Here is a 135,845-nt window from a genome sequence, read left to right as displayed (position 1 = left end):
GAAAACCAAACCCTACGTCTGAGTGAGACATTACAAGAAGTAAGAGGCCACTGCGTGCAGAAGTTGTGGATGACGAACTAGGCCAAAGATTTCTTACATTCATTTTTGTGTTCTTACACAGGTGGAAAGTGAGCGAAGGAACCTGCGTAGAGAACTCCGGAAGCTCAATGTCTCCGCATTGGAGCAATCAATAGACAGAACACAAGAGGTCGGTATTTTGTAGGGTAACAAGTCAGATAGTCTTAAAGGAAAACTGTCACATGTTCAGTCCCGCACTAACCACAGGTACTGACGAATAGTGCGGGGGACGCTGATTCATGTGATCCCTACCTTGCCCTGATCCGTCCGGCCGTTCGCCCGCATTCTTAGTTTTTCTATATATGCAAATGGGAGGAAGTGGTACCTGCGCAGTAATGACCAGTTAGGAGCGGCGCGGAGAGGGAGAGCCTGAGGGAGGGGGGATGAATATTCATAAGTGGGAGGCGCTGATATCACAGTGGCACTAAGCTCCTGAAAACCTGCCCGTGCCAGTTACAGCCACATTTGCGTAAATAGAAAAACTAAGATTGCGGGCGAATGTCCGGACAGATCTGGGCAAGGTAGGGATCATATGAATCAGCGTCCCCCGCACTATCCGTCAGTACCTGTGGTTGGTGCGGGAGTGAACATGTGACAGTTTTTCTTTAAGATAAGTCCGATTACTACATAAGATTAAAGGGGTACTCTGGTGAAAAACATTTCACATCTAACATAAGATGCTAGATGTGGGGATCCCGCTGCTGGGGACCCCTGCAATCTCCGGGCCGGCAGCAGCGGTGTCCGGAACACAGGAGCATGGAGCGTGTTCGTGACGTCATGCCACGTCCCCTCCATTCATGTCTATGGGAGGGAGCATGCCGTAATGCCTCCTCTCATAGACCTGAATGGAGGAGGCGTGGCAGCTGTAGTCGCCAGTCATCTGGCATGGAGCGGAGATTGCGCCGTGCACGGATGACCGGGGTGCCGCGCCGGTGATCTCGGGGGTCCCCAGTGGCGTGATCCCCACGATCTAACATCTTATCCCCTATCCTTTTGATAGGGGATAAGATGTTTTGCGCTGGAGTACTCTGCCCCTAGACATCTTATCCAAAGGATAGGAGATAAGAAGTCTGATCGCGGTGGTCCCGCTGCTGGGATCTCCCCTGCAGCACCACCTGTCATCTGGTGCAAAGAGCGATGCAGGGACCTGAAGATCGTGACTTCACGATCCTTTCCTTTGGATAGGGGAAAAGATGTCTAGGGGAGGAGTACCCCTTTAATGGCTTTCTATGATGGTGTTATTACACCTATTATCATTGGCATATAGAACAATGTTGTATTCTAGCTCCCTTAGTCTCAACATGTTGCTGTATCCAAAGGAGTAGTTAAAAGCAAACTGTAGTGCAATATAACTTATCCCCTATCCGAAGGATAGGGGTTTAGTTTTAGATCACGGGGGTCCCTGCAGCAGTATGCTGGAAGGGGGCATGCCGTCCCCTCATGACGCGGCGGCCGACACGCCCCCTCCATGTATCCCGTGCCTGCCTCGGCTTCCTGCAGGGGACAACACAGCACTTCCTGCAGACTGCCGTGGCCCCGTATAGGAGATTGCGGGGGTCCCCAGCTTTCGGACCCCCCGCAATATATATCTTATCTCCTATCATTCGGATGAGGGAAAAGTTATAATGCACTACAGTTCTCCTTTAAGTAGACTGCAATTTCTCTTTTTCTCTCTCACTACCTCTAGGATACCGTTGACTCTTCTACATCTCAGCTAAGTGTAACAGAGCTACAACAACAGGTACGTGACACTATTGGCCTACTAGATCTTATGATGTATAGTGTTCTATGCACATACAATATGAAATTATATAGTCAATTGTATAGTGTACAAGAGTATGCTCATTGTTTCTATAGTGTTTTACAACATCAGATTGTTAAGGCTGATTTCCAAAGAAACAGGAATTAATGATAGTGTGTGGTGCAGGTACCGCAATGGGGTCTGACCATACCCTATGAATAGGTTATTCATACACTGCCCAAAAAACTAAAGGGAACACTTAGAACACATCCTAGATCTGAATGAATGAACTAATCGTATGAAATACTTTCGTCTTTACATAGTTTAATGTGCTGACAACAAAATCACACAAAAATTATCAATGGAAATCAAATTTATCAACCCATGGAGTTCTGGATATGGAGTCACACTCAAAACCAAAGTGGAAAACCACACTACAGGCTGATCCAACTTTGAGGTAATGTCTTTGAAACAAGTCAAAATGAGGCTCAGTAGTGTGTGTGGCCTCCATGTGCCTGTATGACCTCCCTACAATGCCTGGGCATGCTCCTGATGAGGGGGCGCCAACTCCTGGACAGTCTGTGGTGCAACGTGGCGTTGGTGGATGGAGCGAGACATGGTGTCCCAGATGTGCTCAATCGGATTCAGGTCTGGGGAACAGGCGGGCCAGTCCATTTCATCAATGCCTTCCTCTTGCAGGAACTGCTGACACACTCCAGCCACATGAGGTCTAGCATTGTCTTGCATTAGGAGGAACCCAGGGCCAACTGCACCAGCATATGGTCTCACAAGGGTCTGAGGATCTCATCTCGGTACCTAATGGCAGTCAGGCTACCTCTGGCAAGAACATGGAGGGCTGTGCGGCCCCCCCAAAGAAATGCACCCCACACCATTACTGACCCACCGCCAAACCGGTCATGCTGGAGGATATTGCAGGCAGCAGAATGTTCTCCACAGCGTCTCCAGACTCTGTCACATCTGTCACACGTGCTCAGTGTTAACCTGCTTTCATCAGTGAAGAGCACAGGGCACCAGTGGCAAATTTGCCAATCTTGGTGTTCTCTGGCAAATGCCAAATGTCCTGCATGGTGTTGGGCTGTAAGCACAACCCCCACCTGTGGACGTCAGGCCCTCATACCACCCTCATGGAGTCTGTTTCTAACCGATTGAGTGGACACATGCACATTCTTGGCCTGCTGGAGGTCATTTTGCAGGGCTCTGGCAGTGCTCCTTCTTGCACAAAGGCAGAGGTAGCGGTCCTGCTGCTGGGTTGTTGCCCTCCTTCGGCTTCCTCCACATCTCCTGATGTACTGGCCTGTCTCCTGGTAGCGCCTCCATGCTCTGGACACTACGCTGACGGACACAGCAAACTTTCTTGCCACAGCTCGCATTGATGTGCCATCCTGGATGAGCTGCACTACCTGAGCCACTTGTGTGGGTTGTAGACTCATCTCATGCTACCACTAGAGTGAAAGCACCGCCAGCATTCAAAAGTGACCAAAACATCAGCCAGGAAGCATAGGAACTGAAAAGTGGTCTGTGGCCACCACCTGCAGAACCACTCCTTTATTGGGGGGTGTCTTGCTAATTGTCTATAATTTCAACTTGTTGTCTGTTCCATTTGCCCAACAGCATGTGAAATTGATTGTCAATCAGTGTTCTTCCTGAGTGGACAGTGTGATCTCACAGAAGTGTCATTGACTTGGAGTTACATTGTGTTGTTTAAGGGTCCCCTTTATTTTTTTGAGTAGTGTATATTAAGAAATTATATAGTAGAAGAGGGTTGGAGTATCTATAAAAAAAGGTGAGATACAAGGCAGCATGGAGTATGTAGAATATTAGGATACAGGCGTTGTGGGAGAATTAACAGATTCAGTGATCTCCTGTCTCCTCCCACAGATCTACTTTTTAAAGTCACAGCTGGAGACAGAACGTGGACACCGCTCCCGTTACATACAGAAATGTTCCCGCACCTCGGATGACCTTATTAACCTTAGATACAATCTGACTCGCTCACTGGCTGCAGTGACCTCTGACACCACGCCTCAGGTACTAGAGAGGGAGACCATCCGCCTAGATGACACCTTAAACCGCAGTCTTGGCCTTACGACAACCTAAATGTCAAACATACAGGTCTCGCTTTCTTGGAGGAAAAGGTTGGGTCATTGACACAGTGAGGAAACGGCAAATCCGTCCTGTGAAATGGGTTCACCCCCGCTACCTGAAGTCCAGTGCACGAGCAGTGCGGCGGTCTGAACGGAAGTGCCGCGCCTGATCGGTGGCCATTTTGCATGACCGGTTTGCAATCATTATGTCTGTATTTGTGTGTTGGCTGTTCCAGAATTCACTTATAGGGTGTGATTGCGACAGGTTATTGGTTGTTGTTGCACAGAAGAGATTGCGCGTTTTGAGTTGAAGCGCATAGGATGAGTTGGAGCGGTATTTGTGTTAATAGATGTGGAAAAAGGTCCAAAGGTGATTACGAGAATTCACAAGACTATAACTCCAGACTGTCGTTGACTACACTTGAATTACGTTGACCATACTTGAACTGTGCTTAAAGGGGTACTCCACTGCCCCAGCGTTGGGAACATTTTGTTTAGAACACTACGGGGGTCTTGATGTCATGGCCACGCTCCCTCAATGCAAGTCTATGGGAGGGGGCGTGGCGACTGCCACGCCCCCTCCCATAGACTTGCATTGAGGAGGGCGTGGCCATGACATCACAGCGCCCGCATTCGGAACAAAATGTTCCAAACGATGGGGCAGTGGAGTACCCCTTTAAAGTTTTTAGTCCCGCACACACTAAGGTATTATCAAGGGATCTGATTCTACCCCTGGGTGCGGACTGTGGGGGTCTTGACATCGTGGCCACGCCCCCTCAATACAAGTCTATGGGAGGGAGCATGGTGGCTTCCCCCTCCCATAGACTTGCATTGAGGGGGCGTGGTTTGACGTCACGAGGGGTCGAGGCCGTGATGTCACGACCCCAGCAGCTCGCACCCAACGTTCGGAACAAAATTTCCCAAACGCTGGGGCAGTGGAGTACCCCTTTAATGATTAGGGTCAATATGTGCCCCAGCATTCAGAATATTTTGTTTAGAACACTGGGCGCGGGCTGCGGGGGTCTTGACGTCATGGCCACGCCCCCTCAATGCAAGTCTATTGGAGGGGGCGTGGCGACTGTCACGCCCCCTCCCATAGACATGCATTGAGGGGGCGTGGTCGTGATGTTACAGCGCCCGCATTCGGAACTAAATGTTCCAAACGCAGGGGCAGTGGAGTACCCCTTTAAAGGGGTACTCCACTGGAAAACATTTAATTTTTTAATCAACTGGTGCCAGAAAGTTACAAAGATTTGTAAATGACTTCTATTTAAAAATCTTAATCCTTCCAGTACTTATCAGCTGCTGCAGTTTTGTAAATTACTTCTATTTAAAAAAAATCTTAATCCTTCCAGTACTTATCAGCTGCTATGTGCTCCACAGAAAGTTCTTTTCTTTTTGAGTTTCCTTTCTGTCTGACCACAGTGCTCTCTGCTGACACCTCTGTCCATTTTAGGGACTGTCCATAGTAGAAGCAAATCCCCATAGCAAACCTATCCTGCTCCGGACAGTTCCTAAAATGGACAGAGGTGTCAGCAGAGAGCACTGTGATCAGACAGAAAAGAAACTCAAAAAGAAGAGAACTTCCTGTGGAACATACAGCAGTTGATAATACTGGAAGGGTTAAGATTTTTAAATAGAAGTAATTTACAAATCTGTGTAAACTTTCTGGCACCAGTTGATTTAGAATTTTTTTTTTTTCCAGGGGAGTACCCCTTTAATGATTAGGGTCAATATGTGGTAACATTATATTATTTTGCCAGTCTGATTGTAGTGTCAGTTCTTTATGGGTCTCACAGGTTCAGAACTGCTAGTGGAGCACCCCGAACTTTTGATCTTGGATGCACCTATGTATATGTTATCTTATATTAAAGGGGTACTCCGGTGAAAAACTTTTTTTTTTTTAATCAACTGGTGCCAGAAAGTTAAACAGATTTTTAAATTACTTCTATTAAAAAATCCTAATCCTTCCTGTACTTATTAGCTGCTGAATACTACAGTGGAAATTCTCTTCCATTTGAAACACAGAACTGTCTGCTGACATCATGACCACAGTGCTCTCTGCTGACATCTCTGTCCATTTTAGGAACTGCCCAGAGTAAAAGGAAATCCCCATAGCAAACATATGCTGTTCTGGACAGTTCCTAAAATGGACAGAGATGTCAGCAGAGAGCACTGTGCTCATGATGTCAGCAGAGAGCACTGTGGTCGTGATGTCAGCAGAGAGCTCTGTGTTTCAAAAAGAAAAGAATTTCCGCTGTAGTATTCAGCAGCTAATAAGTACAGGAAGGATTAAGATTTTTTAATATAAGTAATTTACAAATCTGTTTAACTTTCTGGCACCAGTTGAATTAAAAAAAAAAAAAAAAAAAAAAAAGTTTTTCACCGGAGTGCCCCTTTAATTCCTTGTAAGCTCAGTTTGTTGCATAAGTCCACTGTTGGTATGACGGGAAGATTGTCTAGACAAATATTTTTGTCAATTTTTGTGGTCCGATGGAGCCCACACCAGATGGATACACTGCAGGGGTAGAGGTGCAACTTTTGCCCTAGGATTTATATTCTAAGCAATATTTATAACAGGGCAATATTTTTTATATTAGTCATTTTGTTTGTTAAAAATTTTTTTTTTTAAGAAGAAATGAACCTACATTGTATATTAGAGAAATGCTTATACAGTGCTCCCTCAAGTTACAATATTAATTGGTTCCAGGATGACCATTGTATGTTGAAACCATTGTATGTTGAGACCAGAACTCTATGGAAACCTGGTAATTGGTTCTAAAGGCACCAAAATGTCATCCAAAAATAGGAAAAAGTGAGGATTAAAGAAAAATAAGTAGATAACTAATATAGATAAAGCAAATCCTTATATATAAAAGTAATAAAGATCTGCTGGGAGCTGTAATCACTGTCTATTTCAGTGTTTCCAAACTAGGGTGCCTCCAGCTGTTGCAAAACTACAACTCCCAGCATGCCCGGACAGCCTTCGGCTGTCCGGGCATGCTGGGAGTTGTAGTTTTGCAACAGCTGGAGGCACCCTAGTTGGGAAACACTGGTCTATGTAGAGGACGGGAGCTTCTTCAGGGTCCTGTACAGTACACAATGTCCTAAAAAAGGAACATGGAGCCAACCTCATCTGGTGTCCAAAGGAGCAGCTAACTCTGGTACAGGTAAAGAGTACAGAACATGTAATACCTCCCTGTACTGTAGGGGGCGCTATCAGACACTAGTCAGTCAGTGCATACGCTTCAGTAATACAGGTAAAGTGTACAGAACATGTAATACCCCCCTGTACTGTAGGAGGCGCTACCAGACACCAGTCAGTGCATACGCTTCAGTAATACAGGTAAAGTGTACAGAACATGTAATACCTCCCTGTACTGTAGGTGGCGCTACCAGACACCAGTCAGTGCATACGCTTCAGTAATACAGGTAAAGTGTACAGAACATGTAATACCTCCCTGTACTGTAGGGGGCGCTACCAGACACCAGTCAGTGCATACGCTTCAGTAATACAGGTGTTTTACCAGTGAATGTCCATTCTGATTGGTCAGATCGTCCAGCCATTGACAGGTTATGCAGATCTAAACTGTCCGTACATTGTATGTTGAGTCTGGTTTCAACTTACAATGGTCCAGAAAAGATCATTGTATGTTGAAACTCTAGTATGTTGAGGCCATTGTAAGTTGAGGGAGCACTGTATATAGAAATTCTCTAATATACTTTCCTACTTGGAATTATTGCATTCACGAGTGAAGCAGTGAAGCCGTATGGTACATTAAAGGGGTACTCCGCTGGAAAACATTTTCTTTTAAATCAACTTCTGCCAGAAAGTTAAACAGATTTATAAATTACTTCTATTTGAAAATCTTAAAGGGGTACTCCCCGGGAAAACATTAATATTTTTTTTTAATCAAATGGTGCCAGAAAGTTAAACAGATTTGTAAATTACTTCCATTAAAAAAATCTTAATCCTTCCTGTACTTATCAGCTGTTGTGTGCTTCACAGGAAGTTCTTTTTTTTTTTAAATACGTTTTATTGAATCAGGAAGTTCTTTTCTTTTTGAATTTCCTTTCTGTCTGACCACAGTGCTCTCTGCTGACACCTCTGTCCATTTTAGGAACTGTCCGGAGCAGGATAGGTTTGCTATGGGGATTTGCTCCTACTCTGGACAGTTCCTGACATGGACAGAGGTGTCAGCAGAGAGCACTGTGGTCAGACAGAAAGGAAATTCAAAAATAAAATAACTTCCTGTGGAGCATACAACAGCTGATAAGTACAGGAAGGATTAAGATTTTTAAGTAGTTTACAAATCTGTTTAACTTTCTGGCACCAGTTGATAATTTTTTTTTTTTTCTGGAGGAGTACCCCTTTAATCCTTCCAGTACTTATCGGATGCAGTATGCTCCACAGGAAGTTCTTTTCTTTTTGAATTTCCTTTCTGCCTGACCACAGTGCTTTCCCATAGCTAACCTATCTATAGTTCATGACATGAAGTAGCAAGATTTTGGCGCTCAAGGGTAGTGGAAATAGAGGCCAGATCAAATATGTGAGGTATTAATTTATTCCTCTAAAAATAAATATAATACTATAGTGGGACTATGTAAAGAAATATAGAATAAGATATAAAATCTTAAAGGGGTACTCCGCCCCTAGACATCTTATCCCCTATCCAAAGGATAGGGGATAAGATGTCAGATCGCCGCGGTCCCGCTGTTGGGGACCCCCGGGATCTCCGCTGTGGCACCCCGCTATCATTACTGCACAGAGTGAGTTCGCTCTGTGCGTAATGACGGGCGATACGGGGGACGGAGCAGCGTGACGTTATGGCGCCGCCCCTCATGACATCACGGTCCGCCCCCTTTCAATACAAGTCTATGGGAGGGGGTGTGACGACCGCCACGCCCCCTCCCATAGACTTGCATTGAAAGGGGCGGGTGGTGACATCACGAGGGGCGGAGCCGTGACGTAACGATGCTCCGGCCCCTGTACCGCCCATCATTACGTGCAGAGCGAACTTGCTCTGTGCTGTAATGATAGCGCGGTGCCGCAGCGGGGATCCCCGGGGTCCCCAGCAGCGGCACCGCGGCGATCTGACATCTTATCCCCTATCCTTTGGATAGGGGATAAGATGTCTAGGGGCGGAATACCCCTTTAAATGCTAATTTATTAATAAAAACTCTTCAAAGCTAGATAATGTAGTCACAGAGCCCTTGTGACCCACTTCCAGTATCTACAGATTAAATATACAATAATAAAACTTAAAGGGGTACTCTGGTGGAAAACTGTTTTTTTAAATGAACTGGTGCCAGAAAGATTTGTAAACAGATTTGTAAATGACTTCTATTAAAAAATCTTAATCCTTCCAGTACTTTTTAGCAGCTGTTTGCTACAGAGGAAAATCTTTATTTTTTTAATTTCTTTTTTGTCCTGTCCACAGTGCTCTCTGCTGACACCTGATGCCTGTATCAGAAACTGTCCAGAGCAGGAGAAAATCCCCATAGCAAACCTATGCTGCTCTGGACAGTTCCTGATATGGACAGAGGTGTCAGCAGAGAGAGCACTGTGGACAAGACAAAAAAGAAATTCAAAAAGCAAAGAATTTCCTCTGTAGCATACAGCTGCTAATAAGTACTAAAAGGATTAAGATTTTTTAATAGAAGTAATTTACAAATCTGTTTAACTTTCTGGCACAGTTCATAAAAAAAAAAAAAAAAAAGTTTTCCACTGGAGTACCCCTTTAATTAAAGGGGTATTCCAGGGAAAAACTTTTTTATATATATCAACTGGCTCCAGAAAGTTAAACAGATTTGTAAATTACTTTTATTAAAAAATCTTAATCCTTTCAGTACTTATGAGCTTCTGAAGTTAAGGTTGTTCTTTTCTGTCTAAATCCTCTCTGATGACACGTGTCTCGGGAAACGCCCAGTTTAGAAGCAAATCCCCATAGCAAACCTCTTCTAAACTGGGTGTTTCCCGAGACTCATGTCATAAGAGAGGATTTAGACAGAATAAAACAACCTTAAAGGAGTAGTCCAGTGGTGACTCAGTGGTTTACAACTTATCCCCTATCTTAAGGATAGGGGATAAGTTGCAGATCGCGGGGGGTCCGACCCCTGGGGCCCCCCGCGATCTCCTGTACGGAGCCCCGACAGCCCGCGGGAAGGGGGCGTGTCGACCTCCGCACGAAGCGGCGGCCGACACGCCCCCTCAATACAACTCTATGGCAGAGCCGAAGCGCTGCCTTCGGCAATCTCCGGCTCTGCCATTGAGATGTATTGAGGGGGCGTGTCGGCCGCCGCCTCGTGCGGGGGTCGACACCCGCTATCTCGGCGGAGAGCCGGGGCCCCGTACAGAGAGATCGCGGGGGGCCCCAGCGGTCGGACCCCCCGCGATCTCAAACTTATCCCCTATCCTTAGGATAGGGGATACATTTTTCACCACTGGACTACCCCTTTAACTTCAGAAGCTCATAAGTACTGAAAGGATTAAGATTTTTTAATAGAAGTAATTTACAAATCTGTTTAACTTTCTGAAGCCAGTTGATATATATAAAAAAATGTTTTTTCCTGGAATACCCCTTTAAGTACCAATATATAATATATATTATTTATTATATATTGGTATAATATTATATATTTTTTATTTATTATATATTGGTATTTTATCTGTAGATACTGGAGGTGAGTCACAGGGGCCCAGTGACTACATTATCTAACTTTGAAGAGTTTTTAATACATTTGCATCCAGAAAGTTAAACAGATTTGTAAATTACTTCTATTAAAAATCTTAATCCTTTCAGTACTTATGAGCTGCTGAAGTTGAGCTGTTTTTTTCTGTCTAAGTGCTCTCTGATGACACGTGACTCGGGAACCGCCCAGTTTAGAAGCAAATCCCCCTAGCAAACCTCTATGCTGACATCTCTGCTTGTCTCGGGAACTGCACACTGTTGCCAGACAGAAAACAACAACTCAACTTCAGCAGTTGACAATTATTGAAAGGATTAAGATTTTTTAATAGAAGTAATTTACAAATCTGTTTAACTTTCTGGAGCCAGTTGATATATAAAAAAAAAAGTTTTTTCATGGAATACCCCTTTAAGATTTTATATTTTATTCTATATTTCTTTACATAGTCCCACTATAGTATTATATTTATTTTTAGTGGAATAAATAAATAAATTTGTACCTCACATTTTATTTGACCTCGATTTCCACTACCCTTGAGCGCCAAAATCTTGCTACTTTTTGAAAAATACTTTGACACCCTAGGTGTGGGTGTTTGTTTGGCCTGCTCGGGTTATTTGTATAGAGAAAAAGTGAGCCCACCCCATACTACTACAGTTCCGATACAAGCCTGTCTACCTGACGAAGAGGCAGGGTAGCCTCGAAATGCGTTGTCGTTTGACTGTAATAAAGAAGAATCTTACTTTCAATTGCTGTCTAAGTGGATTGCGTTGCAAGTCCGTTATTTTCCTCCACTCCTCACCATTACTACAGTTCCTGACATGGACAGAGGTGGCAGCAGAGAGCACTGTGGTCAGACAGAAAGGAAATTCAAAAAGAAATGAACTTCCTGTGGAGCATACAGCAGCTGATAAGTCCTGGAAGGATTAAAGGGGTTATCCAGGAAAAAAACTTTTTTTTATATATATCAACTGGCTCCAGAAAGTTAAACAGATTTGTAAATGACTTCTATTAAAAAATATTAATCCTTTCAGTACTTATGAGCTTCTGAAGTTTAGGTTGTTCTTTTCTGTCTAAATCCTCTCTGATGACACGTGTCTCGGGAACCGCCCAGTTTAGAAGAGGTTTGCTGTGGGAATTTGCTTCTAAACTGGGTGTTTCCCGAGACACGTGTCATCAGATATTACTTAGACAGAAAAGAACAACCTTAACTTCAGAAGCTCATAAGTACTGAAAGGATTAAGATTTTTTAATAGAAGTGATTTACAAATCTGTTTAACTTTCTGGAACCAGTTGATGTATAAAAAAAAAAGGTTTTCCTGGATAACCCCAGAAAGGAAATTAAAAAAGAAAAGAACTTCCTGTGGAGCATACAGCAGCTGATAAGTCCTGGAAGGATTAAAGGGGTTATCCAGGAAAAAAACTTTTTTTTATATATATATATCAACTGGTTCCAGAAAGTTAAACAGATTTGTAAATTACTTCTATTAAAAAATCTTAATCCTTTCAGTACTTATGAGCTTCTGAAGTTAAGGTTGTTCTTTTCTGTCTAAGTAATAGCTGATGACACGTTGTCTCGGGAAACGCCCAGTTTAGAAGCAAATTCCCACAGCAAACCTATTCTAAACTGGGCGGTTCCCGAGACATGTGTCATCAGAGAGCACTTAGACAGAAAAGAACAACCTAAACTTCAGAAGCTCATAAGTACTGAAAGGATTAAGATTTTTTAATAGAAGTCATTTACAAATCTGTTTAACTTTCTGGAACCAGTTGATATATATATATATATATATATATATATATATTATAAAAAAGTTTTTTTCCTGGAATACCCCTTTAAGATTTTTAAATAGAAGTAATTTACAAATCTGCAGCAGTTGATGATAAGTACTGGAAGGATTAAGATTTTTAAATAGAAGTCATTTACAAATCTGTTTAACTTTCTGGAACCAGTTTATATATATATATATATATATATATATATATATATATATTATAAAAAAGTTTTTTTCCTGGAATACCCCTTTAAGATTTTTAAATAGAACTAATTTGCAAATCTGCAGCAGCTGATGATAAGTACTGGAAGGATTAAGATTTTTAAATAGAAGTCATTTACAAATCTGTTTCGCTTTCTGGCACCAGTTGATAAAAAAAAAAGGTTTTCCACCGGAGTACCCCTTTAAGGGTGTAGTTGCATATCAATGGATGTATGGGGTGAGACTGACGGATCTGTGACCCCTCTATGATCGCAATGACAATCAGTTTGTGGATCAGGGTGACCGTGCGGTGAGTGATACAGGGTAATGTAGCGGTGTCTGTTTTGTGATGCGTTGTACAGGGTTATGCTGCGTTCGCGATACGTATGATTGTTGTATGGATGTATGGAAAAGTGTGTGTGGGGGGGGGGGGGGGGAGGGGGGGTGTTTAAGGTTTATCATATTTTTAATAAAGGGTCAAACATTTGTATGCACATAAAGGGTAATTCCATCCAGTCTGCCGAAAAATTTGGGATGCAAAAAAAAAGGTGACAACCATTCTGAGCGACGTTTTTATGGCTCTCATAGTAGTCATCATTACCTTCTCACAGGCCACAATGAAGGGAAACCTGATGGTCCAGCTGTTGCAAAACTACAACTCCCAGCATGCCCGGACAGCCGAAGGCTGTCCGGGCATGCTGGGAGTTGTAGTTTTGCAACAGCTGGAGACACACTGCTTGGAAAACACTGCCCTAGTCCCGTATGCACAAATGTTATACCCATTCCGTCCAAATATAAATACATACTGGATGGGATTACTCTTTCTTATATGTGTCGGATTAAGCTGTTGTTCAGTATATTGGATGCTTTTTTATTTTTATTTTATACAGTTATTTATATATATAAATATATCTATATAAATTAAATCAGTATTATGTACACAAGTTCATATTGTATTTAAAACAGTGACACAGGCAGCAAGACAGCCTCCTGTCCATCTATGTACTTTTTAAAATATATTTATTAGAGATGAGCGAACTTACAGTGAATTCGATTCGTCACGAACTTCTCGGCTCGGCAGTTGATGGCTTTTCCTGCATAAATTAGTTCAGCTTTCAGGTGCTCCCGTGGGCTGGAAAAGGTGGATACAGTCCTAGGAGACTCTTTCCTAGGAATGTATCCACCTTTTCCAGTCCACCGGAGCACCTGAAAGCTGAACTAATTTATGCAGGATAAGTCATCAACTGCCGTGCCGAGAAGTTCGTGACGAATCTAATTTACTGCTCATCTCTAATATTTATAAAACTATGTATTTTTTATGATGAGATATATATATTAGGGCTGGGCGGTATACCGGTTCATACCGAATACCGAAATTTTTGTGCTGCACGATATAAATTTTAACCTATACCGCAATATGGGTTTGGCCCCTCCCCCTCGGGAATGAATGAATTATCAGTTGCAGCGATCAATCATATGTGACCTGCGAGCGCTGTTCTGCCCCCCCCCCCCCCCCCCCAATGAATTATTAGCCTAGTGCTGCGCTGTCCCCATCGGGGTACTACTCACATATGTCACCCTGCCATCCGGGCATGCTGGGAGTTGTAGCTTTGCAACATCTGGAGGTCCGCAGGTTGAAGACCACTGCTCTATACTGTATCCCTATGCCTGGGCTGCAAAAGGTACCCAAAATAAACTTTAACTCACCTTCCCCGTCGGTCCGGACCTGCTTCCTAGGGAATGGAACGTCGGACAACCGTCAGCCTATCACCGACCGCAGCGATGTTCCGCCTCGGCAGGTGATAGGCTGAGCGCACTGTCATGTAAGAAGCCGGCCAGAGCTCCTTACATGACAGTGCGCTCAGCCTATCACCGGCTGAGGCGGAACATCGCTGCGGCCGGTGATAGGCTTACGGCTGTCCGACGTTCACGTCCCCAGCGTAAGGCCGACCTCGGAACATGCGTTAGTTTATTTTTGTTTACTTTTCGGAGCCCAGGCATAGGAATACAGTATAGAGTGTCAGCACCGGCGGCCGCAACAAACAGGAGGACGAAGAGGCAGCGCTTGTGGGTGATGTGAGTAGTACCCCGATGGGGACAGCACAGCGCTGGGCTAATAATTTTTTATTTTTTTTGTTATATACCGTGGAACCGCCATAAGTTACAAAAATACCGCGACACACATATTTGGTCATACCGCCCAGCCCTAATATAAATATATATATATATATATATATATATATATATATATATATATATATAATATTATACATATATATAATATTATAAATACATATATATATATATATATATATATATAATGTTTATACCCATATGTGTGCAAGTCTTATGCCTGAAGTGCAGTCATTGCAATAACATCAAGCAAGGCCACTTTCTGCTGATATGTTTAATAAGCGTCCATTGAGCCTTATTCTGAACAGAAAAATATTTGGGAGTCACAAACATGGCTTCCGACAGGGAGAATGGCGGCTGTATAGAAGGATCTCGGCAGCTCGTCGGATAGTGAATTCTTTCTCCGATATGAAGGAGATCCTTAGATTCTACAATGTCTATGATGTTTTCGGGTGAATGTTTACCATCCGGCAGCAGCAATTATTCCTCAGGGTTGTGTTAAAACATTGGGCTGGGACAATTGGAAGTGGCCAAAAAAAAATGGAGGTACAGGAAAAGATCACCAAACAACCAAAGACCTAGCAAACCAATGACATAAAAAATTATCCATCCCGGATTCTCCTAATAACAATGCAGCAATGTACAGGTCATGAACACAACTTTTACCACAATGTGTTAACCAGCAAGGCGATAGTACTGCAAATATCTCTTAACAGAACAAGGACAAGTCCAGGAGACATCATCTTCTGTCAGGATGCTAATATCCTATTTCTTGGTTATATCGAGCTGTTCTTTGTTTTAATGAAACAGCTCCCATGTCAGTTGTCAATCAGCATTGCTAGATAGATTTCACTGCAGTATCACGGGACAGCTGGGTGGACATTCAGGGCCGACAGACATTGTGGAACCAATAATGGCGGCCATATTGGTTGTCACCGAAACATCACTAAAGCCAACACCTGCCCGCTTGTGGTCATACTGAAATCACCATAGGTTTGTATGTTCTACCTGCATAACCACAGAGGAGTAGACCTAATATGGTGTGAACCAGCCTAACAAATAGCTAAATGAAAAAATATAACCCTGTAGGACAAATTTATATTCTATGTTTACCATCAAATAAAATTTTAGATGAAAGCAGTGAGCATTGGAGACTTTATACGCTGATCCACACAGTATGAAACCATATCTGGAGAAAATGGTGGACTTCCACTCCTTCCTCATGGTGCTCAAACCATATACCGTAACACCAAATCACTCAACCGATCTGCCAACATGACGAAGAAGATCAGAGCACCCACTAACCAGAACTGTATAAACATCTTTACAAGTCACTGGCTCTGTCTAGAGCTTTTACCTTTACTCTTCCTCAGCAGCAGGATACTGATATGGTCCAAATACTCTGTATAACGTAACTCTACTGAGTTACTACTTCGTATGACGCACAATACTAAAGCACTATTGTAACAGAATGATGTTGTCTGCCTAAAAGTGACCCTGTATATGGCCCGCTGTGGTCAACAGACTCAACACCTGCCTAGCAGCAAGATATTGGTTGACTAATACTCTGCAAGTCTCTTATACCAGTATGATGATTTCTGGGAGTCTATGCTGTTTGATCTAGTTGGTGTCCATTTATGACCAGGATGACTCGTTGACTAGAAGACTACCAAGGATATTGATTGATGTATAGACTGTACCCACATGTGACTAAGATAATCACTGATCACTGTGCCCAAATCTGACTGGGATGACCATTGACTAGTGGACTCTTCCCATTAACAAGCCATAGATTCTCCAATTTTGCCCGTGTCTGTAACGTTGCAAATCATCATCACTGTGGTGGTCTTCAGTTTTCTATGTAGGAATAAGATCCATACTCAACAAGCGTACCGTGACTTGCATGCCCGTGAGCTGCCCAAGATGGAAGCCAACCCTGGAATCCACTCCAAAACAAGAAGTGCTGGAAGGAGTGTTATTATACAAAAAAAGCCATATTTCTGTGGTGTGCAAACCATAAAGCCACACATGGCATTGTAAAGTCAGCTCATTCTATGTGCCACATAACACTACAGTAATGAACTTCACAACAAAACTGTTAAAGCATCAAGAGACATCCAACGTGAAATTGTAGCAATACAAAGAGAACGGACAATCGCGCTTGTTTGCAAACAGTTGTTTTCGGGATTGGGAGGATTGGGGGGGGGGGGTTGTCTGTCCAGGAGCTGGGAAAGTGTGTAGGAAATCTCACCAACGTCTCAGGTCCAAGATGGCTGCAGACTCCTTGTTAACACTTTGTGCTGTGTAATAGGTGTAGGCTTTATAAATAAACCAAGTTGGCCTTAGGTAGACTGGCAACCAAGCCTTCCACTCCCCAGAGACACTGTCAATGTCGTCTCCCACAGTAACACCGGAACGCCTTGGCACTAGGAAATATCAGGCGGGCAGAGAGAATGGCCGCCCGTGCGGTTTCTTTTACTCCACAGTGTCACGGCGGGAGAGACTGAAAAGTCTGTGTGTGGGAAGGGTCTTGAATTGTCTCCATATCCAGTGAGAGGGGCCCATCGGCCCTGATTGTCGGGCGAAGATATACATTTATATATTTATATATATCTATACACGTGGAGGGAGGATTTATTCCTCCCCTATATTTCTTTTAGCATTCCGCCTGGGGTTTTGTTATGCAGAGTCTTTAAGCGATAGAGTCCCAGTCAAAGTCGTCTTGTATATCTTCACTGGGCGGATAACGGAGTACCTGGCGAGTAGGTGGATACATAGCACGTTGAGGATGGCGACCTGCAAGAAGAAAAAGGAACACTTAAAAGAAACCTGTAGTTATATAAAACTTAAAGGGGTCCTCCGCTGCTAGACATCTTATCCCCCATCCAAAGGATAGGGGATAAGATGTCTGATCGCGGGGGTCCCTGCGATCTCCCGCAGCACCCGGCATTTGTTTAGAACAGCCGTGGTTGTGATGTTGTGGCCACTCCCCCTCCATTCATGTCTATGGGAGGGGGCGTGTCGCAGACACGCCCCCTCCCATAGACATGAATGGAGGGGGCATGGCGTAACATCACCAGGGGCGTGGTTGTTCCGTTGCGATCATGGCCTCCGACTCCGACAAAATGTTCACAAAGCTGGAGCACCGGATCATAATAGTGATCCTTGTTTACCACGTGTTTACCACGGGCAGCATGAACCAGATGCAGGGAGTCGGATCATAGAAAACGACTAAAGCCTAGTTTCAAAAAGTCACTAGGACCCGGATACATGCAATACCAGATTCAGACCATGGACAGAGGGGACGCTCTTTCGTGAAGATGGTTTTTGTAATACAACCCTTTTATAAGAAAGTTTTGTTTTTTTAACTCAAACTTAGTTGTTTTATAGAAGCAGAGCAGTAGTTTTAGTATCACTTTATCCTTACCGTAATAGAGTTCAACTCTTCATGCACCTACAGCCTATCAATAGAGCAGTGATGCAGTATAAAGCACTCAGTCTCTGGTCCCAGCTGTGTCCTAGAACCCCTAACACTGAAGATATTACACTTATCCAGTGAATTATATGTATATATTTTTGAAAACCACAACTAAATATCCCCTTATTTTCTAGATTACTAGACAGAGCATTATCTGTACCCAGATAGTGTTAAAGGGGTATTATTTTTTTTTAATATCAACTGGCTCCAGAAAGTTAAACAGATTTGTAAATTACTTCTACAAAAAAAATCTTAATCCTTTCAATAATTATCACCTGCTGAAGTTGAGTCGTTCTTTTCTGTCTGGCAACAGTGCTCTCTGCTGACATCTCTGCTTGTCTCGGGAACTGCACAGAGTAGAAGAGGTTTGCTATGGGGATTTGCTTCTAAACTGGGCGGTTCCTGAGACATGTGTCATCAGAGAGCACTTTGACAGAAAAGAACAACTCAACTTCAGAATAAGTACTGAAAGGATTAAGTTTTTTTTAATAGAAGTCATTTACAAATCTGTTTAACTTTCTGGAGCCAGTTGATATATAAAATAAAATTTTTTCCTGGATAACCCCTTTAAGTTTTTTTTATTTATTTATTATTATTTTTTTAAAGTAAGCCTTACCTGGCTGGCTGTATGTTGGGGGGGCCTGGGTTTGGATGGGATACCCAGGGGGCGCAGTGAAATTGTGACCACAGGATACTGGAGGCTGCTGGCTCTGCCCATAGGAGGTAACTGGAAGCAAAAAGAAAATACGTTTTAGTGGCTGTTATATACTCTGTAATACATAAGAAATAAAGTCCAATAAAAGTATGTGAGAGAATTCCTGGGACCTCTACAGCGTTATGAAAGGTGTCCTAAAAAGGCCCCGTTTACATGCAGTATGTTCACCCCCCGCGATCTCCGTGCAGCACCCGCATTCTATGCCAGGCTGCTGCTCCAGTCTCGGAAACCTCTGTGTTTCCGGGACCAGAGATGTGACGCCATGGCCCCCTTGTGACGTGATGCCACACCCCCTCCCATAGACATGAATGGAGGGGGAGTGGCGTGATGTCACATCTCCAGTCTTGGAAACACAGTGGTTTCTGAGACTGGAGTAGCAACCCGGCTGATCCCAGCGGCCGGCCCCCCACGATCAGACATCTTTTATTTATTTTTTCCTCTCTCTTTTTCTGTCGGGGAGTAGTAATAAGCAGCTGTTTGCAGCCACCTAGTCCTTTGCATTCACTTCCAGGCAGTGCAACAGAGAGGAGGTAACTATAAAAGCAAGTACAATAAGCGATTTTGTGAGCTAGCGATCGTGTGAAAGGATACAAGTGGGTGTAAGTATAAAAGTGAATGGGACTTTAAATTCAGAGAGTTTAATTGAAATTTTTGCCTCTGTTTTTTACTGTTTATTTTTACAATCCCCAAAACCAAGATGGCCTCCAGGTTGGATAATGCAGTCCAGTGTACATCTTGCATGCTGTATGCAAACAGCAGTTTGAGGGTGCATATTGTTGTGCAGGATGTGTGCGAGTTGTTCATTTGGAAGCCCAGATTCTGGATCTAGAGGAGCAACTGGCAACACTGAGAAGCATTGACAACTTGGTGAGGAGTCTCCTGCTCACTGAACAAGTACTCTCTGGGGTAGAGGTGGGGGAGGATAGTGGGACGGAGGTGCAGGACAGTCAGGCAGTTAGCTGGGTTACAGTTAGAAAATGGTGTAGAGGGAAAAGTGTCAGGGATGCTAGTCCTGAACTGGCACACCCCAACAAGTTTGCCCGCTTGGCAGATGAGGGGGATGCCATTTCAGAGCTAGCAGTATTGCAGCAGGACTCTGCCTCTGACTGCCAGGGGGTGTCTGCTCCAGTAAGGAGAGAGGAGTGCAGGGCAGCCCAGACAGGTACTGGTAGTGGGGGACTCAATTATTAGGGGGATAGACAGGGCGATCTGTTACAAAGACTGGGATCGCCGAACAGTGTGTTGTCTGCCTGGCGCTTAAGTTCGGCACATCGCGAATCGGGTTGACAGGTTGCTGGGTGGGGCTGGAGAGGACCCAGTGGTCATGGCTCATATTGGCACCTATGACAAAGTAAGAGGTAGGTGGAGTGTCCTTAAAAATGATTTCAGGGACTTGGGCCGCAAGCTTAAGGCAAGGACCTCCAAGGTAGTATTTTCTGGAATATTACCTGTACCACGAGCCGCACCAGAGAGGCAGCGGGAGATTAGGGAGGTAAACAAGTGGCTCAGAAGCTGGTCCCTCATTCCTGCACCAGCTTCAGATGTACCGGGGGGGGGGGGGGGGGGGGGTGTTAGAATAGTTAATAGGGATAGGCTTCATAGAAAAAAAAAACATACACCATTGAATTGCATGTTGACTAATGCCAGAAGTCTGTCCAATAAAACTGACAAACTGGAGTGGTTGATGTCTGAGGAGAATTATGACATAGTGGATATATCAGAGACTTGGCTGGTTGGCTGGACGATAGCTGTGACTGGGCGTCCACATACAGGGTTATAGTCTATTCAGGAAGGATCGGACAAAACGGAAAGGGGGAGGAGTCTGTCTTTGTGTAATGTCCAGTCTGAAGGATGCACTACGGGAGGATACATGGGAGGGAGAAATATATCGAGATAAAAATAATAAAATTCTGGTAGGGGGTTTGTTAAAAGCCACCAAACATAATGGAAGAGGCAGAAGATCAATTACTGAGGCAAATAAACAAAGCAGCAAATCAAAATGATGTGATAATAATGGGGACTTTAACTATCCTGATATAAACTGAGAGACTGAGACCTGTGAATCTCATAAAGGAAACAGGTTTCTGACTATAACTAAAGACAATTATCTGTCCCAAATGGTGCAGGGCCCGACCAGAGGGGGCGCCCTACTAGACTTAATATTAGCCAACAGACCTGACAGAGTAACTAATGTGCAGGTAGAAGGACACCTGGGAAATAGTGATCATAATATAATACATTATGACTTGTTCTTCAATAAGGGAATCTCTCGAGGGGCCACAAAAACAATGAACTTTAGGAAGGCAAAGTTCGATCAACTCAGAGAAGCCCTTAACAATATAAAATGGGATAATGTCCTCAAAAACAAGAATACTGACACTAAATGGGAGACTTTTAAAAATATCTTAAATTTTAACTGTAAGATGTATATACCTTAAGGGAATAAAAGGGTCAGAAATAGGAGAAAACCAAAATGGGTGAACAAAAATGTTAAGGGGACAAATGACAAAAATAAAGCATTTAAACTTCTAAAACAAGACGACAGGGAAAAAGCATTAACCCCTTGCCGCAAATGGACGTTCATTATCGTCCACTTGCGGCTCCCAAGGTATGATGCGAGCTCAGCAGGTGATAGACAACCAGGACCCATGGCTAATGCCGGACATCACCGATCGGGCTGATGTCCGGCATTAAACCTTTAGACGCAGCGATCAAACTTGATTGCCGCATCTAAAACGAAAGTAAACTTTGCCGGTTAGCTCAGTGGTGCTGTTTGGTACTGTTGCGGTGAAATCACGGCGTCCCGAACAGTTCGCAGGACGCGAGGAGGATCCCTACCTGCCTCCTCACTGTCCGATTGCCCAATGACTGCTCCGTGCCTGAGATCCAGACAGGAGCAGTCGTGCAGCGATAACACTGATCAATGCTATGCTATTGCATGGCAGTGATCAGTGTAGGAAATCAGTGCGTGCAATGTTATAGTCCCCTATGGGAGCTATAACATTGCAAAAGAAAAAATTTGAAAATAAAGTGTTAATAAATGTGATTTAACCCCTTCCCTAATAAAAGCTTGAATCACCCCCCTTTTCTCATTTAAAATAAAAAAACTGTGTAAATAAAAATAAACATATGTGGTATCACCGCGTGCGCAAATGTCCAAACTATAAAAATATATAGTTAATTAAACCGCACGGTGAATGGTGTACATGTAATAAAATTCCAATGTAGCACATTTTTTGTTACTTTTTATACCATAAAAAAATTTATAAAAAGGGATCAAAAAGTCAGATCAAAACAAAAATGGTACTGATAAAAACTTCAGATCACTGCGCAAAAAATGAGCCCTCATACTGCCCCTTATACGGAAAAACATAAAAAAGTTATAGGGGTCAGAATAGGACATTTTTCAACGTATTCATTTTGGTGCATGTAGTTGTAATTTATTTTTTTTGTTGGAAAATAAAATTAAACCTATATAAATTGGGTATCCTTGCCACCGTATGGACCTACAGAATAAATATAAGGTGCAATTTTTACCGAAAACTGCACTGCGTAGAAACGGAAGCCGCTAAAAATTGCAAAATGGCTTTTTTAATTTTATTTTGTCTGACAATTGTTTTCTGGTTTTGCCGTAGATTTTGTGCGGAAATTATTAATGGTATTACATAGTAAAATTGTTGGCGCAAAGAACAAGCCCATCATATGGATTTTTAGGTGAAAAATTGAAAGTGTTATGATTTTTAGAAGGTGAGGGGAAAAAAAGTGCAAAAATGAAAAATCACCAAAGAGGGAAGGGGTTAAAAAGATATAGAGAAAAAAGTAGAATATGTAAAAAAACTGTTAAAAGCCGCAAAAGTAGAGACAGAAAGACTCAATGCCAAAGAGAGTAAAACTAACCCCAAAATGTTCTTTAACTATATAAATAACAAAAAGGTTAAAAATGAATGTGGTGGCCCTTTAAAAAATGATGTGGAAGAAATTATAAATGGGGATCAGGAAAAATCTAATATATTAAACAAATTCTTCTTCACTGTATTCACTGAAGAAAATAAAATGGCAGGTGAAATAGAGCGAGATATGGTAAACTCCCCAGTACAGGTCACCTGTCTAACCCAGGAAGAAGTACAGGTCACCTGTCTAACCCAGGAAGAAGTACAGTGCCGCCTACAAAAAATCTAAATAGACAAATCGCCTGGTCCAGATGGCATTCACCCCCATGTTCTAAAGGAATTAAGTAATGTAATAGACAGACCCCTATTTTTAATATTCAAGGACTCTATAGTGACAGGGACTGTTCCCCAGGACTGACGCATGGCAAATGTCGTGCCAATATTTAAAAAGGGGTCAAATAGCGACCCTGGGAATTATAGGCCTGTTAGTTTAACCTCCTTTGTATTTAAATTGTATGAGGGTTTTCTAAGAGATGCTATTTTGGAATATCTTGATAAAAATAAAAGTATGACTCCATATCAGCATGGATTTATGAGGGATCGGTCCTGTCAAACTAACCTGATCAGCTTTTATGAGGAGGTGAGCTCCAGACTGGACCAGGGGCAATCGCTGGATGTCGTATATCTGGATTTTTCCAAAGCATTTGATACGGTGCCACATAAAAGGTTGGTGCATAAAATGAGAAGGATGGGGCTGGGGGAGAATGTGTGTAAGTGGGTAAGTAACTGGCTCAGTGATAGGAAACAGAGGGTGGTTATTAATGGTACTTATTCTGATTGGGTGACTGTTACTAGTGGGGACCACAGGGGTCAGTTTTGGGTCCTATTCTATTAAATATGTTCATTATTTATATATTCAGACCTTGTAGAGGGGTTGAATAGTAAAGTATCAATCTTTGCAGATTATACAAAACTCTGTAAAGCAGTTAACACAATAGAGGACAGTGCACTGTGTATAGTAGATGACACAATAGAGGACAGTGCACTGTTACAAATGGATCTGGATAGGTTGGAGGTTTGGGCTGGGAAGTGGCAGATGAGGTTCAACACTGATAAATGTAAGGTAATGCACATGGGGAGGAAAAATCTGGGCTGGGATTATGTATTAAAGGGAGAACACTTGGGACGACTGACATGGAAAAGGACTTAGGAGTCTTAGTTAATAGTAAATTTAGCTGTAGTAACCAGTGTCGGGCAACTGCTGCCAAGGCAAATAAAATCATGGGGTGCATCAATAGGGGCATAGATGCCCACAACAAGGAAATAATTCTACCACTGTACAAATCACTAGTCAGACCACACATAGAATACTGTGTACAGTACTGGTCAGAGCACACATAGAATACTGTGTACAGTACTGGTCAGACCACACATAGAATACTGTGTACAGTACTGGTCAGACCACACATAGAATACTGTGTACAGTACTGGTCAGACCACACATAGAATACTGTGTACAGTACTGGGCACCAGTGTACAAGAAAGATATAGTGGAGCTGGAGAGGGTTCAAAGAGGGGCAACCAGGGTAATATGGGGAATGGGAGGACTACAGTATCCAGAAAGATTATCAGAATTAGGGTTATTTAGTTTAGAAAAAAGAAGACTTAGAGGCGACCTAATAACTCTGTATAAATATATCAGGGGGCCGTACAGAGATCTCTCCCATGATCTATTTATATCCAGGACTGTATCTATAACAAGGGGGCATCCTCTACGTCTAGAGGAAAGAAGGTTTCTACACCAGAACAGATGGGGGTTCTTTACTGTAAGAGCAGTGAGACTGTGGAATTCTCTCCCGGAGGAGGTGGTCATGGGGAACTCTGTAAAAGAGTTCAAAAAGGGTCCGGATGCATTTTTGGAGAATAATAACATTGCTGGTTATATATACTAGATTTATAAGGACAGAACGTTGATCCAGGGATTTATTCTGATGCCATATTTGGAGTCGGGAAGGAATTTTTACTTTTAGTATGAGTTTTTTTTTGCCTTCCTCTGGATCAACCATGGTCCCAAACTCCTAAGTGTGTACCATAGTGGTAGATCATGCGCTGCTATGGGGCCAGTGGAGAGAGGGGGCACTGTCCTTTTCCTTGTTCCTTTTTCTATTGGTAAAAACTGTACGGAACTCCTCTCTCCAGGGAACTGCAATGGCAGCAAATTATTGGAGGAGGTACTGACCAATGGGTCATGGAAAGGAAAATAAATACCAGACCCTTCTGTCCTTAGGGGAAAATCAGATGCCTTAATAGGAGGCCCATTTGGATATTTGCCATGGTGCACCCTTCTTCTATGTACACAACTGCACGAACACATATTGTTAAAAATCTGAACAGGGTTAAGAGTAGTTCCTTAATATTCCCGCAGAAAATCCCTTCTATCATACCATTTATATACGGACTGCACCTACATGTCCCGGTTCCTTGTTTGGTCCCTGTACCTGCTTCTAAGGGAGAACCACTCCATGAATTTTAATATTGGTTCCTGTGGAGTGATCGTAGGTAAGGAATCCTCACTGTGACTACATCTGCCATTGCTTATACCAGGGTTGCCAGGTACAGTCACCTGTTCTAATACTTGGAGGCTTCTCCAGGCTGTAGTGGGGTAAAGCAGTGTTAAAGTGGTACTCCGGTAGAAAACTTTTTTTTTTATTTAATGAACTGGTGCCAGAAAGTTAAACAGATTTGTAAATTACATCTATTTAAAAATCTTAAAGGGGTATTCCAGGCCAAAACTTTTTTTTATATATCAACTGGCTCCGGAAAGTTAAACAGATTTGTAAATCACTTCTATTAAAAAATCTTAATCCTTCCAATAGTTATTAGCTTCTGAAGTTGAGTTGTTGTTTTCTGTCCAACTGCTCTCTGATGACTCACGTCCCGGGAGCTGTGCAGTTCCTATGGGGATATTCTCCCATCATGCACAGCTCCCGGGACGTGACATCATCATTGAGCAGTTAGACAGAAAACTTCAGAAGCTAATAACTATTGGAAGGATTAAGATTTTTTAATAGAAGTAATTTACAAATTTCCAGAGCCAGTTGATGTATATAAAAAAAGGTTTTGCCTTGAATACCCCTTTAATCCTTTCAGTACTTATTAGCAGCTGTATGCTACAGAGGATTCTTTTCTTTTTTAATTTCTTTTTTGTCTTGTCCACAGTGCTCTGCTGACACCTCTGTCCTTGTCAGGAACTGTCCAGAGCAACATAAGTTTGCTATGGGGATTTTCTCCTGCTCTGGACAGGTGTCAGCAGAGAGCACTGTGGACAAGACAAAAAAAGAATAGAATTTCCTCTGTAGCATGCAGCAGCTAATAAGTACTGGACGGGTAAAGATTTTTTTTTTAATAAAAGTAATTTACAAATCTGTTTAACTTTCTGGCACCAGTTGATTAAAAAAAAAAAATAATAAATATTTTCCACTGGAGTACCCCTTTAAAGCTATCCGCCTCTATTACTCCCTACCTCCCCCCGCCCCCCCCATGCGGAGCACACTCTTTAAAAAAAGGGGACCCCACTACTTTATCCTTCTAGTTAGTCCCTAGATTACACTAAACTAGCAGTAGGCATAAGGTGAAAATAATATCCCAACGTGTTTTTATCTAAATCCAAGATTTTCGTGGGACAAAAAAATTATTATAGCCACTGTGTATGAAATCCTACATGGGTCACATTACCTCTTACTATATATTTACCCAACAGTTTGATTTGAATTTCAATTATTTTTGTCCCCTGAGGAAATCTCCAATTGGGATGAAAAACATGTTGGGACATTATTTTTCTTACTTTATGGCTACTACTAGTCTAGGGTAATCTAGGGACACTGTAGAGGAATAAAGTGGTGGCGTAGCCCTGTTTAAGATGAGAACTCCATGTTTTTTTGCAGTCACTGGGGTAGACTGCCCATTTTTTTTTTTTAAATTCGATTTTTGTAACTTTTTGTATTTATAATTGGAAAAGTTACTTTTTAGGAGAATACTTCTATAAGATCTCTTGTTGGGATGCCCTAAGCCCTCTCTATTCCTTCATACAGTGGCTTGTCCCTCCCCACCAATTCCTACCTGCCATGGTATGACCTGGCTTTGCTCCTTGGAGTGCACAGGCACTGCTGGTGGTGGGGGGCATGCACTGGGCCTGGCAGGCGGCTACTTGTCCATGTGAGGATCCGGGAGGCAGGAGTCCGGTGTGACTAAGCAGATGACTTAAGGAATCGCACAGGCTGGCGATGTGATGTTGATCCAGGCTCCAGTTCTTTAATTCTGCCTGACGTAGACTCTCCATGAGGTCTGGCAAGAAGAGACATCAAATTATGGCGTGCTCGCTTTAGAGCAGTGTTTCCTAACCAGTGTGCCTCCAGCTGTTGCAAAACTACAAATCCCAGCATGCCCGGACAGCCTTTGGCTGTCCGGGCATGCTGGGATTTGTAGTTTTGCAAAAGCTGGAGGCAGACTGATTGGGAAACACTGCTTTAGAGCCTATATCCACTTTAGGAAATTGTTTTGCATTTTGATAATATAGGGTTTCTATAATCCTTAGTTAAAGGGGTACTCCGGTGAAAAACTTTTTTATTTTTTTTATTTTTTCTTTTTAAATCAACTGGTGCCAGAAAGTTAAACAGATTTGTAAATGACTTCTATTAAAAAATCTTAATCCTTCCTGTACATATTAGCTGCTGAATACTACAGTGGAAATTCTTTTCTGTTTGAAACACAGAGCTCTCTGCTGTCATCACGAGCACAGTGCTCTCTGATGACATCTCTGTCCATTTTATGAACTGTCCAGAGTGAAAGCAAATCCCCATAGCAAACATATGCTGCTCTGGACAGTTCTTAAAATGCACAGAGGTGTCAGCAGAGAGCACTGTGGTCATGATGTCAGGAGATAGCTCTGTGTTTCAAAAAGAAAAGAATTTCCACTGTAGTATTCAGCAGCTAATAAGTACAAGAAGGATTAAGATTTTCTTAATGAAGTAATTTACACATTTGTTTAACTTTCTGGCACCAGTTGATTTAAAAAAAAAAAAAAAAGTTTTTCACCGGAGTACCCCATTAAAGGGGTACTCCCGTGGAAAACTTTTTTTTTTTTAAATCAACTTGTGCCAGAAAGTTAAACAGATTTGTAAATTACTTCATTAAGAAAATCTTCCAATACATTTTAGGGGCTGTATACTACAGAGGAAATGCTTTTCTTTTTGGATTTCTCTGATGTCACGACTAGAGATGAGCGAACTTACAGTAAATTTGATTCGTCTCGAACTTCTCGGCTCGGCAGTTGATGACTTTTCCTGCATAAATTAGTTCAGCTTTCCGGTGGGCTGGAAAAGGTGGATACAGTCCTAGGAGACTCTTTCCTAGGACTGTATCCACCTTTTCCAGCCCACCGGAAAGCTGAACTCATTTATGCAGGAAAAGTCAGCAACCGCCGAGCTGAGAAGTTCGTGACGAATCAAATTTACTGTAAGTTCTCTCATCTCTAGTCACGACCACAGTTCTCTCTGCTGACCTCTGCTTTCCATTTTAGGGACTGTCCAGAGCAGCATATGTTTGCTATGGGGATTTTTTTTCCTGCTCTAGACAGTTCCAAAAATGGACAGAGGTGTCAGTAGAGAGCACTGTGGTCATGACATCAGAGAAATCCAAAAAGAAAAGCATTTCTTTTGTAGTATACAGCCCGTAAAAAGTACTGGAAGGATTAAGATTTTTTTTATAGAAGTAATTTACAAATCTGTTTAACTTTCTGGCACCAGTTGATTTAAAAAAAAAAAAAAAAAAAGGTTTCCATGGGAGTACCGCTTTAACGTGGTACTCCCCTGGAAAACATTTTTTTTTTTTTTTTTAATCAACTGGTGCCAGAAAGTTAAACAGATTTGTAAATTACTTCTATTTAAAAAAATGTTATCCTTCCAGTGCTTATCAGCTGCTGTTTACTCCAGAGGAAGTTAAGTTGTTCTTTCCAGTCTGACCACAGTGCTCTCTGCTGACACCTTTGTCCATGTCAGGAACTGTCCAGAGTAGGAGCGAATCCCCATAGCAAACCTATCCTGCTCTGGACAGTTCCTGATATCTAGAGAGGTGGCAGACAGAAAAGAAATTCAAAAAGAAGAGAACTTCCTCTGTAGTATACAGCAGCTGATAAGTACTGGAAGGATTAAGATTTTTAACCCATTAACGACCACGAACGTATATTTATGTCCGTGGCCGGCTCCCGTAATGTGAAGCTCGCTCAGGAGCTGAGCCCGTTTCGTACCTGCGGGGTCCCGGTTGCTGTTAACCACCCGGACCCGCGACTAATACAATTAAGACATCGCCGAATGAGCTGAAGTCTGGTATTAACCCTTTTGATGCCGCGATCAAAGTTGATTGCGGCATCCAATACGGGAGAATACACTGCTGGTAAGCTCAGCGGAGCTCTTTTAGACCGCCGCAGTGAAATCACGGCGTCACGAACAGCTGAGAGGACAGCGGGAGTCTTCTTACCTTACTCCCGGTTGTCCTATCGGCACTTGATTGCTCCAAGCCTGAGATCCAGGCTTAAGCAATCAAGCGCCAATAACACTGATCAATGCAATGCTATGGCATAGGACTGATCAGTATATTCAATCAGTGTAACGCATGTTATTGTCCCCTATGGGGCCTATAACATTGCAAAAAAAAAAGTGTAAAATTAAAAAGAGTTAATAAATGATTTAACCCCTTCCCTAATTAAAAAAAAAAAAAAAAAAAAAACTATGTAAATAAAAATAAATATAAACATATGTGGTATCGCCGTGTGTGTAAATGTCCAAACTATAAAAATATAACATTAATTAAACGCACAGTAAATGGCGTGCCCGTAAAAAAAATTCCAAAGTACAAAATAGCATATTTTTTGGTCACTTTTTATACCGTAAAAAAAATGAATAAAAAGCGATCAAAAAGAACGATCAAAATAAAAATGGTACCGATAAAAACTTCAGATCACGGCGCAAAAAATGACCCTCATACCGCCTCATACGGAAACATAAAGTTATAGGGGTCAGAAGAGGACAATTTTAAACATACTTATTTTGGTGCATGTAGTTACAAATTTTTTTTTTTTTAAATAGTGAGATAAAGAAAAACCTCTATAAATTGGGTATTATTGTAACCGTATGGACCTACAGAATAAACATATGGTGTCATTTTTACCGAAAAGTTCACTGCGTAGAATTGTAAGCCCCCAAAATTTTCAAAATGGCGTTTTTTTTTTCAAATTTTGCCCCATAAATATATTTTTTCCGGGTTCGCCGTAAATTTTGTGGTGAAATGATTGATGTCATTACAAAGTACAATTGGTGGTGCAAAAAATAAGCCCTCATATGGGTCTGTAGGGGCAAAATTGAAAGCGTTATGATTTTTAGAAGGTGAGGAGGAAAAAACGAAAGTGCAAAAAAAACGGAAAAACCCGTGGTCCTTAACGGGGTACCCCACTGCTCAGTGTTTGGAACAAACAGTTCTGAACGCTGGAGTCGGCGTCGGGAGCTCGTGATGTCATAGCCCCGCCCCCTTATGCCATCACACCCCGCCCCCTCAATGCAAGTCTATGGGAGAGGGAGGGGCGTGACATCATGAGGGGGTGGGGTAATGATGTCACGAGCTCCAGCATTCGGAACAGTTCCAAACGCTGAGCAGCGGAGTACCCCTTTAAGGGGAGAAATAGAAGTAATTTACAAATCTGTTTGAAGGGGTTGTGCGCTGCCCTTCCTTTCGGAGCTCCGCACGCAGCGTCCGGAAGTTCATTACTCTGAACGCTGTGTGCGGGCTTCCGTGTTCATGACGTCACGCCCGGCCCCCTCGTGACGTCACGCCCGCATCCTCAACGAAAGTCTATGGGAAGGGGGCGCGCCCCCTTCCCATAGACTTTCGTTGAGGATGCGGGCATGACATCACGAGGGGGCCGGGTGTGACGTCATGCCCGGCGGCCGCGAACACGGAAGCCCGCACACAGCATTCGGAGTAATGAACTTCCGGACGCTGCGTGCGGAGCTCCGAAAGGAAGGGCAGCGCACAACCCCTTTAACTTTCTTGCACCAAGTTGATTTAAAAAAAAAAAAAAATTTCCACCAGAGTACCCCTTTAAATTATGTTCTATGCTCTAGTCACACCCAGAGCTGCATTTAAAATTCTGTTGGAAGTGTGAATAAAGCTCTGGATGTTACCGGTGTATAAGGCAAAATATATCAACATGATACTCCGGTACGTGGAGTAAAAAAATCTAACTTGATACAAGTTTTCAAACAAACATTCTCCTGTAGGGGGAGCCACTGACATCCTTAAAGGGGTTATCCAGGGAAGAACTATATATATATATATATATATGTATGTATGATATATATATCTCAACTGGCACCAGAAAGTTAAACAGATTTGTAAATTACTTCAATAAAAAAAATCTTAATCCTTTCAGTACTTATGAGCTGCTGAAGTTGAGTTGTTCTTTTTCTGTCTAAGCGCTCTCTGATGACACTTGTCTCGGGAACTGTCCAGAGTAGAAGCAAATCCCCATAGCAAACCTCTCCTACTCTGTGCAGTTCCCGAGACGAGCAGAGATGTCAGCAGAGAGCACTGTTGCCAGACAGAAAAGAACAACTCAACTTCAGCAGCTGATAATTATTGGTAGGATTAAGATTTTTTAATAGAAGTAATTTACAAATCTGTTTAACTTTCTGGAGCCAGTTGATATATAAAAAAATAAAATAAAAAAATAAATTAAAAATAAAAGTTTTTTTTTCCTGGAATACCCCTTTGAAATTGCATTTCTAAATTAAAACCCAACCCGCTTCCCTTGTAATTGCAGATTTTACCTGAAAACTGAGACAGATCCACGGTGGACCAGTCCAGATTGCTGACCATTTTGAAGCTCTCCTTTAGAGAGTCTATGTTGGAGCACCAGTCATTGGGGTGGCCTAGGGGAGTGGGGAAAGACAAGTGAGTGTAAGCTCTTCTGCCAAGACACTGGATGTAGTAAAGGCGGACATCACAGACACAACGTACCCATAGACATCCCGGGAGCGGGGGGCCGAGGCATTTGCTGGGTGGGTAGATAGGGCGGCTGCTGGTGCTGGCTTTGATGGTGAGAGGAGGAGGGGGTGTTCATGTTGGGGACGTTGTGGGGGTGCAGTGAGGAAGACTCCCCTGAATTCTGTTGGTACATACAGCAGCTTGATGATGGCGGCGGCTGTACATCAGTCGGGAGAGGTGAGAGCCCTGGACAGAGAAACAAGACATTACCTGTCTGCAGTGTCCTGGAGAATCCTAATATACTTGGGATCTGAATTATCTATTTGTAAGATCTCTGCTTGCTGTCAGTGAATGGGATCCATAAAGGATCGTGCAAACCAGTTTTCGTACCACCTGATTCCCATCCTCCAGCTGTTGCGGCACTACAACTCCTAGCAAACTTTCATATGGGCTGTGTTCATGCCACCCTATGCACCTCTAGTGCTTACGCCCTCTAGTGGTGAGTCAGGATAAAACACCTTTTGGACAAAACCTTTAAAGGGGTACTCCAGAGGAAAAAACTTTTAAATTAACTGGTGCCAGAAAGTTAAACAGATCTGTAAATTACTTCTATTTAAAAAATCCTAATCCTTCCAGTACTTATCAGCTGCTGTATGTTCCACAGGAAGTGCTTTTCTTTTTGAATTTCTTTTCTGTCTGACCACAGTGCTCTCTGCTGACACCTCTGTCTATTTTAGGAACTGTCCAGGAGCAAATCCTCATAGCAAACCTCTCCTGCTCTGGACAGTTCCTGACATGGACAGAGGTGTTAGCAGAGAACACTGTGGTCAGACAGAAAAGAAATTCAAAAAGAAAAGAACTTCCTGTGGAGCATACAGCAGCTGATAAGTACTGGAAGGATTAAGATTTTTAAATAGAAGTCATCTACAAATCTGTTAAATTTTCGGGCACCAGTTGATATAAAAAAAAAGTATTTTCCACTGGAGTACCCCTTTAAATGCCGACAGCTATCCCTTCTCACCCCCCTAAACCTACATGGGGTCTGACAGTGCCGGGGTTGTTCATGGGGAGAAAGAAATTATAACATTTTATTTTTACATTTTACTATATTTGCTCATTTAAAAAAGAAATCACTGTCGTGGGGTAAATAAAGCAAAGCACTCATGCTATAAAGGCGACCCCACCATTCTAAATTACCCTAGAATAGTAGGAGTCATAAGGTGAACATAACATCCCAACGAGTTTCCAACCTAATTCATGATTTTCTCAGGGAACAAAAATAATTATGACCACTATTTAAATCAACTCGGTAAATAAAGCAAAGCACTCATGCTATAAAGGCGACCCCACCATTCTAAATTACCCTAGACTAGTAGGAGTCATAGAGTAAACATAACATCCCAACGTGTTTCCATCCTAAATGAAGATTTCCTCAGGGGACAAAAATAATTATGACCACTGTTTAAGTCAACTCTGTAAATAAAGCAAAGCACTCATGCTATAAAGGGCGACCAGACTACTTTATCCCTAGATTAGTCTAGATTAGCAGTAACCATAAGGTGAAAATAACATCCCGATGTGTTTCCATCCCAATTCTAGATTTCCTCAAGGGACAAAAATAATTATGTAATCTCGGTAAATAAATAGTAAGAGGTTATATGTTTGGTTTTGTACTGCCATATCCTAATTTTTGTTTCTCCATGGGGCCGTGTGAGGTCTTTTTATTTTTTTTTTTGCTTCTGTTCCTCAGAACTTGTTAGTATCTGAAGGTCTGTCAGTCTCCTTTCCTTTTACCTCTACTTGTGCCATCCCTACCCTCCTGGAAAAATGTCAGTTTTGCTATGAAGTCCAAGGGAAGGTTAAATATTTTTTTTTTTTTTATTAAGTATCCCCGACAGCTGGTGCTGCCCCATCCAAGTCGCCGCCCTAGGCACTGGATTTACTGCCAAAAACAGCGTAATGACTAATGCAGTATTTTACAAACTGTGTGTCTCCAGCTGTTGCAAAACTACAACTCCCAGCGTGTCCGCACAGCCAAAGGCTGGGAGTTCTAGTTGTGCAACAGCTGGAGGCACACTGTTTGGAAAACACTGAGCCAATGGCTGAAAATTGTACTTTTACAGCAGCTGGAGGTCCACAGGTTGCAGACCACTGGTCGAGATGCACTGACTACAATTGCGGCAAACACTAGGAGGGTGAGATATAATATTCTCTTGTGCCCCCCTACTCATCCCTTTGCTTGTTACCTTCCATATTCCTACAACACCCATCTACATTCTCACCCTGTTTACCCTGCAAAGTACGGTATAGGCTGCGGAAGGAACAGCTGAGGTCTGGGATCTCCGAGAAGGAAAACTTGTAGCAGTCGCTGTTGTTGTATGATGGAGTCTTCGAGTCTGTTGGCATGTGAGCTGAGGCAGCCTGCAAGACACCAGAGAGGAGGTATTTATTACCGTAATACCGCACAGAGACAGAGCGAAAAAGACATTGGTATCATAGGACTACTATAGGGAGGGGGATACTGGCATGAGCTTAAAGGGGTATTCCAGATTTATACAACTTATCCTTTGGATAGGGGATAAAATGTATAAAGCCGGACTACCGCTTTAAGTTGTCGCTCGTAGTATTATAGTAGTTATATTCTTGTATATAGGAGCAGTATTATAGTAGTTATATTCTTGTATATAGGAGGCAGTATTATAGTAGTTATATTCTTGTATATAGGAACAGTATTATAGTAGTTATATTCTTGTATATAGGAGCAGTATTATAGTAGTTATATTCTTGTATATAGGAGCAGTATTATAGTAGTTATATTCTTGTATATAGGAGGCAGTATTATAGTAGTTATATTCTTGTATATAGGAGCAGTATTATAGTAGTTATATTCTTGTATATAGGAGCAGTATTATAGTAGTTATATTCTTGTATATAGGGGCAGTATTATAGTAGTTATATTCTTGTATATAGGAGGCAGTATTATAGTAGTTATATTCTTGTATATAGGAACAGTATTATAGTAGTTATATTCTTGTATATAGGAGCAGTGTTATAGTAGTTATATTCTTGTATATAGGAGCAGTGTTATAGTAGTTATATTCTTGTATATAGGAGCAGTATTATAGTAGTATTATTCTTGTACATAGGAGCAGTATTATAGTAGTTATATTCTTGTATATAGGGGACAGTATTATAGTAGTTATATTCTTGTGTATAGGAGCAGTATTATAGTAGTTATATTCTTGTATATAGGAGCAGTATTATAGTAGTTCTATTCTTGTATATAGGAGGCAGTATTATAGTAGTTATATTCTTGTATATAGGAGGCAGTATTATAGTAGTTATATTCTTGTATATAGGAGCAGTATTATAGTAGTAATATTCTTGTACATAGGAGCAGTATTATAGTAGTTATATTCTTGTATATAGGGGACAGTATTATAGTAGTTATATTCTTGTATATACGAGCAGTATTATAGTAGTTATATTCTTGTATATAGGAGCAGTATTATAGTAGTTATATTCTTGTATATAGGAGGCAGTATTATAGTAGTTGTATTCTTGTATATAGGAGTAGTAATATAATAGTTATATTCTTGTACATAGGAGGCAGTATTATAGTAGTTATATTCTTGTATATAGGAGGCAGTATTATAGTAGTTATATTCTTGTATATAGGAGGAAGTATTATAGTAGTTATATTCTTGTACATAGAAGCAGTATTATAGTAGTTATATTCTTGTATATAGTAGAAGTATTATAGTAGTTATATTCTTGTATATAGGAGCAATATTATAGTAGTTATATTCTTGTATATAGGAGCAGTATTATAGTAGTTATATTCTTGTATATAGGAGCAGTATTATGGTAGTTATATTCTTGTATATAGGAGCAGTATGATAGTAGTTATATTCTTGTATATAGGGGGCAGTATTATAGTAGTTATATTCTTGTATATATAGGAGGCAGTATTATAGTAGTTATATTCTTGTACATAGGAGCAGTATTATAGTAGTTATATTCTTGTATATAGGAGCAGTATTATAGTAGTTATATTCTTGTATATAGGGAGCAGTATTATAGTAGTTATATTCTTGTACATAGGAGGCAGTATTATAGTAGTTATATTCTTGTATATAGGAGCAGTATTATAGTAGTTATATTCTTGTATATAGGAGCAGTATTATAGTAGTTATATTCTTGTACATAGGAGCAGTATTATAGTAGTTATATTCTTGTATATAGGAGGCAGTATTATAGTAGTTATATTCTTGTGCATAGGAGGCAGTATTATAGTAGTTATATTCTTGTATATAGGAGCAGTATTATAGTAGTTTTATTCTTGTATATAGGAGCAGTATTATAGTAGTTATATTCTTGTATATAGGGGCAGTATTATAGTAGTTGTATTCTTGTAGATAGGAGGCAGTATTATAGTAGTTATATTCTTGTACATAGGAGCAGTATTATAGTAGTTATATTCTTGTATATAGGAGCAGTATTATAGTAGTTATATTCTTGTATATAGGAGCAGTATTATAGTAGTTATATTATTGTACATAGGAGGTAGTATTATAGTAGTTATATTCTTGTATATAGGAGGAGTATTATAGTAGTTATATTCTTGTATATAGGAGCAGTATTATAGTAGTTATATTCTTGTGCATAACAGGCAGTATTATAGTAGTTACATTCTTGTATATAGGAGCAGTATTATAGTAGTTATATTCTTGTATATAGGAGCAGTATTATAGTAGTTATATTCTTGTACATAGGAGCAGTATTATAGTAGTTATATTCTTGTACATAGGAGGCAGTATTATAGTAGTTATATTCTTGTATATAGGAGTAGTATTATAGTAGTTATATTCTTGTATATAGGAGCAGTATTATAGTAGTTATATTCTTGTATATAGGAGCAGTATTATAGTAGTTATATTCTTGTATATAGGAGCAGTATTATTGTAGTTATATTGTAGTGTGTAAATGTGTGCTCCCTCCTGAATACAGTCTGTGTGACATAACTGGCCGGTCACCTGGCTGTAGCTGGGGAGAGCTGAGTTGTTCTCCATGTGATGACCTTGTGTACTTTCTGTAGGTAAGGACACATCACTGGTGGTACTCAAGGGACTTTTGGTGACGTCCGGCTCGGGAGAGTCTTGAGACAGCTGTTAATAGAAATCATTACACCATATGACTGGGATATTCTGTGTAACATTGACCACAGACACATTGTCAATCATTAACAATACAACATTATGGCTCTAATAATAGCTTTACTATGGCTGTACAGTAATAAATGCCAATGACACAAAAGGGGCAGAGCCACTCTTGATTGTAAACGATGCAATTCCAAGTACCTCTACATAAGGAAATTGCTTGTACTGCTTTAGATTACCTTCATTGAAAAAAACTTTTAAAGGGGTACTCCGCCCCTAGACATCTTATCCCCTATCCAAAGGATAGGGGATAAGATGTCTGATCGCGGGGGTCCTGCCGCTGGGGACCCCTGCGATCAGACATCTTATCCCCTATCCTTTGGATAGGGGATAAGATGTCTAGGGGTGGAGTACCCCTTTAATATGTTATAGAAACATTTTTTGACCATTTGAGTGTTCAGACCCCAACTGATCACAAAAAGGAGTCGGGATTGTGCCCACTTCTCTCCTGGTTCTGTGTCACGTTACCTGGACATACTTACAATGTCTATGGGGCTATCCGGGTCTTTTAGACGCAGAACAGGGAAGGGAGCATGTGAGCCCTCCTCTCTCTCCACTTGTTCTAGTGATTGGTCAGGGTCTGAACACTCAGACCCTGACCAATAAAAACTTTTGACATGTCCCTACGACATTCAAGTTTTTTGAATTAAAAAGGTACACTTTAATACACCACCCAGCTTAGAACTACTCCAGTCTCTGGTGGGGTCTCGCCCTTCTGCTGTGCAGCATAGTTACTCTGCAAGGCAAATGTGTATGGCTTTCCTGGGGAAGTTCTCCGTAGCCAATTTTACTACTTGGTTAGATGATATTTACATTGACAGTAATAGAGCTAAACTAAGGTTAGCCATTTTCTAAGAAATCCCTCTCGCAGGACAGACTTTCTAGCGACCCTCTGTACCTACCGTATTTTTCGCCGTATAAGACGCACTTTTTCTTCCCCAAAACTGGGGGTAAAAAGTTGGTGCGTCATATACGGCGAATACACCCCTATCGCGGCGGTCCCTGGGGCCATCAACGGCCGGGACCCGCGGCTAGTACAGGACATCACCGATCGCGGTGATGCCCTGTATTAACCCTTCAGACACGGCGATCAAAGCTGACCGCCGCGTCTGAAGGGAAAGTGACACTAACCCGGCTGTTCAGTCGGGCTGTTCGGGACGATTTCACAGCGGCGGTCCCGAACAGCCCGACTGAATAGCCGGGTTAGTGCTTACAGGACACCGGGAGGGACCTTACCTGCCTCCTCGGTGTCTTCTCCGTTCAGGGATCCCCTGTATGGCCGGCGCTCTCCTTCCTCGTCATCACGTCGACGTGATGGCGGCGACGGACAGCGAGGATACCCGGCCGGCATCAGAGACGTTCTGGAGCGACGGGGACACGTGAGTATTACCTCCTATGCAGTGGTCTTCAATCTGCGGACCTCCAGATGTTGCAAAACTACAACTCCCAGCATGCCCGGACAGCCGTTGGCTGTCCGGGCATGCTGGGAGTTGTAGTTTTGCAACATCTGGAGGTCCGCAGGTTGAAGACCACTATTGGGTTCAAAATCTTTATTTTTTTAGATTTTGCACATATAAATTGGGTGCGTCTTATACGCCGGTGCGTCCTATAGGTACATTCTTGGGAGAAGGAATTAAACATCATACTTTCAGAAGATCAGCGCAAATTCATACTCCGTCACTCACAGGGTTTCTCTCGATGCACTAAATTACAGGAAAACCACTTCAAACTGTTGTCTAGATGGTATAGGACCCCTGAGGCACTCTACAGATTGGGATTATACATACATTTGGTGGGATTGCCCCATGGTACAACCTTTCCGGAAGGAGGTGGAACAATTCATTAACTTGGTATGTGGCGGCCTCATCTCCCTCTCTATGGCAGTTATTGCCCTTGCCCTACCGTCATCCTCCTTTCTGCCAAATCTCTTCCAACACATATGGTAACTGCAGCAAAGACGCTTATCCCCCTACGGTGGTGTCAAACTTCACCCCCAACGAAAACACTTTGGCTAGAGAAATTGAACCAGATATGTAGATTTGAGGAGATGTCCATGTCTAATACACACGACAGATTTGAAATGGTATGGGGTCCCTGGATATCATACAAACGCCTACATACTACCCAGCCACCCTTTACGCCCTCAGGGGGCAGGTAGGTCGATACATATCATTTTATAGCTTGTCTACCACACCTGACTCCCTAATGACTTTCCTTCCCGATCTTCCCCTCTTCTCTATTTTCCCGCTCTTCCCCACCCCCCTCCTCCCCTGCCACTCCACCCACTTCTCTCCATCCCTACTCTTGTGTAACGCCCAGACGGCCCTATCTCGGAGAGCTGGTATATGGCTTACATGTCTTAAAGGAGTAGTCCAGTGGTGACCAACTTATCCCCTATCCTAAGGATAGGGGATAAGTTTGAGATCGGGGGGGTCCGACCGCTGGGGCCCCCTGTGATCTCCTGTATGGAGCCCCGACAGCCCGCGGGAAGGGGGCGTGTCGACCTCCCCACGAAGCGGGCCGATACGCCCCCTCAATACAACTCTATGGCAGAGCCGAAGCGCTGCCTTCGGCAATCTCCGGCTCTGCCATTGAGATGTATTGAGGTGGCGTGTCGGCCGCCGCTTTGTGCGGGGGTCGACACCCGCTATCAGGCCGGAGAGCCGGGGCCCTGTACAGAGAGATCGCAGGGGGCCCCAGCGGTCGGACCCTCCGTGATCTCAAACTTATCCCCTATCCTTAGGATAGGGGATAAGTTGTTCACCACTGGACTACTCCTTTAATATGACATTTGTTTTCTTTATATGCTCCTCAGGTGAGGCCACACGGTTCTTTCCTTGAGATGTCCTATGTGACTCGCCCTTTGGTTACCATGTTATAGTGAAGTGGATGGGGTCTATCAATGGATTCTGCTGACTCATGTCTTTCTTGTTCTATGTCAAGTAATATACAGAGATCCATATTGTACGTTGGACACAACCGAACTGAACCTCATCCCTTTGTTATGGATGTTTTGTTATCTATGTTATAAAATAATAAAAACTGATTTGATAAAAAAAAAAAAAAAAAAAAAATGACACCTTATCATTATTCTGTAGGTCCATACGGTTAAAATGATCCCCTACTTATATAGGTTTGAGTTTGTCGCACTTCTGGAAAAAATCATAACTACATGCAGGAAAATTAATATGTTTAAAATTGTCATCTTCTGACCCCTATAACTTTTTTAATTTTCCGCATATGGGGCGGTATGAGGGCTCATTTTTTGTGCTGTGATCTGAAGTTTTTGTTGGTACCATTTTTGCATTGATAGGACTTATTTATTGCTTTTTATTCATTTTTTCATGATATAAAAAGCGACCAAAAATGCACTATTTTGGACTTTGGAATTTTTTTTGCGCGTAGGCCATTGACCATGCGGTTTAATTAACGATATATTTTTATAATTCGGACATTTCCGCACGCGGCGATACCACAAATGTTTATTTTTATTTTTATTTACACTGTGTTTTTTTTTTTTTTATGGGAAAAGGGGGTGATTCAAACTTTTAATAGGGAAGGGGTTAAATGATCTTTATTCACTTTTTTTTTTGCAGTGTTATAGCTCCCATAGGGGACTATAACACTGCACACACTGATCATTGTTATCCCATAGGGGGCTATAACACTGCACACACTGATCATTGTTATCCCATAGGGACCTATAACACTGCACACACTGATCTTTTACATTGATCAGTCGTTTCTCACAAGAAACCAGTGATCGATGATTCTGCCGCTTGACTGCTCATGCCTGGATCTCAGGCACTGAGCAGTCATTCGGCGATCGGACACATGTCGACGATGTCCCCACATGTCGACGATCGCCGCAAATCGTAAGTGAATTCACACTTGCGATTTGCGTGATTCCAGGTCATTATGGGTCTATGGTGACCCGGAATATAAGGGGGATCGTGGGTGTCTAAGACACCCACAATCCCCCTGAAGAGATAGGAGTGAGGCGGCAGAGGTGCCACCCCTCCTATCCCTGCTATTGGTGGTCTAGACGCGACCACCAATAGCAGATCGGGGGCGGGGGGTTAACTTTCGTTTTCCCCGTTCTGCCCACCCACAATAGGCGGGGCAGAACGGGAAACAACAGAGGACCGGCGCCGGAGTCCACTTACCGATCTGCGGAGGCTGCGGGCGACGATCGGCGTCGGAGATCGGTGGGGGGTGATGTCGTGCAGCAAGCTCCCTGGATCTGACGGAAGCCGGTAAGTTGCCTAGCAACATCTGGAGGGCTGCAGTCCGAGACCACTATATAGTGGTCTCTATACTGTAGCACTCCAGATGTTGCAAAACTACAACTCCCAGCATGCCCAGACAGCTGTTTGGGCATGCTGGGAGTTGTAGTTTTGCAACAGCTGGAGGGCTACATATTTAGACCACTATATGGTAGTCTCTGAACTATAGCCCTCCAGATCTTGCAAAACTACAACTTCTAGCATGCCCACACAACTGTTTGCTGTCTGGGCATGCTGAGATTTGTAGTTTTGCAGCATCTGGAGGGACACAGTTTGCAGTGGTCTCTATACTGTAGCTCTCCAGATGTTGCAAAACTGCAAATCCCAGCATGCTGGGAGTTATAGTTGCGATCCCTCCAGCTGTTGCATAACTACATCTCCCAGCATGCCCTTTGGTGATCAGTACATGCTGGGAGTTGTAGTTTTGCAACAGCTGGAGGCACACTGGTTGGAAAATATTGAGTTAGATAACAGAACCTAACTGAAGCTTTTCCAACCAGTGTGCCTCCAGCTGTTGCAAAAGTACAACTCCCAGCATGCACGGTCTGTCAGTACATGCTGGGAGTTGTAGTTTTGAAACAGCTGGAGGTTTGCCCCCCCCATGTGAACATACAGGGTACATTCACACGGGCGGGTTTATAGTAAGTTTTCTGCTTCAAGTATGAGCTGCGGCAAATTTTTCGCGGCAGCGCAAACTCCTATCAGGGAACAGTGTGAATGTACCCTAAAAACACTACACTACACTAACACATCATAAAGGGTAAAACACTACATATACACCCCCTTACACTGTCCCCCCCAATAAAAATTAAAAACGTATTTCCAAAACGGAGCCTCCAGCTGTTGCAAAACAACAACTCCCAGCATTTCTGGACAGTCACTGACTGTCCAGACATGCTGGGAGTTTAGCAACAGCTGGAGGCACCCTGTTTGGGAATCACTGGCGTAGAATACCGATATGTCCACCCCTATGCAATCCCTAATTTAGTCCTCTAATGCACATGGCGCTCTTTTACTTCGGAGCCCTGTCATATTTCAAGGAAACAGTTTAGGGCCACATATGGGGTATTTCTGTACTCGGGAGAAATTACGCTACAAATTTTAGGGGGCTTTTTCTCCTTTTACCCCTTATGAAAAGGAAAAGTTGGGGTCTACACCAGCCTGTTAGTGTAAAAAAAAAAATGTTTTTTACACTAACATGCTGGTGTTGCCCTTTACTTTTTATTTTCACAAGAGGTAAAAGGAAAAAAAGACCCCCAAAATTTGTAACGCAATTTCTCCTGAGTACGGAAATACCCCATATGTGGGCGTAAAATGCTCTGCGGGTGCACAACAAGGCTCAGGAGTGAGAGCGCACTTTGTACATTTGAAGCCTAAATTGATGATTTGCACAGGGGTGTCTAATTTTACAGCGGTTCTGACATAAACGCAAAAAATAAATACCGACATGTGACCCCATTTTGTAAACTACACCCCTCACGGACTGTAACAAGGGGTATAGTGAGCATTAACATCCCACAGGTGTTTGACAAGTTTTCGTTAAAGTTGGATGGGAAAATGAAAAAAATTATTTTTTTTCACAAAAATGCTGGTTTTACCCTAAATTTTTTATTTTGACAAGGGAAAATAGGAAAAAAAGCCCCCCAAAATTTGTAACCCCATTTCTTCTGAGTAAGAAAATACCCCAAATGTGGATGTAAAGTGCTCGGCGGGCGAACTACAATGCTCAAAACAGAAGAAGCGCCATTGGGATTTTGAATAGAAAATGTGTCCGGAATTGAAGGCCACGTGTGTTTACAAAGCCCCCATAGTGCCAGAACAATGGACCCCCCCACATGTGACCCCATTTTGGAAACTGCACCCCTCACGTAATGTAATAAGGGGTGCAGTGAGCATTTATGCCCCACAGGTGTCTGACAGATTTTTGGAACAGTGGTCCGTGAAAATGAAAAATTTTATTTTTCATTTACTCAGCCCACTGTTCCAAAGATCTGTCAAATGCCAGTGGGGTGTAAATACTCACTGCACCCCTTATTAAATTCTGTGAGGGGTGTAGTTTCCAAAATGGGGTCACATGTGGGGGGGTCCACTGTTCTGGCACCACGGGGGGCTTTGGAAACGCACATGGCCCCTGACTACCATTCCAAACAAATTCACTCTTCAAAAGCTCAATGGCGCTCCTCCTCTTCTGAGCATTGTAGTTCGACCGCAGGGCACTTGACGTCCACACATGGGGTATTTCCATACTCAGAAGAAATGGGGTTACAAATTTTGGTGGGTATTTTCTGCTATTAACCCTTGCAAAATGTGAAATTTGGGGGGAAACACACATTTTAGTGAAATGTATGATTTTTTTTTTAACTTATGCAAAAGTTGTGAAACCCCTGTGGGGTATTAAGGCTCACTTTATTCCTTGTCACGTTCCTCAAGGGGTCTAGTTTCCAAAATGGTATGCCATGTGTTTTTTTTTGCTGTTCTGGCACCATAGGGGCTTCCTAAATGCGACATGCCCCCCCCCCCCCCCGACCAAAATTTGCTCTCAAAAAGCCAAATATGACTCCTTCTCTTCTGAGCATTGTAGTTCGCCCGTAGTGCACTTCAGGTCAACTTATGGGGTACCTCCATACTCAGAAGAGATGGGGTTACAAATTTTGGGGGGTATTTTCTGCTATTAACCCTTGCAAAAATGTGAATTTTTGGGGGGGGAAACACACATTTTAGTGAACATTTTCTTTTTTTTTTTTACATATGCAAAAGTTGTGAAACCCCTGTGGGGTATTAAGGCTCACTTAATTCCTTGTTACGTTCCTCAAGGGGTCTAGTTTCCAAAATGGTATGCCATGTGTTGTTTTTTTTTGCTGTTCTGGCACCATAGGGGCTTCCTAAATGCAACATGCCCCCCAAAAACCATTTCAGAAAAACGTACTCTCCAAAATCCCCTTGTCGCTCCTTCGCTTCTGAGCCCACTACTGCGCCCGCCGAACACTTTACATAGACATATGAGGTATGTGCTTACTCGAGAGAAATTGGGCTACAAATATAAGTATACATTTTCTCCTTTTACCCCTTGTAAAAATTAAAAAATTGGGTCTACAAGAACATGTGAGTGTAAAAAATGAAGATTGTGAATTTTCTCCTTCACTTTGCTGCTATTCCTGTGAAACACCTAAAGAGTTAAAACACTGACTGAATGTCATTTTGAATACTTTGGGGGGGTGCAGTTTTTATAATGGGGTCTTTTATGGGGTATTTCTAATACGAAGACCCTTCAAATCCACTTCAAACCTGAACTGGTCCCTGAAAAATTGTAAGTTTGAAAATTTTGTGAAAAATTGGAAAATTGCTGCTGAAATTTGAAGCCCTCTGGTGTCTTCCAAAAGTAAAAACTTGTCAATTTTATGATGCAAACATAAAGTACATATTGTATATGTGAATTAAAAAAAAATTATTTGGAATATCCATTTTCCTTACGAGCAGAGAGCTTCAAAGTTAGAAAAATTTTCAATTTTTTCATAAAATTTGGGGATTTTTCACCAAGAAAGGATGCAAGTTACCACAAAATATTTCCACAATGTTAAAGTAGAATATGTCACGAAAAAACAATCTCGGAATCAGAATGATAACTAAAAGCATTCCAGAGTTATTAATGTTTAAAGTGACAGTGGTCAAATGTTCAAAAAACGCTCTGGTCCTAAGGTGTAAAATGGCCTGGTCCTTAAGGGGTTAAGGAGTAAATGAACTGGTGCCAGAAAGTTAAACAGATTTGTAAATTACTTCTATTTAAAAATCTTAAATCTTAATACTTATCAGTTGCTGTATACTACAGAGGAAGTTCTTTTCTTTTTGAATTTCTTTTCTCTCTGACCACAGTGCTCTCTGCTGACACCTCTGTCCATGTCAGGAACTGTCCAGAGCAGGATAGGTTTGCTATGGGGATTTGCTGACATGGACAGAGGTGTCAGCAGAGAGCACTGTGGTCAGACAGAAAAGAACAACTCAACTTCCTCTGGAACATACAGCAGCTGATAAGTATTGGAAGCATTAAGATTTTTTTATAGAAATCATTTACAAATTTGTATATCTTTCTGGCACCAGTTGGTTTGAAAAAAATAGTTTTCCACCGGAGACCCCCTTTAATGTAACATATAGTGATGCGAGTATGACAAGTGTCTAGGTACCTCATCGTCTGGGTGTGGACGTTTTCTTCGGGGGAGGGCTACATCTTCTTTGGGACAGCTGTCAATCATCCAGTACGATCCCTGAAAAATAGATGGAGACACTGAAATCCACTATTCCATCCTAGATTTCACCACTATGTAGATATATATATATATTCATTCATTATAGCTGACCTTTCCCGGGTCATCTCTGGGACGCGGCACTTTCCTGAAACATTTATTTAGTGACAGGTTATGGCGGATTGAATTCTGCAGAGAGAAAAAATATGTGAGGAGAAAAAATAAATATATAGAGAGACAGAGAGAGACGGAGAGAGACGGAGAGAGAGAGAGACAGAGAAAGAGAGACAGAGGGAGAGAGAGAGGGAGACAGAGGGAGACAGAGAGAGAGAGAAAGAGAGAGAGAGACAGAGGGAGACAGAGGGAGACAGAGAGAGAGAGAGAGAAAGAGAGAGGGAGACAGAGGGAGGGAGAGAGAGACGGAGACAGAGAGAGAGAGACAGAGGGAGGGAGAGACAGAGAGAGACAGAGGGAGACAGAGAGAGAGAGAAAGACAGAGGGAGACAGAGGGAGGGAGAGAGAGACGGAGACAGAGAGAGAGACAGAGAGAGAGAGAGACAGACAGAGAGAGAGAGACAGACAGAGAGAGAGAGAAAGACAGAGGGAGACAGACAGACAGAGGGAGAGAGAGAGGGAGACATAGAGACAGAGAGAGACAGACAGACAGTGAGAGAGAGACAGAGAGAGAGACAGAGGGAGAGAGAGAGACAGAGGGAGAGACAGAGGGAGACAGAGAGACAGAGGGAGAGAGAGAGGGAGACAGAGAGAGAGACAGAGAGAGAGAGACAAAGAGAGACAGAGGGAGACAGAGAGAGAGAAAGAGGGAGAGAGACAGAGGGAGACAGACAGAGAGAGACAGAGGGAGAGAGAGAGAGGGAGACAGAGAGAGAGAGAGACAGAGGGAGACAGAGAGAGACAGAGGGAGACAGAGAGAGAGAGAGGGAGACAGACAGAGAGAGACAGAGAGAGAAAGAGGGAGAGAGACAGAGGGAGACAGACAGAGAGAGAGAGGGAGACAGAGAGAGAGAAAGAGGGAGAGAGACAGAGGGAGACAGAGAGAGAGAGAGGGAGACAGAGAGAGACAGAGTGAGAAAGACAGAGGGAGAGAGAGAGAAAGAGGGAGAGAGAGACAGAGAGAGACAGAGAAAGACAGAGGGAGAGAGAGAGAAAGAGGGAGAGAGAGACAGAGAGAGAGACAGAGAGAAAGACAAAGGGAGAGAGAGAGAAACAGAGGGAGAGACAGACAGAGAAGGAGACAGAGAGAGAGAGGGGGAGAGAGACAGAGAGAGAGAGATAGAAAGAGACAGAGAGAAAGACAGAGAGAGACAGACAGAGAAGGAGACAGAGAGAGGGGGGAGAGAGACAGAGAGAAAGACAGAGAGAGAGAAAGACAGAGGGAGAGACAGAGAAAGACAGAGGGAGACAGAGAGAGAGAGAGAAACAGAGGGAGAGACAGACAGAGAAAGAGAGACAGACAGAGAAGGAGACAGAGAGAGAGGGGAGAGAGACAGACAGGGAGAGAGATAGAAAGAGAGACAGACAGAGAAGGAGATAGAAAGAGACAGAGAGAGACAGACAGAGAGAGACAGAGAAAGAGACAGACAGAGAGAGAAGAGAGTGATGCCTGTAATTTCAACTATGAAGACAGAATGAGAAAAAAAAGTCCATAAAATCCCATTATCTGATTTTTAAAGAATTTATTTGTAAATTATGGTGGAAAATAAGTATTTGGCCACCTACAAACAAACAAGATTTCTGGCTCTCACAGACCTGTAACTTCTTCTTTAAGAGTCTCCTCTGTCCTCCATTCGTTACCTTTATTAATGGCACCTGTATGAACTTGTTATCAGTATAAAAGACACCTGTCCACAACCTCAAACAGTCACACTCCAAACTCCACTATGGCCAAGACCAAAGAGCTGTCGAAGGACACCAGAAACAAAATTGTAGACCTGCACCAGGCTGAGAAGAAAGACTGAATCTGCTATAGGCAAGCAACTTGATGTGAAGAAATCAACTGTGAGAGCAATTATTAGGCCCTGGAGTGGCCTAGCCAGTCTCCGGATCTCAACCCCATAGAAAACCTTTGGAGGGAGTTGAAAGTCTGTGTTGCCCAGCGACAGCCCCAAAACATCACTGCTCTAGAGGAGATCTACATGGAGGAATGGGCCAAAATACCAGCAACAGTGTGTGAAAACCTTGTGAAGACTTACAGAAAATGTTTGACCTCTGTCATTGCCAACAAAGGGTATAAAACAAAGTATTGAGATGAACTTTTGTTATTGACCAAATACTTATTTTCCAACATCATTTGCAAATAAATTATTTAAAAATCAGACAATGGGATTTTATGGATTTTTCTTCTCATTCTGTCTCTCATAGTTGAGGTTATAACCTATGATGGAAATTACAGCCTCTCATCTTTTTAAGTAGGAGAACTTGCACAATTGGTGGCTGACTAAATACTTTTTTGCCCCACTGTATATATATATATATATATATATATATATATATATATATATAGTTATAGTTATAGTTACATTTAACATAAACACTGACATACAGTAAATGAGTGGAGAATAGGGTCAGAGAGCCCTATACAGAGCTCATCAGTTACCTTCCATCCTACACCGGCGTTGCGGTAATATGGGAAGTTGTCACAGATCCAGCGGTAGATCTCGCTCAGGGTCATCCGCCTGGCAGGGGCAGAGTTTATTGCGTACTGGATGAGATTGGCGTAACTGTATGGGGGTTTCCCATCCCGGTGTGCAGCCGCCTCCTCCTTAGTTAACATGGCGTTAGGGTCGGTGGGAGATCCGGGTCCTTTTCTCCCTCCGTTGCCTTGCTGAGATCCCTTCATAGCCGCCTGGATGGTCAGCTGCGGGAGCCAGTCTATAGAGGTCAGACTGCTGCCCAGGTCCGACGCCATCTTGAGGCTGAGGGACAGAAGAGCAGGTCAGTGATTCTGAATCTAAGACATAAATGGGACACATTTGGTCCAGAGTTATTAATCTATTCCCATCTGAAAATACATTTCTTCTGCTTCTCAGTCCAGGGGAGGTGGCTTTACCCAAATCCAGCAGACACTTGGCATTGTGCATTAAGATCTCAGGTCGGTGTTTAGTTTCTTGGCTATGGACTTTAAAGGGGTATTCCAGGAAAACATTTTTTTATATATATCAACTGGCTCTAGAAAGTTAAACAGATTTGTAAATTACTTCTATTAAAAAATCGTAATCCTTTCAGCACTTATGAGCTTCTGAAGTTAAGGTTGTTCTTTTCTGTCTAAGTGCTCTCTGATGACACCTGTCTCGGGAACCGTCCAGTTTAGAAGAGGTTTGCTATGAGATTTGCTTCTAAACTGGGCGTTTCCCGAGACACTTGTCATCAGAGAACACTTAGACAGAAAAGAACAACCTTAACTTCAGAAGCTCATAAGTACTGAAAGGATTAAGATTTTTTAATAGAAGTAATTTACAAATCTGTTTATCTTTCTGGAGCCAGTTGATATATAAAAAAAAAGTTTTTTCCTGGATAACCCCTTTAAGTCAATGATAATGAACAGGTTTTAAAGGGGTACTCTGCTGCTCAGTGTTTGGAACCAACTGTTCTGAACACTGGAGCCGACGCCGGGAGCTCGTGATGTCGTAGCCCCGCCCCCTCATTATGTCACGACCCGCCCCCTCAATGCAAGTCTATGGGAGGGGGCGTGACGGATGTCACGCCCCCTCCCATAGACTTGCATTGAGGGGGCGGGGCATGCTGTCATGATTGGGCGGGGTTATGATGTAACGAGCTCCAAACGCTGAGCAGCAGAGTAACTCTTTAAGGGGGTACTCCGGTGGAATTATTATTTTTTTTTAAATCAACTGTATCCACAGATTTGTAAATTACTTTTATTTAAAGATCTGAATCCTTCCAGTTCTTGCTGAATCAGCTGCTGAAGTTTCAGTCTGACCACAGTGCTCTCTGCTGACACCTCTGTCCATGTTAGGAAATGTCCAGAGCAGAAGAGGTTTGCTATGGGGATTTTCTCCTGCCCTGGACAGTTCCTGACATGGACAGAGGTGTCAGCAGAGAGCACTGTGGTCAGACAGAAAGGAAATCCGAAAAGAAAAGAACTTCCTCTGGAGCATACAGCAGCTGATAAGTACTGGAAGGGATAAGTTTTTTTTTTTTTTTAAATAAAAGTAATTTACAAATCTGTTTAACTTTCTGGCACCTGTCAATTTAAAAAAATTGTTTTCCACTGGAGTACCCCTTTAAGTTTTTTTTTGATACTCAGTAAGACGTTCTCCAACCACATGTGACTTCACGTACCACCCGCTTCAGGACTCGGCCGTCTGGTAGTGCGAGTTTGTGTGGTCACCACTTTGTGGCTGGGCTATTGTTCTTAGACACTTCCACCTTACAATAACAGCAATTAAAGGCTTTGTCCACCTTCACAACCATGTGTTATATTGTTCTAATGCAGCTAATAAGAACAAAGAAGCTCAATAAATAGTCTAAAACAAAATCTAAAACCGTTTTAAAATTGTCTTGAAGATTTTTAGTTTTTTGTGCCCATGTAATGCACACTAGATGATCACTAGACTAGTCCTGCATCGCCATCTGTTTTATTCCAGCACAGCTGCATCCATGCTTTTTATTACTGTAACTGGCTCAAGTGATCACCAGTCTGACCCACAGAAAATCGCAGTCAGAGAAAGTGGTCATTCCTGGGTAAACTACAGGACGACATCATCACATGAAACCTGCTAGTTCTCAGACGACTTCCCTCACAGCTCAATCTGTATACTGCTGCTATCTCTATAGGATCACGTTATTGTAATGCCCCAGTACAGGACATGGTCCTGCACTACACTTAGTAGTAGAAATGAAGTCTCGGCACTCACAAATAACTTGCAAATTCTTTCAGTGTTTATTCACGCGTGTGTCGCCCCATGTGTGAATAAACACTGAAAGAATTTGCAAGTTATTTGTGAGTGCCGAGACTTCATTTCTACTACTTGGATTTACCTGTTGGTCTGCGCGCACCACACAAATTACACGAGTGCCGACTCCATCTGTTCCTGCACTACACTTAGTCCCTGTCAGGTTGAGTCCCTCAGTGACCTGGGGGCTCTCCTGCAGTGTCTCCCCCTGCTGTTACTTTAATTTTATTTATTGTACTATATGTATAGTCAGTATAAAGGACCTTTGGAGGACTAATGTAATTGTCTAAAGGACCTGTGAGATGTTACATGTTATGTTTATGTTACCCAGAGAGCACCAGCTTAACACATGACCCGCAGCTTGACCTATAGGCTTCTGGCTCAGCCCCCCTTTATAAGGAAGGGAGGGGCTGCAATCTGCCTCTTTTGCTTCTGAGGAACAGTGGAGACCAGATGTCTCAGTGTCCAGCTACCTGGAAGGCCTCAAATCTACAGTCTTCCAGTAAGTCAAGTCTATGTCTACTGTCACTATCTACAGTCCAGTCAAGACTAAAGTCAATGATCTAAACTCTATTACAAGTATAATTGGTCCCAGTAAGCTGTGAGGTCCTTCTGTGTTCCTGGTCACCTATCTGGGATTCTGGCCGAGCTGTGAAGATAATAACACCTGTCTGACCTCAGTAAAGCCTCCGTTAAACCATAACATGATTGTGGACTCTCATTTCACTGTCTAGCCATTGGAATAGCGGAGATATCGTTTGGGTGGTTCCCGATACAAAAAAAAAAAACACTTTGGCTTCACGAACATTAGGGGTTAATAACACCTTACCCCTGGGGTTAAAGGGGTATTCCAGGCCAAAACTTTTTTTTATATATCAACTGGCTCCGGAAAGTTAAACAGATTTGTAAATTACTTCTATTAAAAAATCTTAATCCTTCTAATAGTTATTAGCTTCTGAAGTTGAGTTGTTGTTTTCTGTCTAACTGCTTTCTGATGACTCACGTCCCGGGAGCTGTGCAGTTCCTATGGGAATATTCTCCCATCATGCACAGCTCCCAGGATGTGACATCATCATTGAGCAGTTAGACAGAAAACTTCAGAAGCTAATAACTATTGGAAGGATTAAGATTTTTTTATAGAAATTATTTACAAATCTGTTGAACTTTCCGGAGCCAGTTGATATATATATATATATATATACATATATATATATATATATATAAGGTTTTGCCTGGAATACCCCTTTAATACCATCTGCCTCATCTACCTACACCGCTACACCCTGTGGTCCTGCCATTCACCGTGGCTCACCCTAATCTATAGTAGTTATACACCTCCCCCTCCAGCTCTACCTGTATACTGCTGCTGCTATCTCTATTGGATCAGGATATATAGTATTCCACATAACAGAGTTCTCACCTCACATTATCTTGAGCGCCCGGCCTTTAACAGTGTTTAATGTTGTTTCCCCTTAATATAACTCAACACACAGCCAATAATGTCTAAACCTTGGCAACAAAAGTGAGTGCATCCCTAAGTGGGATGTCCAAATTGGGCCCAATTAGCAATTTTCCCTCCCAAGTGTCATGTGACATGTTAGTGTTACAAGGTCACAAGTGTTAATGGGAAGCAGGTGTCTTTAATTTGTTGTTATCGCTCTCACACTTTCTAATAATTCTCACTGGAAGTTCAACATGACACCTCATGGCAAAGAATTTGCAGAGGATCTGATAAAAAAAGAATTTTCACTCTACCTAAAGATGACCTAGACTATAAGAAGGTTGCCATACCCTGAATCTGAGCTGCAGCATGGGGGTCAAGAAAATACACTGGTTTCACGGGATAGGTTTCACTCAGAACCGGCTTTACCATGTTCAACCAAAGAAGTTGAGTGCAAGTTCTCAGCGTCAAATACAGATGTTGTCTTTGGGAAATACGTACGAGTGCTGCATGGATTGCTGCAGAGGTTGCATACTACATAATTTTGGTCTGCATGGCTATAGTCCCAGAAGAAGCCTCTCCTAAAGATGATGTAGTTGAAAGCCTGCAAACTGTATGCTGAAGACAAGCAGAGTAAGGACATGGATTACTGGAGCCATATCCTGTGGTCCAATCAGACCAAGATAAACCTATCTATTTATCTATCTATACTGCTCAAAAAAATTAAGGGAACACTAAGATAACACATCCTAGATCTAAATGAATGAACTAATCGTATGAAATACTTTCATCTTTACATAGTTGAATGAGCTGAGAACTAAATCACACAAAAATTATCAATGGAAATCAAATTCATCAACCCATGGAGGTCTGGATATGGAGTCACCCTCAAAATCACAGTGGAAATACACACTACAGGCTGATCCAACTTTATGTATTGTCCTTAATACAAGTCCCAATGAGGCTCAGTAGTGTGTGTGGCCTCCACGTGCCCGTATGACCTCCCTACAACGCCTGGGCATGCTCCTAATGAGGTGGGGGATGGTCTCCTGAGGGATGTCCTCCCAGACCTGGACTAAAGCATCCGCCAACTCCTGGACAGTCTGTGGTGGATGGAGCAAGACATGATGTCCCAGATGTGCTCAAACGGATTCAGGTCTGGGGAACGGCGGGCCAGTCCATAGCATCAATGCCTTCCTCTTGCAGGAACTGCTGACACACTCCAGCCACATGAGGTCTAGCATTGTCTTGCATTAGGAGGAACCCAGGGCCAACTGCACCAGCATATGGTCTCACAAGGGGTCTGAGGATCTCATCTCGGTACCTAATGGCAGTCAGGCTACCACTGGCAAGCACATGGAGGGCTGTGTGGCCCCCAAAGAAATGCTACCCCACACCATTACTGACCCACTGCCAAACCGGTCATGCTGGAGGATGTTGCAGGCAGCAGAACATTATCCACGGCGTCTCCAGACTCTGTGACATCTGTCACATGTGCTCAGTGTGAACCTGCTTTCATCTGTGAAGAGCACAGGGCGCCAGTGGCGAATTTGCCAATCTTGGTGTTCTCTGGCAAATGCCAAACGTCCTGCACGGTGTTGGGCTGTAAGCACAACCCCCACCTGTGGACGTCAGGCCCTCATACCACCCTCATGCAGTCTGTTTCTAACCGTTTGAATGGACACATTTGTGGCCTGCTGGAGGTCATTTTGCAGGGCTCTGGCAGTGCTCCTCCTGCTCCTCCTTGCACAAAGGCGGAGGTAGCGGTCCTACATTTTTGAGCAGGGTACATCCTCTATGGCTGACAACCCTGTTGGAAACCATGGATGATGAGGTTACATGATTATGTCACTGCTAGACATGATGAAGTCATATGTATGACCCATCATGTATGACCAAAACTCAGATTTTGTTACTTTGAATACAGTTGTCTACAAAATACTGCTCCTATATACAAGAATATAACTACTATAATACTGCTCCTATATACAAGAATATAACTACTATAATACTGCTCCCTATATACAAGAATATAAACTACTGTAATACTGCTCCTATATACAAGAATATAACTACTATAATACTGCTCCTATGTACAAGAATATAACTACTATAATACTGCTCCTATATACAAGAATATAACTACTATAATACTGCTCCTATATACAAGAATATAACTACTATAATACTGCTCCCTATATACAAGAATATAAACTACTGTAATAGTGCTCCTATATACAAGAATATAACTACTATAATACTGCTCCTATGTACAAGAATATAACTACTATAATACTGCTCCTATATACAAGAATATAACTACTATAATACTGCTCCTATGTACAAGAATATAACTACTATAATACTGCTCCTATATACAAGAATATAACTACTATAAAACTGCTCCTATATACAAGAATATAAACTACTATAATACTGCTCTTATATACAAGAATGTAACTACTATAATACTGCCTCCTATATACAAGAATATAAACTACTGTAATACTGCTCCTATATACAAGAATATAACTACTATAATACTGCTCCTATATACAAGAATATAACTACTATAATACTGCTCCTATATACAAGAATATAACTACCATAATACTGCTCCTATGTACAAGAATATAAACTACTGTAATACTGCTCCTATATACAAGAATATAACTACTATAATACTGCTCCTATATACAAGAATATAACTACTATAAAACTGCTCCTATATACAAGAATATAAACTACTATAATACTGCTCTTATATACAAGAATATAACTACTATAATACTGCTCCTATATACAAGAATATAACTACTATAATACTGCTCCTATGTACAAGAATATAACTACTATAATACTGCTCTTATATACAAGAATATAACTACTATAATGCTGCCTCCTATATACAAGAATATAACTACTATAGTACTGCCCCCTATATACAAGAATATAACTACTATAATGTGAATTCGGTTAGAAGAAAACAGACATGGTGCACATCTACAATCTTGTATAATGATCTGATTGCTTCTCAGCATAATATCAAAAACTAACAGGTTGTTAGTATAGTACTTTTTGATTAAAAATGTACACTAACAACCTGTTAGTTTTTGATATTATGCTGAGAAGCAATCAGATCATTATACAAGATTGTAGATGTGCACCATGTCTGTTTTTCTACCCGAATTCATAACTACTATAATACTGCTCCTATGTACAAGAATATAACTACTATAATATTACCTCCTATATACAAGAATATAACTATTATAATATTGCCTCCTATGTACAAGAATATAACTACTATAATACTGCTCCTATATACAAGAATATAACTACTATAATACAGCTCCTATGTACGAGAATATAACTATTATAATACTGCTCCTAATTACAAGAATGTAACTACTATAATACTGCTCCTATATACAAGAATATAACTACTAAAATACTGCTTCTATATACAAGAATATAACTACTATAATACTGCTCCTATATACAAGAATATAACTACTATAATACTGTCCCCTATATACAAGAATATAACTACTATACAACCGGTTAGTTTTTGATATTATGCTGAGAAGCAATCAGATCATTATACAAGATTGTAGATGTGCACCATGTCTGTTTTTCTACCCGAATTCATAACTACTATAATACTGCTCCTATGTACAAGAATATAACTACTATAATACTGCTCCTATATACAAGACTATAACTACTATAATACTGCCTCCTATATACAAGAATATAACTACTATAGTACTGCCCCCTATATACAAGAATATAACTACTATAATACTGCTCCTATGTACAAGAATATAACTACTATAATACTACCTCCTATATACAAGAATATAACTATTATAATATTGCCTCCTATGTACGAGAATATAACTATTATAATACTGCTCCTAATTACAAGAATGTAACTACTATAATACTGCTCCTATATACAAAAATATAACTACTATAATACTGCTCCTATATACAAGAATATAACTACTATAATACTGCCCCTATATACAAGAAAATAATTACTATAATACAGCTCCTATATACAAGAATATAACTACTATAATACTGCTCCTATATACAAGAATATAACTACTATAATACTGCTCCTATATACAAGAATATAACTACTATAAGGGAATAGAAGATGACGTGGTGGCACCGCTTACAGATTTAATGCTTGTAATAATAAATTCAACCAAACTTTGGGGGAGGCAGTGAATACCGATGCAATACCAGCGGGTGCAGATTTGTATGTCAGGATGCAGACAATAATACGTGGTAGTAGAAAAATAGACAAATCACACTTACCCTCTGTAGTTGCAAAAGACCTGTACACTGTACAGAGCTCTGCTTGTCCTCAGTGTACAGAGCCCTGCTTGTCCTCAGTGTACAGAGCCCTGCTTGTCCTCAGTGCACAGAGCCCTGCTTGTCCTCAGTCCGTGTACAAAGCCCTGCTTGTCCTCAGTGTACAGAGCCCTGCTTGCCCTCAGTGCACAGAGCAGGGCTCTGTACACTGAGGACAAGAAGGGCTCTACACTGAGGACAAGCAGGGCTCTGTGCACTGAGGACAAGCAGGGCTCTGTGCACTGAGGACAAGCAGGGCTCTGTACACAGACTGAGGACAAGCAGGGCTCTGTACACTGTGGACAAGCAGGGCTCTGTACACTGAGGACAAGCAGAGCTCTGAGCACTGAGGACAAGCATGGCTCTGTACACTGAGGACAAGCAGGGCTCTGTACACTGTGGACAAGCAGGGCTCTGTACACTGTGGACAAGCAGGGCTCTGTACACTGAGGAAAAGAAGGGCTCTACACTGAGGACAAGCGGGGCTCTGTACACTGAGGACAAGCAGGGCTCTGTACAGTGAGGACAAGCAGGGCTCTGTACAGTGAGGACATGCAGGGCTCTGTACAATGAGGACAAGCAAGGCACTGTACACTGAGGACAAGCAGGGCTCTGTACACTTAGGACAAGTGAGGCTCTGTACACTGAGGACAAGCGGGGCACTGTACAATGAGGACCAGCAGGGCTCTGTACACTGAGGACAAGCAGAGTTCTGTACACTGAGAAAAAGCAGGGCTCTGTACACTGAGAAAAAGCAGGGCTCTGTACACTGAGAAAAAGCAGGGCTCTGTACACTGAGGACAAGCAGAGCTCTGTACACTGAGGACTAGCAGAGCTCTGTACACCGAGGACTAGCAGAGCTCTGTACACTGAGGACTAGCAGGACTCTGTACACTGAGGACTAGCAGGACTCTGTACACTGAGGACTAGCAGGACTCTGTACACTGAGGACAAGCAGGGCTCTATGCACTGAGGACAAGCAGGCCTCTGTACATTGAGGACAAGCTGGGCTCTGTACACCGAGGACAAGCAGGCCTCTGTACACCGAGGACAAGAAGGCCTCTGTACACCGAGGACAAGTAGGGCTCTGTACATTGAGGACAAGCAGGGCTCTGTACACTGAGGACCAGCAAGGCTCTGTACACTGAGGCCAAGCAGGGCTCTATACACTTAGGACAAGCGGGGCTCTATGCACTGAGGACAAGCAGGCCTCTGTACATTGAGGACAAGCAGGGCTCTGTACACCGAGGACAAGCATGGCTCTGTGCACTGAGGACAATCGGGGCTCTGTACACTGAGGACAAGCAGGGCTCTGTACACTGAGGACAAGCAGGGCTCTGTACACTGAGGACAAGCAGGGCTCTGTACACTGAGGACAAGCGGGGCTCTGTACACTGAGGATAAGCAGGGCTCTGTACACTGAGGACAAGCGGGGCTCTGTGCAATGAGGACAAGCAAGGCACTGTAAACTGAGGACAAGCAGGGCTCTGTACAATTAGGACAAGCGGGGCTCTGTTCACTGAGGACAAGCGGGGCTCTGTACACTGAGGACAAGCGGGGCTCTGTACACTGAGGACAAGCGGGGATCTGTACAATGAGGACCAGCAGGGCTCTATGCACTGAGGACATGCAGGCCTCTGTACATTGAGGACAAGCAGGGCTCTGTACACCGAGGACAAGCACGGCTCTGTGCACTGAGGACAAGCGGGGCTTTGTACACTGAGGACAAGCAGGGCTCTGTACACTGAGGACAAGCAGGGCTCTGTACACTGAGGACAAGCAGGGCTCTGTACACCGAGGACAAGCAGGGCTCTGTACACTGAGGACAAGCAGGGCTCTGTACACTGAGGACAAGCGGGGCTCTGTGCAGTGAGGACAAGCGGGGCTCTGTACACCGAGGACAAGCGGGTCTCTGTACACCGAGGACAAGCAGGGCTCTGTACACTGAGGACAAGCAGGGCTCTGTGCAGTGATGACAAGCGGGGCTCTGTACACTGAGGACAAGCAGGGCTCTGTGCAGTGAGGACAAGTGGGGCTCTGTACACTGAGGACAAGCAGGGCTCTGTACACTGAGGACAAGCGGGGCTCTGTGCACTGAGGACAAGCGGGGATCTGTACACTGGGGACAAGCGGGGTTCTGTACACTGAGGACAAGCGGGACTCTGTACACTGAGGACAAGCGGGGCTCTGTACACTGAGGACAAGCGGGGCTCTGTACAGTGAGGACAAGCAGGGCTCTGTACAGTGAGGACATGCAGGGCTCTGTGCAATGAGGACAAGCAAGGCACTGTAAACTGAGGACAAGCAGGGCTCTGTACAATTAGGACAAGCGGGGCTCTGTACACTGAGGACAAGCGGGGCTCTGTACAATGAGGACCAGCAGGGCTCTATGCACTGAGGACATGCAGGCCTCTGTACATTGAGGACAAGCAGGGCTCTGTACACCGAGGACAAGCACGGCTCTGTGCACTGAGGACAAGCGGGGCTTTGTACACTGAGGACAAGCAGGGCTCTGTACACTGAGGACAAGCAGGGCTCTGTACACCGAGGACAAGAAGGGCTCTGTACACTGAGGACAAGCAGGGCTCTGTATACTGAGGACAGGCACTCTGTGCAGTGAGGTTCTGTGATAGGCTCCTTGCTCACACATCAGGATGATTGACAAGACATGAGGCTGCACAGAGCCCCGCTTGCCCCGCCATCACTTCTTGTATTTTGTCTCTGTACAGACACACAGGCAATAGCTGCAAGGACAAAACTATGCACATATTTTAACCAATGTCTATTACAAATATACATATAACGGTATTGTCAGCATTATATAAAAGGTGCCCATGTAAAATATTTGATCCCCCCCCTGGCTGTCTGCTGTCCCACTGTTTAGGGGTCTGTCCGTCCCATCTATAAGACTTTGGAAATTTATATTACGTTTCCAATTTTATATAATTTCCTCAGTCGTGGAGTTTGTTGCCCCCATCGCTATGTTATTTCTTCCCCACCTGTATAAGATCGTACTATCCTGCTTGTTCCACAATAACATTTTGTTGGTCACACTATATATCCGCCATCTTTGCCCCTGATCGCTTTCCTGCCCCACAGGAAATGTCTTACCTGTTTTGGCGCATAGCTCCCCTATCTTTCATTGCTTACCTGACTATATCTGCTTGCCTGCCTAAATAAACACATCCTCCTCTGCCATATAACCAGGGTCTGCTTGTCTTCCCTATTGCTTTCCCCACATTACTAACATTTACCTGCCCAGCATTCATACTCCTGTTTACTTGCCTGCTTACATTGCCACCTGCTTACATTACCACCTGCCTGCCTACATTACCACCTGCCTGCCTACATTACCACCTGCCTGCTTACATTACCTCCTGCCTGCTTACATTACCACCTGCCTGCTTACATTACCACCTGCCTGCTTACATTACCACCTGCCTGCTTACATTACCACCTGCCTGCTTGCATTACCACCTGCCTGCTTACATTTCCACCTGCCTGCTTACATTACCACCTGCCTCCTTACATTACCATCTGCCTGCTTACATTACTACCTGCCTGCTTACATTACTACCTGTCTGCTTAAATTACCACCTTCCTGCTTACATTACCACCTGCCTGCTTACATTACCACCTGCCTGCTTACATTTCCACCTGCCTGCTTACATTACCACCTGCCTCCTTACATTACCATCTGCCTGCTTACATTACTACCTGCCTGCTTACATTACTACCTGTCTGCTTAAATTACCACCTTCCTGCTTACATTACCTCCTGCCTGCTTACATTACCACATGCCTGCTTACATTACCACCTGCCTGCTTACATTACCACCTACCTGCTTACATTACTACCTGCCTGCTTACACTACCACCTGCCTGCTTACATTACCACCTGCCTGCTTACATTACCAACACCTCCTTTTCTTCTGATCTTGCTATAAAAACAACTTATCTGCCCACCATAATACACCAGTAGCTGTCTACCGACCATACATAACCAGCACCTGTCAGACCACCCTACATACCAGTAACATGTAGCTTGCTTGCCTGCTCCCATGCCCACCCCAGAATTGCTTGCCTGCCATATCAAACCAAGACCCAGTTATACAGCCTATCCTGTCTAAACAGGAGCTGCCTGCCAACCTGTCCTGATACACATGTAACAACTGCTTTCTTGTCCTCTCCAATGCCTACACCACAATACGTACATTGCTTGCCCAACTCATCAAACCGAAACCCTGTTCCTCTACACCTGCAGCAACTCCCCTGCCTGCCCCACTATACCAGTAACTGCTTGTTTGCCAGCTCCTATGCCTATCCCACAATACCAGCATTGCTTGCCGGCCTGCCTTATCAAACCAAGTTCAGTTATCCAGGCTTTCCTGCCTAACCAAGACCTGCCTGACAACCTGTCCCTCCATACATGCAACAACTCCCCTGATTGTCCCACTTTACCAACAACTGCTTCTTTGCCTGCTCCCATGCCAACCCCACTATACAAGCAACTTCTTGCCTGTCTAACTATCCTGATACAAATTCTACAACTCCCCCTCCCTGTCCCACTATACCAACAACTGCTTGCCTGACTACCACACAGTACCAGCATTGCTTGCCTACCTGCCTCATCAATCCAAGACACAGTTATCCAGCCTATCTCGCATAATCAGGGCATGTCTGCCCACCTACAAATGCAAAAACACCCTTGCCTGCCCCACTATACCAATAACTGCTTGCCTGCCTACCCATCCTGCTACACATACAACAATTCCCCTGCCTGCCCCACTATACCAATAACTGCTTGCCTGCCTACCCATCCTGCTACACATACAACAATTCCCCTGCCTGCCCCACTATACCAACAACTGCTTGCCTGCTACCAATCCTGAAACACATACAACTCCCCTGCCTGCCCCACTATACCAACAACTGCTTGCCTGCTGCCAATCCTGATACACATACAACTCCTCTGCCTTCCCCACTATACCAACAACTGCTTGCCTGCCTACCCATCCTGCTACATATACAACAATTCCCCTGCCTGCCCCACTATATCAACAACTGCTTGCCTGCCTACCCATCCTGAAACACATACAACTCCCCTGCCTGCCCCACTATACCAACAACTGCTTGCCTCCTACCAATCCTGAAACACATACAACTCCCCTGCCTGCCCCACTATACCAACAACTGCTTGCCTGCTACCAATCCTGAAACACATACAACTCCCCTGCCTGCCCCACTATACCAACAACTGCTTGCCTGCCTACCCATCCTGCTGCACATACAACAATTCCCCTGCCTGCTCCACTATACCAACAACTGCTTGCCTGCTTACCCCAAATTACCAACACTTTAATGCCCACCATATAAGCATATTATCTGTCTCACAATGCCCGACCACCGTCGCCCGCTTTTAAGGCTTGCCCCCATAGGTCGATGCTGTACTGTCAGCCCTGCTCTGTATTCTTATTGTCTGGCAGTGCCACCCCATCTGCGCCCACCATCACATTGGCAGCACATTTATGTCTGCCTGTGCCAGACTGTATATACGCTTGTGTTCACTGCCCGTTTACCCATCAGTGTCAGACACATCACATGCCCACCCCCACCCCTTCCCTGTCAGTCGTCCTTCTACCTGTAGTGCTATCTGTCTGAGTGCTGTCACTGAGTGCGGATGTCTGAGTGCTGTCACTGAGTGCGGCTGCCTGAGTGCTGTCACTGAGTGCGGCTGTCTGAGTGCTGTCACTGAGTGCGGATGTCTGAGTGCGGCTGTCTGAGTGCTGTCACTGAGCGCGGCTGTCTGACTGCTGTCACTGAGTGCGGCTGTCTGAGTGCTGTCACTGAGTGCGGATGTCTGAGTGCTGTCACTGAGTGCGGATGTCTGAGTGCTGTCACTGAGTGCGGCTGCCTGAGTGCTGTCACTGAGTGCGGCTGTCTGAGTGCTGTCACTGAGTGCGGATGTCTGAGTGCGGCTGTCTGAGTGCTGTCACTGAGCGCGGCTGTCTGACTGCTGTCACTGAGTGCGGCTGTCTGAGTGCTGTCACTGAGTGCGGATGTCTGACTGCTGTCACTGAGTGCGGCTGTCTGAGTGCTGTCACTGAGTGCGGCTGTCAGAGTGCGGCTGTCTGAGTGCTGTCACTGAGTGTGGATGTCTGAGTGCTGTCACTGAGTGCGGATGTCTGAGTGCTGTCACTGAGTGCGGATGTCTGAGTGCTGTCACTGAGTGCGGATGTCTGAGTGCGGATGTCTGAGTGCTGTCACTGAGTGCTGTCACTGAGTGCGGCTGTCTGAGTGCTGTCACTGAGTGCGGCTGTCTGAGTGCTGTCACTGAGTGCGGATGTCTGAGTGCTGTCACTGAGTGCGGCTGCCTGAGTGCTGTCACTGAGTGCGGCTGTCTGAGTGCTGTCACTGAGTGCGGATGTCTGAGTGCGGCTGTCTGAGTGCTGTCACTGAGCGCGGCTGTCTGACTGCTGTCACTGAGTGCGGCTGTCTGAGTGCGGATGTCTGAGTGCTGTCACTGAGTGCGGCTGTCTGAGTGCTGTCACTGAGTGCGGCTGTCAGAGTGCGGATGTCTGAGTGCTGTCACTGAGTGCGGCTGTCTGAGTGCTGTCACTGAGTGCGGATGTCTGAGTGCTGTCACTGAGTGCGGCTGCCTGAGTGCTGTCACTGAGTGCGGCTGTCTGAGTGCTGTCACTGAGTGCGGATGTCTGAGTGCGGCTGTCTGAGTGCTGTCACTGAGCGCGGCTGTCTGACTGCTGTCACTGAGTGCGGCTGTCTGAGTGCTGTCACTGAGTGCGGATGTCTGAGTGCTGTCACTGAGTGCGGCTGTCTGAGTGCTGTCACTGAGTGCAGCTGTCAGAGTGCGGCTGTCTGAGTGCTGTCACTGAGTGCGGATGTCTGAGTGCTGTCACTGAGTGCGGATGTCTGAGGGCTGTCACTGAGTGCGGATGTCTGAGTGCTGTCACTGAGTGCGGATGTCTGAGTGCGGATGTCTGAGTGCTGTCACTGAGTGCTGTCACTGAGTGCGGCTGTCTGAGTGCTGTCACTGAGTGCGGCTGTCTGAGTGCTGTCACTGAGTGCGGATGTCTGAGTGCTGTCACTGAGTGCGGCTGTCTGAGTGCTGTCACTGAGTGCGGCTGTCTGACTGCTGTCACTGAGTGCGGCTGTCTGAGTGCTGTCACTGAGTGCGGATGTCTGAGTGCTGTCACTGAGTGCGGCTGTCTGAGTGCTGTCACTGAGTGCAGCTGTCAGAGTGCGGCTGTCTGAGTGCTGTCACTGAGTGCGGATGTCTGAGTGCTGTCACTGAGTGCGGATGTCTGAGGGCTGTCACTGAGTGCGGATGTCTGAGTGCTGTCACTGAGTGCGGATGTCTGAGTGCGGATGTCTGAGTGCTGTCACTGAGTGCTGTCACTGAGTGCGGCTGTCTGAGTGCTGTCACTGAGTGCGGCTGTCTGAGTGCTGTCACTGAGTGCGGATGTCTGAGTGCTGTCACTGAGTGCGGCTGTCTGAGTGCTGTCACTGAGTGCGGCTGTCTGAGTGCTGTCACTGAGTGCGGCTGTCTGAGTGCTGTCACTGAGTGCGGATGTCTGAGTGCTGTCACTGAGTGCGGCTGACTGTGTGCGGCTGTCTGAGTGCTGTCACTGAGTGCGGCTGTCTGAGTGCTGTCACTGAGTGCGGCTGTCTGAGTGCTGTCACTGAGTGCGGCTGACTGTGTGCGGCTGTCTGAGTGCTGTCACTGAGTGCGGCTGTCTGAGTGCTGTCACTGAGTGCGGCTGTCTGAGTGCGGATGTCTGAGTGCGGATGTCTGAGTGCTGTCACTGAGTGCGGCTGACTGTGTGCGGCTGTCTGAGTGCTGTCACTGAGTGCGGCTGTCTGAGTGCTGTCACTGAGTGCGGCTGTCTGAGTGCTGTCACTGAGTGCGGCTGTCTGAGTGCGGCTGTCTGAGTGCGGATGTCTGAGTGCTGTCACTGAGTGCGGCTGACTGTGTGCGGCTGTCTGAGTGCTGTCACTGAGTGCGGCTGTCTGAGTGCTGTCACTGAGTGCGGCTGTCTGAGTGCTGTCACTGAGTGCGGCTGTCTGAGTGCGGATGTCTGAGTGCGGATGTCTGAGTGCTGTCACTGAGTGCGGCTGTCTGAGTGCTGTCACTGAGTGCGGCTGTCTGAGTGCTGTCACTGAGTGCGGCTGTCTGAGTGCTGTCACTGAGTGCGGCTGTCTGAGTGCTGTCACTGAGTGCGGCTGTCTGAGTGCGGATGTCTGAGTGCGGATGTCTGAGTGCTGTCACTGAGTGCGGCTGTCTGAGTGCTGTCACTGAGTGCGGCTGTCTGAGTGCTGTCACTGAGTGCGGCTGTCTGAGTGCTGTCACTGAGTGCGGCTGTCAGTGCTCACATGTTGACACATGCGTGTGTGTGTTTGTAGCTGTCACTGCGCGGCGTGTTACCTGCCCCGGCGTGTTGATATATGAACGTGTGTCTATAATTATCCGCATGTGAACACATCTGTCTGTATCTGTCACTTCTGTCTCCTCGGCTGTCTCTGTCTCTGTCTCTGTCTCTGTCTCTCCCCTTTTCGCTTCCTCCTCACCCTGTTGTCTCTGACACTTTGCGCCTCCTCTCTTGGTCTCTTCTTTGGGGGGTCGCCCCCTCTCCTCTGCACAGGCTGGGGAGGGGGGAGAGGCAGATTTCGGATGGAGGGGGTCGGGGGATCCAGACAGATAGAGGAGGACTTTCTGCTTCCTGCAGGGTTGGGTTTTCTTCCGGGCCATAAGTCTGAAAAAGGAGGGGAGGACGAGAGAGACAGGGAAGGAGGGAGGGAGAGGAGGAGGAGGGGAGAGAGCAGGAAGAAAGCCAAGGAGACCGCCGCCATACATGCTGGAGGGGGCTGAGGGGGCCGCCATAACTATTCAGAGAGTGCACGCAATAATAATAATAATCCTGATAATATTAATAATAATCCTGATAATAATAATAATCCTGATAATATTAATAATCCTGATAATAATAATAATAATCCTGATAATTATAATAATCCTGATAATAATATGAATAATCCTGATAATAATAATATTAATAATCCTGATAATAATAATAATCCTGATAATAATAATATTAATAGTAATCCAGATAATTATAATAATAATAATCCTGATAATAATATTAATAATCCTGATAATAATAATAATTCTGATAATAATAATATTAATAGTAATCCAGATAATTATAATAATAATAATCCTGATAATAATAATAATCCTGATAATAATATTAATAATAATCCTGATAATAATATTAATAATCCTGATAATAATAATATTAATAATCCTGATAATAATAATAATCCTGATAATAATAATAATCCTGATAATAATATTAATAATCCTGAAAATAATAATAATTCTGATAATAATAATATTAATAGTAATCCAGATAATTATAATAATAATAATCCTGATAATAATATTAATAATCCTGATAATAATTCTGATAATAATAATATTAATAGTAATCCAGATAATTATAATAATAATAATAATCCTGATAATAATAATAATCCTGATAATAATATTAATAATAATCCTGGTAATAATAATAATCCTGATAATAATATTAATAATAATAATCCTGATAATAATAATAATTCTGATAATAATAATTCTGATAATAATAATATTAATAGTAATCCAGATAATTATAATAATAATCCTGATAATAATAATAATCCTTATAATAATAATAATCCTGATAAAAATAATGGTTATAATAATATTAAAAATAATCCAGATAATGATAATTATAATGGTTATAATAATAATCCTGATAAAAATAATGGTTATAATAATAATATTAATAATAATAATAAAATAATAATAATAATAATGAAAATAAAAATAATGGTATTAATAATTATGATGATGAGGATAATAATAGAATAATAAATAATGATGATGATAATTTAAATCATGATAATAATTCAAATGATGATAGTGATAATTATAATCATCATCATCATCATCATCATCATCATCATCATCACAATAATGAAAATAATAATAAGAAGAATGATAAGCAGAAACTAATACAAACTGAGTGTAGCAGAGCTGGATTTGTCATTGAGCTGTTTCTTTTGTGTAAATATAATGCATGAAAAACAAAGATAAAATCGTCTTATCCTGATGACAAACTCAGCTCTGCTACATCTGCATCTCGCAGGGTGAATCCTAGAAGGGGTAGATGCCTCAAGGCAGTGTTTCCCAACCAGGGTGCCCTCGGCTGTTGCAAAACTACAACTCCCAGCATGCCCAGACAGCCTTCGCCTGCCCGGCATGCTGGGAGTTGTAGTTTTTGCAACAGCTGGAGGCACCCTGATTGGGAAATACTGCATTGAGACATCTACCCCTTCTAGGATTCACACTGCGAGATGCAGATGTAGCAGAGCTGAGTTTTGTTTATTACAAAGAAGAAACCGTTCAGTGACAAATCCAGCTCTGCTACATCTGTGTCTCGCAGTGGGAATTTTAGAAGTGTAAGGGATACCTCTGGTGGAGTGGTAGATGTCTCAATGCAGTATTTCCCAATCAGGGTGCCTCCAGCTGTTGCAAAAACTACAACTCCCAGCATGCCCGTACAGGCAGGCATGCTGGGAATTGTAGTTTTGCAACAGCAGAGGGCACCCTGGTTGGAAAATACTGCCTTACGACACTGCCCACTTCTAGGATTCACATTGTTCACACTGTGAGATGCAGATGTAGCAGAGCTGAGTTTGTCATCAGGATAAAACGATTTTTCTGCACTTTAGATGGCAAACCCATCACTGCTACATCTCATTGTATACTCAGCTCTGCACTTTAGATGGCAAACCCATCACTGCTACATCTCATTGTATACTCAGCTCTGCACTTTAGATGGCAAACCCATCACTGCTACATCTCATTGTATACTCAGCTCTGCACTTTAGATGGCAAACCCATCACTGCTACATCTCATTGTATACTCAGCTCTGCACTTTAGATGGCAAACCCATCACTGCTACATCTCATTGTATACTCAGCTCTGCACTTTAAATGGCAAACCCATCACTGCTACATCTCATTGTATACTCAGCTCTGCACTTTAGATGGCAAACCCATCACTGCTACATCTCATTGTATACTCAGCTCTGCACTTTAGATGGCAAACCCATCACTGCTACATCTCATTGTATACTCAGCTCTGCACTTTAGATGGCAAACCCATCACTGCTACATTTCATTGTATACTCAGCTCTGCTACATCCAACAAACTCACAGCTGTGCTAAATGAAAAACTCAGCTCTGCTCTATCTACAGCAGTGGTCTCCAACCTGCGGACCTCCAGATGTTGCAAAACTACAATTCCCAGCATGCCCGGACAGCCGTTGGCTCTGTTACATGACAAACTCAACTCTGCTATATGACAAACTCCACTCTGCTACATGACAAACTCCACACTGCTACATGACAAACTCCACTCTGTTACATGACAAACTCCACTCTGTTACATGACAAACTCCACTCTGCTACATGACAAACTCCACTCTGTTACATGACAAACTCCACTCTGTTACATGACAAACTCCACTCTGTTACATGACAAACTCCACTCTGCTACATGACAAACTCCAATCTGATACATGACAAACTCCACTCTGTTACATGACAAACTCCAGTCTGTTAGATGACAAACTCCACTCTGCTAAATGACAAACTCCAGTCTGCTACATGACAAACTCCAGTCTGCTACATGACAAACTATACTCTGTTACATGACAAAGACCAGTCTGCTACATGACAAACTCCACTCTGCTACATGACAAACTCCAGTCTGCTACATGACAAACTCCACTCTGTTACATGACAAACTCCAGTCTGTTACATGACAAACTTCACTCTGTTACATGACAAACTCCACTCTGCTACATGACAAACTCCACTCTGCTACGTGACAAACTCCACTCTGTTAGATGACAAACTCCACTCTGTTACATGACAAACTCCACTCTGCTACATGACAAACTTCACTCTGTTACATGACAAACTCCACTCTGTTACATGACAAACTCCACTCTGCTACGTGACAAACTCCACTCTGCTACATGACAAACTCCACTCTGCTACATGACAAACTCCACTCTGCTACGTTACAAACTCCACTCTGTTACATGACAAACACCGCTCTGCTACATGACAAACTCCACTCTACTACATTACAAACTCCACTCTGCTACGTGACAAACTCCACTCTGTTACGTGACAAACTCCACTCTGTTATGTGACAAACTCCACTCTGCTACGTGACAAACTCCACTCTGCTACGTGACAAACTCCACTCTGCTACGTGACAAACTCCACTCTGCTACGTGACAAACTCCACTCTGTTACAGGACAAACTCAACTCTGCTACATGACAAACTCCACTCTGTTACATGACAAACTCCACTCTGCTACCTGACAAACTCCACTCTGTTACATGACAAACTCCACTCTGCTACATGACAAACTCCACTCTGTTACGTGACAACCTCCACTCTGCTACATGACAAACTCCACTCTGTTACGTGACAACCTCCACTCTGCTACATGACAAACTCCACTCTGTTACGTGACAAACTCCACTCTGCTACATGACAAACTCCACTCTGCTACATGACAAACTCCACTCTGTTACGTGACAAACTCCACTCTGTTACGTGATAAACGCCACTCTGTTACGTGACAAACTCAACTCTGCTACGTGACAAACTTCACTCTGCTACATGACAAACTCCACTCTGCTACATGACAAACTCCACTCTGTTACATGACAAACTCCACTCTGCTACATGACAAACTCCACTCTGCTACATGACAAACTCCACTCTGCTACATGACAAACTCCACTCTGTTACATGACAAACTCCACTCTGTTACATGACAAACTCCACTCTGCTACATGACAAACTCCACTCTGCTACGTGACAAACTCCACTCTGTTAGATGACAAACTCCACTCTGTTACATGACAAACTTCACTCTGCTACATGAGAAACTCCACTCTGTTACATGACAAACTCCACTCTGCTACGTGACAAACTCCACTCTGTTAGATGACAAACTCCACTCTGTTACATGACAAACTTCACTCTGCTACATGAGAAACTCCACTCTGTTACATGACAAACTCCACTCTGCTACATGACAAACTCCACTCTGCTACGTTACAAACTCCACTCTGTTACATGACAAACACCGCTCTGCTACATGACAAACTCCACTCTACTACATTACAAACTCCACTCTGCTACGTGACAAACTCCACTCTGCTACGTGACAAACTCTACTCTGTTACGTGACAAACTCCACTCTGCTACGTGACAAACTCCAGTCTGCTACGTGACAAACTCCACTCTGTTACGTGACAAACTCCACTCTGCTACATGACAAACTCCACTCTGCTACGTGACAAACTCCACTCTGTTACGTGACAAACTCCACTCTGCTACGTGACAAACTCCACTCTGCTACGTGACAAACTCCACTCTGCTACGTGACAAACTCCACTCTGTTACAGGACAAACTCCACTCTGCTACGTGACAAACTCCACTCTGCTACATGACAAACTACACTCTGCTACATGACAAACTCCACTCTGTTACATGACAAACTCCACTCTGCTACCTGACAAACTCCACTCTGTTACATGACAAACTCCACTCTGCTACATGACAAACTCCACTCTGTTACGTGACAACCTCCACTCTGCTACATGACAAACTCCACTCTGTTACGTGACAACCTCCACTCTGCTACATGACAAACTCCAGCCTGCTACATGACAAACTCCACTCTGCTACATGACAAACTCCAGCCTGCTACATGACAAACTCCACTCTGCTACGTGACAAACTCCAGTCTGCTACATGACAAACTCCACCCTGCTACATGACAAACTCCAGCCTGCTACATGACAAACTCCACTCTGCCACGTGACAAACTCCAGTCTGTTACGTGACAACCTCCACTCTGCTACATGACAAACTCCAATCTGTTACGTGACAAACTCCACTCTGCTACGTGACAAACTCCACTCTGCTACGTGACAAACTCCACTCTGTTACGTGACAAACTCCACTCTGTTACGTGACAAACTCCACTCTGCTACGTGACAAACTCCAGTCTGCTACGTGACAAACTCCACTCTGTTACGTGACAAACTCCACTCTGCTACGTGACAAACTCCACTCTGCTACATGACAAACTCCACTCTGCTACATTACAAACTCCACTCTGTTACATGATAAACTCCACTCTGTTACCTGACAAACTCCACTCTGCTACATGACAAACTCCACTCTGCTACATGACAAACTCCACTCTGCTACGTGACAAACTCCACTCTGTTACGTGACAAACTCCACTCTGCTACATGACAAACTCCACTCTGTTACGTCACAAACTCCACTCTGCTACATGACAAACTCCACTCTGTTACATGACAAACTCCACTCTGTTACATGACAAACTCCACTCTGTTACGTGACAAACTCCACTCTGTTACGTGACAAACTCCACTCTGTTACGTGACAAACTCCACTCTGCTACATGACAAACTCCATTGTGTTACGTGACAAACTCCACTCTGTCACGTGACAAACTCCACTCTGTTACGTGACAAACTCCACTCTGCTACGTGACAAACTCCACACTGCTACATGACAAACTCCACTCTGCTACATGACAAACTCCACTCTGTTACGTGACAACCTCCACTCTGTTACGTGACAAACTCCACTCTGTTACATGACAAACTCCACTCTGCTACATGAAAAACTCCACTTTGTTACGTGACAAACTCCACTCTGTTACGTGACAAACTCCACTCTGTTACGTGACAAACTCCACTCTGTTACGTGACAAACTCCACTCTGCTACATGACAAACTCCATTGTGTTACGTGACAAACTCCACTCTGTCACGTGACAAACTCCACTCTGTTACGTGACAAACTCCACTCTGCTACGTGACAAACTCCACACTGCTACATGACAAACTCCACTCTGCTACATGACAAACTCCACTCTGTTACGTGACAACCTCCACTCTGTTACGTGACAAACTCCACTCTGCTACATGACAAACTCCACTCTGTTACGTGACAACCTCCACTCTGTTACGTGACAAACTCCACTCTGTTACCTGACAAACTCCACTGAATATAAAAGAATATAAAGAAAAGAATATAAAAGAATATAAAGAAAATAATATAAAAAAATATAAAGAAAAGAATAAAAAATATATAGAAAATGATATAAAAGAATAAAAAGAATATAAAGAAAATAAAAGAATATAAAGTAAAGAATATAAAAGAATATGAAGAAAATAATATGAAGGAATATAAAGAAAAGTGAATATAAATCAGATTCTTGTGGTAAAATTGATTCAATATCGCCCTCAAGTGGCCATATGTGGGAATTACACAAGGTCCAAAAACAAAAACAGTGCAGGATTATTATAGTTTTCTTCTATGGTGCAGCATAGGCTATTATTATAATATAGAGGTTCTTGTGCATGTCTTCTCCTTACCTGTTTTAGTTGATTTAAGACATTTATGATTACAAATCCATCACTGAAATGACTTGATAATGCTGCCTTCGTGGATCCCATGTATCCTTTGGGTGAGGGTGTGGAGATTGATCACTGCACCTGGTCATGTAAACAGGCTGCTACCCCTGGAGGTCACCCAGGGGAACACAGTAGACCAGTGGTCTCCAACCTGCGGACCTCCAGATGTGGCAAAACTACAACACACAGCATGCCCGGACAGCCGTTGACTGTCCGGGCATGCTGGGAGTTGTAGTTTTGCAACATCTGGAGGTCCGCAGGTTGGAAACCACTGCACTAGACTAATAAATTAGTTGCTGTCAATTTACACTACGTGCAGTTGGGATTATTTTTTGGAGAATTACCTCCATGGGGCGAAAGTGATGGGAGATTTCATGGAGATTTGGAGGCTTTAGGTTGTGTTTTTACAGTAATTTGGCTGTTTCTACTGCGATTTTCCAAAATCATGGTAATAATGATGTGTTTTACAGTGATTTCCACTATTGCAGAGATGCAAAGTATGAACACAGCCTCAGGAGAGATGTATAACTACTATATACCCTAATCTTATAGACATAGCAGCAGTATACAGATAGAGCTGGAGGGGAGGTGTATAACTACTATATATCCTAATCTTATAGACATAGCAGCAGTATACAGATAGAGTTGGAGGGGAGGTGTATAACTACTATTTATCCTGATCCCATAGAGATAGCAGCAGTATACAGATAGAGCTGGAGGGGAGGTATATAACTAATATATATCCTAATCTTATAGACATAGCAGCAGTATACAGATAGAGTTGGAAGGGAGGTGTATAACTACTATATATCCTGATCCCATAGAGATAGCAGCAGTATACAGATAGAGCTAGAGGGGAGGTGTATATCTACTATATATCCTAATCTTATAGACATAGCAGCAGTATACAGATAGAGCTGGAGGGGAGGTGTATAACTACTATATATCCTAATCTTATAGACATAGCAGCAGTATACAGATAGAGTTGGAGGGGAGGTGTATAACTACTATATATCCTGATCCCATAGAGATAGCAGCAGTATACAGATAGAGCTGGAGGGGAGGTGTATAACTACTATATATCCTAATCTTATAGAGATAGCAGCAGTATACAGATAGAGCTGGAGGGGAGGTGTATAACTACTATATATCCTGATCCCATAGAGATAGCAGGAGTATACAGAAAGAGCTGGAGGGGAGGTGTATAACTACTATATATCCTGATCCCATAGAGATAGCAGCAGTATACAGATAGAACTGGAGGGGGAGGGGTAGAACTACTATATATATCCTGATCCCATAGAGATAGCAGCAGTATACAGATAGAGCTGGAGGGGAGGTGTATAACTACTATAGATCCTGATCCCACAGATATAGCAGCAGTATACAGATGGAACTGGAGGGGGAGGGGTAGAACTACTTTATATCCTGATCCCATAGAGATAGCAGCAGTATACAGATAGATCTGGAAGGGAGATGTACAACTACTATATATCCTGATCCCATAGAGATATCAGCAGTATACAGATAGAGCTGGAGGGGTATAAATACTATGTATTCTGATCCTATAGAGATAGCAGCAGTATACAGATAGAGCTGGAGGGGTATAAATACTATGTATTCTGATCCTATAGAGATAGCAGCAGTATACAGATAGAGCTGGAGGGGTGTAAATACTATGTATTCTGATCCTATAGAGATAGCAGCAGTATACAGATAGAGCTGGAGGGGTATAAATACTATGTATTCTGATCCTATAGAGATATCAGCAGTATACAGATAGAGCTGGAGGGGTATAAATACTATGTATTCTGATCCTATAGAGATAGCAGCAGTATACAGATAGAGCTGGAGGGGTATAAATACTATGTATTCTGATCCTATAGAGATAGCAGCAGTATACAGATAGGGGGAGATTTATCATTGACTTTACCCCTTGTTCTTGTGTATTTGTGCAGTGACTTTCATTGCATCTTTTTTGTGCCTCTTTTTTTGCAAAAAGCAAGCAGTCTATTTTTTGGGTATTGTGAATGCATTTTACAGTGGATACTAATTTATCAGGTGCGGTTTTTTGTTTAGTTGCTTTTTTTGTGCAAATACGTTGTCAAAAAGGACACGTAGGAAAGTGTTCTACCGAGACAGCCGGGGGATGCAAGAGTCTGTCCCATGATGGGAGTAGTTGTAGTACCGCAGCACTGAGGGACAGCACTTGCACATCCCCCATGGCCTCGGGACTATTTTGGGACAGTTAGGACTACTACTGCCATTATGGGACAGACTCTGCCCTTGATGGGAGTTATAGTCCAGGGGCTGAGGGGCAGATTCCACCGGGTCATTCTCCAGAGACCCGCTGCCGTCTGCATTTAGTAACTGTAAAAGCCGGCGGTACATGCGACTCCACTGCGTTCCAATCAGAGCTCCGGTCTCCCGGCGGTGTGGATTATGAATTATGACAGTGTATACAGTATTCCCCGTCTGGAGCTGGCGGGGAGCGCAGTGGAGCAGCATGTGCCGCCGGCTTCTTAGCTTAATAAATGCGGATCGCAGCGGATCTCAGCAGAATGACCTGCTGCGGGCTGCACCTCAACCCCTGGACTATAACTCCCATCATGGATGGAGTCTGTCCATGATGGAAGTAGTAGTCCTAAAAGTCCCGTAGCCGGGGGATGTGCAAGTGCCATCCCTCAGCGCTGCGGTACTACAACTTTTCCCATCATGGGACAGACTCTGTCCCATGATGGGAGTAGTAGTCCAAGGGCAGAGGGACAGATCGAAAGGGGGTCTCACTCCTGAGACCCCCTGTGACCTTTACTGCTCCGCCCCTAGTGATGATGTCTTTAGGGGCGGAGCTACACTGTCCAGGCCTGACTCTGTTCTCATTATGCGTTTTGCATAATGGGAACAGAGCCTTTTTGGCAGTGTTTTCCCAAACAGGGAGACTCCAGCTGTTGCTTAACTACAGCCCCCCATGATGGGAGTTGTAGTTTAGCAACAATTGGAGGCTCCCTGTTTATGAAAAGGAGAGCGAAAACAATGTACTAACCCGTATTTCTTGTTTTTCTTTCCTTCTCATTTTAGATACGTGAATGCGGAGGACTATGTCAGATTTGGTGGACTGAGACAATGACCAGCGTTTCTTTTATTTCAATAAAATGGTTAACGAGGGCTGTGGGGGAGTATTTTTTTTTAAATATTTTTTTTTTCAATGTGTCGTGTTTTTTATAACCTCAAATTATTACCCCGGTACCCACTACCAACAGACCTGGAGCGTCAAAAATGGCAATCCTGAGCTTAGGCGGTAACAGGCTGGTGTTTTTAGGCTGGGGAGGGCCGGTAACAATGGTCTTCGCCCACCCTGGTAACGTCAGGCTGTTGCTGCTTGGTTGGCATCTGGCTGATACTGAAAATAAGGGGAACCCTATGCGTTTTTTTAAAATAAATAAATAAAAAAACGTGTGTGGTTCCCCCATTTTTCAGTATCAGCCAGATACCAACCAAGCAGCAACAGCCTAACATTACCAGGGTGGGCGAAGACCATTGTTACCGGTCCTCCTCAGCCTAAAAACACCAGCCTGTTACCGCCTAGGCTCAGGAGTGCCATTTTTGACTCTCCGGGCCTGTTTGTACCGGCTCTTCCCGGAACCACTGTGGTGGTGGGTACTGGGGTAATAATTGGGGGTTAGCGCTAACTGATTTAGGGGCTAATGCTAAGTACCGGCTTAGTAATGGTTTCTGTCTACAAGTCGGCTTCCACTACTAAGCCTGAAAATTCAATTATAAAAAACACAACTCATTGAATCACTGAAAAAAAATTCAAAACCCTTTTATTGACATTTAAAAAAAAAAAAACACTGTTCATTGTCGCAATCCACCAAATCTGATGTAGTCCTCCGCATTCACGTATCTAAAATGAGAATAACAAAAAAACAAAATAAAAAAAAGGTTAGTACATTTTTGGCGCTCTCCCCTGGGGTGCTCCTAAACAGGGAGCCTCCAATTGTTGACGTCTGCCTTGTCACGATGCCGGCTGGCAGGAGGTGGATCCTCTGTGCCAGAGAGGGATTGGCGTGGACCGTGCTAGTGGACCGGTTCTAAGTCACTACTGGTTTTCACCAGAGCCCGCCGCAAAGCGGGATGGTCTTGCTGCGGCGGTAGTGACCAGGTCGTATCCACTAGCAACGGCTCAACCTCTCTGACTGCTGAAGATAGGCGCGGTACAAGGGAGTAGACAGAAGCAAGGTCGGACGTAGCAGAAGGTCGGGGCAGGCAGCAAGGATCGTAGTCAGGGGCAACGGCAGGAGGTCTGGAACACAGGCTAGGAACACACAAGGAAACGCTTTCACTGGCACAATGGCAACAAGATCCGGCGAGGGAGTGCAGGGGAAGTGAGGTATACATAGGGAGTGCACAGGTGAACACACTAATTAGAACCACTTGCGCCAATCAGCGGCGCAGTGGCCCTTTAAATCGCAGAGACCCGGCGCGCGCGCGCCCTAGGGAGCGGGGCCGCGCGCGCCGGGACAGGACCGACGGAGAGCGAGTCAGGTACGGGAGCCGGGGTGCGCATCGCGAGCGGGCGCCACCCGCATCGCGAATCGCATCCCGGCTGGAGGCGGTATCGCAGCGCACCAGGTCAGTGGATCTGACCGGAGCGCTGCAGTAGCGAGAGTGTAGCGAGCGCTCCGGGGAGGAGCGGGGACCCGGAGCGCTCGGCGTAACAGTACCCCCCCCCTTGGGTCTCCCCCTCTTCTTAGAGCCTGAGAACCTGAGGAGCAGACTTTTGTCTAGGATATTGTCCTCAGGTTCCCAGGATCTCTCTTCAGGACCACAACCCTCCCAATCGACCAAAAAAAAAGTTTTCCCTCTGACCTTCTTGGAGGCCAGTATCTCCTTTACGGAGAAGATGTCCGAGGAGCCGGAAACAGGAGTGGGAGAAACAAGTTTGGGAGAGAAACGGTTGATGATGAGTGGTTTAAGAAGAGAAACGTGAAAGGCATTAGGAATACGAAGAGAAGGAGGAAGAAGAAGTTTGTAAGAGACAGGATTAATCTGGCACAAAATTTTGAAAGGACCAAGATAGCGTGGTCCCAATTTGTAGCAAGGGACACGGAAGCGGACATATTTAGCGGAGAGCCATACCTTGTCTCCAGGAGAAAAAATGGGGGGAGCTCTTCTTTTCTTATCAGCAAACTTCTTCATGCGTGATGAAGCCTGTAAGAGAGAATTTTGGGTCTCTTTCCATATGGTGGAAAGATCACGAGATATTTCATCCACAGCGGGCAAACCAGAGGGCAAGGGAGTAGGGAGGGGGGGAAGAGGGTGACGGCCGTACACCTCGAAAAATGGGGATTTGGAGGAAGATTCAGAGACTCTGAAGTTATACGAGAATTCGGCCCATGGTAGAAGATCTGCCCAGTCATCCTGGCGGGAGGAAACAAAATGCCGTAAATAATCACCCAGGACCTGGTTAATTCTTTCTACTTGCCCATTGGATTGAGGATGATAGGCAGAAGAAAAGTTTAATTTAATCTTGAGTTGTTTACAGAGAGCCCTCCAGAATTTTGACACGAATTGGACGCCTCTGTCCGAGACGATCTGCGTGGGCAACCCGTGAAGACGAAAAATGTGTACAAAAAATTGTTTTGCCAACTGAGGCGCTGAAGGAAGACCAGGAAGAGGGATGAAATGTGCCATCTTTGAGAATCGATCAACGACCACCCAAACAACAGTGTTGCCACGGGATGGGGGTAAGTCTGTAATAAAGTCCATACCAATCAGAGACCAAGGCTGTTCGGGAACAGGCAGAGGATGAAGAAGACCAGCGGGCTTCTGGCGAGGAGTCTTATCCCGGGCACAGACAGTGCAGGCTCGCACAAAATCCACAACATCCGTCTCCAGAGTCGGCCACCAATAGAAACGAGAGATGAGTTGCACGGATTTCTTGATGCCCGCATGACCTGCGAGATGGGAGGAGTGACCCCATTTGAGGATTCCGAGGCGTTGGCGTGGAGAGACGAAGGTCTTCCCTGGAGGAGTTTGCCTGATGGAGGCTGGAGAAGTGGAGATCAGGCAGTCAGGAGGAATGATGTGTTGCGGAGAGAGCTCTACTTCCGAGGCATCCGAGGAACGAGAGAGAGCATCGGCCCTGATGTTCTTATCGGCAGGGCGAAAGTGAATTTCAAAATTAAACCGGGCAAAGAACAGAGACCACCTGGCCTGGCGAGGATTCAGCCGTTGGGCAGACTGGAGATAGGAGAGATTCTTGTGATCGGTGTAAATAATAACTGGAAATTTAGATCCCTCCAGCAGATGCCTCCATTCCTCAAGTGCTAATTTAATGGCTAGTAGCTCTCGATCCCCGATGGAGTAGTTCCTCTCCGCCGGAGATAAGGTCCTAGAAAAAAAACCACAAGTAACAGCATGCCCGGAAGAATTTTTTTGTAGAAGGACCGCTCCAGCTCCTACTGAGGAGGCATCAACCTCCAATAGGAAGGGTTTAGATGGATCAGGTCTGGAGAGCACGGGAGCCGAAGAAAAGGCAGACTTGAGCTGTTTAAAGGCGTCTTCCGCTTGAGGAGGCCATGACTTAGGATTGGCATTCTTTTTGGTTAAAGCCACGATAGGAGCCACAATGGTAGAAAAATGTGGAATAAATTGTCTGTAATAATTGGCGAACCCCAAAAAACGTTGGATAGCACGGAGTCCGGAGGGGCGTGGCCAATCTAAGACGGCAGAGAGTTTGTCTGGATCCATTTGTAGTCCCTGGCCAGAGACCAAGTATCCTAGGAAAGGAAGAGATTGACATTCAAACAGACATTTCTCCATTTTGGCATAAAGTTGATTGTCACGAAGTCTCTGAAGAACCATGCGGACATGCTGGCGGTGTTCTTCTAGGTTGGCAGAAAAAATCAGGATATCGTCCAGATACACAACAACACAGGAATATAAGAGATCACGAAAAATTTCATTAACAAAGTCTTGGAAGACGGCAGGGGCGTTGCACAGGCCAAAGGGCATGACCAGATACTCAAAGTGTCCATCTCTAGTGTTAAATGCCGTTTTCCATTCATCCCCCTCTCTGATGCGGATGAGATTATAAGCACCTCTTAAGTCCAGTTTGGTAAAGATGTGGGCACCTTGGAGGCGATCAAAGAGTTCAGAGATGAGAGGTAGGGGGTAGCGGTTCTTTACCGTGATTTTATTAAGACCGCGGTAGTCAATGCAAGGACGTAGGGAGCCATCTTTTTTGGACACAAAGAAAAATCCGGCTCCGGCAGGAGAGGAGGATTTGCGGATAAAGCCCTTTTTTAAATTTTCCTGGATGTACTCAGACATAGCAAGAGTCTCTGGGGCAGAGAGAGGATAAATTCTGCCCCGGGGTGGAGTAGTGCCCGGGAGGAGGTCAATAGGACAGTCATAAGGCCTGTGAGGAGGTAGAGTCTCAGCTTGTTTTTTGCAAAAAACATCCGCAAAGTCCATATAGGCCTTACGGAGACCGGTTACAGGGGGAACCACAGGGTCACGGCAAGGAGAACTGGGAACCGGTTTAAGGCAGTCCTTGAAACAAGAGGAACCCCAACTCTTGATCTCCCCAGTGGACCAATCCAGGGTTGGGGAATGGTGTTGAAGCCAGGGTAGTCCGAGGAGAATTTCGGAAGTGCAATTGGGGAGGACCAAAAACTCAATTTTCTCGTGATGAGGTCCGATGCACATTAGGAGGGGCTCTGTGCGGAAACGTATGGTACAGTCCAATCTTTCATTGTTAACACAATTGATGTAGAGGGGTCTGGCGAGACTGGTCACCGGGATGTTGAACCTGTTGATGAGAGAGGCCAAAATAAAATTTCCTGCAGATCCGGAATCCAAGAAGGCCATAGTAGAGAAGGAGAAGGTAGAGGCAGATATCCGCACAGGCACAGTAAGACGTGGAGAAGCAGAGTTGACATCAAGGACTGTCTCACCTTTGTGCGGAGTCAGCGTACGTCTTTCCAGGCGGGGAGGACGGATAGGACAATCCTTCAGGAAGTGTTCGGTACCGGCACAGTACAGGCAGAGATTCTCCATGCGGCGTCGTGTCCTCTCTTGAGGTGTCAGGCGAGACCGGTCGACCTGCATAGCCTCCACGGCGGAAGGCACAGGAACGGATTGCAGGGGACCAGAGGAGAGAGGAGCCGGGGAGAAAAAACGCCTCGTGCGAACAAAGTCCATATCCTGGCGGAGCTCCTGACGCCTTTCGGAAAAACGCATGTCAATGCGAGTGGCTAGATGAATGAGTTCATGTAGGTTAGCAGGGATTTCTCGTGCGGCCAGAACATCTTTAATGTTGCTGGATAGGCCTTTTTTAAAGGTCGCGCAGAGGGCCTCATTATTCCAGGATAGTTCAGAAGCAAGAGTACGGAATTGTACGGCGTACTCGCCAACGGAAGAATTACCCTGGACCAGGTTCAACAGGGCAGTCTCAGCAGAAGAGGCTCGGGCAGGTTCCTCAAAGACACTTCGAATTTCCGAGAAGAAGGAGTGTACAGAGGCAGTGACGGGGTCATTGCGGTCCCAGAGCGGTGTGGCCCATGACAGAGCTTTTCCAGACAGAAGGCTGACTACGAAAGCCACCTTAGACCTTTCAGTAGGAAACTGGTCCGACATCATCTCCAAGTGCAGGGAACATTGTGAAAGAAAGCCACGGCAAAATTTAGAGTCCCCATCAAATTTATCCGGCAAGGATAGTCGTAGGCCTGAAGCGGCCACTCGCTGCGGAGGAGGTGCAGGAGCTGGCGGAGGAGATGACTGCTGAAGCTGTGGTAGTAACTGTTGTAGCATAACGGTCAGTTGAGACAGCTGTTGGCCTTGTTGCGCTATCTGTTGTGACTGCTGGGCGACCACCGTGGTGAGGTCGGCGACAACTGGCAGAGGGACTTCAGCGGGATCCATGGCCGGATCTACTGTCACGATGCCGGCTGGCAGGAGGTGGATCCTCTGTGCCAGAGAGGGATTGGCGTGGACCGTGCTAGTGGACCGGTTCTAAGTCACTACTGGTGTTCACCAGAGCCCGCTGCAAAGCGGGATGGTCTTGCTGCGGCGGTAGTGACCAGGTCGTATCCACTAGCAACGGCTCAACCTCTCTGACTGCTGAAGATAGGCGCGGTACAAGGGAGTAGACAGAAGCAAGGTCGGACGTAGCAGAAGGTCGGGGCAGGCAGCAAGGATCGTAGTCAGGGGCAACGGCAGGAGGTCTGGAACACAGGCTAGGAACACACAAGGAAACGCTTTCACTGGCACAATGGCAACAAGATCCGGCGAGGGAGTGCAGGGGAAGTGAGGTATACATAGGGAGTGCACAGATGAACACACTAATTAGAACCACTTGCGCCAATCAGCGGCGCAGTGGCCCTTTAAATCGCAGAGACCCGGCGCACGCGCGCCCTAGGGAGCGGGGCCGCGCGCAAAGGGACAGGACCGACGGAGAGCGAGTCAGGTACGGGAGCCGGGGTGCGCATCGCGAGCGGGCGCCACCCGCATCGCGAATCGCATCCCGGCTGGAGGCGGTATCGCAGCGCACCGGGTCAGCGGATCTGACCGGAGCGCTGCAGTAGCGAGAGTGTAGCGAGCGCTCCGGGGAGGAGCGGGGACCCGGAGCGCTCGGCGTAACATGCCTAATGTATCCTGTATATACAGTCATCTATAGACAACTGTATATACAGGATAGCACAGAAAGACTTAACCCAGAAGTGTGCTGCTTTTTCCTTGCTGGGCTCCTGTATAGTATACATCGGTACACTATCCACCCCTGTATACTATACAGCCGGCAGAGGTAAGCAGTGATGCTCTGCCCCCTGAATCACATAAAATCACATTGTCTGATTTTTTAAGAATTTATTTGCAAAATATGGTGGAAAATAAGTATTTGGTCAATAACAACAGTTCATCTCAATACTTTGTTATATCCCCTTTGTTGGCAATGACAGAGGTCAAACGTTTTCTGTAAGTCTTCACAAGGTTTTCACATACTGTTGCTGGTATTTTGGCCCATTCCTCCATGCAGATCTCCTCTAGAGCAGTGATGTTTTGGGGCTGTCGCTGGGCAACACAGACTTTCAACTCCCTCCAAAAGTTTTCTATGGGGTTGAGATCTGGAGACTGGCTAGGCCACTCCAAGACCTTGAAATGCTTCTTACGAAGCCACTCTTTCTTTGCCCGGGTGGTGTGTTTGGGATCATTGTCATGCTGTTTCATCTTCAATACCCTTGCTGATGGAAGGAGGTTTTCATTCAAAATCTCTCGAGACATGGCCCCATTCATTCTTTGCTTTACACGGATCAGTCGTCCTGGTCCCTTTGCTGAAAAACAGCCCCAAAGCATGATGTCTCCACCCCCATGCTTCACAGTAGGTATGGTGTTCTTTGGATGCAATTCGGTATTCTTTATGAGTTACCAAAAAGTTCTACCTTGGTTTCATCGGACCATATGATATTCTCTCAATCCTCTTCTGGATCATCCAAATGCTCTCTAGCAAACTTCAGACGGGCCCAGACATGTACTGGCTTAAGCAGGGGGACATGTCTGGCACTTCATGATTTGATTCCCTGGCAGCGTAGTGTGTTACTGATGGTAGCCTTTGTTACTTTGGTCCCAGCTCTCCTCAAGTCATTCACTAGGTCCCCCCATGTGGTTCTGGGATTTTTCCTCACTGTTCTTGTGATCATTTTCACACCACGAGGTGAGATCTTACGTGGAGCCCCAGATCGAGGGAGATTATCAGTGGTCTTGTATGTCTTCCATTTTCTAATAATTGCTCTCATAGTTGATTTCTTCACACCAAGCTGCTTGCCTATTGCAGATTCAGTCTTCCCAGTCTGGTGCAGGTCTACAATTTTGTTTCTGGTGTCCTTCGACAGCTCTTTGGTCTTGTCCATAGTGGAATTTGGAGTGTGACTGTATGAGGTTGTGGACAGGTGTCTAATTTTCCACCATAATTTGCAAATAAATTCTTTAAAAATGTGATTTTATGGATTTTTTCTTCCTAATTATGTCTCTCATAGTTGAGGTTATAACCTATGATGAAAATTACAGCCTCTCATCTTTTTAAGTGGGAGAACTTGCACAATTGGTGGCTGACTAAATACTTTTTTGCCCCACTGCATATGCTATACATTACTCCTCACCTCCTTACACTCTGTGGACCGGGCACTCTGCATCCATGGAGTGGTACCTGAAGGCAGTGAAAAAATTGCCACAGGGTACAAAAATTACTCACAATTTCCACACACCAGCAAAAATGCAAGAAAAACTGACAAAACGCAGGAAAAAGCTGTGACAGTTTTTCTGGTGTTTTTGCTGGTGGACAAAAAATCTCAATGGAATCCGAGCCTCAAAGCAATAGAACAAAATCCCTGTGATCACATGACCCAGTTACTGTAAAGAAACACATGGATGCAGCGGCTCTCTAACAGAGAGACTGACTCTCTCTGGGATCACAGGGTATCACATTTACTGATGTGCATTAGAATTGGTTCCACAAATAGTTAAACCACAGATCACAGTCCACCCATCAATACAACTCGTCCTCAGTACAGAGTCTTGATAATTGGTGTCCGCAGTACACACTAAGAAATGGACCGGGATACTGATGATGTAAGTATGAACTGTTCATCTCCCTGACATGTTTCCTGGCACCGGCCATATCATCAGGGGTGTAGAGGCAAATGTATCTGATCGGTGGACTGTGATCTGTGGTTTTAACTATTTGTGGGACCCTTAAAGTGTACCTGTCATAGTGCAAAAAAAAAAAAGTGATGTTACTCAGTACCTAATCCTGATCATTTTATGTGCCTATGACCTATATATATATATATCCCTAAAAAATAACATTTATATATTTTTCACTTCCTTTTTGTTCTTGCCTTCTTGAGGGGGCGTGTCCATCTCTCTCCCTCACTGTGATGACTCATCTGCTCTGAGTCTGGGAGCAGCCTGACAGTCTGCCAATCACTGCACAGTAGTTTTTATGCATACATTTTCTATCTGTTCCCAGTAAAGCTGGATGCTAATCAACATAGCTGTCACTATGTGTGTCATTCAGCTTTCACAGACTCCTGAATGTCTGATCAGCTTCTTTCAGGAGTCAGCAAAAGCTTTGGCTGTTCAAGCATGCTGGGAGTTGTCATTTTGCAACAGCTGGAGCCTCAGTGTTATTAAAGCACTGTGTTAGAGCAGTGTTGCCTTTAGCTGTTGCAAAACTACAACTTCCAGCATGTCCACACATCCTTTGTCTGTAATTTTGCAAGAGCTGGAGGCACACAGCTGGAGAATACACAGCTCTAAAACAGAGTTTTACAAAGATTGTACCCCCAGCTGTTGCAAAACTACAACTCCCATCATAGGAGTTGTAGTTTAGGAACAGCTGAAGGCTATAATGGTGCAATGGTGATCTCCTATACTGGATACCAACACACTTTATGGCCGGTATCTAGTATGCTGCAAAATACGGAGTAGTCTGTCTGCATAAAGACAGATGACCCCTAGTGGTGACTATTTTCATATTACATTTTTTAGTAAAATTGACATAAAAAAAAAAGAAATGTATATTTAAAAAAATAATCTTATCAGTAGTACTATAAAAAGTTTTTCATAATGACAGTCCCTCTTTAAGTACCAGGACGCAAGGGTGTACCTGTACCAACTGGCTCCAGAAAATTAAACAGATTTGTAAATGATTTCTATAAAAAAAATCTTAATCCTTTCAGTACTTATGAGCTGCTGCTGAAGTTGAGTTGTTCTTTTCTGTCTAAGTGCTCTCTGATGACACCTGCTTCGGGAACTGTCCAGAGTAGAAGCAAATCCCCATAGCAAACCTCTTCTACTCTGTGCAGTTCCCGAGACAGACAGAGATGTCAGCAGAGAGCACTGTTGTCAGACAGAAAAGAACAACTCAACTTCAGCAACTGATAATTATTGGAAGGATTAGGATTTTTAATAGAGGAAATTTACAAATCTGTTTAACTTTCTGGAGCCAGTTGATATATATATATATATATATATATATATATATATATATATATATATAATGCGTTTTTTCCTGGAATACCCTTTAAAGTCTCATTCAAATCTACGGGAACTGTATGTTCCAGCATTACTTTTGTACGGCTAAAGATATTTTGATAATACTTGGCCACATGTTATTTATATGTCAAATAAACATATTTAATAGTTAAATTAGCCCTAACCTACCCCCTTATGTGAAGGATTGTGTTTTTGTTTCAAGTCCCATGCAAGTATATGGGACTTCCGGTACCTTATTCCACAAGCTCTGCTCTGCATCTCCTGGTAAGAGCATCTATCCAGCTCACAAGCCACGCCCCATCTCACAAAGACACGCCCATTTTGATCTTAAGGACGAGAGCATTTTTTGCAAATTTTACCTCTGTCACTTTAAGCATTAATAACTCTCGGATGCTTTAACTTATGAATTTGATTCCAATATTGTTTTTCTGTGATATATTCTACTTTATGTTAGTGGTAAATTTTCGCTGATACTTGCATAATTTTTTAGTGAAAAATGCCAAAATTTCATGAAAATTTAGCATTTTTCTAACTTTGAAACTCTCATCTTGTAAGGAAAATAGACATACCAAATAAATTACAGTCATGGCCGTAAATGTTAGCGCCCCTGAAATTTTTTAATAAAATGAAGTATTTCTCACAGAAAAGGATTGCAGTAACACATGTTTTGCTATACACATGTTTATTCCCTTTGTGTGTATTGGAACTAAACCAAAAAAGGTGGAAAAAAAGCAAATTGGATGTAATGTCACCAAACTCCAGAAATGGACTGGACAAAATTATTGGCACCCTTAACTTAATATTTGGTTGCACACCCTTTGGAAAAATAGTTGCTTCCTATAACCATCAATAAGCTTCTTACACCTCTCAGCCGGAATGTTGGACCACTCTTCCTTTGCAAACTGCTCCGGGTCTCTCTTATTGGAAGGTGCCTTTTCCCAACAGCAACTTTAAGAAAACTCACCAGCTGGGGGCTTTTTGACGTATGTTTGGAGTCATTGTCCTGCTGGAAGACCCAAGATCTCAGATGCAAACCCAGCTTTCTGACACTGGGCTGTACAGTGCGACCCAAAATCCATTGGTAATCCTCAGATTTCATGATGCCTTGTACACATTCAAGGCCCCCAGTGCCAGAGGCAGCAAAGCAACCCCAAAACATAATTGACCCTCCACCATATTTCACTGTAGGTACTGTGTTATTTTCTTTGTAGGCCTCATTCTGTTTTCGGTAAACAGTAGAATGATGTGCTTTACCAAAAAGCTCTATCTTGGTCTCATCTGTCCACAAGACGTTTTCCCAGAAGGATTTTGGTTACTCAAGTTCATTTTGGCAAATTGTAGTCTTGCTTTTTTATGTTTCTGTGTCCGTAGTGGGGTCCTCCTGGGTCTCCTGCCATAGCGTTTCATTTCATTTAAATGTTGACGGATAGTTTGCACTGACACTGATGCTCCCTGAGCCTGCAGGACAGCTTGAATATCTGTGGAACTTGTTTGGGGCTGCTTATCCACCATCTGGACTATTCTGCGTTGACACCTTTCATCAATTTTTCTCTTCTGTCCACGTCCAGGGAGATTAGCTACAGTGTCATGGGTTGCAAACTTCTTGATAATGTTGCGCACTGTGGACAAAGGCAAATCTAGATCTCTGGAGATGGACTTGTAACCTTGAGATTGTTGATATTTTTTCACAATTTTGGTTCTCAAGTCCTCAGACAGTTCTCTTCTCCTCTTTCTGTCCATGCTTAGTGTGGCACACACAGACACACAATGCACAGACTAAGTGAACTTCTCTCCTTTTTATCTGCTTTCAGATGTGATTTTTGTATTGACCGCACCTGTTACTTGCCCCAGGTGAGTTTAACCCCTTAAAGGAGTACTCCGATGGTAACCTATTAGGGGGGAAAGAAAGCATGAATCAAAGTTATATAACATTGTAATGTACTCACGTTGTCCATGTCGGCTTCTTCCCGGACTTCTCCTCGCTTTTCCATCTGGCCGGAAGCTGGGTCCTCTGATGACGCTCGACCACGTCTTCCTCACGAACCGGCGCCATCTTCGTCCGGTGACTCATCGCTCCCATGAGTCACTGCGGGCAGTGCCGGCCTCCCAGCCCGGAGTCGGCTACTCCCTCAAAGTTAATTTATTCTGTGCATGCGCAGTACTACACAAATAGCGTAGGGCTAACGCTAGGCTCCTATCGCTGCCTACGTTAGCCCTACGCTATTTGCATAGTGCTGCGCCTGCGCAGTACTACGTTAGCCACGCATGAGGCTCGTACCCTGAGAGCTGACAGGGACGAGGAACAGAGCCACGCAAGGCATTCTTGTGACACCGCTAGTGGGCACAGGGACCCCGCTAGCGGTGATGGTAGCGCTCGCGGGAGGAATTCTTGTGACACCACTAGTGGGCACAGGAACCCTGCTAGCGGTGATGGTACAGAGCCACGCTAGGCATTCTTGTGACACCGCTAGTGGGCACAGGGACCCCGCTAGCGGTGATGGTAGCGCTCGCGGGAGGAATTCTTGTGACACCACTAGTGGGCACAGGAACCCTGCTAGCGGTGATGGTAGCGCTCGCGGGAGGCATTCTTGTGACACCGCTAGTGCAGTGTTTCCCAACCAGGGTGCCTCCAGCTGTTGCGAAACTGTAGTTTTGCAACAGCTGGAGGCACCCTGGTTGGGAAACACTACGCTAGTGGGCACATGGATCCCGCTAGCAGTGATGGTAGCGATGGGAGGCATTCTTGTGGCCGCACAAGTACATGTGGTGAGGGTGGAGAGGGCTGATGAGCTGGGAGGGGGAGGATGAGAGGAGATAAACACAGGGGAAGGAGCTATGTGCGTCACTTTATTATAATTTATTAAAATTTCCTGGGGGGGGGGGTTGGGGTCGGAGAGGAGGGGGAGAGAGTAGTAGCTAACAGGAAGCTGGCGCAGGGAGTCATGGGAAATGTAGTCTTTATGACATGGCTGCTTACTGCTACAGGTGGCAATTACAAGAGAATGGTTGGGACTTTTTTTTTTAAGTACCAGCGCTCCGGAGTACGCCTTTAACCCCTTAAGGACTCAGGGTTTTTCCATTTTTGCACTTTCGTTTTTTCCTCCTTACCTTTTAAAAATCATAACCCTTTAAATTTTCGACCTAAAAATCCATATTATGGCTTATTTTTTGCGTCGCTAATTCTACTTTGCAGTGACATCAGTCATTTTACCCAAAAATTCACGACGAAACGGAAAAAAAAATCATTGTGCAACAAAATCGAAGAAAAAACGCCACTTTGTAACTTTTGGGGGCTTCCGTTTTTACGCAGTGCATATTTCGGTAAAAATGACACCTTATCATTATTTTGTAGGTCCATACGGTTAAAATGATACCCTACTTATATAGGTTTGATTTTGTCGTAGTTCTGGAAAAAATCATAACTACATGCAGCAAAATTTATACGTTTAAAAAGGTCATCTTCTGACCCCTATAACTTTTTTATTTTACCACGTACAGGGCGGTATGAGGACTCATTTTTTGCGCCGTGATCTGAAGTTTTTATCGGTACAATTTTTTTTTGATTGGACTTTTTGATCACTTTTTATTCATTTTTTAATGGTATAAAAAGTGACCAAAATACACTTTTTTGGACTTTGGATTTTTTTTTATTGACAATATATTTTAATAGTTCGGACATTTACACACGCGGTGATACCACATATGTTTATTTTTATTTTTATTTACACTGTTTTATTTTTTTTATGGGAAAAGGGGGGTGATTCAAACTTTTATTAAGGAAGGGGTTAAATTATCTTTATTAACACTTTTTTTTTTACTTTTTTTTTTGCAGTGTTATAGCTCCCATAGGGACCTATAACACTGCACACACTGATCTCTCATGCTGATCACTGGCGTGTGATCAGTGTTATCGGCGCTTGACTGCTCCTGTCTGGATCTCAGGCACGGAGCAGTCATTCGTCGATCGGACACCGAGGAGGCAGGTAAGGACCCTCCCGGTGTCCTGTAAGCTGTTCGGGACACCGTGATTTCACAGCGGCGGTCCCGAACAGCCCGACTGAGCAGCTGGGATAATTTCACTTTCACTGCAGACGTGGTGGTCAGCTTTGATCGGCGCGTCTGAAGGGGTTAATACAGGGCATCACCGCGATCGGTGATGTCCTGTATTAACCGCGGGTCCTGGCCGTTGATTGCTGCCGGGACAGACCCGATATGATATGCGTGACCACGAGGCATATTGCGGGAGGTGGCGGAGGACGTAAATATACGTCCTTCGTCGTTAAGGGGTTAAAGGAGCATCACATGCTTGAAACAATCTTATTTTTCCACAATTTTGAAAGGGTGCCAATAATTTTGTCCAGCCCATTTTTGGAGTTTGGTGACATTACGTCCAATTAGCTTTTTTTTTCTACTTTTTTGGTTTAGTTCCAATACACACAAAGGGAATAAACATGTGTATAACAAAACATGTTACTGCAATCCTTTTCTGTGAGAAATACTTCATTTTCTAGAAAAATTTCAGGGGTGCCAACATTTACGGCCATGACTGTATACAGTGACGACCATTGTATGTTTAGATTAGGGATGTCCCGATACCATTTTTTTAAGACCGAGTACGAGTACCGATACTTTAATTCTAGTACTCACCAAGTGCTTTTATTTTAAAGGGAATCTGACAGCAGGGTGAGGCGGTTTCTGGCGCTGCTTACCGTGCTGATATGTTGGTTCCTTGTTGTACAATGGAGGCGGCTGCTGTAGTACGAGCCAAGATTTCTCTCTTCTCCATTGGGCAGTACAGGGAATTTGCATTGGCGGCGAGACCGATGTCTCCGGAGCGATTGCACTGATGTTCACATGGTGAGCAGTGATAGAAGCCGCGTCACCTGCACGATCTACATATAAATTCAAGTTAGTGCAGGTGACTCTGCTGTAACATTGCCTTTAATTGTAGGTAGTATCCCCTTGTAGGTAGTATAGATAGTTGCAGACAGAAAAAAGGACCCCCCTTGTAGCCAACAGGACCCCCACCTGTAGACAGGAGCCCCCCCTTTGTAGCCAGCAGCCCCCCTTTGTATCCAGCAGGACCCCCCTGTAGACAGCAATGCCCCCTGTAGCCAGCAGTGACCCCCTTTGTAGCCAGCAGGACCCCCCTGTAGACAGCAGTGCCCCCCTTTGTAGCCAGCAGCACCCCCCCTGTAGACAGCAGTGCCCCCCTTTGAAGCCAGCAGTGCCCCCCTGTAGCCAGCAGTGCCCCCTGTAGCCAGCAGTGCCCCCCTGTAGACAGCAGTGCCCCCTTTGTAGCCAGCAGCACCCCCCTGTAGCCAGCAGTGACCCCCTTTGTAGCCAGAAGGACCCCCTTGTAGACAGCAGTGCCCCCCTTTGTAGCCAGCAGGACCCCCCTGTACACAGCAGTGCCCCCTTTTTAGCCAGCAGCACCCCCCTGTAAACAGCAGTGCCCCCTCTTTGTAGCCAGCAGCATCCCCCTGTAGACAGCAGTGCCCCCTCTTTGTAGCCAGCAGCACCCCCTGTAGACAGCAGTGCCCTCCTTTGTAGCCAGCAGCACCCCCTGTAGACAGCAGTGACCCCCTTTGTAGCCAGCAGCACCCCCTGTAGACAGCAGTGCCCCCCTTTGTAGCCAGCAGGACCCCCCTGTAGACAGCTGTGCCCCCCTTTGTAGCCAGCAGTGCCCCCCTGTAGACAGCAGTACCCCCCTTTGTAGCCAGCAGCACCCCCCTGTAGACAGCAGTGACCCCCTTTGTAGCCAGCAGCACCCCCTGTAGACAGCAGTGCCCCCCTTTGTAGCCAGCAGGACCCCCCTGTAGACAGCTGTGCCCCCCTTTGTAGCCAGCACCCATGTACACTCTTCTACACCGCTGTCTCCCATGTTCACTCCTCTACACCCCTCTGTCTCCCATGTACACCCCTGTCTCCCATGTACACCTCTCTGTTTCCCATGTACACCCCTCTGTCACCCATGTACACCCCTGTCACCCGTGTACACTCCTGTCTCCCATGTACACCCCTGTCTCCCATGTACACCCCTCTGTCTCCCATGTTCACCCCTCTGTCTGCCATGTTCACCCCTCTGTCTCCCATGTATACTTCTCTACACCCCTCTTTCTCCCATGTACACCCCAGTGTCACCCATGTACACCCCTCTGTCTCCCATGTACACCCCTCTGTCTCCCATGTACACTCCTCTACACCCCTCTTTCTCCCATGTACACCCCTCTGTCACCCATGTACACACCTGTGTCACCCATGTACACCCCTCTGTCTCCCATGTACATCCCTCTGTCACCCATGTACACCCCTGTCTCCCATGTACACCCCCTGTCTCCCATGTACACCCCTCTACACACCTCTGTCTCCCATGTTCACCCCTCTGTCTCCCATGTACACTTCTCTACACCCCTCTTTCTCCCATGTACACCCCTGTGTCGCCCATGTACATCCCTCTGTCTCCCATGTACACCCCTGTCACCCGTGTACACTCCTGTCTCCCATGTACACCCCTCTGTCTCCCATGTACACCCCTGTCTCCCATGTACACCCCTGTCTCCCATGTACACCCCTCTGTCTCCCATGTACACCCCTCTGTCTCCCATGTACACCCCTCTGTCTCCCATGTACACCCCTCTGTCTCCCATGTACACCCCTGTCTCCCATGTACACCCCTGTCTCCCATGTACACCCCTCTGTCTCCCATGTACACCCCTCTACACCCCTCTGTCTCCCATGTACACCCCTGTCTCCCATGTACACCCCTGTGTCACCTATGTAGACTCTTCTACACCTCTGTCTCCCATGTACACCCCTCTGTCTCCCATGTACACTCCTCTACACCCCTCTGTCACCCATGTACACCCCTCTGACTCCCATGTATACTCTTCTACACCTCTGTCTCCCATGTACACCCCTCTGTCTCCCATGTACACTCCTCTACACCCCTCTGTCTCCCATGTACACCCCTCTGTCTCCCATGAACACCCCTGTCACCCATATACACTCTTCTACACCTCTCTGTCTCCCATGTACACTCTCCTAAACCCCTCTGTCTCCCATGTCCACCCCTCTGTCTCCCATGTACATCCCTGTCACCAATGTAGACTCTTCTACACCTCTGTCTCCCATGTACACCCCTCTGTCTCCCATGTACACCCCTCTGTCACCCATGTACACCCCTCTGTCGCCCATATACACTCTTCTACACCTCTCTGTCTCCCATGTACATTCCTCTACACCGCTCTGTCTCCCATGTAGACCCCTTTGTCCCCCCTTTCAACCCCTGTTACCACCTTGTCACTCCTGTCCACCCCGTCACCCCCAACACCCCCCTGTCTCCCATGTACACCCCTCTGTCACCCATGTACACCCCTCTGTCTCCCACGTACACCCCTCTGTCACCCATGTAAACCCCTCTGTCTCCCATATACACCCGTCTGTCACCCATGTACACCCCCCTGTCTCCCATGTACACTCCTCTGTCTCCCATGTACACCCCTCTGTCTCCCATGTACACCCCTCTGTCTCCCATGTACACCCGTCTGTCACCCATGTACACCCCTCTGTCTCCCATGTACACTCCTCTGTCTCCCATGTACACCCCTGTGTCACCCATGCACACCCCTCTGTCTTCCATGTACAACCCTGTGTCACCCATGTACACCCCTCTGTCTCCCATGTACACCCCTCTGTCACCCATGTACACTCCTCTGTCTCCCATGTACACCCCTCTGTCTCCCATGTACACCCCTCTGTCACCCATGTACACTCCTCTGTCTCCCATGTACACTCCTCTGTCTCCCATGTACACCCCTGTGTCACCCATGTACACCCCTCTGTCTCCCATGTACACAGGTTGCAGGTTTAATGGTGAAGAATTGTGGCTGTAAGACATTGTCATGATGGCGGGGCCAGATGGAGAAAAGGGAACGACGCTGATAAGAGAAGACGTCATTTGTGAGTTGGTGTCTAAAAAAAAAAAAAGAAAAAGTAGAGGTAAAGTACGACAGAACAATTGCAGCAATTTATTATTATTATTTTTTTTTATTAAGATAAAGGTAAGCGATGACTTTTCCTCGTTGACTTTTAGGAGAGTCCTCGCTACATCTATCGGCATTGTGGAGGTTACAGATCTCTCGGGTCTGAAGCGCGGTCCTCATCGGCAGGAAGCAGTGAGGAGGAGGAGGATGACGGAGGTTCTGATTCCATCTCTGCTTCTTTTTCGTCCCTCTCTATAAATAGGGCCGTGGCCATGAAGAAGGCCCCTCCGATGACTGCCATTATGGTGGAGGTCATGAGGGCATACTCCAGGCTGCGGTATTTCAGAAGAGGGGATTTGGCATATCCTCGTTCGTAGGTGTCAGATATCAGGCCGATGAGGTACGGGCTGCCGGCGTCACCTAGGAGGTGATAGATTGTCATCTGCACGGCCAGAGCTGAAGATCTCCTCCACGGAGTTACTACTTTTAGTATAATGTCAGATATGAGGGTGAAATTTACTGACAGAAGCGTCTCTCCGATGAAGATGAAGATGTTGGTGGCAACGAGGCTGATGTTGCCGAAAGTCAATGCCAACAGAAGAAAAGGGGCGGAGAGCATCATCGCGCAGCCACACACAAGCGGATCGGCCCGTGGGTTGGATTTGCGATATCTTTTACTTATCTCCGACCCTGCTAAAACTCCCAGAATGCCGGAGACGACTGTAACCACACCAAATATTAGGATGTCGTGATAGTCACACGGTTCAGTGCGGCAGGGGTCCTTCTCTTGTAGGAGTGTTCGTGCGTGGGTCAGGTATGACGGACCCCATACACCTATGGCTCCCACTATGAAGGATACAGCCGTCGATCCCATGGTTGTTAACATGAAGCTACGATTTTTAAATAGTTTTTTAAGATCTGTCGCCCATATGGCAAACTTCTGGGATTTGTTGTTCTTCTTCTCGTTTGTAGTTGCTCTTGGAAGCTCCTTTGCGACCAAAATCATGAAAGCCACAGCTATGAGGCCCAGGCCAGGGGTGACCCGAAACGCCCAGTGCCAATCGCCCCTTGCTGCATCAGTCACTTTGGGCCCGATGATGTATCCTAGTCCGCAGCCTACAGGTATGACGGAGTAAAACACGTTCAGCATGCGGGTCCGCTGGTCACTTGTAAAAAGGTCTGCAATGATGGAGGGGGCGATGGTGCAGAAAGTTGCCTCTCCGGCTCCAACCAGCCCACTCGTCAGCAGGAAGAGCAGGAAATACCCGTCAGGGATGAATGACAGGGTAAGTGTCATGCTCAGCCAAACGATGACTCCTGCGCAAACAGTATATTTCTTATTACAGTGGTCGCCCAAATATCCGGCAATTGGTGCGACCAGCACGTAGCTTCCAATGAACAATGTATTCAATAAGCCGGACAGACTAGCATTGGTGTCATATGCTTTCTGTATATAAGGCAGCACCCCCGCCACGCTGGAGCGATTTGCATAGATGAGCAAATTAACAAAGGCGAGGATCACTACCGTGATGATGGAACGTGCGGTGGACATCACGCTTAGAGATGGCAGGTTCTGCCTCTCAGGGATATCGCCCTTTTCTACATCCATATCACTATGGTCCTCCATTGCTTCTTCCTCCTCCTTCAGCAATGGGTCTTGTGGAGAGGCCATGGTCACAGGTCAGAGCCTGAAAACACTAGAGAGAGAGAGATAAGTGAAGACATTAGACAACATGTCATCATTCCTGTCATTATACAATAGATCCTTCATACAGAGCAGAAATGTCCAGCACAAAACCACAAGATAACACTAAGACCATCGCAGCCTCAGAAGAAGACGCTTCTCTATAAGTGTTTTATATGGAGACGTCTTCCCTGAGGTTTCCAATGTCTGATAACCTGAACCTGTCCGGTCCTAGTAATATCTGATAACCATGAACCTGTCCGGTCCTAGTAATATCTCATAACCCTGAACCTGTCCGGTCCTAGTAATATCTGATAACTCTGAACCTGTCCGGTCCTAGTAATATCTGATATCTCTAAACCTGTCCGGTCCTAGTAATATCTGATAACCCTGAACCTGTCCGGTCCTAGTAATATCTGATAACCATGAACCTGTCCGGTCCTAGTAATATCTGATAACGCTGAACCTGTCCGGTCCTAGTAATATCTGATAACGCTGAACCTATCCGGTCCTAGTAATATCTGATAACCCTGAACCTGTCCGGTCCTAGTAATGGCGGATTATAAGGGCTTGGCTGTATGGTCACTGGGCCATGTGAACTTCATACTGTAGATACAATTGGGCTATCCTGCTATATACATTTACTATTAATGAACCTGCCCCACCTCATTGGGATCTATCCGTACCCTATATGACTTTTTGCCAATAGTTGATATGAAAACATTTTCCCTTTTGCAGTACCCAGAGTATTTCTATTGTTAGTACACAGAATACTATTATATACTATTATATTTCTGCCCTAATCTTTCTGTCATTCTTTTACTACACCACCAAATCTTTCTCAGAGACTTATATCTTCTAGAACTTCATGAATTAGGACTCTTTTTCTTGGGGGCTTTTTTGGGCGTAATTGCATTTTAGCACTTTTGCAAGAAAAAGCTCTGGTCATGATCCTATCTGTGCGTTTTATTATGTTTAATGCCTAAGCCAAGTATTATCACAATGCTATGAGGAATATAACTTTTGTTATTGCTTTTGGAAATTCATTGCTTGTTTTCTTGTAAAAAAAAAAAAAAAATACAAAAAACCTTACAAATAAACAAAATGCCCTGTGTATGTATGAATAGAAGAGGCTGAGACTTACCTTGTGGTTCTCTCTTCAGACAAGGAACGGTCAAAATCTCGAATTCTCTATCGCAAATAGAAACTCTCTAAGAAACACTTTGCACCACAGGTTGTGAATGCAAAACACACTGAAGAGACTGTGGCCGGTGCGCAGCTCTTTGTTCAGCTTACGGTGACATCATCACAAGCATGTGTGACATCACAGGGTTCTAAACCATCTTCAGGTAAGTATATACGGTATAAATATATATATATATATATATATATATATATATTTGGGGAAACAAAACTAAAAAAAAGTAGCCAACCCCTCTAGGCTAGCATCAGTTGCCTGATACAGTGATGTAATGGTAAAAATGATGACTGGATCGTGCTTCAATTATAATATGAAAGTGCAAATAACTCCTCGAAACACAAGGGCCCTTGTGCCGAGGAAAATTAAAATATAAAACTTATACAAACACCAATAGCTAGCATTGAGAATTTTGGCAATGCAATATTACTTTAAATCCGGCCTCCGATACTTCAAAAATGAGTTAAATGTCCCTTAAAAGATATGGATTCCAATTATTATACGTAAGGTACGTCAAGTCCCATATATGGTATAGATTCCAAATTCTAAACGTGGAATAGGTAAATTATAGTTACCAGTCTGCAATACATCCCGATAGAAAGTCACCTTGAGTTGAAAATGTGGAGTCCGCACGGTTAGGTGGTACCAGACGCTGGCATGCGTCCTTGCGGCGGTCTGCCTGCCAAGGACCAGCTGTAATGATAGCCGCTTGCTGATGTTTCGCTGTAGATGGTAACCACACGATGAAGCAGGTGCGGACTTCTAAGTAACTCGATGGTGGGTAACGTCACAGGCGCTGGGCAATGCTGCCTGGAGGATGGTCCCGGGAATGGTGTTGTTACGCCGAGCGCTCCGGGTCCCCGTTCTTCCCCGGAGCGCTCGCCTCATTCTCGTTGCTGCAGCGCCCCGGTCAGATCCACTGACCGGGTGCGCTGCGGTACCGCCTCCAGCCGGGATGCGATTCGCGATGCGGGTGGCGCCCGCTCGCGATGCGCACCCCGGTCCCCGTACCTGACTCGCTCTCCGTCGGTCCTGTCCCGGCGCGCGCGGCTCCGCTCCCTAGGGCGCGCGCGCGCCGGGTCTCTGCGATTTAAAGGGCCAGTGCACCAATGTTGGTGCCTGGCCCAATCTTCCCAATTACCTATTAGTGTGATCACCTGTGCACTTCCCTATATTACCTCACTTCCCCTGCACTCCCTTGCCGGATCTTGTTGCATTAGTGCCTAGTGAAAGCGTTCCCTTGTCTGTTCCTAGCCCGTGTTCCTGACCTCCTGCCGTTGCCCCTGACTACGATCCTTGCCGCCTGCCCTCGACCTTCTGCTACGTCCGACCTTGCTTCTGCCTACTCCCTTGTACCTCGCCTATCTTCAGCAGTCAGAGAGGTGAGCCGTTGCTAGTGGATACGACCTGGTCACTACCGCCGCAGCAAGACCATCCCGCTTTGCGGCGGGCTCTGGTGAAAACCTGTAGTGGCTTAGAACCGGTCCACTAGCGCGGTCCTCGCCAATCCCTCTCTGGCACAGAGGATCCACCTCCTGCCAGCCGGCATCGTGACAGTAGATCCGGCCATGGATCCCGCTGAAGATCCTACACTGGTCGCCCAGCTAGCCCTAAAGATCGCCCAACGAGATCAACAGCTGGCATACTTGACCTCCGAGGCACTGCGTCTTCAGTCACAGATACAGCAGCTGCTGCCGCAGATACAGCAACTTCAGTCACAGCTACAGCTGCAACAACTATCTCCTCCGCCGGCTCCTGCAACTCCTCCGCAGCAACCGGCCGTTCTTAACCCCTGCTTGTCCCTGCCGGACAAATTTGATGGGGACCGCAATGATTCTGCCACAGCCACAGTCCAGTCCTTCTTCGCTGAGGTCCGTGGTGTCTTCGAGGAGCCTGCCCGAGCTTCTTCTGCCGAGATTGCCCTGCTGAACCTGGCCCAGGGTGTTTCTTCCGTTGGCGAGTACGCCATTCAGTTCCGTGCTCTTGCTTACGAGTTGTCCTGGAATAGTGAGGTTCTCTGCGCGACCTTTAAAAAAGGCCTATCCAGCAACATTAAAGATGTTCTGGCCGCACGAGAGACTCCTGCTGACCTACATGAACTCATTCATCTTGCCACTCGCATTGACATGCGTTCTTCCGGATGGCGTCTGGAGCTCCGCCTGGATATGGACTTTGTTCGCACGAAGCGTTTTTTCTCCCCGGCTCCTCTCTCCTCTGGTCCTCTGCAATCCGTTCCTGTGCTTCCCGCCGCGGAGGCTATGCAAGTTGACCGGTCTCGCTTGACACCTCAAGAGAGGACACGACGCCGCATGGAGAATCTTTGCCTGTACTATGCCGGTACCGAACACTTCCTGAAGGATTGTCCTACCCGTCCTCCCCGCCTGGAAAGACGTACGCTGACTCCGCACAAAGGTGACACAGTTCTTGATGTCAACTCTGCTTCTCCACGCCTTACTGTGCCTGTGCGGATATCTGCCTCTACCTTCTCCTTCTCTACCATGGTCTTCTTGGATTCCGGATCTGCAGGAAAAATTTTTTTGGCCTCTCTTTTCAACATGTTCTACGTCCCTGTGACCAGTCTCGCCAGACCCCTCTACATCTATTGTTTTAACAATAAAAGATTGGACTGTCTCGTGCGTTTCCGCACAGAACCCCTCCTAATGTGCATCGGACCTCATCTCGGAAAAATTAAGTTTTTTTTCCTCAGGTTCTTTGGCCCCAAGAAGAGGGGGAGACCCAAGGGGGGGGGGTACTGTTACGCCGAGCGCTCCGGGTCCCCGTTCTTCCCCGGAGCGCTCGCCTCATTCTCGTTGCTGCAGCGCCCCGGTCAGATCCACTGACCGGGTGCGCTGCGGTACCGCCTCCAGCCGGGATGCGATTCGCGATGCGGGTGGCGCCCGCTCGCGATGCGCACCCCGGTCCCCGTACCTGACTCGCTCTCCGTCGGTCCTGTCCCGGCGCGCGCGGCTCCGCTCCCTAGGGCGCGCGCGCGCCGGGTCTCTGCGATTTAAAGGGCCAGTGCACCAATGTTGGTGCCTGGCCCAATCTTCCCAATTACCTATTAGTGTGATCACCTGTGCACTTCCCTATATTACCTCACTTCCCCTGCACTCCCTTGCCGGATCTTGTTGCATTAGTGCCTAGTGAAAGCGTTCCCTTGTCTGTTCCTAGCCCGTGTTCCTGACCTCCTGCCGTTGCCCCTGACTACGATCCTTGCCGCCTGCCCTCGACCTTCTGCTACGTCCGACCTTGCTTCTGCCTACTCCCTTGTACCTCGCCTATCTTCAGCAGTCAGAGAGGTGAGCCGTTGCTAGTGGATACGACCTGGTCACTACCGCCGCAGCAAGACCATCCCGCTTTGCGGCGGGCTCTGGTGAAAACCTGTAGTGGCTTAGAACCGGTCCACTAGCGCGGTCCTCGCCAATCCCTCTCTGGCACAGAGGATCCACCTCCTGCCAGCCGGCATCGTGACAGGTGTACTGCACATTCCCAGTTTTTTACATATATATATATTTGCCTAGAAATACAAGTACATAAAAACATCTTTTTAAAAAATATTACTCCAGGCCTGCCGTGTATATCGCCGTACTTCACAGTGTCTTCTCAGTTTATGTATTTTAATCTTTTGACCTTTTAACCCCTTAAGGACTCAGCCCATTTTGGCCTTAAGGACTCAGACAATTTAATTTTAACGTTTTAATTTTTTCCTCCTCGCCTTCTAAAAATCATAACTCTTTTATATTTTCATCCACAGACTAGTATGAGGGCTTGTTTTTTGCGCGACCAGTTGTCCTTTGTAATGACATAACTCATTATATCATTAAATGTATGGCGCAACCAAAAAACACTATTTTTGTGGGGAAATTAAAAAGAAAAACGCAATTTTGCTAATTTTGGAAGGTTTCGTTTTCACGCCGTACAATTTATGGTAAAAATGACGTGTGTTCTTTATTTGAGGGTCAATACGATTAAAATGATACCCATTATTATATACTTTTCTATTATTGTTGTGCTTAAAAAAAATCACAAACTTTTTAACCAAATTAGTACGTTTATAATCCCTTTGATGATCTCTAACTTTTTTATTTTTCCGTATAAGCTAATTTTTTGCGCCATGATCTGTACTTTTTTTTATACCACATTTGCATATAAAAAACTTTTAATAAATTTGTTATAATTTTTTTTTAATAAAATGTATTAAAAAAGTAGCAATTTTGGACTTTTTTTTTTCGTTCACGCCGTTCACCGTACGGGATCATTAACATTTTATTTTAATAGTTCGGACATTTACGCACACGGCGATACCAAATATGTCTATAAAATTTATTTTTTACGCTTTTTGGGGGTAAAATAGGAAAAAACGGACGTTTTACTTTTTTATTGGGGATGGGGATTTTTTCACTTTTACTTTTACATTTTTTCACATTTTTTTTTACACTTGAATAGTCCCCATAGGGGACTATTCATAGCAATACCATGATTGCTAATACTGATCTGTTCTATGTATAGGACATAGAACAGATCAGTATTATCGGTCATCTTCTGCTCTGGTCTGCTCGATCACAGACCAGAGCAGAAGACGCCGGGAGCCGGAAGGAGGAAGGAGAGGGGACCTCCGAGCGGCGTTCTGAATGATCGGATCCCCGCAGCAGCGCTGCGGGCGATCCGATCATTCATTGAAATCGCGTACTGCCGCAGATGCCGGGATCTGTATTGATCCCAGCACCTGAGGGGTTAATGGCGGACGCCCGCGAGTTCGCGGGCGTCGGTCATTGCCGGCGGGTCCCTGGCTGCGATCAGCAGCCGGGATCAGCCGCGCATGACACGGGCATCGCTCCGATGCCCGCGGTTATGCACAGGACGTAAATGTACGTCCTGGTGCGTTAAGTACCACCGCACCAGGACGTACATTTACATCCTGCGTCCTTAAGGGGTTAATAAATACTTTTGCACAACACTTAGCCCTTTGGATTGTTTATTTATTGCATTTATTGTAGGTCTGACATCTGTGACATTACAGAGTTTTACACCATCTTCAGGTATGTATATATATATATATTTATATTTATTTGTATGTGTGAGTATATATATATATATATATGTGTATGCCCAGACAGGTACATGACGTCACGACCCCGTCCATTCATGTCTATGTGAGGGTGCGTGTTATTGTTGCTATGGGCGATCCCACCACTCCTCCTCTACACTGGATTTTGAAAATCTCCCCATGGAATCTTTTGAAAAGCATTTATGGGGAGATTTCTCCAAACCAGAGAAAAAGTTGCTGCGTTGCCCATAGCAACCAATCAGATCTCTTCTTTCATTTTTGAAAAGGCCTCTGAAAAATGAAAAGCGATCTGATTGGTTACTATGGGCAACTGCACAACTTCCCTTTAGCACAGGTCTTGATGAATCTCCCCCTTAATGTCCAAACTGTTCGGCTTATCCTCCATTTTATTAACTTAGCACATCTGCAAAGCCGATTTATTTTATTTTCCAGCAAAACCTTGGTAATATAAATGCCTCCTTCGGCCTACTCCCTTTTTTTGAGGCCTTACTGGTAGTATATGATCATTCCTAGAAGGCATGCCAGTGTGCTTTATTCTAAATGTGGATGGAGAATGATCCAAACCTGTCCTGAGGATAATTTGCCCTGTTGTCCATAGCAAACAATCAGATGACTAATTTCTTTTTGGAGAGGCATTGTTAAAAATTAAATAAACTATATGATTGTTTGCTCAGGGAAAACATGCAACTTTTATTCAGCACAGGTTTGCTCAATTATCACCCGTAGTCCTTAAAGGGGTACTCCGGCGCAAACATCTTATCCCTATCTAAAGCATATGAGATATGATGTTGTATCGCGGAGGTCCCGCTGCTGTGGACCCCCACGATCTATGGCGTGGCACCCCATCATTTGGCGCACAGAGCTCCGTGCCCGATGACTGGCGATGCGGACACCACGCCCCCCTCCATTCACTTCTATTGAAGGTATGACGGCTAATGACATAGCCATCACGCCCCCTCCAATAGACATGCATGGAGGAGGCATTGCGTGACTTCACTAGGGGGTGTGACCGTGACGTCACGTCCCCATCTCGGAAGTAGTGCAATACACAGAATGCCGGAGCTGCACTGACATCGCGGGGATCTCCAGCGGCGGGACACCTATGATCATACATCTTATCCCCTATTCTTTGGATAGGGGATAAGATGTGTAAACCCGAAATACCCCTTGCCCTGGAGCAGATTCCTGAGTGGAAGGACAAGGTTGTTGTGATACATCTGTAGGTGGCTCCTCCTCTGCCACATTTTCCTCTGCGAAAATAAATAGGCATGTGCGAGTAAAAATTAGGCACAGGTAACATTTTTAAAGGCATTGCTGGGTAATTCTGCACATGGAAACTTGAGTAACAAGAAACCTCTCCTTTAAATACAATTTACAAAAGACAACCAATGAGATGTGGCAAAATGTTCACATGTCAATGCTTAAAGGGGTACTCCGCTGCTCAGTGTTTGGAACAAACTGTTCTGAACGCTGGAGCCAGCGCTGGGAGCTCGTAACGCCATAGCCCCGCCCCCTCAATGCAAGTCTATAGGAGGGGGCGTGCCAACCGACACGCCCCCTCCCATAGACTTGCATTGAGGGGGCGGGCATCATGTCATGAGGGGCAGGGCTATGAAGTCACGAGCTCTTGAAGCCGGCTCCAGCGTTCGGAACACTTTGTTCCAAATGCTGAGCAGTGGAGTACCCCTTTAAGATAAGGCTAAACACTAATGTCTACAAGATCTACAAAACTTTCGCAACATGGCTGAGCATGGAAACTGAAGTAGTAAACATGAGGATGGGTGCAACCTCATACCGTTATCTATAAATCATGTTTTTTAAACTAACAACATTTTAAACACAAGAACAGACCTAAATAACAGAAAGCAAAAAATACAGTTATTCACTTTTTTTTTTTAAACATGTGGGTGAATTTCCATTAACAGCTATGGTAATTAAATGTTGAACAGTTGCCCATAGCAAACAATCATATGGCTTCAATAATTTTGAAGAAGTCTTTGTAAAAATTGTGAAAAAATAATGATTGTTTGCAATGGGCAACTGCTCCACTTTTCTGTGGACAAAGTTTTGAGGAATTATGAGTTTGTTACAACCCCAAAATAAATTAATAAAAAAAAAAGGGAGAACCACAAAAACCTACCTTGGGCAGCCTAAGTAACTCCAGCCTGTTATCGCTTAGGCCCAGGAGCACCATTTTTGATGCTCCGGGCCTGTTGGAACCGGCTCTTCCCGGAACCCTTGTGGCGGTGGGTACTGGGGTGATAATTGGGAATTAGCGCTAACTGATTTTGGGGCTAATGCTAAGTACCGGTGTAACGGAGCTTGATGTGAATCCTCTAACCTCTCAGGCTGATGACTCGGACCGTATCGGGGAGTAGAGTCTAAGGTGCCGCTGGTCTTCACCACAGCCCGCCGCAAGGCAGGATGGGCTTTCTGCGGCAGGCGACACCCGGGCCGCTATCCCCGACACGGCCCGACCACACAGGTAGCTGGGCAAGGCGAGGTACCAGAGGATAAGGCAGTAGCGTAGTCAACGTAGCAGAAGGTCAAGGCAGGCGGCAACGGTGCAGAGTCAAATAACATAGCAGGAAGGTCTGGATACACAGGTGAGGCAAACAGGCAATAAGGAACGCTTAATCTCAGGCTAGGGGCACCGAAGGTCTGGCAGGGAAGTGTGGGAGGTGCAGGGACTTATAATGTGGTGTCAGGTGCAAACACTAATTATGGGTGCACTGGCCCTTTAAATTTCAGAGCTATGGCGCGCGCATTCCCGTCTCCTAGGGCGCGTGCGCCGGAGTTGAGACACAGAAGAAGCGGAGCGCTGTGAGTGACGGGCTGGGATTCGCATGCGGGCGCGTCCCGCAATGCGAATCCCAGCCCCGCCGGCAGACTGGGACCTCTGAATACTGCGTTCACGGCTGGAGCTTGCGGTCAGAGCGCAGCACGTGACAGTACCCCCCTTTGGTCTCCCCCTCCTCTTGAGACTCAGAAACTTTTTGAAAAGATCCTGGTCCAAGATATTGTCCTGTGGTTCCCAAGACCTCTGCTCAGGACCGAATCCCTCCCAATCCACAAGAAAGAAGCGTTTTCCTCTGACCAGCTTGAAATCAAGAATTTCCGTTACAGCAAAAACATCAGAGGTACCAGAGATGGAGGAAGGCGTGATGTCCTTTTGAGAAAAGCGGTTGTGGATGACAGGCTTCAAGTGGGAGACATTGAAGGAATTCGTGATCCGGAGAGAGGAGGGCAGATGGAGGGAATAAGCCTCAGGATTAAGTAGTTTTTTGACTTTATAGGAACCCAAAAAGCATGGACCCAGTTTATAAGAGGGTACCTTAAAGCCTGGAGATTGGTTGTGAGAGCATCACTGCGGTCCCAAAGTGGAGTTGCCCAGGCCAAAGTCCTTCCAGTTAAGAGAGTGATGACGAAGGCCACCTTTGCTCGTTCCGTAGCGAACTGTTCGATGTGCATGGAGCAGTGAGTCACGAAACCTCGACAGGATTTGGGATCCGCCTCATATTTCTCTGGAAGTGACAAGCGGAGTTTTGTTCCAGAGGAGACGGCAGCAATGGAAGGCAGCACTGGATGATGCTGTGGCTGTGACGATTGCTGCTAAGCAGTTAGCAACTGCTGCATCATGGCGGATAACTGGCTCAACTACTGTGCCTGCTGGGCCAACTGCTGTGATTGGATCGCCACGAAGGAAGCGAGATCTGGACTATCAGGCAGACGAACCCCAGCAGGATCCATGGCTGGATCTTGCTGTACTGGAGCTGGATGTGGATCTTCAAACCTGTGTGGCTGATGACTCGGACCGCATCGGGGAGCGGAGTCTAAGGTGCCTCTGTTCTTCACCAGAGCCCGCCACAAGGCAGGATGGGCTTGCTGCAGCAGGCGACACCCAGGTCGCTACCCCCGACACGGCTCAACCACACAGGTAACTGGGCAAGGCAAGGTACCAGAGGATAAGGCAGTAGTGTAGTCAATGTAGCAGAAGGTAAAGGCAGGCGACAAAGGTGCAGAATGAAATAACGTTGCTGAAAGGAATTCTTAATCTCAGGCTAGGGGCACTGAAGATCCGGCAGGGAAGTGTGGGAGGTGCAGGGACTTATAATGTGGTGTCAGGTGCAAACACTAATTATAAGAGCTCCGGCGCACGCGCGCCGGCGCACGCACGCGCCGAAAAGAGGAGGGCAGATGGAGGGAATAAGCCACAGGATTATGTGCTTTTTTACTTTATAGGGACCCAAAAAGCGTTGACCCAGTTTATAAGAGGGTACCTTAAAGCGGATGTATCTGGAGGACGATCACACCTTGTCCCCAGGGGAGAACGCGGGAGGAGGGCGTATTTTCCTGTCAGCTTGCGTCTTCATATGGGTCGTAGCATGAAGAATGGAGTGACGAGTCTTCTGCCAGATGGAGGCAAAATTCCGTACCAGTTCGTAAGCCATAGGTACTCCGGAGGAAAAAGAAAACAAGGGAAGAGGAGGACGAGGATCAAGCCAATAGACCACAAAAAAGGGATTCAGAATCCCTATGGTTATAAGAAAATTTGGCGCAGGGTAGTAAATCGGCCCAGTCGTCTTGGCGAGCAGAGACAAAATGGCGAAGATAGTCCCCCAGGACCTGATTCACCCTTCCAACCTGACCATTGGATTGAGGGTGGTAAGCCAAGGAGAAGTCCAATTTAACTTGGAGATGAGAACAGAGGGCCCTCCAGAACTTGGAGAAGAATTGGACCCCCCCGATCGGAGACAATATGAGTAGGCAATCCATGGAGACGGAAGATATGACCAAGGAATAGCTTGGCAAGCTGTGGTGCAGATGGTAAACCTGGCAAGGGCACAAAATGAGCCATTTTTGAAAATCGGTCCACAACAACCCAGATGACCGTATTGCCGCTGGAAGAAGGAAGGTCAGTAATAAAGTCCATTGCTATGTCAGTCCAGGGCAGCTCAGGAACTGGCGAAGGATGTAATAGACTAGCAGGCTTGGCACGAGGGGTCTTGTCCCGGGCACAGACCGTACAGGAACGAACAAAGTCAACGACATCTTGTCTTAGAGTTGGCCACCAATACTGTCGGGAGATGAGCTGCAAGGACTTATGTATACCGGCATGACCGGCCAACAGAGAGGAATGACCCCATTTCAATATTCGAAGTCTTAGGCGGGGAGCAATGTAGGTCTTCCCAGGAGGCAGGTTCAGAAGAGTTGCTAGCGCTGTGGAAATGAGACGATCAGGAGGTACAATATGCTGAGGGTGAGATTCTTGGTCTTGTACCTCATAGGATTTAGATAGTGTGTCAGCCCAAAGACTCTTTTCTGCTGGACGGAAGTGAATAAAAAAGTCAAATCTGGAGAAGAACAGAGACCAGCGAGCCTGTCGAGTGTTGTGACAATGGGCAGTCTGTAGATATAGCAAGTTCTTGTGATCAGTATAAATGGTAAGTAGATGTCCAGAGTCCTTCAAGAGATGACGCCATCATCCAAGGTCAACTTAATAGTCAAGAGCTCACGATCTTCAATTGTATAATTTACAGCAAAAACATTTTTAGAGAAGAAACCGCAGGTTACAGTTTTTCCTTTGGATGATTTTTGTGTCAAAACAGCACCTGCACCAACAGAGGAAAGCATCCACTTCCAAAATGAATGGCTCGCCTGGGTCTAGTCTTGACAACACTGGAGCAGAAGCGAAGGCGAATTTTAACTGTTTGAACGCTTCTTCGACCTCAGGAGTCCAGTCCTTCGGATTAGCAGTTTTTTTTGGTAAGAGTGACCATGGGGGCAACCAAGGTGGAATAGTGCGGAATAGATTGCCGATAATAATTGGAAAGCCGAAGAAGCGCTGAATCGCTTTCAAGCCAGAAGGTCGAGGCCAATCCAGTACAGCAGACAACTTGTTAGGATCAATTTGCAGACCTTGACTGGTAACAATATACCCCAGAAAAGGAAGGCTGGTCTTCTCAAAAGTAAATTTTTCAAGTTTTGCATAGAGATGATTGTCTCGGAGGTGCTGTAAAACTTGGCGGAGGTGAGAACGATGAGTGTGGAGATTGGGCGAGTAGATGAGAATGTCATCCAAATATGCAACAACACAGGAGTATAGGTTACGAAAAATGTCATTGACAAACTCCTGGAAGACTGCTGGAGCATTACAGAGTCCAAATGGCATCGCCAGATACTCGAAATGTCCATCACAAGTATTAAACACAGTCTTCCACTCTTCCCCTTCTCACATACGAATCAAATTATAGGCCCCACGAAGATCTAGTTTAGAGAAGATGCTGGCACCTAGCAGACGATCAAATAATTCTGAGATTAAAGGAAGTGGGTTCCAGTTCTTTATCATAATTTTATTTAAGCCTCGGTAGTTGATGCAAGGTCGTAGAGACCCGTCTTTCTTTTCTACGAAGAAGAACCCGGCTTAGGCAGGGTAAGAGGACTTCCTGATAATTCCCTTTTGAAGATTCTCCTGATCATAATTAGACATAGCCTGAGTTTCAGGGACAGATAAAGGGTAGATTCTGCCCCGAGGAGGTGTGGAGCCGGGCAGTAAGTCAATAGGACAATCATATGGAAGATGTGGTGGTAACACTTCAGCTTGTTTTTCACTAAAGACATGAGCAAAGTCCTGTAGGAACGAAGGCAAACCTAGCAGAGGACAAGAAGATGGTTTCAGCTTAATCAAACGTATTTGAATACAATGGTTCTTGCAATGCGGACCCCAATGAAGAACTTCTCCCGGTTTCCAATCCAGCTGCGGGGCATGGAGTTGCAACCATTGAAGGCAAAGCAGGAGAGGAGAAGTACAATGAGAGAGTACATAGAAAGACAAGTTCTCCTTATGTGAGGCTCCGACCTGCACAGCACAGCACGGTACAGTCCAGTCTTTCTCCATTGACCGTAGAGATGTACAAGGGCTTTAACAAGCGAGATACAGGAAGATGATGATAGATGATATTGGGAGGCATCAATAAAATTTCCCGTGGATCCAGAGTCCGAGAAGGCAAGAATAGAGACAATCTCTTTGGAGGGTAGAAAAAGCTGGACTGTCAAATTCAAGCGTGGAGAGGTGGTATTCACTCCTAGGGAGGCCTCTCCCACAAACCCTAGGTACGAGCGATTCCCTGACTGTGGACATAGAGGACAATCTTTTAGGAAATGATCTGCACTGACGCAGTATAAGCAGTATAGGCATGGATTCTCCGTTCGTCAGCGAGTTCTTTCCTGCAGGGTCAGGCGAGACCGATCAACTTGCACAGCCTCCACTGCAGAAGGCAACGTAGAAGGTTGTGGTGGTTGCTGGAAGACAGGTGCAGAGGAAGAAAGCGCCCAGTTTGTGCAGACTCCTTTTCTTGGCGAAGTTCCTCACGTTGCTCAGAGAATCAGATATAAATCCGGGATGACAACTGTATAAGATCATTTAAGGTATAAGGCAATTCTGGGCAGCAAGGGCATCCTTGATGTGACTGGATAGTCCTTTCTTGAAGGTGGCGCAAAGAGGCTCATTGTCCCATGATAACTCAGATGTCAGGGTACGAAACTGAATGGCATACTTGCCCACAGAGGAGTTGCCCTGCGAGAGATTAAGTAACGCCGTCTCAGCGGGGGAGGCTCGGTCACGTTCTTCAAAGACACCCCGAAATTTCGTCAGGAAAGCCTGGAGATTGGTTGTGAGAGCATCACTGCGGTCACTAAGTGGAGTTGCCCAGGCCAAAGCTCTTCCAGTTAAGAGAGTGATGATGAAGGCCACCTTTGCTCGTTCCGTAGGGAACTGTTCCGCCATGAGTTCGATGTGCATGGAGCACTGAGTCACAAAACCCCGACAGGACTTGGGATCCCCCTCACATTTCTCTGGAAGTGACAAGCGGAGTTTCGTTCCGGAGGAGACGGCAGCAGCGGGAGGCAGCACTAGAGCAGAAGGAGGCTGTGGCTGTGACGGTTGCTGCTGAGCATCATGGCGGATAACTGGCTCAACTGCTGTGCCTGCTGGGCAAACTGCTGTGACTGGATCACCATGAAGGAAGCGAGATCCGGACTATCAGGCAAGAGAACCCCAGCGGGATCCATGGCTGGATCTTGCTGTAACGGAGCTGGATGTGGATCCTCTAACTTGTGTGGCTGATGACTCGAACCATATCGGTGAGCGGAGTATAAGGTGCCGCTGGTCTTCACCAGAGCCCCCCGCAAGGCAGGATGGGCTTGCTGCGGCAGGGGACACCCGGGTCGCTATCCCCGACACAGCTCGACCACACAGGTAGCTGGGCAAGACGAGATACCAGAGTGTGGTAAGCCTTGGGGGGTGTAGGGTAGTTGGGATGTTGTAGTAGATAAGGGGTTAATGTTAACCCTATAGTTCGTGACGCCAGTCTGAGGGCTAGTATGCTGAGGTAATTCTCCGCATCCCTTCACCGAAACGCTAGGTGCATGTAATAAAATGACTGAAGGTCCGCATGGTACTTGAACTTGAACAAACTTTACTTAAGTGCTTGCAGTACATCCAATGAACAATGACAGTCTCAGGCAAACAGTCTCTATATATCTCAATGACTGACAATTGTTGCGGACCTTGAATGATATTAAAAGTCTCTGAATTTAGGGTAGATATTGCAGATCCGTCCGGTGATCCTACAGAGTGCGTGGGGATTGATACACTCAGAAATTAGAAGTTATTGGCCGTCGCCGCAAGGTTCAGGCCTAGACTCACTGATCTCAGCAGCGCAGATGCTTCTTGCTTGCTTGCACAGGAACAAGAGACTGAGAACATGGCTGCCGCTCCCTTATATGGGCAGGGGGCGGGGCTAATCTGATTGGTCCGAACATCTGTCACTCACTGTTACACAGTGTGATGGGATTGACTACGTAATAGGGACCTCCAAAGGTCCTCAAGCAGAAATACCATAGAGTTCACCTGACCACGTGACCCGCAGGTCCTGCTATGCTATGGCCAGGTAATTAACTATTTATTTACATTTATACAATCATATACATCCAAATCCTAAGTGGTTACTGTACAATAACCAACTGGATGAGAGGTGACTAGGGGTGAACTAGACAATTGGGGCCCCCGACTTCCTAGGGACTCTGGCTATGGGGACCCACAATAAAAGGTACCGGATAGGATACAGTACCAGGACACCACAAACCTTACTAAAGATAAGTCGACCTCGATGTCTGTCCCCTAAGACAGAGGGACTAGGACAAGGACAGGATGGTCTATAAATTCACAATACATCCTAAGTAAACATTGAACACATTTACATTCTTTTGACACTCTTACTAGTATCTGGACTAGACAATTAGAATCTATCTAGGCATTGGTGCTATCTAGACAAGAATGTTATCTAGACATTTGAAGAAGCTATCTATCCTTTAGTTTCTAGCTTCCTAGACAACTTTATTAAACTTATTATACATTCCAAAGCTTACTAGACAATTAGGCAGCTATCTGACATGTAGTTGCTAGCTCCTAAGACATCCTATTAGCTCTCTACACATTCTATGAGGCTAAACTGAACATTAGCATAACTCTCTATACATGAGACTATCTAGATATTAGTACAGCTCTATTTACCTTTAGTTTCAAGCTGACTTAGACACTTTTATTATTTCACACATTTTATTTCTTTGCCAACAACAAGTTACCTTTAAGTACACATAAGGTTATACTGGCTAGCCGGAAGCTAGGTCACAGTAAGGGTGGCTGCTAGGGTCTATCGGCTACATGCTACCTATCCCTAGAGCACTTTCAAAAACAACCTTACTAGGTTATTCTTAGAATTACGTGGTTAATTCTGTATTAGCAAGAGCACTTACTGGCAAGGCAGAGCATCTCACACACGCAATGAGTGAGAAGAAGAAGTGTACCTAACAGTGGCAGGAATTGGGTATCAATATTCTAAAATTCCTAAGTGTTTTCTTAAGTGAGATATTTATTTTGATGTATGTACTAGAGAAACTTGAGGTAGTACATTTAAGTTAGTCACCTAGGGTACTATGTGTGCAGGTACTATTTTAAGGGGAATCCTCCCTACTATTTTTCTTGAGACAGGTGCTAGCGATGGGCGACAGCAACAATACTACCCTCGGAGGAGCCAAGGTGTCCCCTGTTGAGCTACCTACTAAACACCTTTAGCATTTTATACATTTATATGTACAAGAATTATATATATTTTTAGTGTTGAGCGTACATGCGCAGTACATCGATATTTTCTGTGTACAGCTCTAACTTATTTTTTATGTACATAGACATTAAACTATTTTTTCTATGTACAAACCTTACCTATTTTTTTGTTATGTACACAGACATGAGAACACCTTCCTGTGTACAGAACCATGTACATATTTACTATACATTTATCAACACTCCAACATGTTTCAGGTGCATTCACCCGATAACTGCAACATTTAATATAAGAGTTCTTCTGAAGCTGCTGTTATATACATAAAGCAGACGTGTAAGGATCAGCAGTCCACCTACACTAAGAGTCCAAGGCAAATATACAAATTGACGTGTAAGGATCAGCAGTCCACCTACACTATTCTTGAACTTGGTTGCTGTAAAACAAAAATGGTTAGACAGGAAAACAATATGACATTACTTTAATCATCAAACCATGAAGCTTTTATTGTGGGAAGCAAATCAGTACAATAGAAGGTTAGCTTCCAAAATAGAAAGAACAGTAGTCTAGAAACTAGACTTAACACAGAAAACAAGTTTCAGTACAGATATGAGTAGCATATACTATAACGGTATTCAAAATAAGGCATATAAAAAAAATAAAAGGTACATCTTTCAGGTATATGAAGAATAGGAGAACACCAGCACTGAGGTTGAGGACAACAAATCCAAAAGTGGCCGACACCTGCAGGAGTATATACAAAGGGGGTCAATAGAGCGACAGACAATGGGATAGATCTGGGCAATGATTAGAGGACAACCAGGGGTCCCACAGAGTAGTAAAAGAATCCACCACATCCTCCCTAATAGCTGGCAGTTTTTCATATAACAATATAAGATTGATCCTAGAGATCACGTCCCCCATTCTCAGAACAGGCTGTTTCCATTGAGTTGCGTTTTGTATTCTAGCAGCCAGCAGTATATATTGAGCTAAGCGGAAAAACTTATATCTCATCCTATTCGGCCCGTAACCCAGCAGGCAGAAGTCAGGCGTCCGAGGAACTTTCACAGATAGTACAGACTCAATGAGGTCTAAAATATGCACCCAAAACGTAGAGACTATGGGACAGGACCACCATGTATGATAAATTGTTCCCCTCATGCCACAAGCACGAAAACATAACGGAGAAGCAGAAGGGTATATAGTGTGTAATCTCGCCGGAACCAGATAGGTCCGATGGAGAACTTTAAGGGCCGTTTCCATCAAGGACACCTGCCAACTGCCTTTGCTCAGAACTGTACAACCATCACGCCACTGTGAGAGAGACATGGTGGTATGTAGATCAGTTTCCCACGCTAACATAAACTTCAATTTAGTATCAACTGGTGGAGCATTCAGACGAGAGTATAGGAGCGACAGCAGGCCAGGCAGATCACGAGTGTAGAGAGAGAGAGCTTCAAAGAAAGTAGGATGAGTAAGCGAGGAGCAAAGAACCTGGGAACGAAGAAAAGAGAAAATTTGACGTGCCCGAAACAACTCAGTATCAGGGACAGCATGGGACAATCTAAAAATCTCAAATGTAGGAAGAGTATTTCTTGTAAGAAAATCATAGAGTCTAGTAAGTTTAGCCGCTAACCACCATGAGAAGTCAGTAGGAGAGAGTCCAGGAGGAAACAGAGGATTCGAGAAGAGTGGGAGGAGAGGGGAGACAGAAGATTGCAGGGAAAATTTGAAGCGAACCTGATGCCAGAGAGATAGCGAATACAGAGCCAGCAAAGCCGAGGAAGGTAGAAGGGTAGATACCGGACACGAGGACCACATGAAGGCTGCATATGAATACGGTGCCAAAAGTGAATTCTCCAGGAATACCCACTTAGGGGCGCCCACAGCCATATTAGTTAAGGCCAATTGAGCCATGCGTGCTGCATAATAATACTTTAGGAAGTTGGGGACCGATAACCCGCCCATTGATTTATGGAAATGCATCACATTCCGGGCAATCCTGGGTTTGTTGGAGGCCCAAATATATTTAAAGACATCATTTTGCAGGGACAGGATATCAGACCTGACCACCGGGACAGGTAGGGAGCGGAAAAGGTACAGCAGTCTAGGGAGAATCACCATTTTAATAATATTAACCCTTCCCAACCAGGAAAAATAAGGATAGGACCATGTAGCCAAGTCCGCCCTGACAGTGTGATACAGTGGAACATAATTACTACCATATGAATATGAAAGACCGTGAGAGGAGTCTCGAAAACCAAAGTTAAGAGAGATAAGTTGCCTGACAGAAGAGGGAGTATGACAATACAATGCCTCCGATTTACGGGCATTTACTTTAAGGCCCGAGTAAGAGGAAAAGGTAGTAAGGACATCAAAAAGATTCGTCAGAGATGTTAGAGGTTCAGTCAATGTTAGCAGAAGATCATCCGCAAATAGTTTTGTTTTATATTCAGCTCCTGCAATTGACATCCCCCTTATGCTAGGATGAGCCCTGATCAAAGCCGCCAGGGGCTCCATAACCAGGGCAAATAATGCTGGGGATAATGGGCAGCCCTGACGAGTGCCACAACCTATTCATAAAGGGAGAAGGGAGGTGGTGAGCAATTTTAAAAAGGCTGAGGGAGAGGAATATATATGGCGTAAAATTTGGACAAAGGGACCTGAGAACCCAAACCTTGTAAGCACCGCAAACAGATACTGCCAAGATACACAGTCAAACGCCTTTTCTATATCAAGCGATAAAACTAATAAGGGGGTTTTGGAATCATCCGCCTAATGGATAACATTCAACACCTTCCTAATATTGTCAGGTGCCTGACGGCCAGGTACAAAACCCACCTGGTCGCGGTCAATCAAAGAAGGCAAGAATCTGTTCAGACGTGCTGCCAAGATAGAGGTCAACAGCTTAGAGTCTATGTTCAGTAGAGATATAGGGCAATAATTAGTCGGTTGAAGGGGATCTTTATTTGGTTTGGGCAATACCGTAATGAGGGCATCTAGAAATTCCATGGGAGGGGTGGCAGGGGACCGAAGAGAATTAAATAGGGCCACCAAGTGAGGTATAAGTAAAGGGGTAAATTTCTTATAATATGCAGCCGTAAGGCCATCAGGGCCTGGGGATTTACCCGATTTCAATTTAGAGATAGCTAGGTTTACCTCCTCAGGGGTTACTGGGGCATTCAGGACCTCCATGGCGTCAGTGGTGAGTTGGGGAAGAGTAATAGAGGAGAGAAAACGAGTAAGCTTAGAAGAAAAAGAAGGGGAGCGAGTGGGTTCAGTGTACAGAGCCGAGTAATAGGAGTGGAAAGCAGAGTAGATTTTGTCAGGGTGGGAGGTGTGGACACCAGGACGCAGCTGGAGGCTATGTGCTCTGTTTGCTGACGTAGTCTTTTTCAACATAGCAGCCAACAAACGGTCAGGCTTATTGGCAAACTTGTAATATGTCCATCTCACGGCCTTCTCAACCACTGTCGATTGAAGCGCGTCCAGCTGAATCCTGGTGGCCTGCATCTGCCTAAAAAGATAAGGAGTAGGGTTCTGTTGGTGAGCAAAAGTCAAGCTATGTAATTTAGCCTCTAGGGCCCGTTTAGTCCCGGTCCTATCACGTTTGACACCGGTGGCTAAATAAATAATGTGACCCCTAATATAAGACTTATGAGAAAACCAGACCCACTGAGGGTGTGAGTCAGGAAGTGCGTTCGCCTGAAAAAACACGCCAAGATCCTCCTCAAGCTGTCTCTTTACTCTAGGCATGGTTAAGAACGACTCATTAAGTCGCCATCTAAAAGGGTAAATGAGAGGATTCATGAAGTTAAGCGCCACCAGCACCATATCGTGATCTGACCAGGCCGAAGGGATGTGAAGTGCATATAGCAGCAGAGGTAACATACGGGAGGTCAGTAATACCCAATCAATTCTAGTGTAATGGTGTTGAGCCGGGGAATAATAAGAATAGCCACGAGCAGTACCATTAAACTCCCTCCATGCATAAACCAAGGAACCCTCCTTAAAAAGGGAGGACAGTAGCCTTTGCTGGGTCCCAGACATGCGAAACGGGGCAGCATTGGAGCGATCTAGCTTGCCATTATAGACCATATTAAAATCTCCGGCCCAAATCATATAGTCGCAGGACTGGGAAGCAACACGGTCACACAATGATCGGAAAAAATGTAACGGGGAGTCAGTGGGGGCATAGGAATTTACTATACACAGGGTTTTATCATAGAGAGAGCCCTTCAGCATAACAAATCGACCTTTGGGGTCGGTCTCGACCTCCTGTACCTGAAAAGGAAAAGCATTATGCAGCAAAATTAGTACCCCCCCTACATTTCGTCAGATAGGTGGACATGAAACATCTGGTATATAATCTATGGAAATACTTAGGCTTAGAAACATCAGTAAAATGAGTCTCTTGCAGGCAAATCACATCTAATTTTAGGCGGGCATAATCTCGGAATGCCTTACTCCTCTTATGGGGAGAGTTAAAGCCCTGACATTATGGGACAATATCGTGCTCATGACAGAAGAAATAAATATATGCTAAACAACTCACAAAAAGGAACCCAAGGGAAGAACCTGCAGGCGTCGGCCGGGTGTACCACTCTTAGACAACCATTGTACGAATAAGCAATAATGTACCTGTACATAGAAACAAACAATAAAAACAAAACAAAAAAGGAACACAACATGAAAAACAACAGATAAGGAAAGACAGACCACGTAAAACTGTGGACCATCGTACTTCGAAGAACCCAAGAAGGGGAGGTGAGGCACAATAGTCTGAGCCGGAAACAGTCCAAGCTAAAGATAAGGAAACAAGAAGAGTAGGGGCAGGAGAGAGAGATGTACGCAAGACATACAAGAAGGAGGAAAGGGAGAAGAAGAAAGACCAGGAGGAATAAGGCCAGGGACAGAAACATAAAAAAGGTATAGCAGGTGAGGGGGGAGGAGGGGAAGTGGAGAGAGGAAAAGGGAGAGGGAGAGAGAGTGCAACACTGAGGAGACCGAGGAGAAAAGAGAGGGAAGAGGAAAGGAAAAGGAAAGGGAAAATAAATAGGTAAAGGATCAGAAGAGAGATAGGAGAAGGACAAAGTTGAGATTCCATGAAGGGGTGGAAAAGGAGGGGGGTGGAGGGCAAACCAAGCAGAGGAGCCCTGAGCGGCATATATAATGCCGAACAAATAATGTCCAGCTCTAGAGTATGCAGTTTAGGGAAGGTAGTAATAAAGGTAGTCAATAAACCCGTGTGAACAAACAGGAGAGCGCCACTCATAACAGCAAAGTGTTCAAGACATCCGGCAGGTAGCACGCCAGGGAAGGAGAAGAAGACCAGAAAAAAGTATTACTGGTGCATGTGCAGGGTCTCATGGAGGATCAGCAGCCACCCCGGAGGAACGGGGCCCATAGCGGTCTCTGGTCCAGGTGCGAACAGGGCGGCCAGTGCGTTGTGGTAGTGGTGGAGGGTCCACAAGGGCTATCCGGTCCCTGCTGAGAACATCCCTCGCCTCAGCGTATGATTTCACAGTGTGCATCTTGCCACGCAGTTGAAATGACAATGAAAAAGGGAAGCCCCACCGATAACGCACATTTTACCTCTGCAGTGCTAAGGTGATGGGCCTAAATTCCCTACGCCGTGCCAGTGTCGTCGGGGCCAAATCAGAATAAAGATGCACCGATGGCGCCAACCGGGGTGTTCCTGGCTGCTTGAAGCAGAACATCCCGCACCTAAGGATAGTGGAGCTTTAGAATTACATCCCTGGGAGTCTCGGGGTTCTTAGGTTTGCCAGGGCCCGATGAATCCGATCGAACCTGAGCAGTTCAGGTTCTAGCTGAGGAGCCATATCAAAAAATAAAGTAGAGACAGTCTTACTCAGATCCACGATCTCCTCCGGGAGGCCACGAATGCGCAGATTCGCTCTACGGGACCTATTTTCAAGGTCCTCCAGCTTCAATTCCAGGGCCTGTATCTGGGTAGCATGGTCGTCCAGATCATGCCGATCCGTCTCCACGGCATCCGTGAGCTCATCCAGCTTCGCCTCAGAGTCTGCCACCCTCTGTCCCAGATCCCGCAGCTGTGAGGAGATATCAGAAACCGCTTTAGCGAGGGATTTCTGGAACAAGTCCTTGATATTGAGATACATAGCCGCAGGAGTCAAGTCTGCCGTCGCCGGGACATCGTCCTCGTCAGAGTGATGTAGCGGTGAGGCAGCACGGGAGCCCGCCATCTTGGAGTTCAGCCCTGCTCGGAAGATGTCGGGGATCGACTGGGATAAGTGCTGGGATTCCTCTTCCGCGAGGAGCGGGACATGTTCCCCTCCACTCAGGTATAGGTTTCCGTGCAAATGGAGCCGAATTCGGCGCTAATGAGGGCAATGAAGTTCCGGTCAGCACGGAGCTCACATCAGGTGCTTCCTTCCGCGAGCCGCGCGCATGCGCCTCCTCCAATATGACATTACTTTAGAGTCTCTTTAGAAGATGTTCTTCTTTACTCTTGTAGTGCCTCTCCTGGTTCCCCTATATCTGCCAACATCAGGGGCAGGATTAGAATTGACATAGCTTTGCCACACCACATTGGTGAGGATGGAGTTGTGGAAGGCAGCTTGAGAAGGGGTTATAGGCTTACTAGCTGGGATCAAAGTGGGGCAATAGGGCTTGAGTACCATCTCCAAATTAGGAGTGACCCATGACCCTTTCGTTGGTACCTCAAGAACAGGCAAACTCTCATGGCTCCGAGAGGGCCTAGGTACATATGTTGGTACCCCAGGGTTAGACAAACTCTCATTGCTCCGATAGGGTCTAGGTACTGACTTGGGTGGCCGCAACTTTGGCCTACTTTCTTCACCCTGTGCAGAACTTGACTCTCGATGGTATGAAGAAGATGAAGAACTTGACTCTTTGCTGTACATAGAAGATGATGCGCTGGTGGAGGCTTTAGGAGCAGACCTTGTCGGCCTCAAGTTGAAGGGATCGGACTCTCAATCTGTTGACGGGAAATATTTGAAAGGAAGCTGTGTTGGGGCTGTTGGTCTGGTGACCGCGGAAGCCCATTCTCCACGAAGGCTCTGGACAGGGGTGTACTCCACAATTTCACCCACCTCCAAAGTGTAGAACTTCTTATGGAGATATGGCCTTTGCACTGCTCGCCGGTTTACGAGGATGGTCTGCCCAGTGTGGCAGTCAAGGAGTGTCCCATAACCTCTGACCTTGTCGAACTTGGCCACAGTTGCTCTTCTTCTTTCTAATGGCTCCTCCCCTTCTTGGGGGTGATCCCATTTACGGATGTACAATGCCTCCATTTCTTTGGTATTTTCTTGATACCTCACTCTTTATTCATAAGGCAAATGCACGTGCTTGGGAGCATAGAGTTCTTTGTATCGGGCCTTTTGATTTTCCATCAATTCGGCCAGCTCGGCTTCTTGACGGGCCCTTTCCCTTTCTGCAGTTGGGATTGGGGGGAGTGTCTTCCCAGGTAACGGTTGAAGTACTCTGTGCATGTACTCGATCAGCTCCGGCTCATCTCCAAACACCCATTGCGGCAATTTTGGTGAGCACGGTCGTGCACTTGGCAAGCTTGATCGAGGAATGACCTCAGGGCTGGAGGAGGAAGAATAGGCCGCCTCTGGCGGGGTACTCACAGCAGACTCCTCCGACGGGATCTTGGCCCATGAGCCCCAGGTTCTCTGGTGAGGGGACAATCTCACTGGTGATGCACCTCCAGGTGTCCCAGTGCTTTCCGCTGGAGGTGTTTCTGGCCAATTGTCATCATCATCAGGCAGTGGGGGAATATTGCAGGCCCCCTCTTCGTCTAATGACAACCGCTGCAGACGGTCAACAAGCTCTTGAAAAAGTTGGGCTGCAACTGCCACAACTTTCCGTGTTTCCGGCGTCATTTTGTCAACTTGACCACATGGAACGCTGCTCTCCGCCATGTCTGTACTCTCCGGCTCTCCATGCAGACTGAAGAGGTTGCTCTGTGTGGTGTCTTTTATAGTGGGCTTCTTCAAAATGGCGCTGGGCAGGAAGGACACTGTTGGTGCAGCCCCGACTTCCGGTCCCTCCAGAAACGACTCCTGTATCTCTGAGTTCCCTTTTGGCTGCCACACAGCAAGTTGGTGGCCACGCCCAGGGGCGGGGAGTGGCGCAGCGCAGGCTTTCTTTGCGCGCTTTTCCGGCAGCAGTTCGGCTCCGCCTGTGCCAACCGGACCAACAGATCGCAGCATGAACTCATTGCGCAATTTACACATCTTAGTTGTAACAGAATTTTCGCCTCCCCCCTTACTTTTCTCTTGGCCCCCTTGTATGGTGCACCACAAGCACCGTTCCTGTACACAGCAACACGGTTTACAGCACATGAATAAAGTTCTTTTTCTAGGGGGGAGTACACTTTCACTAATGGCGACTGTAGTAGGCGCACACCTGTATCCTGTTTGTGACGCCAAAAAGGCTTTGTGGTAAGCCTTGGGGGGTGTAGGGTAGTTGGGATGTTGTAGTAGATAAGGGGTTAATGTTAACCCTATAGTTCGTGACGCCAGGCTGAGGGCTAGTATGCTGAGGTAATTCTCCGGCCTATCACCGCCCTTCCCAGGAACGATAGGTGCATGTAATAAAATGACTGAAGGTCCACAAGGTACTTGAACTTGAACAAACTTTACTTAAGTGCTTGCAGTACATCCAATGAACAATGACAGTCTCAGGCAAACAGTCTCTATATATCTCAATGACTGACAATTGTTGCGGACCTTGAATGATATTAAAAGTCTCTGAATTTAGGGTAGTTATTGCAGATCCGTCCGGACTTAGAGGATAGATAAGGTCCGGTGATCCTGCAGAGTGGGTGGGGATTGATACACTCTGAAATTAGAAGTAATCGTCCGTCGCCACAAGGTTCAGGCCTAGACTCCCTGATCTCAGCAGCGCAGATGCTTCTTGCTTGCTTGCACAGGAACAAGAGAGCGAGAACATGGCCGCCGAGCCCTTATATGGGCAGGGGGTGGGGCTAATCTCATTGGTCCGAACATCTGTCACTCACTGTTACACAGTGTGATGGGATTAACTACGTAATAGGGACCTCCAAAGGTCCTCAAGCAGAAATACCATAGAGTTCACCTGACCACGTGTCCCGCAGGTCCTGCTATGCTATGGCCAGGTAATTAACTATTTATTTACATTTATACAATCTTATACATCCAAATCCTAAGTGGTTACTGGACAATTACCAACTGGATGAGAGGTGACTAGGGGTGAACTAGACAATTGGGACCCCGACGTCCTAGGGACTCTGGCTATGGGGACCCACAATAAAAGGTACCGGATAGGATACGGTACCGGGTCAACACAAGAGGATAAGGCAGTAGCGTAGTCAACATAGCAGAAGGTAAAGGCAGGCGGCAAAGGTGCAAAGTCAAATAACATAGCGGGAAGGTCTGGATACACGTGTAAGGCAAACAAGAAATAAGGAACGCTTAATCTCAGGCTAGGGGCACTGAAGATCTGGCAGGGAAGTGTGGGAGGTGCAGGGACTTATAATGTAGTGTCAGGTGCAAACATTAATTATGGGCGCACAGGCCCTTTTAAATTTCAGAGCTCACGCACAAGGAGACGGGGACGCGTGCGCCGGAGCTGAGACACAGCAGCAGCGGAGTAGGGTGAGTGATGGGCTGGGATTCGCATGCGGGCGCGTGACAACCGGCTTAGTAATGGATTCTGTCTACAAGACGGCTTCCACTACTAAGCCTGAAAATTCAATTATAAAAAGCATAACACATTGAAAAACATTTTTATTTAAAAAAACACTCCCCACGGCCCTTGTTAACACTTTTATTGACCTTTAAAAAAACACTGTTCATTGTTGCAATCCACCGAATATGACATAGTCCGCCACATTCACGTATCTTAAATGAGAAGAAAAAAAAAAAAAGGTTAGTACATTTTTGGTGCTCTCCCCTGGAGTGTTCCTAAACAGGGAGCCTCCAATTGTTGACATCTGCCTAATCATCTATAGACAGCTGTATATACAGGATAGCGCAGAAAGACTAGTCATCTATAGACAGCCTAGTCTGCCTAGTCATCTATAGGCAGCTGTATATACAGGATAGCGCAGAAAGACTTAACCCAGAACTGCTCAGCAGCAGCGTGGGTTAACTCTTTCCTTGCTGGGCTCCTGTATAGTATTCATGGGTACACTATGCACCCCTGTATACTATACAGCCGGTGGAGGTGAGCAGTGATGCTCTGCACCCTGTATATGTATATACTATACATCACTCCTTACCTCCTTACACTCTGTGGACCAGGAGCTCCGCATCCATGGAGTGATACCTGAAGGCAGTGAAAAAATTGCCACAGGGTACAAAAATTACACAAAAATGTTTCCACACACCAGCAAAAACACAAGAAAAACTGACAAAACGCAGGAAAAAGCTGTGACAGTTTTTCTGGCGTTTTTGCTGGTGGACAAAAAACCTCAATGGAATCCGAGCCTCAAAGCAATAGAACAAAATCCTTGTGTTCACTTTTCCTGTGAGGTGTAGATCAGGTGTCCAAATGGAACTGTGTGGAGATTTGGAACTTTGAACAAAATTTATCATGTGCCTTGTACAAGTATGGTAATTTAGGTGCAATTGCGCCAAATTTAGATAAACTAAAATGATCTACAAAAAACTTGTAGATCTGGAGGGGAGGTGTATAACTACCATAGAGCTGGAGGGGAGGTGTATAACTACTATATATCCTGATCCCATGGAGATAGCAGCAGTATACAGATATAACTGGAAGGGAGGGGTAAAACTAGTGATGAGCAGCATAGGCCATTTTTTTATTTGCGATATTTCATGAATATATGTGCGAATATTCATCATATATTCGCTAAATTCGCATATTCGTTATATTCATGATTTTTTTCACGCATGCGAAAATTCGTGTATGCGAAAATTCACATATGCGAAAATATATTATTATTCATATATGTGTGAATATATTTTCTTTATTGTTTAAACATATATTCGCACATGAGAAAAACTTGCAAAACTACAACTCCCAGCATGCTCAGACAGCAAACAGCTGTCTAGGCATGCTGGGAGTTGTAGTTTTGCAAAATCTGGAGGGCCACAGTTTGGAGACCACTGTGCAGTGGTCTCTAAACTTTAGCCCTCCAGCTGTTGCAAAACTGCAAATCCCAGCATTCCCAAACAGAAAACAGCTGTCTCCGCATGCTGGGAGTTGTAGTTGCGCACCTCCAGCTGTTGCATAACTACATCTCCCAGTACATGCTGGAAGTTGTAGTTTTGCAACAGCTGGAGGAACACTGGATGAAAAACACTGAGTTAGGTAACAGAACCTAACTGAAGGCTTTCCAACCAGTGTGCCTCCAGCTGTTGCAAAACGAAAACTCCCAACATGCATGGTCTGTCAGTGCATGCTGGGAGTTGTAGTTTAGCAACAGCTGGAGGTTTGCCCCCCCCCCCCCCATGTGAACGTACAGGGTGCATTCATACGGGCGGTTTTACAGTGAGTTTCCTCTTTGAAGTTTGAGGTGCGGCAAATTTTCCGTAAACTCACCGTAAACCTGCCTGTGCGAATACACCCTAAAAACACTACACTACACTACACATAATAAAGGGTAAAACACTACATATACACCCCCTTACACTGCCCCCCCCCAATAAAAATGAAAATCATATCATACGGCAGTGTTTCCAAAACTGAGCCTCCAGCTGTTGCAAAGCATCAACTCCCAGCATTTCCGGTCAGCCATTGACTGTCCAGGCATGCTGGGAGTTTAGAAACAGCTGGAGGCACCCTGTTTTTGAATCAGTGGCATAGAATCCCCCAATGTCCACCCCTATGCAATCCTTAATTTAGTCCTCAAATGTGCATGGCGCTCTCTCACTTCGGAGCCCTGTCGTATTTCAAGGAAACAGTTTATGGCCACATATGGGGTATTTCTGTACTCGGGAGAAATTGTGTTACAAATTTTGGGGGGATTTTTCTTCATTTACCCCTTATGAAAAGGAAAAGTTGGGGTCTACACCAGCCTGTTAGTGTAAAAAAATACAATCTTTTACACTAACATGCTGGTATTGCCCCATACATTTTATTTTCACAAGCAGTAAAAGGAAGAAAAGACCCCCAAAATTTGTAACGCAATTTCTCCTGAGTATGGAAATACCCCATATGTGGGCGTAATATGCTCTGCGGGTGCACAACAATGCTCAGGAGTTAGAGTGCACTATATACATTTGAGGCCTAAATTGGTGATTTGCACAGGGGTTTACAGCGGTTCTGACATAAACGCAAAAAAAAAAAATACCCATGTGTGACCCCATTTTGGAAACTACACCCCTCATGGAACGTAACACGGGGTATAGTGAGCCTTAACACCACACAGGTGTTTGAAGAATTTTCGTTAAAGTTGGATGGGAAAATGAGAACAAAAATGTTTCACTAAAATGCCTGTGTTACCCTAAATTTTTCATTTTCACAAGGTTATATAAGAAAAAAGCCCCCCAAAATTTGTAACCCCATTTCTTCTGAGTAAGAAAATACCCCATATGTGGATGTAAAGTGCTCTGCGGGCGAACTACAATGCTCAGAAGAGAAGGAGCACCTTTGGGATTTTGGAGAAAGAATTGAAGGCCACGTGTGTTTACAAAGACCCCATATTGCCAGAACAATGGACCCCCAACATGTGACCCCATTTTGGAAACATCACCCCTCACGTAATGTAATAAGGGGTGTAGTGAGCATTTACACCCCACAGGTGTCTGACAGATTTTCTGAACAGTGGTCCGTAAAAATGAAAAATGTAATGTTTAGGAAACACTGCTGTATGAGGTGTTCTTCATTTGTATTGGGGGGGGGGGGGGGGCGTGTAAGCGTGTGTATGTAGTATTTAACTTTTTATTTTGTGTTAGTGTAGTGTAGTGTTTTTAGGGTACATTCACACAGGCGAGGGTTCACAGTGAGTTTTCCACAGTGAGCCTCAGCTCACACTGGTAGAAGGAAACCCACTGTAAACCCACCCATGTGAATGTACCCCGAACATTCACATGGGGGGGGGGGGGGGGCAAACCTTCAGCTGTGGCAAAACTACAACTCCAAGAATGCACTGACAGACCATACATGCTGGGAGTTGTAGTTCTGCAACAGCTGTAGGAACACTGGTGGGGAACCAATGAGTTAGGTAACAGACTCTAGGTCAGTGATTCCTACCCGTGTGCCTCCAGCTGTTCAAGACTACAACTCCCAGCATGTACAGTCTGTCAGTGCATTCTGGGAGCTCTAGTTATGCAACAGCTGGAGGCACCCCGGTTGTAATCACTGAGTTTGGAAACAGACTCTAGTTCAGTGTTTCCCAACCAGTGTGCCTTCTGCTGTTGCAAAACTACAACTCCCAGAATGCACTGACAGCGTGTAAGGGTGTGTATGTAGTATTTTACTTTTTATTTTGTATTTGTAGTGTAGTGTTTTTAGGGTACATTCACACAGGCGAGGGTTCACAGTGAGTTTTCCACAGTGAGCCTCAGCTCACACTGGTAGAAGGAAACCCACTGTAACCCGCCCGCGTGAATGTACACTGAACATTCACATGGGGGGGGGGGGGGGCAAACCTTCAGCTGTTGCAAAACTACAACTCCAAGAATGCACTGACAGTTCATACATGCTGGGAGTTGTAGTTTGCAACAGCTGTAGGAACACTGGTGGGGAACCAATGAGTTAGGAAACAGGCTCTAGCTCAGTGATTTCAACCCGTGTGCCTCCAGCTGTTGCAAAACTACAATCCCAGCATGTACAGTCTGTCAGTGCATTCTGGGGAGCTCTAGTTATGCAACAGCTGGAGACACCCGGGTTTTGAATCACTGAGTTAGTAAACAGACTCTAGTTCAGTGTTTCCCAACCAGTGTGCCTACTGCTGTTGCAAAACTTCAACTCCCAGAATGCACTGACAGCCGAAAAGCATGCTAGGAGTTATGCAACAACGGGGAGAAGAACAGTTTGGAGACTTGCTAAGTAGTGGTCTCCAAACTGTGGTCCTCCAGATGTTGCAAAACTACAACTTTCAGCATGCAATGACTGCCTGGGCATTCTGGAAATTATAGTTTTGCAACATCTGGAGGGCTACAGTTTGGAGACCACTGTATAGTTGACCACGGTTTTAAGTCCGGTTGGAAAAGCGCATACTGGGCAAAAATGAGCCGACCAGAGCGAACGTTTGACTCCGGTCGGCTCATTGGAATTAATTACCGTACAGGCGCATACGGCCAGGATAGCGCACGGTTTTAGCTCCCCCCCCCCCCCCCAGCCGTATGGAGCACAAGGTTTTAGCTCCCTCCAGCCGTATGCACTCCCATATGGGTAAAAACGTAGCCCATAGCGAAGGGTGGGATACTTTCTTATTGGGTATGTTGCTAATCTCTGACAACTGTATTTGCATCATTCTCATTTGCCCACAAGCTAAAAGAAAGGAGGGATCAATATTCGCACGCCAGTCTCCCACAGTAGTATTACAGCCTTCTTTACACCACACAAGCTGGAAGCAGAGAGGGATGATCACTGTGATGTGTACTGTGAAAAAAAAAAAGCGAAAATTCGTAATTGAGAATATATAGTGCTATATTCGCAAATATTCGTGAATTCAACTAGATATAACTACTATACATATCCAGTCCTATAGAGATAGCTGCAGTATACAGATAGATCTGGAGGGGTATAACTACTATATATCCTGATCCCATAGAGATGGAGCAGCAGTATACAGATAGAGGTGGAGGGGTGGCGTATAACTACTATATATCCTCATCCCATAGAGATATCAGCAGCAGTATACAGACAGATCTGGAGGGGTATAACTAATATATATCCTGATCCTCTAGTGATTGCAGCAGCAGCAGTATACAGATAGAGATAAGAGGGGTCTGCGAGCTGCTAGGAGGGATCTGGTCATCCTTTAGTTCACAGGAGGTCAGAACCCAGAACTGACAACCTGCTCTCACACATTAAGCACTGGAAGTTTTGGAGAATCAGACTTGTGATCACATGACCCAGTTACTGTAATGAAACACATGGATGCAGCGGCTCTCTAACAGAGAGACTGACTCTCTCTGGGATCACAGGGTATCACATTTACTGATGTGCATTAGAATTGGTTCCACAAATAGTTAAACCACAGATCACAGTCCACCCATCAATACAACTCGTCCTCAGTACAGAGTCTTGATAATTGGTGTCCGCAGTACACACTAAGAAATGGACCGGGATACTGATCATGTAAGTATGAACTGTTCATCTCCCCGACATGTTTCCTGGCACCGGCCATATCATCAGGGGTGTAGAGGCAAATGTATCTGATCGGTGGACTGTGATCTGTTGTTTTAACTATTTGTGGGACCAATTTTAACCCCTTAAAGTTTACCTGTCATAGTGCAAAAAAAAAAAAGTTATATGTTACTCAGTAACTAATCCTAATCATTTTATGTGTCTATGACCTGTATATATATATCCCTAAAAAATAGCATTTATATGTTTCTCACTTTCTTTTTATTCTTGCCTTCTGGAGGGGGCGTGTCCATTTCTCTCCCTCATTGTGATGACTCATCTGCTCTGAGTCTGGGAGCAGCCTGGCAGTGTGCAGATCACTGCACAGTAGTTTTTATGCAAACATTTTCTATCTGTTCCTAGTAAAGCTGGATGCTAATCAACATAGCTGTCACTATGTGTGTCAATCAGCTTTCACAGACTCCTGAATGTCTGATCAACTTCTTTGTCATTCAAGAGTCAGAGAAAGCTTTGGCTGTTAAAGGGGTTCTCCGGTGCTTACACATCTTTTCCCCTTTCCAAAGAATAGGGGATAAGATGCCTGATCGCGGGAGTCCCGCACCCCGTTTGCAATCAGTCCCAGAAGCGTGTTCGCTCCGGGTCTGATTACGGGCAACTACATGGCCGGCGGCATGTGACGTCACGCCTCTGCCCCCGTGTGACATCACGCTCCGCCCCTCAATGCAAGCCTACGGGAGGGGGCGTGATAGCTAGATTTGTAAATCACTTCTATTAAAAAAAATCTTAATCCTTTCAGTACTTATGAGCAGCTGAAGTTGATTTGTTCTTTTCTGTCTAAGTGCTCTGTCATGACACCTGTCTCGGGAACTGTCCAGAGTAGAAGCAAATCCCCATAAAAATGGTTCCCGAGACAAGCAGAGATGTCAGCAGAGAGCACTGTTGCCAGACAGAAAAGAACAACTCAACTTCAGCAGCTGATAATTATTGGAAGGATTAAGATTTTTTAAAGGGGTACTCCGGTGCTTAGACATTTTAACCCCTATCCAAAGGATAGGGGATAAGATGCCTGATTGAGGGAGTCCCGCCGCTGGGGACCCCAGTGATCTTGCACGCGGCCAGGGGCGTACCTAGAGCATTTGGCACCCGGGGCGGACCCTTTGTTTGGCACCCCCCCTCCCCACCCGCACCCCCCCCTTAATTACACCCCCTCCCTCCCCCCCTTTATTTACCCCCTCCCCCCCTTAATTACACCCCCTCCCAGGAGCGGACTGACAACACTCAGGGCCCACGGACCAAAAAAAAGCAAGGGCCCCTACTAGGCTCTGCAGCTCGTCAATCTTCTGCCACGCCCCTATTCCACCTAAATCCCACACACAATAAACTAAAATTTATATATATAAGAAACACTTTAACATAGGTAAATTTCCATGACCAATAATACTGGTATACAAGGAGTAAATATATACCACCACACAATAACTGGATAATACCGCCATACTGTACTGAATAAAACCACTATACACAGACCAGTATACTATAAAGTGATTATATACAGGACCATATGGCGGTAGATATCAGCTGTACACAGGATCTGTATACCATATAAGTGATTGTAGTTACATTTTGGGACTCACAATTACGTACTTTCTGATCAGCGGCGTCCTCTTTCCTTTTCTTCTCCGTCTGGATAAGACCACCGTGTGGATCTCTTAATATCTGCAGGAAAAACATGTCAGACTCAGCATTTTTCCAGTGCCCCCCCCCCGCCCCCCCCTTAGTACGCCACTGCAACGCGGCACCCCGTTTGTAATCAGTTATTATGATTACCGGCGACTACAGGGCGGGCGGCGTGTGAAATCACGCCCCCGCCCCCGTGTGATGTCACCCGTAGGCTTGCATTGAGGGGCGGAGCGTGACATCCCACGGGGGCGGGGGCGTGACGTCACACGCCGCCTTCCCTGTAGTCGCCGGTAATCAGTCCCGGAGCGAACACGCTCCGGGGACTGATTACAAACGGGGTGCCGCGTGCAAGATCACGAGGGTCCCCAGCGGCGGGACTCCCTCGATCAGGCATCTTATCCCCTATCCTTTGGATAGGGGATAAGATGTCTAAGCACTGGAGTACCCCTTTAATGAAAGTAATTTACACATCTGTTTAACTTTCTGGAGCCACTTATATATAATGCGTTTTTTCCTGGAATACCCCTTTAAAGTCTCATGCAAATCTACAGGAACTGTATGTTCCAGCATTACTTTTGTACGGCTAAAGATATTTTGATAATACTTGGCCACATGTTATTTATATGTCAAATAAACATATTTAATAGTTAAATTAGCCCTAACCTACCCCCTTATGTGAAGGATTGTGTTTTTGTTTCAAGTCCCATGCAAGTATATGGGACTTCCGGTACCTTATTCCACAAGCTCTGTTCTGCATCTCCTGGTAAGAGCATCTATCCTGCTCACAAGCCACGCCCCATCTCTCAAAGACACGCCCATTTTGACCTTAAAGGGGTACTCCGCCCCTAGACATCTTATCCCCTATCCCCTTTGGATAGGGGATAAGATGTCTAGGGGCGGAGTACCCCTTTAAGAACGAGAGCATTTTTTGCGAATCTGACCTCTGTCACTTTAAGCATTAATAACTCTCGGATGCTTTTACTTATGAATTTGATTCCAATATTGTTTTTCTGTGACATATTCTACTTTATGTTAGTGGTAAATTTTCGCTGATACTTGCATCATTTCTTTGTGAAAAATTCTAAAATTTCATGAAAAATTTGAAAATTTAGCATTTTTCTAACTTTGAAACTCTCATCTTGTAAGGAAAATAGACATACCAAATAAATTACAGTCATGGCCATAAATGTTAGCGCCCCTGAAATATTGAAATAAAATGAAGTATTTCTCACAGAAAAGGATTGCAGTAACACATGTTTTGCTATACACATGTTTATTCCCTTTGTGTGTATTGAAACTAAACAAAAAAGGGAGTAAAAAAAGCAAATTGGACATAATGTCACCAAACTCCAAAAATGGTCTGGACAAAATTATTGGCACCCTTAACTTAATATTTGGTTGCACACCCTTTGGAAAAAATAACTGACATTAGTGGCTTCCTATAACCATCAATTAGCTTCTTACACCTCTCAGCCGGAATGTTGGACCACTCTTCCTTTACAAACTGCTCCAGGTCTCTCTTATTGGAAGGCGCCTTTTCCCAACAGCAATTTTAAGAAAACTCTCCAGCTATTTGTTGCCATCCATTTCTGGGGGCTTTTTGACATATGTTTGGGGTCATTGTCCTGCTGGAAGACCCAAGATCTCGGATGCAAACCCAGCTTTCTGACACTGGGCTGTACAGTGCGACCCAAAATCCGTTGGTAATCCTCAGAATTCATGATGCTTTGTACACATTCAAGGCCCCCAGTGCCAGAGGCAGCAAAACAACCCCAAAACATCATTGAACCTCCTCCATATTTCACTGTAGGTACTGTGTTCTTTTCTTTGTAGGTAAACAGTAGAATGATATGCTTTACCAAAAAGCTCTATCTTGGTCTCATCTGTCCACAAGACGTTTTCCCAGAAGGATTTTGGCTTACTCCAGTTCATTTTGGCAAAATGTATTCTTGCTTTTTTATGTCTCTGTGTCAGTAGTGGGCTCCTCCTGGGTCTCCTGCCATAGCGTTTCATTTTATTTAAATGTCGACGGATAGTTTGCGCTGACACTGATGCTCTCTGAGCCTGCAGGACAGCTTGAATATCTGTGGAACTTGTTTGGGGCTGCTTATCCACCATCTGCACTATTCTGCGTTGACACCTTTCATAAATTTTTCTCTTCTGTCCATGTCCAGGGAGATTAGCTACAGTGCCATGGGTTGCAAACTTCTTGATAATGTTGCGCACTGTGGACAAAGCCAAATCTAGATCTCTGGAGATGGACTTGTAACCTTGAGATTGTTGATATTTTTTCACAATTTTGGTTCTCAAGTCTTCAGACGGTTCTCTTCTCCTCTTTCTGTCCATGCTTAGTGTGGCACACACAGACACACAATGCAAAGACTAAGTGAACTTCTCTACTTTTTATCAGCTTTCAGATGTGATTTTTGTATTGCCTGCACCTGTTACTTGCCCCAGGTGAGTTTAACCTCTTAAGGATGCAGGGTTTTTCAGTTTTTGCACTTTTGTTTTTTCCTCCTTACCTTTTAAAAATCATAACCCTTTCAATTTTCCACCAAAAAATCCATATTATGGCTTATTTTTTGCATCACCAATTCTACTTTGCAGTGACAAAAATTCACGGAAAAACGAAAAAAAAAATAATAATTGTGCGACAAAATTGAAGAAAAAACACCATTTTGTAACTTTTGGGGGCTGCCGTTTCTACGCAGTGCATATTTCGGTAAAAATGACACCTTATCATTATTCTGTAGGTCCATACGGTTAAAATGATCCCCTACTTATATAGGTTTAATTTTGTCGTACTTCTGGAAAAAATCATAACTACATGCAGGAAAATGTATACGTTTAAAAATGTCATCTTCTGACCACTATAACTTTTTTATTTTTCCGCGTACAGGGCGGAATGGGGCTCATTTTTTGCGCCGTGATCTGAAGTTGTTATCAGTACCATTTTTGTTTTGATCGGACTTTTTGATCACTTTTAATTCATTTTATAAGTATATGGTATAAAAAGTGACCAAAAATACGCTTTTTTGGGCTTTGGAATTTTTTTGCGCGTACGCCATTGACCATGCGGTTTAATTATCAATATATTTTAATAGTTAGGACATTTACGCACACGGCGATACCACATATGTTTATTTTTATTTACACTGTTTTATTTTTTTTTATGGGAAAAGGTGGGTGATTCAAACTTTTATTAAGGAAGGGGTTAAATTATCTTTATTAACACTTTTTTTAAACTTTTTTTTTTGCAGTGTTATAGCTCCCATAGAGACCTATAACACTGCACACACTGATCTTTTACACACGCATGTGATCAGTGTTATCGGCGCTTGACTGCTCCTGTCTGGATCTCAGGCACGGAGCAGTCATTCGCCGATCGGACACCGAGGAGGCAGGTAAGGACCCTCCCGGTGTCCTGTAAGCTGTTCGGGACACCGTGATTTCACAGCGGCGGTCCCGAACAGCCCGACTGAGCAGCTGGGATAATTTCACTTTCACTGCAGACGTGGTGGTCAGCTTTGATCGCCGCTTCTGAAGGGGTAATACAGGGCATCACCGCGATCGGTGATGTCCTGTATTAACCGCGGGTCCTGGCCGTTGATTGCTGCCGGGACAGACCCGATATGACATGCGTGACCCCGAGGCATATTGCGGGAGGTGGCGGAGGACGTAAATATACGTCCTTCGTCGTTAAGTGGTTAAAGGAGCATCACATGCTTGAAACAATCTTATTTTTCCACAATTTTGAAAGGGTGCCAATAATTTTGTCCAGCCCATTTTTGGAGTTTGGTGACATTACGTCCAATTAGCTTTTTGTTTCTACTTTTTTGGTTTAGTTCCAATACACACAAAGGGAATAAACATGTGTATAGCAAAACATGTTACTGCAATCCTTTTCTGTGAGAAATACTTCATTTTCTAGAAAAATTTCAGGGGTGCCAACATTTACGGCCATGACTGTATACAGTGACGACCATTGTATGTTTAGATTAGGGATGTCCCGATACCATTTTTTTAAGACCGAGTACGAGTACCGATACTTTAATTCTAGTACTCACCAAGTGCTTTTATTTTAAAGGGAATCTGACAGCAGGGTGAGGCGGTTTCTGGCGCTGCTTACCGTGCTGATATGTTGGTTCCTTGTTGTACAATGGAGGCGGCTGCTGTAGTATGAGCCAAGATTTCTCTCTTCTCCATTGGGCAGAACAGGGAATTTGCATTGGCGGCGAGACCGATGTCTCCGGAGCGATTGCGCTGATGTTCACATGGTGAGCAGTGATAGAAGCCGCGTCACCTGCACGATCTACATATAAATTCAAGTTAGTGCAGGTGACTCTGCTGTAACATTGCCTTTAATTGTAGGTAGTATCCCCTTGTAGGTAGTATAGATAGTTGCAGACAGAAAAAAGGACCCCCCTTGTAGCCAACAGGACCCCCACCTGTAGACAGGAGCCCCCCCTTTGTAGCCAGCTGCCCCCTTTTGTAGCCAGCAGGACCCCCCTGTAGCCAGCAGTGCCCCCTGTAGCCAGCAGTGACCCCCTTTGTAGCCAGCAGCACCCCCCTGTAGACAGCAGTGCCCCCCTGTAGACAGCAGTGCCCCCCTTTGTAGCCAGCAGCACCCCCCTGTAGCCAGCAGTGCCCCCCTTTGTAGCCAGCAGCACCCCCCTGTAGCCAGCAGTGACCCCTTTGTAGCCAGCAGCACCCCCCTGTAGCCAGCAGTGCCCCTCTTTGTAGCCAGCAGCACCCCCCTGTAGACAGCAGTGCCCCCCCTTTGTAGCCAGCAGCACCCCCCTGTAGACAGCTATGCCCCCCTTTGTAGCCAGCAGGACCCCCCTGTAGCCAGCAGTGCCCCCCTTTGTAGCCAGCAGCACCCCCCTGTAGACAGCAGTGCCCCCCTTTGTAGCCAGCACCCATGTACACTCTTCTACACCTCTGTCTCCCATGTACACTCCTCTACACCCCTCTGTCTCCCATGTACACCCCTCTGTCTCCCATGTACACTCTTCTACACCTCTCTGTCTCCCATGTTCACCCCTCTGTCACCCATGTACACCCCTCTGTCTCCCATGTACACCCCTCTGTCACCCATATACACCCCTGTCACCCGTGTACACTCCTGTCTCCCATGTATACTCCTGTCTCCCATGTACCCCTCTGTCTCCCATGTAAACCCCTCTGTCTCCTATGTACACCCCTCTACACCCCTCTGTCTCCCATGTACACCCCTCTGTCTCCCATGTACACCCCTCTACACCCCTCTGTCTCCCATGTACACTTCTCTACACCCCTCTTTCTCCCATGTACACCCCTGTGTCACCCATGTACACCCCTCTGTCTCCCATGTACACCCCTGTCACCCGTGTACACTCCTGTCTCCCATGTACACCCCTCTGTCTCCCATGTACACCCCTGTCTGCCATGTACACCGCTGTCTCCCATGTACACCCCTCTGTCTCCCATGTACACCCCTCTGTCTCCCATGTACACCCCTATCACCCATGTAGACTCTTCTACACCTCTGTCTCCCATGTACACCCCTCTGTCTCCCATGTACACTCCTCTACACCCCTCTGTCACCCATGTACACTCCTCTGTCTCCCATGTATACTCTTCTACCCCTCTGTCTCCCATATACACTCCTCTACACCCCTCTGTCTCCCATGAACACCCCTGTCACCCATGTACACTTCTCTACACCCCTCTGTCACCCATATACACCCCTGTCACTCGTGTATATAGTTACATAGTTAGTACGGTCGAAAAAAGACATATGTCCATCAAGTTCAACCAGGGAATTAAGGGGTAGGGATGTGGCGCGATATTGGGGAAGGGATGGGATTTTATATTTCTTCATAAGCATTAATGTTATTTTGTTCCAGGAATGTATCTAATCCTGTTTTAAAGCTGTTAATTGTTCCTGCTGTGACCAGTTCCTGAGGTAGACCGTTCCATAAATTCACAGTCCTCACGGTAAAGAAGGCGTGTCGCCCCTTGAGACTAAACTTTTTCTTCTCCAGACGGAGGGAGTGCCCCCTCGTCCTTTGGGGGGGTTTAACCTGGAACAGTTTTTCTCCATATTTTTTGTATGGGCCATTTATATACTTATATACGTTTATCATATCCCCCCTTAAACGTCTCTTCTCAAGACTAAACAATTGTAACTCCTTTAATCGCTCCTCATAGCTAAGATGTTCCATTCCCCATATTAGTTTAGTCGCGCGTCTCTGCACCCTTTCCAACTCCGCAGTGTCCCTTTTATGAACAGGCGACCAAAACTGAACAGCATATTCCAGGTGAGGCCGTACCAATGCTTTATAAAGGGGGAGTATTATGTCCCTGCCCCTCGAGTCCATGCCTCTTTTTATACATGACAATATCCTGCCGGCTTTGGAAGCAGCAGCCTGACATTGCATGCTATTCTGTAGTCTGTGATCTACAAGTACACCCAGATCCTTCTCTACCAGTGACTCTGCCAGTTTAATCCCCCCTAAGACATACGACGCATGCAGGTTATTAGTACCCAGATGCATAACTTTACATTTATCCACATTGAACCTCATTTGCCAAGTGGATGCCCAGACACTTAGTCTATCCAAGTCATCTTGTAACTTATGTACATCCTCTATAGACTGTACCGTGCTACAAAGCTTGGTGTCCTCTCTCTCACTCCTCTCTCCCATGTACACCCCTCTGTCTCCCATGTACACCCCTCTGTCACCCATGAACACCCCTGTCACCCATATACACTCTTCTACACCTCTGTCTCCCATATACACCCCTGTCACCCATATACACTCTTCTACACCTCTCTGTCTCCCATGTACACTCCTCTAAACCCCTCTGTCTCCCATGTACACCCCTCTGTCTCCCATGTACATCCCTGTCACCCATGTAGACTCTTCTACACCTCTGTCTCCCATGTATACCCCTCTGTCTCCCATGTACACCCCTCTATACCCCTCTGTCACCCATGTACACCCCTCTGTCTTCCATGTACACTCCTCTACACCCCTCTGTCACCCATGTACACCCCTCTGTCTCCCATGTACACCCCTCTGTCTCCCATGTACACTCTTCTACACCCCTCTGTCTCCCATGTACATTCCTCTACACCGCTCTGTCTCCCATGTACACCCCTTTGCCCCCCTTTCCACCCCTGTTACCACCTTTCACTCCTGTCCACCCCGTCACCCCCAACACCCCCCTGTCTCCCATGTACACCCCTCTGTCCCCCATGTACACCCCTCTGTCTCCCATGTACACCCCTCGGTCAACCATGTACACCCCTCTGTCTCCCATGTACACCCCTGTCACCCGTGTACACTCCTGTCTCCCATGTACACCCCTCTGTCTCCCATGTACACCCCTCTACACCCCTCTGTCTCCCATGTACACCCCTATCACCCATGTAGACTCTTCTACACCTCTGTCTCCCATGTACACTCCTCTACACCCTTCTGTCTCCCATGTACATCCCTGTCACTCATGTAGACTCTTCTACACCTCTGTCTCCCATGTACACCCCTCTGTCTCCCATGTACACCCCTCTACACCCCTCTGTCACCCATGTACACCCCTCTGTCTCCCATGTACACTCCTCTACACCCCTCTGTCATCCATGTACACCCCTCTGTCTCCCATGTACACCCCTCTGTCTCCCATGTACACTCTTCTACACCCCTCTGTCTCCCATATACACTCCTCTACACCCCTCTGTCTCCCATGTACACCCCTGTCACCCATGTACACTCCTCTACACCCCTCTGTCACCCATATACACCCGTCACTCGTGTACACTCCTGTCTCCCATGTACACCCCTCTGTCTC

The 135,845-nt window shown here is 45.0% G+C and overlaps 2 protein-coding genes and 1 long non-coding RNA gene across 5 annotated transcripts; 1 reads left to right on the top strand and 2 right to left on the bottom strand.

The window, feature by feature from the left end:
- The first annotated feature begins 5 nt into the window (after positions 1–5).
- On the top strand, positions 6–4,445 carry LOC130281642 (uncharacterized). Its single transcript, XR_008846064.1, has 4 exons — positions 6–39; positions 122–208; positions 1,766–1,819; positions 3,719–4,445. It is a non-coding gene; the product is annotated as an uncharacterized LOC130281642 (long non-coding RNA).
- Positions 4,446–14,964: 10,519 nt separating this feature from the next.
- Positions 14,965–65,051, bottom strand: FOXJ2 (forkhead box J2). 3 transcript variants are annotated; one of them, XM_056529082.1, is made up of 11 exons: positions 64,911–65,051; positions 48,200–48,518; positions 45,697–45,771; positions 45,523–45,603; positions 36,876–37,007; positions 34,122–34,260; positions 31,873–32,085; positions 31,683–31,784; positions 26,923–27,147; positions 18,815–18,925; positions 14,965–17,516 (listed from the first exon to the last, which is right to left on the bottom strand). In XM_056529082.1, the coding sequence occupies exons 2-11, from the start codon at positions 48,509–48,511 to the stop codon at positions 17,413–17,415; spliced, it is 1,494 nt and encodes a 497-aa protein (XP_056385057.1). In that variant the 5' UTR covers positions 48,512–48,518; positions 64,911–65,051; the 3' UTR covers positions 14,965–17,412. The 3 variants fall into 3 exon arrangements, with proteins under 3 accessions (XP_056385057.1, XP_056385055.1, XP_056385056.1); XM_056529080.1 differs by having other exon boundaries at positions 34,131–34,260; positions 64,911–65,043; XM_056529081.1 differs by lacking the exon at positions 26,923–27,147 and having other exon boundaries at positions 64,911–65,043.
- A 28,030-nt stretch (positions 65,052–93,081) lies between these two features.
- Positions 93,082–95,929, bottom strand: LOC130281995 (protein spinster homolog 1-like). The gene is made up of 2 exons (XM_056529804.1): positions 95,811–95,929; positions 93,082–94,679 (listed from the first exon to the last, which is right to left on the bottom strand). Exon 2 carries the CDS (start codon positions 94,652–94,654, stop codon positions 93,128–93,130), a length of 1,527 nt encoding a protein of 508 aa, XP_056385779.1. The 5' UTR covers positions 94,655–94,679; positions 95,811–95,929; the 3' UTR covers positions 93,082–93,127.
- Positions 95,930–135,845: the final 39,916 nt, after the last annotated feature.

The sequence above is a fragment of the Hyla sarda genome, chromosome 7, assembly GCF_029499605.1.
Source record: "Hyla sarda isolate aHylSar1 chromosome 7, aHylSar1.hap1, whole genome shotgun sequence".
NCBI classification, from domain to species: domain Eukaryota; kingdom Metazoa; phylum Chordata; class Amphibia; order Anura; family Hylidae; genus Hyla; species Hyla sarda.
Note: the sequence above shows the minus strand (reverse complement) of the source record. Positions and strands in the feature narration are given on the sequence as shown.

Bases quoted from the DNA above. Each gene is read 5' to 3' on its own strand.
- FOXJ2 (XM_056529082.1), bottom strand. From the start codon at position 48,511: ATGGCGTCGGACCTGGGCAGCAGTCTGACCTCTATAGACTGGCTCCCG. The intron at 45,604-45,696 runs GTCAGCTATAAT...TCTATTTTTCAG, and splicing joins CCAGAGATGACCCGGGAAAG to GGATCGTACTGGATGATTGA. The intron at 34,261-36,875 runs GTGACCGGCCAG...GGTGTCTTGCAG, and splicing joins CTCTCCCCAGCTACAGCCAG to GCTGCCTCAGCTCACATGCC.
- LOC130281995 (XM_056529804.1), bottom strand. From the start codon at position 94,654: ATGGCCTCTCCACAAGACCCATTGCTGAAGGAGGAGGAAGAAGCAATG.